The sequence below is a fragment of the Trichosurus vulpecula genome, chromosome 4, assembly GCF_011100635.1.
Source record: "Trichosurus vulpecula isolate mTriVul1 chromosome 4, mTriVul1.pri, whole genome shotgun sequence".
NCBI lineage: Eukaryota > Metazoa > Chordata > Mammalia > Diprotodontia > Phalangeridae > Trichosurus > Trichosurus vulpecula.
The window spans coordinates 260,363,361-260,503,325 of record NC_050576.1 but is presented as its reverse complement, the minus strand read 5'-3'; the positions used below and the strand labels follow the sequence as shown (position 1 = coordinate 260,503,325).

At 39.2% G+C, this 139,965-nt stretch overlaps 2 protein-coding genes across 3 annotated transcripts; one reads left to right on the top strand and one right to left on the bottom strand.

Moving 5' to 3' along the window:
* The first annotated feature begins 82,316 nt into the window (after positions 1 to 82,316).
* LOC118845706 (transmembrane 4 L6 family member 4-like) lies at positions 82,317 to 120,087 on the top strand. Of its 2 annotated transcripts, none has more exons than XM_036753710.1 (7): positions 82,317 to 82,426; positions 86,022 to 86,168; positions 86,437 to 86,611; positions 88,254 to 88,343; positions 111,093 to 111,229; positions 115,077 to 115,266; positions 119,743 to 120,087. In XM_036753710.1, exons 3-6 carry the CDS (start codon positions 86,441 to 86,443, stop codon positions 115,264 to 115,266), a joined length of 588 nt encoding a protein of 195 aa, XP_036609605.1. In that variant the 5' UTR covers positions 82,317 to 82,426; positions 86,022 to 86,168; positions 86,437 to 86,440; the 3' UTR covers positions 119,743 to 120,087. The 2 variants fall into 2 exon arrangements, with proteins under 2 accessions (XP_036609605.1, XP_036609606.1); XM_036753711.1 differs by having other exon boundaries at positions 86,104 to 86,168; positions 119,743 to 119,953.
* Positions 120,088 to 124,009: 3,922 nt separating this feature from the next.
* On the bottom strand, positions 124,010 to 137,004 carry LOC118847076 (transmembrane 4 L6 family member 4-like). The gene is made up of 5 exons (XM_036755694.1): positions 136,834 to 137,004; positions 135,001 to 135,090; positions 134,000 to 134,136; positions 131,365 to 131,555; positions 124,010 to 124,101 (listed from the first exon to the last, which is right to left on the bottom strand). The coding sequence occupies exons 1-5, from the start codon at positions 137,002 to 137,004 to the stop codon at positions 124,010 to 124,012; spliced, it is 681 nt and encodes a 226-aa protein (XP_036611589.1).
* Between the last annotated feature and the right edge of the window lie 2,961 nt (positions 137,005 to 139,965).

Sequence of the window (139,965 nt, the reverse complement as noted above, 5' to 3'; positions counted from 1 at the left end):
GGCTGTTGCTAGATTTTTTCTAGAAGCAAGGAACTCTGGGAGGTGGGCTGATAAATATTTGTTTGAAATTTTACCACAATAAATGTTGACTCTATGTAAGTGCTGGGTCACCAGCTGTTTTATGTTTATGCAGAGTAGTTATGTCTAGAAACCATCTTGAATTTCCTTGTACAAAAGGTTGGGAGGATGAAAGTAGAGTTTCTGAATTCCCTAATTGTAAGCTGAGGCACAAACATTCTTTGTTATATTTGATGGCTCTCTGAGAAGGGTGGGGAGTAGACAGTATAAAAGAAAATTACATAATATAAAAACAAAAGGTAGTAGTAAAATTAATTTTAAAAATAAGTTACCTATTTTTTTAAAAGGAATAGACATGGACAATTTTTTTTTAACAAAACAAAACAACCTGTATTTCTCTTGTCAAGTTCGTAAGATATACTGGTGTGCTTTGGACAGAGCTGTCTACAGAATAAAGGAAGGAAAGAAGGAAGGAAAGAAGGAAGGAAGGAAGGAAGGAAGGAAGGAAGGAAGGAAGGAAGGAAGGAAGGAAGGGAGGAAATGGGTATTTATCAAGTGTCTACTATGTTCCAGGCAGATAAACTTTTATGCATTTGGTTGTCACAACAATCCTAGAAGGTAAATGCTATTACTTCCCTAATTTTGTTTTTGAGGAAACTGAGCCAAACTCTATCTACTGTGCCTGACTGCCTCTAAAATATAGGATTTGGGGGCAATCCCCCAGGTCCTATACTTTTGGGGATTCTGGGTGGCTGTAGGGCCCAGCCCCCCTATTATTACACTGGCTTGAAATATTCTCTCTCCCCTCACCTACCCCTCTCAGAATTCCCTTGTTGGGTTGGAATGGAGAAAGAAAAAAGATGTGATAATGTCAGGTGGTACTAAAGAAGAAAATTAGATGTAATCAGCATATGGCCACCCCTTTACCTCCTTCTAATACCCTAGCTGCCCTCTGGTAAGAGCTAGGTGGTACCATAGTGCACAGAGTGCCAGTGCTGGAGGCAGGAAGACTCCTCTTCCTGAGTTCAAATCCAGCCTCAGACATTTCCTAGCTGTGTGACCCTGGGCAAGTCACTTAGCCCTGTTTGCCTCAGTTTCCTCATCTGTAAAATGAGCTAGAGAAAGAAATGGCAAACCACTCTAGTAGCTCTACCAAGAAAACCCAAAGTGGGGTCACAGAGAGTGAGATATGACTGAAAATGACTGAACAACAATATTTCGAATGCCAAACTGGAGCTGGCTCCCAGCAAATATTTGCCCCCTTCCCACTCTGGTACTTGCCCTTCACGTTGTATGCTGCTCTACTGGGACTTTTTCCCACTTTTCTTGCTTCATTTTCTGTTCAATATTTCAACTCATTTCAACTCAAAGACTCAATTCATTTAAACATTTATTAAGCATCTACTATGTGCAAGCCTCTGGAAAGCCTACTATGCAAGCATAGTATGTTCTAGCCTCTGGAAACACACAGGTAGATGCAATTCTGACCCTGCCCTCGAGAAGCTTACAATCTAGTAAACTTCTACTTTGACTGCTCCTGAATATTCCCTGCGTTCTCTCCAACCCAGGCTGATGTTCATTTAAATCAGACTTCAGACACACAAATATTAAAAGGCTGGGAGAGCCAGGCAGCGATGGGATTTGACCTGAGTCCTACACTCCACAAAGGATTCCTCTGATTTCTGGCTAGTGTTTTTTATTCAAAGATGTTGGGAAATTGGAGATAGAGCCAAGATGGCAGAGAAAAGGCAGTGACTTACCTGAGCTCTACCCCAAACTTCTCTAAAAGCCTTTAAATAATGCCATAAATCAATTCCTAGAGCAGCAGAACCCAGTAGCAGCTTCTTCTGCACCTCTCAGCCCATAGACAGTAAAGGGGTCAAACAACTGGTCAGAAGGAGATTACAAGGGTCTCTTCACTAGCACTAAGGCAGGATTCCATTGCTTTGCCCATACTCGGATTTGGGTTGCAGTCCTGAGTGGAAGTTCCAGGGGAATGAGGAGCACAGGACACAGGGGAACAGGGACCCTTGTCACTGTTCCAGGGTAGAAAAGAGTGCTTGTGTTGCTCAGAGACCAGAGCACAGGCCAAGAGAGTAGTAAACACACCTCTCCTCAGATCATACCATACTTGGAAGAACTGAAAACTTACAGGTCCCTAGAATTATCTCTGAAAACAGCTGGACAAAACTCCTGAAGCTTGGAACAGTGCACCTACCACCCTGGAAGCAGAGCTTCACTTTAACAAAGAGTTAAAAGTCAAGAAATAGGCTTGGAAAATGAACAACAAAAAAAATTTCTGACCAAAAGAAAGTTACTATGTTGACAAGGAAGATCAAAACACACACTCAGAAGAAGATAACAAAGTCAAAGCTCCAACATCCAAAGCATCCAAGAAAAATATGAATTGGTCTTGGGCCATGGAAGAGCTCAAAAAGGATTTCAAAAATCGTGTAAGAGAGGTAGCAGGAAAATTGGGAAGAGAAATAAGAATTATGCAAGAAAATTATGAAAAAAGAGTCAACAGCTTGGTAAAGGAGACACAAAAAAAATACTGAAGAAAGTAACACTTTAAAAAACAAACTAGGCCAAATGGTAAAAGAGATACAAGAAGCCAATGAGGAGAAGAATGCCTTGAAAAGTAGAATTGGCCAAATGGAAAAAGAGGCACAAAAATTCACTGAAGAAAAAAAAACTACTTAAAAAGTATAATTGGCCAAATGGAAAAGAAGGTACAAAAGATCACTGAAGAAAATAGTTTCTTAAAAATTAGAACTGAGCAAATGGAAGCTGATGACTTTACGAGAAATCAAGAAACAATAAAACAAAAACAAAAGGATGAAAAAATAGAAGACGATGTGAAATATCTCATTGGAAAAACAATTGACCTGGAAAATAGATCTGGGGGAGAAAGTTTAAAAATCATTGGATTACCTGAAAGCCATGATCAAAAGAAGAATCCAGACATCATCTTTCAAGAAATTATCAAGGAAAACTACCCTGATATTCCAGAACCAGAGGGTAAAATGGAAATTGAAAGAATCCACTGATCACCTTCTGAAAGAGATCCCAAAATGAAAACTCCCAGGAGTATTATAGCCAAATTCCAGAGAGGAAAGGAGAAAATATTGCAAGCAGCCAGAAAGAAACAATTCAAGTATTGTGGAGTCAGAGTCAGGATAACATGAGATTTAGGAGAGTCTACATTAAAGTATCAGAGGGCTTGAAATATGATATTCAGAGGATAAAGGAGCTAGGATTACAATCTAGAATCACAAAAACTGAGTATAATCCTTCAGGGAGAAAAATGGATAATCAATGAGAAAGAGGACTGTCAAGCATTTCTGATGAAAAGACCAGAGCTGAATAGAAAATTTGACTTTCAAATATAAGACTCAAGAGAAGCATAAGAAGGTAAACAGGAAAGGGAAATCATAAAGGACTTAATAAGTTAAACTGTTTATATTCTTATATGGGAAGATGACACTTGTAACTCATAAGAACTTTCCCATTATTAGGGCAGTTAGAAAGAGTGTATAGATATAGATATAGATATAGATATAGATATAGATATAGATATAGATATAGATATAGACAGAGGGCACAGGTATGAGCTGAATATGAAAGAATGATATCTAAAAAAATAAAATTAAGAAGTGAGAGAGGAATGTACTGGGGGAAAAAAGGAAAGGGAGAGGTAGAATGGAGTTAATTATCTCACATAAGGGAGGTAAGCAAAAGCTTTTACAGTGGAGGAGAAGATGGGGGAGATGAGGGGGAGATAGTAAACCTTACTCTCTTCAGAATTGGCTCAAAGAAGAAATAGCATACACACTCAATTGGGTATAGAAATTTATCTTACCCTACAGGAAAGTAGAAGGGGAAGGGGATAAGAGAAGGGGGGAGCTAGAAGGGAGGGCAGATTAGGGGAGGGGGTAGTCAGAAAAAAACATTTTGAGGAGGGACAAGGTAAAAGGAGAGAGAGAATGGAATAAATGTGGTGGGGGGAAATAGGATGGAGGAAATATAGTTAGTAATAGTAACTGTGAAAAACAATTTGAGGCAAGTTTCTCTGATACAGGCCTAATTTCTCATACACAGAGAGAACTGAGTCAAATTTATAAAAATAAGAGCCATTCCCCAATTGATAAATGATCAAAAGATATGAAGTTTTCTGATGAAGTAATCAAAGCTATCTGTAGCCATATGAAAAAATACTTAAATCACTATTGATTGGAGAACTACAAATTAAAGCAATTCTGAGGTACTACCTCATATCTATTAGACTGGCTAATAGGAGAGAAAAGGAAAATGACAAATGATGGAGGGAATGTGGGAAAAAATGAGACATTAATGCATCTTGGTGGAGTTGTGAAATGATTCAAACATTTGTAATTTGGAATTGTTCCCAGAGGGCTATAAAACCCTGTATACCCTTGGACCTAGCAATACCACTACTATGTCTATATCTAAAAAGATAAAAAACAAGAAGGAAAAGAACCTGTATGTGCAAAAATATTTATAGCAGTTCTTTTCTGGTGGCAAAGAATTGGAAATTGAAGGGATGTCCATCAGTTGGGGAATGGCTGAACAAATTGTGGTATGTGATTGTGATAGGATATTATTGTGCTATAAGAAATGGCAAGCAGGATGGTTTCAGAAAAACCTGGAAAGACTTACACAAGTTGATGCAAAGTGAAATGCGCTGTGTACAAAGTGACAGCAATATTGTATGATGATCAGCTGTGAACGACTTAGCTATTCTCAGCCATACAATGACACAGGAAAGCTCTAAAGGACTCATGATGAAAAATGCTAACTGTCCCTAGCCAAGGAATTGACAGTGTCTGAATACAGATTGACACTTTGGAATACAGAAGTGTCTGAATGCATATTAAACACTTTTTTAAACTTTATTTTTCTTGATTTTTTTGTCCATACTTTCTTTCACAACGTGACTAATAAGGAAATGTTTTGCATGACTACACATGAATAACCTATAATGACTTGCTTCTCTTCTCAATGGGGGGAGGAGGGAGGGAGAAAATTTGGAACTCAATGTTTTAAAAATGAATGTTAAAAATTGTTTTTAAATGTAATTGGGAAAAATAAAATACCAAATACAATTTTTAAAAAATGTTGGAAAATAATAGTCTGCGTTTATATAACATTTAACGAAACTTCTCTCACAACAATCCCATGGGGAAGCAGGGCAAGTATCATTGTTTCAACTATATAGTGAGAGAAACTGAGGCTCAGAGAAAGTGTAAGTGATTTTTTTTCGAGGTCCCAAAGCTACTAAGCAGTAAATCTGGAATTTGAATCTTGTTCTTTTGGGCTACCAACCCAAAGCTTTTTTCCATAGCTGCCTCACATGTTTAGAACCAGAAAAGTGAACCTATGAAAATGGTACTTTGAAACTATAATGGGTGTTTTGGGTCTTTATGGGAATGTGCATCTTGAAAGGCAACACTACATGGTAGGGAGTGCTGACTATAGAGCCAAGAAGACCTGGGTTTGAATCCTGTCTCTGACACTTATTATGTGGCCATGGACAAGTCACTTGACCTCTTTGAGACTCAGTTTTCTGCATTTCTAAAATGGAAATGATACTTGCAGTTCCTGGTTACAGGATTGTTGTAAGGTTTAAATGAATTTAAATAACGTGCATTGGGACGGCAAGGTGGTGCAGTGATTAGAGTATCAGGCCTGAAGTTAGGAAGACTCATCTTCTTGAGTTCAAATCTGGCCTCAGACACTTACCAGCAGTGTGACCTCAGGCAAATGACTTAACCTTGTTGGTATCAGTTTCCTCACATGTAAAATGAGCTGGAGAAGGAAACGGCAAACCACTCCAGAGAAAACCCCAAATGGGAGCATGAAGAGGCTAAAATAACTGAACAACGATAAATAATATATTTAATATTACTTAAACATATTTATATTGATATGCAAGTACAAGATAACATACTTAAAATGTTCTGTTGTTCTTCAGTCATGTCCAACTCTTTGTGACACCATTTTGGGGTTTTCTTCGCAAAGATACTAGAGTGGTTTGCCATTTCTTCCCCTGTCTCATTTTTTAAAGATGAGAAACTGAGGCAAACAGGGTAAAGTGACTTGCCCAGGGTCACAGAGCTAGTAAATATCTGGGGCAAGATTTGGACCCAGAAAGATGAGGCTTCCTGACTCCAGGCACAGCACTTTATCCACTGTGCCCCTTGGGCAATCTGGTGAAACTTAAGCACCCTTCACTTAATAATTGTTTTTAGTGCATAAATAAAATACGTGAGACTACAAAGGAAACTAATTATAATGGCGTGTGGTTGTCAAAATATTTTTACAGACCCTTGGTTAAAAAAATACCTGGGTTAGACCAACCGCATCATGTCATACAACAGAAAATTGAGAGAGAGGTTGAGTGATTCACCCAATGACTAAATGGCAAAGCCAGAAGTTGAGCCCAGATGCTCTGACCTAAAAATTTAGTACTCGACCTCACTACCAGACAGGCAGCTATCCAAATATTATTTATGCTTCCAAACAAATGGGAAATACTTAGCTACTTTTGGGGGAAAGTGTTTAAGAAAGGTACTAGCACTGATTTAAGTGAAAGGTACACGATTCACTTTAGTCCATCTTTATCCTTACCCCTTTATTACCTCTCCAGAAACCAGATTCTTTTTTTAAAAAAATTATTTTATTTCCAATTCAGGGAACAAAACAAGCATTTTGAATGTTATGTAGAGCCTTATTAGATTGACTGCTGTCTTGGGGTGGAAGGAGGGGAGGGAGGGGGAAAAATTTGGGACTCAAAATCTTATGGAAATGAATGTTGAAAACTAAAAATAAATAATTTATTTTTTTTTAAAAAACAAGCATTTCCACAACATAGTACAGTACAAATGATGATTGCACATGAAACTGCAAATCTGCCATGTATAGCTTGTTGTTCCCTCCAAATATATATGTGGATTTTTTTTTCTTTCACAGCAGCCAGATTCTGACCACGGCTATCACCCTTCCCATCGAATCCTTTACCTCAACCATTCAGCACCTCTAAGTTGTCCATAACTAGGAAGAAAGACCTTAGTGCCAATGAACTGCAGCAAGTTGTTCCCACAAACTCAAACGTCATCTATGACCCACGTCAATGAATGTCTCACACCCTTTGTGTCAGTATCACCCAGGCTCTCCCTATGGCTGATTCACTTGGCCAGGCAAGAACTTGTAAATCATAAAAAGGAATTGCTCCTGGGAGTGGCTCCGGGTAAAGGGTGAGTGCGGGGGATGGAAGAGAGAGGTGGGCAGTGTGTCTGCCGATCCCACCTGGAACAGGTGCAGTAGGGAATCTGCGGCGGAATCCCTAAGCCTATAATTATAATAACAATAATTAACACTTACACGGCTCGTTGGCTTGGTATTTGCCATCTGATTTGTTCCGCACAACAATCCTACGAGGTGAGGACTATTATTATCCTTATTTTACAAAGGAGGAAACAGAATCAGAGAAAGGTTAAACCACTGGCCTGCGGTCAAAGAGGCCCCAAGTGCTGGAGGAAGGCTTTCCACTTAGCCTTCCTGACTCTTTGGCTGGTGCTCTCCTCTACAATGCCGTTCCACCTAAAGAATGGAAAATAAATAACAACTGCCAATTACTTAGTATGTTAAAGGTAGCAAACTGCTTCCTATACGTTGTATTAATGGAGCCTCTCAACGACCCAGTCAGGAAGGTACTTTATCCCCATTGACAAATGAGAAAATGGAGTGAGATAGAAAGCGGCTTGCCTGGGGTCACAAAGCTGGTGAGCGCTAGGCAGAATTAGGGAAGCCAGATCTTGACTTTCTTGACTTCACGACCGTACTCTGACCACTGTACGCACTGCCTCTGTAAGCGGTTTTTGATCATGTGTAAGGCACAGGGGATTGGTGAGGAAATTGCTTTGCAAACCTTCAATCCTACTAGAAATGTAAGCAGTTATTAACAATATGCATCCAGGCGGGGATTTTTCCAGTTCTGTTTTTGTCTCCTTGATTCTTAGTAAAGTGCCTGGCACAAGAAAGAGGCTTAATACATGCTTATTGGTTAATTACCACTTGCATAATAATCATAACAATTAATATGTGACACTTTGCAAAGAGATTTATAGACATAATTTCATTTGACCTTCACAACCCTATGAAGTGGGTTTTACAAAGATTGTTATCTCCTTTTTATATACAGGGAAACAGAGTCTCAGAAGAGTTAAATGATTTGTCCATAGTCACACTCCTAATAAATACCAGAGACAAAATTTGGACTGAGGTGTTTGCCAATAGCTAATCCAGCATTCTTATCCTCATTTTTTAAAGTCTTTTGTTTTGACGTCATCTTTATTTCCAAATATATCCGACTCCCTTCCCCCACCCAGCAAGCCATCCCTTGAATCAAAGATTTATAAAAAAAAAGAGGGGAAAAAACCAGTTTATCCAAACTAACCAGAACATCAACCAAGTCCGAATATCTACCACCTTCCCTGCCCTTATAAAGAAGGAAGGGAGATGCATTTTCCAATTTCCGATTTGATCCAAGATCAGTCATTATGATTACACAGCCTTCAGTTTTGCTTTTTTGACCTTCGCATCTACATTCTTCCTTCTGTAGATGGTTTCCTGGTTCTGCTTGTTTTGTTCTATTCATATATCTTCCCATCCAGCATTGTTTCTGTTATATCACAATCCCTTATATATTTGCACAAGGAAACAGTTAATAACTATTTTAATGAAGGAGAGCCATCGATCTCCAAAAAGCTGATTACTTACATTTTGGGAGGTGTTTCAGAATATGGATGTCTTTGGTATTATGGGAATTGGCAATATTGTAATCAATCAATCAGAAAACATTTATTAAGCACTTACTATGTTTCAGGCACTGTGCTAAGCACTAGGGATACAAAAAGAGGCAAAAGACAGTCCCTGCCCTCAAGCAGCTTACAATCTGATAGCAGAGACAACATGCAAGCCAATATATACAAAGCAAGCTATAGACAGGATAAATAGGAAATGATTAAGACAGGGTAAACTAGAATCAAGGGGGGCTGAGGAAGGCTTCCTGTAGAAGATGAGATTTTAATTGAGACTTCAAAGGAACCATGGAGATTAGTAGTCAGGGCAGAAGAGGGAGAGAATTGCAGGTATAGGGAGTAGTAAGAGAAAATGCCCAGAGCTGAGACATGGAGTATCTTGTTTGTGGAACAGCTGGTATCACTGTGTTGAAGAGTATGTGTCCAGGAGGAAGGCATAAGACTGGAAAGGTAGGAGGGGATTAGGTTAAGAAGGGCTTTGATTGGCAAGTAGAGCATTTTGTACTTGCTTCTGTAAGCAATAGGAAGTCACTGGAATTTATTGAGTGGGGGTGGGCACATCGTTGAAAGTGTGTTTTATGAATATCGATTTAATGGCTGAATGGAGAATGGATTGGCGTGGAAAGAGACTTGAGGCAGGCAGACCCACCTGCACATTATAGCAGTAATCCGGGTTTGAGGTGATAACAGTTTGCACTAGAGTGGTGACGGTATCTGAGGAGAGAAGGGGGTATATCGGAGACATGTTGCAAATGTGAAATCACTAGGCCTTAGCAATAGATTGGATATAGGGGGTTCAAGATCATGAGGAATTCAGGATGGCTCCTAGATTGAGAGCTACAGGTACTGGTAAAATGTTATTGACCTCTATAGTAACAGGGAATGTAGGAGTGGGGGAGACTTTAGGGGGAAGATAATGATTTCTGTTTTGGATATGTTAAGTTTAAAATATCTAATGGGTGTCTAGTTTGAGGTGTCTGAAAGGTAGTTGGAGATGCCAGATTGGAGGTCAGAAGAGAGGTTAGAGCAGGATAAGTAAATTTGAGAATCATCAGCATAGAGATGGTAATTAAATCCACGGATGAGATCATCAAGTGAAGTAGCATAGAGGGAGAAGAGAAGAGGGTCCAAGACAGAGTTCTGAGGGATGCTTATGGTTAGAGGGCATGGAGAAGGATCCAGAAAAGGAGACAGAAAAGAAGTCAGAGAGCTAGGAGGAGAAACAGGAGAGAGCAGCATCTCAAAAACCTAGAGAGAAGAGGATATGAAGGAGAAGAGTGATCAACAGTGTCAAAGGCTGCAGAGAACTGCAAAGACAATAAGAACTGAGAAAAGGCCACTATATCTGGCAACTAATAGATCATTAGTAATTTCAGAGAGTTCAGTTTCAATGGAATGATAAGGTCAAAAGTCAGATTGTAAGGGGTTAAGAAGAGAATGAGAGGAGAGAAGGAGTAAGCACCTGTTATGGATGGCCCTTTTGAGGAGTTTAGCTACAGAGGGCAGAAGAGATATAGGATGATAGTTCATGCATATTGAAGGACTGAGTGAGGGATCTGGCAGGCCGTAGCTATGTTTGTAGGCAGTAGGACAAGAGACAGGGAGAGATTGAAAATACGTGAAAGAATTGGAATGATGGAGGGGGCAGGGATGGAATGGAATCTCTTGAACATGTTGAGGGGTTAGCTTTGGTAAAGAGTAAGGCCATTTCATCATGTGAGACATAGGCGAAGGAGGAGAGAGTGGCAGAAGGCAGCTGAGTGATAGGAGATGAGGAAGAGGGGAGCAGGCCAATGGGTTGGCCATCTAGTTTCCACTTCTGTTCTCTTGGGCAATATTCCTTATTCTCACTTCAGGCTGGGAGTGAACCGATAGGGACACACTGGAACAAACAAAAGCATAACTGTTTTCCTTTGCCAACTTCCAGGTTCCCATCTTCTGTGGACAAGGAGGACTCTATTTGGAGTTAAAAGCTCCTGTTCTCGTTCTCCCACTAGTCTGAAAAATATCCTGTTTATGTACACAAAGTACATAAGCACAATAGGTCATAGTGTACATAAGACTTGAAAATGACATTAACCCTGGACAATCCCTTGGATAATGAGAAGTTGCCTGTATTTGGGTAGGGTCAGTCAAGATGTTAAAGGTAATATTGCAGTAACAGACCTCCTGGTGACTTACTTATCTCCAACATTAATAACCATATTGGAAAGGGTTAGAATGTTGGACAAAGCCCATGTTTGTGGCTCGAAAGTAAACATTTTTTCCAACAAATTGACCACAGAATTCCTAGGGAGCTATTGCTGACACTAAGTAAATTTGCTCCTTCAAAGGACTGCCACAGATTTTTCCTCAAACTTTCAGCATTTTTTAAAAGATAATACAGCCATGGCAGCCCTGCGGGAGTCCCAAAGATAATGACATAGCAAAACATAATGAACACAACCTATAATCCATGGACAGATCACATGATCTTATCAGCTAATCATGTAATGATGAATATATTTGATGCTAATTTAAACACACATCATATGCCATTAGTCTTTGACAGCAATCTAAATACATACTCATATACTATGAACCATTTGAAATGACTCAATGAAATGTTTTAATGTTTATCATGTTTAGAACACTGAGTTCTGTTGCTATTTATGTCACTGACAAGGATAGGTGACCTGTTAGTATCAATCAACCACCCAATTGGCCCATCTAGGAACTGGGACCCAGAGAGGATACATGTTTTCCCTGAAGTTACCTAGCCAGTAAATGATAGAACAGGGATGATATCTAGACTGCTTGGCATCTAGTCTGTAGGGATCACACAACTTGGCACCATGGTGGTCAACCCTGCTTGGTTTCAAGCTGGCCTACTAGGGTTCATGTGCTGACCTCCACCTCCCAGGATTAGGTCATTGTGAATCTCAGAGCCCTCTATGGTGTATCATGACAGAATGGTAGAACCTCAAAGCTTTGGGGTAGTTCAGGCTAAGCACTACCACTTCAACTGGCCACTGTCACTTCTAGAGATTTGTACCTGTTGTCGGGGTCTGACTGCCCTGGAGAAGTCCTGCTTGGTTTCAAGCTGGCTTACTAGGGTTCAAGTGCTGACCTCCACCTCTCAGAATAAGGTCACTCTCACTGCCTAGCTAAACCTTTTGCCTTACTGTAATTAAACGTTACGTAGTAGAAAAGCACTAGGTTTAAAGTCAGAAGACCTTGATTTAATTTTCAGTTTTCTTCCTTGCTCTACAGGTAACCTTTGAGCTTTATCTTCCCCCTCTGTAAAATGGATGAACTGGACAAGATTGAGGTTCATAAACAATTTTTTGTCACATACCCCTTCAGAAGTCTTGTAAAGCCTCTGGAATAATATCGTTAAATGAACAAAATGAAATACGTAGGATTAAAAAAGAAACAAAGGTTACTGAAGATAAAATCAAGATCTAATTTTTTTCCTATCCAAGTTCACAGCCCCCCTGGAAACTATCCACAGCCTTTTTGAGGTTCAATGGTTCTTAGTTTGGCAAGACAGCTAAGTGGCTAGAGCGCTGGACCTGGAGGCAAGAAGACCTCTGACTAAATCCAGCCTCAGACTCTGAACTAACCACATGACACAGGGCAAGTCACATAACTTCTGTCTGCCTCAGTTTCCCCAATTATAAAATGGGAGCAAGAATAGCAGTATCTATCTCCCAGTGTGGTTGTCAAGGTTGAATGAGACGTTTCTAAACCGTTTGGGGCCTGGCACATCATAGGCTCTATATAAATTTAATTTACTATTATTGCAGAAACCTCAGATAAAATGATCCCTAAAGCCTCTTTCAGGTCAAAATTCTACGATCCTATGTCTAAATAAAATGTTAGTGCTGACCTTCCATATCGACATTAAAGAAGAAGAGTATATGCAGATTTGGTTCAATTATGCAAGCATTGATTAAGCACCTACTATGTGCAGAGCACCACCCTAGATTCTGGGGAGACACAAAGACAAATAAGATACTGATTTACCTGTATGGAGCTTACAAATTAGAGGGGGATAGGACACGTATTCAAAGAACTATAACCTGAAATAGAGTAAGTGCATGAAAGATTTTTTTAAGCTGTTAGCTTGGGGCAGATAGGTAGTGCAGTGAATGGAACCTTGGCCCTGGAGTCAAGAGGACCTGAGTTCAAATCTGACACTTGATACTTACTAGCTATGTGACCTTGGGCAAGTCACTTAATCCCAATTGCCCTGCCTTGTCCCCTAAAAAATAAAAAAAAAAAGAATTTCCCCTTTCAAGTCACAGCTTAGTGTGCTTAGTTGATACACTCTTACCCCAGGTTTGTTTCTTTAAGAGTTAAAGGAGCTAGAGCCAGAAGGGACTTTAGAGGGCATTGTAGTGAATGACTGAAAGGATAAATGACAAAGCATTTATGAAGCACCTACTATGTGCCAAGTATTGTACTACGGGTTGCGGATAGGAATACAAAAGTGAAAACAATCCCCATTCCTCAAGTAGTTTTTATTCTAATAAGGGAACAACATACATAGTGGACAGGGATGGATGTTTTGGTTTGGAAAGTTATAGGGATGATCTTTAGGGCTATAAGGGAGTAGGGACAAACCCCAGCAAGGAATAATGGCAGAGTTGATTTGGTCATGTGTTCTGGAAAAACTGGCAGGGGGCAGCCAACTGTAAACTAAGGCAAACCATGGCCAGAAAGGCCAAATCCAACTCACAGCCTGTTGTTTGTCTAGCCCAAACTACGAATGGTTTTTACATTTTAAAATGATATTTTATAGTATTTAAAAAACATGAAAAGGCATTAACTCAGCAGTACAAAAATAGATGGCAGGTAGGATTTGGCCCTCAAGGGAACTGCAGTTTGCTGACCCTTGAACTAGAGGTGTGTGGGCCTTGGTCCTTTTCTGATCTACAGTGTCACTATCCTAGCCATACTCCTTCCCCTAGTCTTTCTGCCCTGGCACTTTTCTGCACTCCACCCCCCATATTGAAGTTTTCTACATCTAGGAACTGTCATCCCAAAAACCTCAACCTTAGGGGAAGCTAGGTAACGTGGTGGATAGAGCACCAGCTGTGGAGTCCGGAGAACCTGAGTTTAAATCTGGCCTCAGATACTTACTAGCTGTGTGACCCTAGGCAAGTCACTTAACCCTGATTGCCTTAAAAAAAAACCTTTAAAATTTTTTTTAGTTAATTGGTAGGAAATCAGCCAGATACACTTGACCAGGACTCCATTATCCTCCTGACTATCTATAGCTTGACAGCTATCTTGATACCATAGTAGCAAAGTAGAAAGAGCACAGTATTTGGAGACTAAATATATGAGTTCAAATCGTGGCTCTACCCCTTACTACCAATGTTTCCTTGGATAAATCACTTATCCTCTTGAGGTCTTAGTTTCCTCATTTGTAAACTGAGTTGGATGGACTAAATGACCTTTAAAGTCTTTTCCAGCTTTAAATCCATTAAATTCTATTGTAGCACACTTGATAAAGTGACCTCCCCAACTCCCACTCACATTGCATGAGCAGGTCCCCAGAGGGTGGCTGGCTCCTTCTCCCTAATCCTAAAGGGATAGGGTTTCTAGTACTATCACTCTTGAGCCCCTACCAGCATACTCCCAATTATTAGCCAAAATTAATTAGCTTTTAGAAAGGTTATTTACCAAACACGTATGAAAAGGATACTTGTTATAGAAACACTTCCACAGACTAAAGGCATACTCTTCCCTTGTACACACAACATCCCTGAGCAGAGTAAGCTGAAACTCAAACACATGACCACAGGGTGTACTCACATTTCCTATTTACTGAAAATCCTTTTAGCCCTTTGTGGGGTCTTCACGAAATTTCCCCTTCTGGAAGAATTGCTCTGAGGCATGAAGTGAAAATAGACCCGAGAGTCCCACTTGTTAAAAAGGTGAGAGGTTGTTGTAATGATACATGATGTCTCACAAACAGCTTCTCTCTTGCTAGACCATTGAGGACCCTTTATGCCATGACCTCCAGATCCAAGTCTTTCTGCTGACATCCCTAATTGTGTCCTTTCTGTTATTGGTCCATTTTGGAGATATCCATCTTCGTCCCTGTGTGTATACGTGGGGCGTGAGGGGAGGGTGTCATGCTGAAAACATCTCCTACACATACCTGTGAGAGGTATAGGATTTGTTTCTCTTCTATTTTTTTTATAAAATGATCTTTAATATTAAGATTGTATATCTATTTAGAATGTATTGTGGAGTATGGTATAAAGTGTTGACCTAAGCCTAATTTCTGTCGGACTGCTTGCCAGTTTTTCTAGTAGGTTTTATCAAATATGGAGTTTTGTCCTTGGTAATTTATGTTTTCCATTTTATCAAAACTTGGGTTATTGAAGCCTGTTGTCTCCGCATCTCCCTTGGCTGGAATGTGGTCCTTCCTCACCTCTGCTTCTAGAATTCTCAGCACAGTCATCCATGCATACCTCCTATATAAAACCTGGCTTGATCCTCTTAGGTGTTTGTGCTCTTCAGATTATCTTTCATTTTCTATTCACTATTATAGATGCTGCATTCTGTTTCTCCCTCCTCTCCATTCTCCAAAAACCCAAAACATAATATTATCTCAATCAATAGATTGAAGGGAAGAACTTATTCATTTTTATGTTTGTGCACTTAGCACAAAGCTTGGCACATAGTAGGTGCTTACTCCATTTTGGTTGAATTGAAGAGAGAATCATAACGTAAGCTATGACCTTAAATTTTTTTTCCATCAGATTTTAAGGCAAAGTAAGAAACTGGGCTGTGGCAACTTTTCCACGTCTGTTCTAAATCAGTTCACTTGACTGATTGACAGGAATGTCCGTGCATTTGTATTTTTCCATTAATGAATTAATTGCAAGGGCTTTCATCATGCCTTTGTCATTTCCGGTCTCTTTTTCCAAAATTTCATCACCATGACATGTATACACATATATACACATCCATCTTTTTTTCTGGACAATATATAATTTTAAAACCAAATGCCACATCCCTATCAAAGAGGTCTTTTTGATGGGACGTGTGATTCCACTAGAGTAGAAAACTTCTGGTGAGGAAAATCCCATGGCCAATGCAGATCAGCAACTGTTCTTCAATTTATAGTTTTAGAGATTTGCCTTGAGCACAGAGAAGTTAATTGATTTGACCAAGGCCACACAGCCAATATGTGACTGAGGGAGAACTCTAACCTAGGTCTTCCAGAGCTCCAGGCTAAGTCTCTATCCACTATGGCATGATGTCTCTCTGAAGAGGATTACTGTTACAGAAGAGGTTACTACTACTTCATTTTTAAAAAGCTAAATTACAACAGAGAGGGGCTGATTTTTTTATTTTATTGTATTTTTGTCAATAGTATTACCTCCTTGTAAAGTGAATATGAATTAATATATTTTAAAATTACTGTTCTAAAGAAAATACCAATGCCCAGAAAAATATTTTTATCTACTGTTTTCATTTGAATCTTTAACATCTCCATAACACTGTTATTTTAATGACTTATAATCTGTAGTTCCAAGGTACTAGGAACTAATGCCATTTATAAATGGGCTGGGTGGCTTTGCAATGAGAGAACACAAGACATTATTTATATAAAAAATTGCTAGTCCAAATTGAGAGATACATGTGAGGAACCATTGAGAGGAAAGCACTTTGTAATCTTATATATTTAATTTATGAATTTCATACATCAGAGGTATGGGTACTAATATGCCCTCCCAAATAAGGATCATAGTACATTTTTTCCCTGAAGTTAAAATATCACAAGTAGAGGAAGCAAATTAGAATTATGTAAATCAAGTGACTAAAATGTCCATATTCTTTGAAGTAGAGAACATATTACAGGACTTATACCCCAAAGAAACCGTTGGTAACAAGTCAGTCCCCATATATGTCAAAATATTTATAGCAGCACTTCTTGTGTTAGCTAAGATTTGGAAACAAAGTGGATGCCCGTCAATTGGCAAATGGCTAAACAAATTGTGCTGCACGAATGTAATAGGATACTACTGTACTGCAAGAAATGATGTATGTGTTGATGAATACAGAGAAGCTTGGAAAGAGCTCTATGAACTGATGCAAAGTGAAGCAAGCAGTGTCAAGACAACAATATGTACAATAACTATAACAATGTAAATAGAAAGAATGACACACCAGAAAATCAGAAAGAAACATGACAAATTTATAAAGATCCAGCAGTACTCTAAGGAAGAGATAGGAGAGGAGATTCTCAACCCACCCCTTCGTGGAGGTGGGAAGTCCACAGGTGTTACACATTACACAGGTTTTCAGACTTTTTTAATGTATCAGTCAGTTGTGCTGGAGGGAGAGAGAAAAGAAGGAAAGAAGGAAGGAAGGGAGGGAGGAGGGAAGGAAGGAGAGAGGGAGGAAAGGAAGGAAGGGAGGAAGGGAGGTGGGGGGGAAGAAAGGAGGAAGGGAGGGAGCAAGAAAGGAAGGAAGGGAGGAAGGAGGGAGGAAGACTCTGAAACTCTGAAATACCAAAACCAGTATTTTGAATTTCAAGTAAAACATCCCTCCAAAAATGCTTTATTTTATTTTTAAAAGATACCATCGAAGTGAAATGAATTTTTAAAAGCCTGATTCATGAACAGTTATGATGTAGGAGTAAGCATAAAATATTTAAAGTCTGCCATTCCTTTATGACTGGGTAACGCTAAATCACTCGTTTCTATCATACAACGAAGCAAAAGGCTGAATCCAAACATTAAGCTGCCAACAATTTTTATCCAACACTGTTATCTAAAACAAACACAGATAAACTAACACACACTGGTACTTGCAGAAAAATATATTGTGAAACTGTTCTGTTTTGTGAGAGAATTCAAGGGCTTTTGTTGGTGGCGACTAGTCCCTATTCGTGCAGATACTAAGACTACACACAGCCACTAAAATAGGAAAGTTTTGTTTTTGTTTTTAAAATCTCTATTGCCAGTCTATTGCTATGTGTTCTCCTATAGCTATCTTCAACGGTGCAACCAATTTAATAGGACCAGAAATGTAAGCTACAGTCCAATGCTATGTTGTTGAAAAGTCACACTAGAGATGTCCACTATATCCTGGGTCCAGTTATGGAGGTATAGAAATGCCCTAATATGAGTATGTAGACCAAAGGTATTATGTTTATGGCCTATGGGCCACATGCAGACCGCAACACTCCTAAATGTGGCCACACTATATCAAAATGTAATTGGAAATTATTTAACAAAACAAATAAAGATATAATAAAACATATATAATATTAATGTGTAGATTTCCAAGTACATATATAGTATATACATACATATACACATATAGCAGGCATCCTTATGTACAGGGGCCCCATTTGTCTTTGAGTTTGACACTTCTGATGTTTACAATCCTGGTTCTTATCCATTTAATTTCTAGAGCCTTAACTAGTCGGTCGGTCAACAGTCAATAAGAATTGAGTAAGTGCTTACTATGTGCAAGATGTTGCTCTAAGCTCTGGAGATACAAAACAAGCAAAAAACAATACAGTTCCTTCTATCACGGAGCTTATTTTCTAGTGAGAGAAGACAACAAATAAAGAAGAGCTGAAAGGCAGGGGCAGGGGAGGGGAGGAAGAGAAGGTGCCCATGCTGGAGCCTAGAGGCAAAGCCTGGAGAGTGGGAAGCAGAGCCGGGAGAAGAATGAAAGATGGTAGGTCTAGGGTCCTTCCTCAAATGGAGGTTCTCAGAGAAGCTCACCAACTTGGAAGAGATTGCAGGGATAGAGGGATGATCTAGGCTGAGAAAACATGGCATGCTATGGGGCACCCGCATCTTGGCTGGTGCTGCTGCACATCATTGGCTATTACTACAGGCTGACAATGTTCTGTGGGGTCTGCAGGAAGAGGAAAAGGAGGGAGATGGGGGCAGGCTTCCCCTTCCTTCCACTCTTGTGGCAGCTCCTGCCTGGAATTGGTGAGCACGAGGAATGTTTGGGGCACTAAGCAAGGCCTCAGTTGTGGAGAGACTGGGACACAATCCTTGTGATAGGAAGCCAGAGACCTTGAGACCCGGGGCCAAGGCTAATGCTGGGGAGGCCACCATGTGGGGCGGGGGGAGGAGGAGCAACAAGGTCATAGAGTAGGGCAAGTGAGGGGCTGACCCAGACCTCTAGATGATAGCTTCTATTTTTGCTAATTTTTCTAATTTATTATTCCTATTTTAACCAATTAATATAGTCACTAAACTCTGTTGTTTCTATACAGCTAAAACACTGAAATCACTGTGAGAACTCTCTAAATTCAGCACCATAGGGCAAGGCCCAGGTTGTCCCACCCAAATTATTGTTCAATCACTTCCATGGACTCTTCAATTCTTATTGACTCCATTTGGGGTTTTCTTGGCAAAGGTACTGGAGTGGTTTGTCATTTCTTTCCATGAAGAAACTGAGGCCAACAGCGTTAATTGACTTGCCCAGGATGAGTAAGTATCTGAGACCAGATCTGAAATCGGGAAGATGAGTTTTCCTGACTCCAGCCCAGTGTTCTATGCACTGCACCACTTAGCTGTCCCTCCCACCCAAATGATGCCCCTGCTAATAAAAGCAATGGTAGCATTCAAACTGATGCCCCCCCAATACTTAAGTGGCAATAATAAACATCAGAATGGACACTTATTTTGACATAATCAAGGAAGAAGAGGGCTAGAACTGAGAGGAAATTTCATTTCAACTCCTACCTTGCTTTCAAGTATAGCTCCAACAAGGTGATAAATGCCGCTAGAATGTAAACTAACACAAAGCCTGCCAATGAAGGCTACCTTTGGTCCGCAGCCTAGCGCACCATTATGCAAGGCAGCATGCTGGCAACAAGGCATAGAAATGAAAGGTCATTAATAAAGGAAATAGATAATGGTGTTTGCAGAAATAAGTGAAAGCTGGATAGAAAAAATTGGTATTCCGTAAGCTTCCCTTAATCACAGGATCTTTTTGTGGAATAGCAGTCTGCAAATTAACCACACCATAACTCAGATATTAGACAAACCTCTAACCAGAGCCATAACTAGGACTGGGTGACAAGGAATTTGCCCGGGGCAAAAAAAAATTTGAAAGGTATTGGCAGAACTTACATTTATTCAGAAACATTGAAACAATTATGAGATCCCCTGTCATTATGGCTGTGTGTGCTTGAATTGCTAGTTGCAGATTTTTCTCTTACCTTAGCAAATGAATTAGTTACAAATGCTTTAAACTATAGAAAAGGAACCTTCTGTGGCAACTTAACTTTCATCAGCTGAGGAATCACTGGGATATATTCAACAAACTGGAGTTTTAAGTTTTCCTGAGGTGGTGGTGGGGGGGCAGGGAATCCCACTATTATATCTGAGGTCTAGAATTAACAAAAAAAAATGGGTAAACATAATTTTCAGTTGTGCTTATAAATTCCAGGTAAATGGAGAATTTGGAAAGAACGTTTCTCACTAGATATGTGGACTACTCCTCTCAAACCAATGCCAAAGTCTTAGAGTTCCTGCTTATCATAAAAGAGGCATTCATTTGACACCTCCCCCACCCCCACCATCATGGAGCTAGAAGGTAGGTCATCCCTTTTGACAATGGATTATGCCTAGTCTAATTTACCCAGGGATTTTTCAATAGAATGTAATCCAGATTAGCGGAAGATTATAGATTTAAAGCTGGGAGGAAAAAGATCAGTTGAATCATAGATTGAATGCTGAAAGGAAATCTAGTACAATCTAGCACCTAGAAATCTAGTATAATCTAGCACCTAGAAATCTAGTACAATCTCCTCAATTTATTGATGAAGAAACTGAGGGACAGAGAGGTTAGGTAAATTGCCCAAGGAACCTTAGGTAATAAGGAGCAGAGCCAGAATTCAAACCCAGGTCACCTCACTCTAAACCTAGCATTCTTTCCACTAAGCCACGAGGAAATTGAGGCCAAAAGCTACAAAAACTGACCTGCCCAAAGTCACACAGAAAGTAAGGAACAGAGCCAGAATTTAAATCTATGTTTTTAGACACTAAATCCAAACTCTTTCCAATGCACTGCGTCTGTAATTTAAATTTCCAAAATGTAAAGAAATTATCTTCACAGAGGAAATGCTAACTGAGCGTGTGAGGTCATTTGCGTCCTTGTCTCTAAGGATATGTTAAGCACTCTCAATAGAAAACATTGAATGGTCAGGTAAAGGCAGAAAAAAGGAAATGTTTATGACAGCAGCAAATGAGTAGATGAGCAAATTAATAGTGAAAACATGAGATATGATTAAAAACAGGGACTGAAAACAGATTTGCATACCACATCAGCCTGCTAAGTAAGTGTAATGAGAGTTGAACCCCATCTAGCATACATGGGGATTGGCCGGCAGGGGCCATCTCCCAGAGCCACTACTTGACTTCCCCAGGCAGTTTCAGGTGGTTTGAATTAAAGGACTTGGCACTTTAGTACAGTGAAGCAAACCCTCATTGGTCTCTTCATCCTTCCCCTGCCTTATGATAGCAAGGGGGCAGGATGCTGCATCAGTCGAGAGAGAGAGAGAGAGAGAGAGAGAGAGAGAGAGAGAGAGAGAGAGAGCTCCAGTACCCAGGTCTATCTCTTTTTTTGAGTCCTCAGGTGGCATTATGTAACCATGGGACTTTCCTGAGGGGTGGTAGATGGGTTGGCCTTCTCTACCCCAGTAGAACAATGACTGCTCCCACATGGCTGCTAGAGCAGAGATTTGGCTAGGTAAGCTAAGTCTGGGCCTCAGGATCCCTTGCCTACTTTTTATGCTTGGGGCTTCTTTCCATGAGCATAGGTGATCAGACAGAAAAACAGAGATGGCTGTGTCCAGTTTTGGAAGCAACCTTTGGAATTGAAAATGTGGACGTTCTTGGAATCCTCAGTTGGTGCTGGCTGTACCATAGGAGGAATTCCCTTTATCCACTTCAAATGTTCTTGAGAAGGAAAATGACTACCCACAGTGATGAACCCAAGTCTTGGCCTAGCCTAACAGAAGACCTGGCCTTTGAGGGAGGCAGTACAGAGTCAAGGTGAAATAGAAATTGTTTATTAAGCAGTTGTGCATCATGTCTTAATGTTTTAGGTATCAACCTCATAGGAGACTGTAACAGTAAGAACTGTTGCTGATTTTTAACCTTTTTTCTATCAGTGCTTACTTGTGGGTCTTAGGTTTGTTAATCGTTTATTTTGTGCAGAGGAAATAAATAGCTGCCCTATACCTGATTGACAAAATTCACTTTAAGATGACACTTATTGGTATGTAGTAGGTGCTTAATAAATGCTTCATACATATTGATTAAGAGGAGAACATCTGAGAGACAAGTTCATTACCATGTGGGCACTGATTTCTTACCAGTACAAATGAACTGTGATGATGAGAAATTTCTGTCTGTCCAAAGTTTTTCTTCAGGCAGATCAGCAACTTTTCTGTAACTTATAATATTTAAAAGCTTCCCTAGGGTTCAGAGAAAACTCGACTTCCCCTCCTCACACTGCCAACGTGTTATCAGAACAGGGACTGGAACCTAAACTCAGGTTTGCCTGTTTTTCCAGGGCAGCCCTCTCCCCACTTTCCTTTGCATCCAAAGTTATCATTCAAATTAGTCTCCTATCTCATAGCAAGAGATCGCTGGCTCAATCATATCACAGTTTCACAGGTATGTTGTGAAGGAAGCAGGACAGCTGTATCTAACAGGGAAGGCAGCTCGACATGGTAGAACAACATTGGCTTTGGCAGCAGAGATGTGAGTTCCAATCCCCGATGTGACCTTTGCTACTTACTTAACCCCAAGTGTGTCATATAATGACTCTAAGCCTTAGGTGCATCATCTTAAAGCAAAAATAATAATCCTTGTAAATTCACAAGGTTATAGTGATGAATGTATTTTAAATTCCATTCTTTAATTTATCTGTGTGGCGCCTTATTGAGCCCCTACTATGCCCCAGGCTTACACATATATTAGCGTGTTGTCTACCCCATTAGATGGTGAGCTCCTTGAGAGCAGGGACTGTCTTTTGTAAATGTAGTACTTTACATGATGCCTGGCACATAGTAGGTGCTTAACAAATGTTTACTGATTGATTGATGTGCCAGGCTCTGGGAACATAAAGCCAAAACTGAAACAGGCTTACCTTAAGAAGTTTACATATTTGGGGCATTGGGTAGGGTGAGTAACAACATGTACCCAGATATGTGTATGTGTGTGTACACACACACACACATACACACACACACACATACACACACATATTTTTCTTTTTTTTTTTTAGTCAGTGCAAGTTCAGATCATTAACCGTTGGGGAGATCAAGAAGAGTCTATTCTAGGAGGTAGTACCTGGTCTGTACTTTGAAGGAAGCTAGGGATTCTATGAGAAAGAGGTAAAGAGTGAGAGCATTCCTGGCATGGGTCACAGCCTGGGCAAAGGACCAGAGGCAAGAGATGGAATGTTGTTGGTGAGGAAAAGTAAATAGGCCAGTTTGAGTGGAACAGTGTGCATTAAGGGTTGTTGCATGAAAAACGATCTTAAAGTAGAGGCTGAAGCTGGATTGTAAAGGGCTTTAAATGTTAGCCAGAGCAATTCATGTTTTACCCTTAAGCAAAAGGGAATCACTTGAGGTTCTTGACACCAAAAGCAACATGTTCAGAGCTGTGTTTTAGAAATATTAATTTGGCAGCTGTGCGGACTCATAAACCTTAAAATATTCCATAGGTGTGAGTTGTGATTATCACCATACGTTGTTCCTACATTTATTTACATCTTCTCAGAGGCCAGCAGGTTCAATGGGAGATTTTCCTGAATTATCAACTGTGTCTGCTCTCTTTGCTTCTTGGTGAAGTTCCAGAAAGCAGACTCATAGAAGAGAAGAGAGAAAACCACCAGCTGACAGTTTGAGATGGATGGGCACCAAGTACCTGCTGACTTGCCAGCCTCAGGGCTTATGCAAGAGTAATAAGGGAAGTATTAACTACCAGCTTCTTGTCTTTTTTTTTTCTGTAGGTGGGGCTGTCTAATACCAAAACAACTGCTGAATTTAGCAGGAAAAAAAGTTAGTCAAAGTAGTTTCATGGCCCAAGGTGTAAAATGAGGAACTCACAGACATAATAGCAGTGTTCAAATATTTGTGGAGGGCTGTCATGGAGGGGAGGGAATTGATTTGTTTTATTTGACCCTGGAGAGAAAATTCCAAAGCACCGAGTGGAATTTGCAAAGAGGCCAATTGAAGATTGATTTCATGAAAATTTTTAATCATTTGAGCTGACTGTAAGTGCAGGGGGCTCCAGAGGTGTGGGGCTCCCCCTCCTTGGAGGTCTTCACACAAAGGCTAGGCCTCCGATTGTTGAGTATGTGAGAGATTCCTTTTTGTTTATGGCTTCGAGTAGATGGCTGCTGAAGGCACTCTCAGCTCTCAAATTCTGTGAATAATTGGGTCTTTCTTTTTGCTTCATGGTTGTCTTGGCATTAGATTACCACAATCTCAATAACTCCTTTTCCTTTCTATTCTCAAGACTAGAAACTCAGACTTTCTATTAATACTCCAAATAACTAATAATTAGAGAAATGCAAATTAAAGCATTCATTAGATTGACAAAGACGACCCCAAAAAGAAAAGGACAAACGTTGGCAGGGCTGTAGGAAAATAGTACATTGGTGTACTACTTGCAGACCTTGGAATGGATACAATCTTCCTGGAAAGAAATGTGGAATTATACACCAAAAGTTACTAGATAATACATGCCCTTTGACCTAATCCCAAAAGACAACGAAGAAAGAAGTTCTATAGCTACAAAAATATTCATAGCAGCTCTTTTGTTAGAACTAGCAACAAAACTAGGAATATCAACTGGGGAACGGCTTAACAAATTGTGGGATACAAGCATATTAGAATATTATTGTGCTATAAAAAAATTAGGAAATAACTTATTTCAAAGGGACAGAGAAAGACTTGTATGAACTAATGTAGAGTGAAGTAAACAGAACTTGGCAAGCAACTATTATATATATATATGACAACTATAATAATATATACTAATATTATAAAATATATTATAAAAATGATAAAATATCACATATAATATAAAACATTATAAAATATATAAAATATTATATAAAGAAAATATGAAAATATTATTTAAAAACTTTGGTAGCTATAAGAGCTCTGATCAGTACAATGATCACCCATGATTCCAGAGGGGATTTTAGGGACAACATGCCAAACTGACATCCCTAGTTGTATCCATCTTTGCCTTCCCCAGTCCCACTTTGGAGTTGTCAGTCCCAGAGGAGTGGGGTGTCTGTGTGTGTGTGTGTGTGTGAGAGAGAGAGAGAGAGAGAGAGAGAGAGAGAGAGAGAAAGAGAGGTTGAGGAGGCAGTGTTGGGGGTGTCTTGCTGCCCTAGTTTGGAGACACCATGGAGACACTCATAATTTGAGAGAGGTAGCTGAAGGCCCAATACCATTGCTGACCCTGCCTTCCACTCCATGTTTCCTTGGGTTCTCTCTAGTTAAACCACAAGTTTTCCCATAAACATTCCAAATAAAAGGACCTATTTCAGCATTTGCTTTCTCATCTAATTCTTCTCTCAAGCTTCTTTAAGTCCTGGCAATGGATCACAAAAGCAATCACCTAGTCCAAAACCCTTATTTTGCAAAGAAAGCTGAAGCCCAGAAAGAGAAAATGCCTTGCACAACATTATTAGTAAGTGCCAGAGTACACACTTGAAGCCTTGTCCACTGATTCCAGAAAGAGCACTCTCTGACCCCCACACCATGTTGCCTCTGAGGATGACTTTCCTACCGAAATTATATCATGAAACAAGGCCAGTTTGGATCTTCAAAAGCACAAGGAAAAACCTGCAGTTTCCTGCATCTGACATGATCAACAACAAACATTTCTTGAGCATCTCCTAGATGCAGGGAAGGAAGCAGATCAAGCAAAGAATATCAAAGAGCTGACAAAGGGGTGGGGGGGCAGAGAAGTGGCCTTTACCCCAAAACAAACAAGTCAAAGGTTATTCTTGAAGTTTCTTCTTTCCTCTAGGAATTAGATGTGATCCTAGAACATAGGAGGAGAAAGGATTGTAGAGGTCACCCTTCATTTTGGCGATGGGGAAACGGACTGAGAGGGAGTGAAGTGACTTTCCCAGGATCACATAGGTGGTAAATAGGAGGGCTGGAATTCATTCCCATCCCCTCCTAAGATCACATCCACTGGTCTTCCCACTGTACCACATTGTCTCTCACCACAGACCATTTTTCAATGCCCTACTTTGATAAACTCCCCAAGGCAAATGTATCATTGTCTTCCTGAAACCAGCTGGGCTAGAGCCACAACCTTCATCTCTAAGTTGACATTTATGAAGCACTTTAAAGTTAATAAAGCACTTTGTACATACTATTTCACTAGTACTCCATACCAACCCTATGAGTTAGGTGCTACAGGATTTTAAACTCTGTTTTACATCTGTCCCTAAGCCTTTATTGAGCATTTACTATGTACCCGAAACTGTGCTAAGCACTGGTGATGTAACAAGAGTGAAGACAGTCCCTGCCCATAAGAGCTTATATTCTAACAGTAGAGACAACAAATCTAGGGGAGGGGTGGCTAGGGAAGGGTGTTTTAGTTTGGAAAATTACAGGGATGGGGAGGGGAACAAGATGGGAGAAGAGTGATGTGCCCTTTCTAGTACCAATGATAATATTGGTTTAATTATGGTTCCAGAGCTATAAAGCTGAGGATGAGAAAGAAGAGGTCTCATGTGATGGCTAGGATGGTAGGAAAAAGATAGCCAGGGAGAGGAGTGAAACTTGGTTAGAGCTGACCTAGATATACCGGGCCATGGGAGGTAGGACTTTGGTTACAAGACCCGCATTAGACATGGTACTCATCATCTGAGAAACAGCTTAGTGAGATTCAGAAAATCTAATTGCCGGAAGGGTACCTGTGGGATGATGATCTTTTCTCTGTGACTCCCAGAGACCACTCACTAGGAGGTACAGTGGAGCAATGGACTTGGGTTCGAATCCATCCTCAGGCACTCACTAGCTGTGTGAACCTGGGAAAGTCACTTAACCTCTTCATGCTCCAGTTTGCCTCATCTGTAAAATGGGGATAATCATAGCACCTAACTCCTATGGCTGTTGTAAGGATTAGATGTAATAATGTTTTTGCAAACCTTAAAGCATTATATAAATGCTAGCTATTATTATCATCATTACTGTTTTTCGCTCATGTCTGACTCTCCTTGACGCCATTTAGGTTTTTCTTGGTGGAGATACAGGAATAGTTTGCCAGTTTCTTCTCCAGCTCATCTTATGGATGAAGAACTGAGGCAAACAGGGTTAAGTGACTTGCCCAGGGTCACATAGTTAGTAATTGTCCGAGGTCAGATTTGAACTCACAAAAATGAGTCTTCCTGACTCCAAGCCCAGCACTCTATCTACTAAGGCACCTAGCTGCCTAATTTTTGTTATTAGTAAGTTATTGGTGGAGGGAAAACTCACTCCAACAAGACAACAGATCCTTGAAGTATGAACTTGAAAGTAAGAGATCACATTTTTTTAGATACTATACCTTAAAAATTTACCAGTTCAAAGTGGACTCACTACTCTCCCTCTCCCTGCGAATCAATTAATTAATAAAACTCCTGCCTCATCTGACAGTGCCAAGGGTGAGCTGATCTTTTTGACTGTTGCAAAGGCAGATGCCTCCTTGGTGGGTTCCATAGAGGCTTCCCAGGTGATAATGAGTCATGAGGCTTTTGGAAGCAGCCCCATTACTACAAAGCCACACCTGATGAACACACAATTGACAAGTTATTTCTTCTCAGAAGCAAAAGAAATTTCTCCTTTAGCCAAATGCATATATTAGACATTTCTGCCATAAAGCAGCCTTTCGTTCAATGTGAGTGGATGAAAAAAAATGCAATATAACTACTTTTGAAAACAATTGACTAATGAAATGAAACTAAATGACAATGTGCACTTAAAAAACATTTTATCTTACAAAATGTTAAAATTACTGATGACTTTTGCTTTTACATCATATTCATTTTTTAATGCATCCCTCCCCACTCCCTTACCCACCAAGGCATTTCTCTTTGTTATCAAAGATCTAAAAAGAAAGATAAAAAAGAGTTCATCAAAACATCAACCATGACTGACAGTGTGTGCAAGACTCCATATCCATATTCCACCAAGGGAAGGGGATACATTTATTTTCTCAATTTTTCTCCAGTCATGCTTGATCACAATAATCACACAGCATCCAGTTTTACTATTTTTTCTTTTCATTTCTATTTTTGTAGTTATTGTATATGTTGTTAAGATAGGGCCTGGCACATAGTAGGAGCTTGTGTAATAAATGTTGGTTGATTGAGTCCTGCTTTTGCTTACTTTACCCTGCATCAGTTCATAAAAAGTCTTCTCACACTTCTCTGAATTCTTCATACTCAGAATTTCTTGCAACACAGTAATCTTTTACATTCCTATTCCACAATTTGTTGCTCATTCTCTAAGCCTTAATTCCTAATGAGAAGCTTATTTTGATTCTAGTTCTTGGCTACCACAAAAAAAAAAGGCCACCCAGATGAATTGATCGTCTTTCTTTTTTATTTACTACTAGCTAATTTTCCTTATTCATTCTTATCTTAGCTTCCAAGATAATCAAAGAGTATGTTCTGAAATATCCACATTAATTAAGTTATAACATCTGTCTTATTAATAAATTAGGTCTAAGCCCCACCAAGTTGATTAAATACAATAATAGCTAATTACTAACATTTATACAGCCCTTACTATGTGCCAGGCACTGTGCTAAGTACTTTACAATTATTATCTCATTTGATCCTCATAACAACCCTGGGAGGTAGATGCTATCATTATCACCCCTTTTACAGATGAGGAAACTGAGGCAAACAGAGAGTAAGTGACTTGCCCAGGATTACACGACTAATAATTGTCTGAGGTCAGATTTGAATTAAGGCCTTACTAACTCCAGACATAGCATTCTACCACCACTGTACCAGCTATCTGCTCCTGATAATAAATATACTTTATTATTATTTGTTTAACAAACTAGAGAAATCTTTTTCCCATAAGAATTTGTTCATTTATCTTTATAAGTCATCCTTTCTAATCTCCTAGACTTAAATACACACCAACATTTCTGGTTATACTCTATTAACAGTATAACAAATAATAAAACAAAGACTTAATTATTTACAATGGGTGAGCTTTAGAAAAATCAAAGATTAAGTCTTTTGACCACCATTACAAATATTGAATTCTTAATTCTGAAAACAAAGTCCCATCCTTCAGTTCTCTCAGAGTACCAATTAAATTCTCTTTACAAGAATTTTTCATGTTTCTTTAAAAGATAAGTGTTAAATTCAATTCTCTTATTAAATGACTCTCCTATTTCTATGTCCTCTTTTCAGTTCTCATAGTTAACATTTTCTTTACAATGATTGTTCAACTCCTGCCTACTCATCAAATTCTCACAAAAGACAATTAAAACTCTCAATGTTCAAGATTCTATTCCTTTTAAAAAAATAAGGTTTTTTGATGTATTCTTTTTAACATTACCATAATTTCCCATGGCTTCCCTTCCCTCCCCATCCCAGAAAGCCACCCCATATAACAAAAAGTATTTTCTGAAGATAAAACAGAAAGAAAAGGAAGAGGGGAAAAATCAGCATAACTGATAAATACATCAAAAAAAAAAACACCATAGGGCAGCTAGGTGGCGCAGTGAGTAGAGCACTGGCCCTGGAGTCAGGAGGATCTGAGTTCAAATCCTGGCCTCAGACACTTGACACATGTATTAGCTGTGTGACCTTGGGCAAGTCACTTAACCCCCATTGCCCTGCCCCCCCCGAAAAAAAACACCTGAAAATCTGTGCAACGTGCAACATTCGTGAACGTCTTACCTCTGCAAAGAGGCAGAATCAGGGTGTCTTCTCATATCTCTTCTTTCAAGCCATGCTCATCCTTCTAATTATGCAACATTCACATTTTTATGGTTGTTCTTTCCATTTATGTTGTTATAGTCGTGTGTATTGTTTTCTTAGCTGTACTTATTTCTCACTGCATCAGTTCATGTAGTTCTTTCTATGCTTCTCTGTATTCATCATATTTGTCATTTCTTACAGCCCAGTAATATTCCATCATGTTCATTCACAACAATTTGCTTAGCCATTCCTCAATCAATGGGTATCTACTTACTTTGCTTCCAATTCTTTGCTATCACAAGAAGTACTGTCATAAATATTTTGGTGCATAGTGAAACATCCTTCTTGTCAACAGACTCTTTATGGAGTTTTTAGCAAAATGAGTGTTGTACTTTGTCAAAGATTTTTTCTCTAGCTATTGTGTTTTAGAGTGTTTTCTTTTTTAATATGATTAATTATATTGCTTGTTTTCCTAATAATGAACCATCATTGCCTTCCTAGCATAAATCCAACTTCATCTTAATGAATGATTTCTTGGATAAATTGCTGTAGTCTAATAGGATTTTAGCTTAAATTTTATCATTAGTGCTCTTGGTTTATCATGATTCTGTGCTTTATGCTTTCCTAGTTAAGGCATTAAGACCATATTGTCTCATACAAGGAACCTGGTATTATGCTTTCTTTCTCAATTTTTGAGAATAATTTGTGTAGTATTGCTACTAGTTGCTCTTTTAAAACTTGATCAAACTTTTGAGAATCCACTAGGGCCAGGGATTTTTTATTTGCTTATTTTTTTTCTTTAATTTGGTTGCTTCTTTCTAGCTAGTTCTTTTTCTTTCTCTGAGATTGGGTTATTTAAGATCTCTGTTTGACCTTCTTTTAGTTTGGATATCCTGTATAGTAAGGTATTCAAATTCAGGTTTGTTAGTATATAATTGTGCAGAGTAGATTTTGATAATTCCCTTTATTTTCATTTGGTTGTGATTTCCCCTTGTTTACTTGCTATTTTGTTGGCTAATGTTGTTTATTAGTTGTTTCTAAGGGGTAGCCTTTCAGTTTATAATTCTAAATTTAATAACATTTAATTTGATTTAATTATATTTCTAACTCTTAAAGATACAACAATTTCTGTGGGAGAGGCTTCTATTACACATATAGGAGAAGCAGCATTTCATTGTGAACAGAGCATTGCCATCCAAGACAGGAATCTCTGATCTTAATCCAGCCATGTGACCCTGGCCGGATTACTTTATCTCTCAATATTCCTAGACAACTCTCTAAAACTAAGTTGTAAAGCTAGGCCAATCCATCTTTGTAAAGGGAGTTTCCTGTCTGGGTGTTCCCTATACTAAGATAACCTCCGATCTAGATAAAAGAATGGGGTGTGAGAAGTCTTTCCTAGATGTTGCTTGTGACCTATGACTTAGAAGATGTCATCAGAGTTGTCTCAGGTTCATGGAAGTTAAGTGGCTTAGTCAAAGTGATGTAGAGGAAACTACAATGGAAGTGGAGACAGAAAATCCAGCTTCAGATTCCATCTCTTGTACTTTCTAGGCAGCCTTAGGCATGTCACATAAATTCTCCAGATCAGTTTCCTCAACTAAAAAAATGAATGAATTCGACTATTAATGGCCTTTAAGGTTCCTTCCAGCTCAAAAATCTATGACATTCTGGCTCCATGATTTGTATAAGGTCACATACCCAGTAAGCATCAAAGCAGCATTTGAACCCAGATCTTTAGGACTCTGAGCCCAGTTTGCAAAACTTTCTCTGTATGATATGATCCTTATATAAATAGATCATGCTCCCTGATCTCTTATTGTCACATAGGAGTGGCCCTATGTTCTCTAAGGCAATACCAGTGGACCACAAGTTTAGGCAGGCTCTACTATTTCTGGGAAGACTTCAAAGTCAATCCCAGCAGTAGACTATCTGCTTTCTGAGGACCAGTCTAGCTGGCAGGAAGGGGCTTTTCATCAGCAGGCTGGTCACCTGGTTACAAATTCTTTAGCCATGGTGACCAATGAAGCAAAGAAAAATACAAAATGGCCTTCAGTCCTGTGAATTCTCCTAATTCTCCAGTGATGATGACAGAAAGGCCAGGAGGGTGAGAGTTATGTGTGGTAAGAGAGCTAGGAATCACACATTTTTTGGACTGGCTATAAAAAGATCGACTTAACTGGTGGTGTTCCAAGAATTAGATCTGGTCCAATGACTAGTGGGCTTACAGATTTCTGGAGAAACTGAATCATAGCAATCACAATATTCTTTCTCTAAATAAAACCAAAGGAAGATGTGAACCAGTCATGTAAGAGAGATAGGGATAGCTGGTAGACAGCTTGGATGTTCCTTTGGTATCCCTCCAATGTTGAGATCAAGAGAGAGACCTTTGGAATATTGGGTGGGCCTGGTATGCAGGTGTACAGGGACAAACATTGCACAGGGATCCAGAAGTTTGGGCAGGTTTCAATCTACCCCATTGGAGGAAGCACCCACAGATCATAAGTATCTGAGATCACAGATTCAACAAAGGATCGAGACAAAAGAACGTCCAAGCTGCTGTTGATCTATCATATCTTTTCATTTTGCAGTTGTTTTATTGTGACAATGAACTGGCCTAGAAATGGGAATCTTTGTGTAAGCAAGCTGCCAGAAAATAGAAAAAGTTCATGAAATCATGTGAATGAAGCTAGCAAGAGTTTGTTGAGTAATTTAAGACTGATTTTAGCAGTGATTGACTACAAGGTAGGCGAATTATACAATCAAATCAACAAGATTTTATTAAGTGCCTACTATGTGCCAGGCACTGTGCTAAGTGCTTTTACAAATATGATTTCATTTGATCCTCACAACAACCTTGCAACATAGGGGCTGGCATTAGCCCCATTTTACAGTAGAAAAAATGGGAACAAATGGAAGTGTCTTTATGATTCCAGTCCAAGTGCTCTATCTACTATACCACCTAGCAACCAACCAACCAACCAAACAACAATAACAAAAAAAACACAGCCCCTGCTCTCAAGCTCACAGTCTAACAAGGGAGACAACATGCAAATAAATATGTACAAACATAGCTACCCTAGTGATACGGTGGTTTAGAGAACTGGGCCTGGAGTCAGGACACTTACTAGCTATGTGACCCTGGGCAAGTCACTTCACCCTGTTTGCCTCAGTTTCCTCATCCTCGAAATGAGCTGGAGAAGGAAATGGCAAACCACTCCAATATCTTTGCCAAGAAAACTCCAAATAAGGTCACGAGTCAGACACGACTGAAAAAATGACTAAACAACAACAAAACAAAATTAGATAGATAATTGAGAAAGATGGATGAGAGATATGTATAGAGAGATAGATATTGATAGATGATAGAGATAGATACAGATATGATAGAGATAGAGATAAACAAATGGACATATAGATAGACAGATAGATAGACAGACAGACAGACAGATAGACAGAGAGAAGGCGCTAGCGTTAATTAAGCTGGATTGGGAAAGTTTCTTGCAGAAAATGTGATTTTAGCTGGGACTTGATAGAAGCCAGAAGATGGCTTCCAGGCATGGGGAACAACCAAGGCCATTTCAAGCACTGGCTCAAAAGGTTCAATTCCAGGCAGATCCCACCACACAAACCATGACTCTTCACTCTGATTCTTTTGGCCAAGAATTCTAAGTAGCAGACCTATGCTCACTTTGGCAAGCTTCTGAAGCCCTACAGCTCAGGAAGGGGCTGGAGATCAAAGGACCCTGTTCGCTTTTCCTAGTCACTTGACAAGCGAACCGACTGCCAATATTCCCTGGGTGACCTAAATACATCAGAAGTTTAGATCTAGAAATCCCCTTGGAATTCACCCTGCTTACCTCCTCTTTTTACAGATGAGGAAACCACGGCCCAGCAGGCAGAGATCACACATCCAATAAGTGGCACAGCTGGCCTCCAAACCCTGGTTCCCAAATCAAGGGATTTTTCTACTTTAACTAAACAACTACAAAGTGACCAATGAAGTAATGAGACTGGTTTTCATGAGGTTTGTGGTAACATTCTTAATTAATTCATTGTCTTACTATACACACAGGAAATTAGCAATAATTTCTTAGAACCAAAACAATAAAAAAAACTGTTATGGATTCTAGGATCCCAGGCTATGCTGGTAAGGGATTCTGGGTAGACTGGGTCTTGCCATCCTGAAAGACTAGGGGGGAAAATGCTTTCCCACGGGAAACCTGGCTGCCTTCAAGTAAAACAAAAGAGTAGCCTGTCGAATTTGACTAAAATCGATTACATGTTAATATTTTACCTCTTTTTCAGAATGTTCCTGGAACATTCTGAAGGCCACTGATCCTCAGAGACTGCACTTTGTATGTACCTTCATTAATCTCCCAACTTTGCTTAGACTCCTCCATTTTTCCTCAACTTTGTACCACCCTTAATTGATCTTTTTTTTAATCTTCTCAAAAGATTATGAAAACTTCAGGCTTGCTCTCACTTGGGAAGGAGCTTATCTGTGGCACCAAGGCTCTATGCCTTTGTCTCTTTATTTGTTGCTGTTTTTCAGTTGTGTCTGACTCTTTGTGAACCCATTTGATATCTTCTTGGAGAAGATACTGGAGTTGCTTACCATTTCCTTCTCCAGCTCATTTTACAGATGAGGAAACTGAGGCAAACAGGCTTAAATGAATTGCCCAGCGTCACAAAGATAGTAAGTATCTGAGACCAGATTTGAACTCAGATGATTTTTTTCTGACTCCAGGGCCAGCACTCCATGCACTTTGGCGCCGCCTAGCGGCCCCTCTTTCCTTATAGCTTTAAGAAATAAATGCCTTGCTTAAGTACATTTTGGGTCAATTTCTTTACACATCCTTTGGACCAAAATGTGATAGACACAATATTTGAACTGGACCTTGAGATATGGGAAAAGGAAATAAGTCTAGAGATTTAGAGCTGGAAGAGACCACAGAGGGCATCTAGTTCAACATCTTTATTTTGTGGATGAGGAAACTCAGTCCCTGAGATGGATAGTCACTTGCCCAAGGTGGGTACCCTACCACAGACAGACAGATACCATAGATGGTAAAGTAAATGGTAGAGTTTAGGTTTGCACCAGTCTGGTCTTCTGACTAAAAACGCAGGCTTTTCCCACTATACCACATGGGTGTAGGGTGGGAGAATGCGGAGGGTGACGAATGGGGTTTAGTGTTTATCATCTCCCCCTACCCGGGCCTTTTTACCCCCACCACCAGGCTTTATTTTGGGACACTTCTCTGAGGTTGACACAGGCATCCCTGTCCCTTAAATCTGCCTTCATTGGCATTGTCTCATTACCTATCAGACTTCAGGAAACATCCACTGCGAAAGGGGAGATAGATAGAATGCTCAATGTCTACCCATCTTCCAAACCCAAGGAAAATAGTACCCGGGTTTAAGATGGGTGTCCTAGACCTCATTCCTCCATCTGGAACCGAAGAAGGACTAAAAGATATTTTAGTAACTGGCAGAAATATTAACTCGGGATAAAATTCTCTCAACCTACCCACTCTAATCCCCCATGGAAACACATCTCTAAGTTTCTGATGAGAGACAATATGGAACAACAATTTATTTGACAAATATTCATTTAACAACCAACTCTTTTGGGAAATATCTAAGACACTAAGTAAGGTACACTCTATGCTGATCTTTTTGAAATATGCCTTATATTAAGCACTGTTTCCTCCTTGGTTAGTATTCTATGCAGGATGATAAATTGAGAGGAACTATTTCATACTTTGTAGTCTCTGTCTCATGAATTACAAACAATCAGAAGGAAATGAGAGTTCATTTTGCCCTTTTTATTTTATTTAAGAAAAACAAAATGTCAAGAGAATTTATGTAATAAAAATTCAGGATAACAGCATTATTTTGTTCCTAGATCAAAGCAAAGAAATGACTTAGAGCTATCTCTCCATTTGGCTAGAGCCAAAGCTTTGTCTCTTGGAATGAGACTAGGGCCAGGAACCTGAGCTTTGTAGCATCCATGACTGTCTAAAATGGGACATGTACCAATCGCTCCCACCTCTTAGAATCTTGGTTCCTTTGAAGCTCAGCAAAAGTGTCACTTTCTACAAGAAACCTTTCCTGACTCCCCCCCCCATTAGTAGTGGCCCCCCTCATCAATTATTTTCACATTTCTTTCATAACTAAAACTTAAGGACTAGGTCCATCGGGGATGGAGTACTATGCCCACTTTCTGCTCTGTTCCTAATCAGGTATGGGATAGGTAATTTTTTCCTGTTGTAAGTTGCTCTCCCTTTAAAGTTCTACCCTTTCATATGGAGCAGTTTGTTACTAAGCTGTCTGCTTTACTTAGAGGCTGAAAGTTAGTTACTCTTGAGTTCTGATACAGTTGTAGTTTTTCATTTTTTAAATGTGTAAAGCTATATTATACTGAGGAGATATGAACACTAGGACTATTCTATAATTACGGGACAAATACACTTTATCTGGTAATAGACAAAAGATGAGAATTCAGTCACCAATCATAAGGTGGCTCCCAGAAGTTGATTCCCAGAAATGACCTAGAGTCTAAACTCAGAAAAATGAGAGAGAGGGAAAGAGAGGAAGAGAGGGGGGGGAAGGAGGGGGCAGAGAGAGAGAGAGAGAGAGAGACAGAGAGACAGAGAGACAGAGAGAGACAGAGAGGAAGAAGAAGGAGGATGATGACAATGAGGAGGATGAGGAGTACAAGGAGAAGAAGAAGAAGAAGAAGAAGAAGAAGAAGAAGAAGAAGAAGAAGAAGAAGAAGAAGAAGAAGAAGAAGAAGAAGAAGAAGAAGAAGAAGAAGAAGAAGAAGAAGAAGAAGAAGAAGAAGGAGAAGAAGGAGAGAAAGAGAGAGAGATTTTCTGCCGACAGTTCTTGAGACCGAAAGAGAACAATGAAGTTTACATTTCAAGAGTTGTTACACCAAGCACATGGGTTTTCCTTTCTCCTGTTCTTCTGGGAAATTTCTGTAAATGTATGCCTACTCTCTCCCAAGATACTGTGTGCACTGGTGGGAGACTGTCACCCAGGTTTATGTACGGATTATGTTATATTTTATTATTCCTACACTTTCTTTACTATAAGAATATCTATGGCGTTATGTACTTGGCCTTCCTGCTAGGAAAACGGCTATTTTAAAGACTCAAATATGTCATCATTGTGAGTAGTTTTTTTTAAATAAATGGAAGCATTTTGGTAGCACAAGAGTTAAAGTGATGAGTAGCAGGAAATGTATTCCCCACAATAGTTACTCCTAGGACCCTGAAAGAGTTTGAATGTAAGCACATTCTCTTGGTCCATCTCTGGGAACCCAGACCTACTGTGTTAGGGGAGGCTGGAACAAGTGAGCCAGAACAGAGAGTGTCTACGTGTACTCTGTGAGAGACATGAGATACTACCTTTTAGGTGGCCACCCCATCCATGCATGTTACTACGCACAAAAGGAATGCTAAACATAAGATAATCACAAATTCACATTTGAATGCCCCTGTGCCCCCGAAAAACCCCAACAGGATTCAATAACCTAATTCTTAAGTACTCTTACAATCTGCTAAGAGATTAATACTTAAACCCCATCAGAGTATAAAACAGTTTGCCAGACTGCTTACATTTCATGTTAATTCTGAACTGTCCAAACAAGTCTCAGGACATCATCTGCTAATAAAATGGTCAACGCTTGAGCCAATATTCTTGTTGGTGCCATCCTCTCCAAGACCACTGAAACATTTTCTAGGGCCTCCTTTCCTGTCACTATTCAGGGCTAACCTGATGGCATCCAGAATCTCCGGATTTCTCACACCCCCAAGTTGCCTTTAAGACTAGGAACACATATTCTGAATAGAACCTCATTCAAGTAAGACAATGAAAGAACAAAGATGACAGTAGAAAAGGGATTAGGTACAAGCTCACCTATTTTGAGTCCTTCTGTACTAGTTGCTGTACGTGCAAGGTCACCATGATGCTAGGGTAGAGAGGTTCCTTCCACACCTGTCACTAGAAAGCTTGAAGTTATACGATGTAACTTGTAATGCTGGGGCAAGACACACCAATCTGGAAGCTTTCTTCTTTTAACTGACATAACATCCTGCCCCTCTGCCATCATTACGGGATGAGAGAGGACTAAGTAGCCATTCAGTGTTTGCCACATCATTTAAAAATGCAAAGTTCATTCTTTGTTGGCCAGGAAAAAAATGCTTTAAAAATACATACATGGTTGACAAGAACCAGACATGGCAACTCTGAGCATGGTCCATGCATGGGATGTTCCCTATAGGTCAAGTCAGCCTCAGTATATATATTTATTTTGTCTACATTTACATATATCTTTCCCAATAGAATATAAGCTATAAGCTCCTCAAAGGCAGAAACTACTTAATTTTTGTTTTCATGTCCCCAGCACTTAGTACACCTCCCGGCACATAGTAGGTGCTTAATAAATACTTGCTTATTGATTAATTTGCCTTTAACAAGTTGATTTGAGGGCACTTTTTGTGCTATGTGCTTTGGGTTGACTTACGGGTTGAATCTGAGCCCTTTACCGGTGTCCAGCATTGCAGTCAGGAGGCCCACCCATCCTGACTGGCACAACCCTAAAAGGAAAGGAAAATGAGAGGCAGTATTCCAACAGAAAAACAAGCCTCAAGAATCCTTGAATCCTTCCAGGTTGGGAAGGGCAGCAGGAAAATCCTGCTTTGAGAAAAAGAAGCAGGCAAAAAGAGAAAAAAGAAAACCCCCTGACAAGGTCTGAGGACATATTTGTTGGGTTATTTTAATATTTATATTTATATTTCATATTTATATTCATTCTTTGTAGCAGTTTGGAAAAGGTCCTGAAAATGTCAGAGCACCATGCCCAGCTGGCCCAAGGGGACCAACCTGCCTACAATTTCCTCATAGAGGCAGATGCCTTTACAGATTTTTTTTCCCCTCCATCCCTGAACCTTAGAACATCTTGTTTTCCAGAATGGAGCTTTGTGTTCTACCCCACCCTAAAATGACAGGGTTTTACTGCTTCTGGACACTTTCTCCTTCCCACTGATGGTCCCAACTCCACCAGACCTGAATCTGTAGGAGAGCTGGTTTCAGATCAGTGTTGGGAGTAAAAATAGAATTCAACCCAAGCTCAAATCATGTTGTTGAGTCCTAGACTATTTAATGGGGACCAAGGGTGTAGGGGAGGAAAGGGAGAACCAGTTAAGTATTTTCCAGAAGAGAAAATCTAACAAGATAGATGTTCCCAATCCTATAAGCAAAGGGACTAACATCCCTTCTCATGTGAATCTCACCCCCTGCCCCATTAAAAAAAACACCCCCTCCAAAAAAAAACTTCCAGTTGTTCCCAAATGTTTATAGGATAAAACTCATCCTGACCCTTGAGACCCTCAACAGTCACCCTACTTTTTTAGGTTTATCCCTCATTACTCCCCAGTGCCAACCGGACTTAATGCTAGTGTCTTCCCTCTTGGATCACCTCCAATTTATCCTGCATATATGTTGGCTGTATATTGTTGTCTGCATATTGCCTCATCCATTATAATGAGAGATTCATGAGAACAGGGAACACGCCTTTGCTTTCTTTGTACCTCCAGCACTTAGCACAGAACCTGGCATGTAGTAAGCATGTAATAAATGCTCATTGACTTGTTGACTAAACACCCCAGTCATATCGAATCTGTTTACTCATGATCCAAAACATACTAACCATCTTCCTTTCCTCAGGGTATCCACTGGGGCTAGAATAGCTTTTCCCCAGTGACACCACTCACCTCTGGCTTATCTAAGTTCCACCTATTCTTCAAGGACCAGTTTTCCCATCTCCTTCACAAAGTCTTCCCAGCCCAGAGAAATCCTTGCCTCACCTGATCTTATAGACCCTCTTCTCTGATCACTCATCTGGCAATTAAGCACATTTGATTGCCCTATGAAATCTCTTGCAAGCTTGGCCTCGATTATTTATAACTTTTCAAATGTCTATGACATATTTCTCTGCTACACAGTAAGTTCCCTGAGGGCAGGGGCTGGTTCTTAATTTTCTTTGCATTCTTCCCAGACCCTAGTCCAAATGTCTTCATTTAATAGGCACAATGAATACTTGTTGATGGATGGATTAACCAAGACTGGGAACCTTTTAGCAAAGAATAACTCCAGCAGAAAGACAACAGCCAAGATTTGGACCTGAAATCCATTCTACTTATTTAACCTAGTTCCAAACCATTGAAAATAGGGCAGCTAGGTGGTACAGTGGATGGAGCACCAGGCCTGGAGACAGGAAGACTCATCTTTTGGAGTTCAATCTGACCTTAGACACTTACTAGCTGTGTGATCCTGGGCCAGTCACTTCATTCTTTTTACCTCGGTTCCTCATCTGTAAAATCATCTGGAGAAGGAAACAATTCCAATATCTTTGCCAAGGAAACCCCAGATGGGGTCACAAAGAGTCAGACATAACTGTAAAATGACTGGTCAACAACAAACCAGTGAAAGGAAGGGCAATTAAGGGAACCCCTAATTGGCTGGATTAGGGCACACCCCTCCCCCATGGAGCTGCACATACGCTCTGATTCCTTCCTAAGCAATATTCCCAGCCCCATGGGAGTGCCCCAGCCTGTATAAATCAGATGTTCCCCTGATTTTCCTTTTTATACCAAGAAAAAGCTTCCACCATATTTTTGGGTTCTGTCCCATTTCCCCTGTCTTGTTGTTTATCCTTTGTTGTTGACATGCTGCCAGTTGTGGTTCTAATTTTCTGTGTGGTCTAGACAGAAACTATGGCATTAGTATTGGCATGATACCTCTTACAGAGATTTTAATTCAGCATAACCAAACAGAACACAATACTCTTACCTTGGAAGGGTGGGGTGCCTGAAGCAGATTGAACACAAGCATATTTTCCTACGGCTAAAGTATGTTTCAAATGAATCTCAGCCAAGTGGTTGCAGATATTTAGCTGGTAAATCAAGGTGGTTTGCTGCATTCTATGTGAATAAAGACAAAAGAAATGCCTGATGCTCACCAATCACAGTACAAGTATTCAAAAACAGAAGAGAGGTGCCAAGAGAAGGTGCATGTGAAACCTTGGTTGTGAGTTCTTATTTAAGCCCCTCATTCCACAGAAAGTTTTACAAGGAGGGATGGTTAGATAACTTAATGACAAGTTTTCACGATGAATACTTTCTTGCTGAGAAGTTTCTCAAACCACTCATTGATTCATCATAGGATCACAGATTGAGAGCTGGAAGGGACCTTAGAGGTTTCTATGCTAATTAAAATTTTAGCTTATGTTTTAAACTATCAGAAATCAGAGCTATAACTAGGAATTTTAGCACTTGAGTCAACTTTAAAATAGATTTGCTCTGAATTTATACTTGGATAGGTGCAATCAACCCAACATAGGGAAAGGCAGACTTCCCAGGGGAGAAGCTGTGATAATAATAGAGTATGGTGACTCAAGGAAGAGGTGGAACCTGGGCAGCACTGGACTGACAGAAAAACTTCAGGCCCACAGGACCTCTGTAGAGAAGTGAATTCCACCTGATGTTGGTACCCTAGGGCAAAGCCCTGCCTTCCCATGCTAGTTATGGATCTATTCAAGACGCAATGTATTTACAAGTCAGGACACTGACATGCTCAGACCTAGATTTGTGACAATTGCTTCTGTATTCTGACTTTTGTCATTCCCAGATTTTTCTTCTGAAAAGGAAAAAAAATAACTCAAAAGCCATCAAATGGGTGACAATATTAGCAGGAATCAATTTTTCTTTGGGAATATAGGGCTTCTCTTCTTTAATAATAAATTATCATTATTTTGTTGTTATAATTATTAACATGAATAATAATACCTCGCTAAAGACCCCTGATACTTTATTATGTCAGGGGGTGAGCATGAGTTCTCAAAATCTACATCAGAGTTGTTCAAGTTCTGACAGATTGTATGAAGCCAGAAAGGCTCCAAGTCCAAATCCATAGTCTCTTGTTCAAAGATCAGCCTCACTATCAGAAATAAATAATACCAGAAGGTCAGCCATATGGCAATAAATATTTTTAATCTAAACAATTCATAAAAAACAATATGCTAAGACATGAAGGACCTCTGATCTCTGTCAAAATTATTAATATTCTGAAATATTAAATTTCCATGTAACAGCAATAATATATCAAGAACTAATATTTGCTCCCTCAATGAGGTTTTCTATAGAATGTTAATCATTGTTAGCTCTCCCCAAATAAGTAGAACAGAGAATTAGTTTTATGTTTTCCGTATAGTGTTGTAATACTCTGGACTCACTGTCACAAAAATAGGCAGCTACATGTTACACTCTAGGAGCACCATGGAGGGGTTGTAGTGGTTTGTCTCTAATGTTATCAGCTCAGGTCTTTATTCCACTGGGTTCTTCCTGCCATTAGATGCCAGTGAGTAGGACCTCAGTTCCTTTTAACTAATTAGCATCAACTAGCTTTTACAAAGGGATATTTCCTTCAAAGTAAATATCACACTCTTCTCTATTGCAATAGCAAATTCTAGGTTACTGGGCATTGATGTACTAAGATCTCTCTATTAACCCACTCTTCCTCATATCTATAGTATCTTCATAACTGATGTTTGTGATAATGATCCTAAGCCATAAGGAGCCACTATAGTGCTTTCTTTATCATCAGAAGTTAAATTATGTTTCTTATAGGGTTAGTATTAGGCATTCTCTAATTCTTTGCAAATTGGTCATTGATATATGGCAGATAAGGGAGCTAATAGGTGTGATCCTCTTTCCATCATGTCTTATCAACTCACTTTACCCCTGGGGTCTTAGTTTCCTCATTAGTAAAATGAGACAGTTGGGCAAGAATAACTTAGACACAAGAAAGAGTGACTATTTAATCTTCAAGTGGGGTTATTTGCCACTTGGCTTAGTATACCCAAGACAGCATTAAGAGATCCCATGTTTCAACAAGTGACTCAATGTAACTGATGACCTCATGACATCATACAAACTCTTTGCCCACTCCTGTCCATGCTGAATTTCACAAGACCTTGTCCCACCCCTTAATAGTTATTGCTGGCCATCCTTGAATGTAGATTATCTCTCTCTTAAGGAGGACACTCAACTCAGAATTCACATGAATGTGAAATTCAGTGATAAAGAATTTAGAATGATTTTTCATCTCAGCTAACTTGAGCCCCCCCCCCCAACCTGATTCCCTGAGATCTTCTAAGGTTAACTAAATTCAGTTTGTACCTTCCTAACAGATCAGGGATCAATAGACATTAAAATAGAATAAATTTAATTGGGACAAATTTTCAAAGTAAAGTAACAAAAAGAAAACTTTTTTTTAGCCATGTCCAACTCTGTGTGACCCCATTTGGGGTTCTCTTGGCAACGGTAATGGAGTGGTTTGTCATTTCCTTCTACAGCTCATTTTACAGATGAGGAAACTGAGGCAAACAGGGTTAAGTGACTTGCCCAGGGTCACACAGTTAGTAAGTGTCTGAGGCCAGATTTGAACTCAAGAAGATGACTTCAGGACTGGTGCTCTATCTGCTATAGCACCAACTAGCTACCCTGTTCCACCTCTTCCCTGAGTCCTACAAAAGTAGTCTAGGAAGATAACTTCTCCAAGATTCACACCATCAAAATGGAAAAGAGCCTCACCCTCTCATTAGAACAAGGTGGAGGTTCAACACAGGCATCCATGGTATCATGGCTTACCAATTACTTAATGAGCATAATGAATCTCTGACATGTAGCTCTCCTCTCAGAAACCTTTGGTCTCAGTCATTAATAAAGGGATTCCCTCTCTCTTCTCTCATCTCAGAGGGTAGCCTTCCAAACTTCTATGGGATTAACTCTGATCTCTTTGTTTCATCCCCCTCAGCACGAACCTTCTCCAGCCAGAGACACTACCACCTCCTGACCAACTGTCACTGGTAGACAGGTAAGCTCAGTAACCTCGAGAAAATAGTACCCCCAAGACGACCAGCCCTACTACCAGCATGACCCTTGCGGTCATCATCCAGGGGAGTAGCTCTTATAAAGATACAGAATGGTAACTGCCAAACCCAGAAAAGAAAGTTCTGGATATTAAGGTCACTGTCAAATGGCTCAGTATCAGAACCAGATATGGTCTTATCAGTGAAAACAATACAAAAGAAGATTCATTATCATCCACTTTGCTAATGTATCTTAACCACCATAAAGCCTTTCCATCAGCCCTCCAGCTGAATATCCTTTTCATATGTTTCCTCTCTGTGTCCATCCCCATTAGAATATGGACTCAGAGGGGGCGGAGCTAAGATGGTGGCTGGAAAATAGGGACTCTCTTAAGCTCTCCCCCAAATCCCTCCAAACACCTGTAAAAAATGGCTCTGAAAAAAATTCTAGAGCTGTAGAACCCACGAAAAAACAGAAGGAAGCAAGTCTCTAGCCCATGATGGCCTGGATGGTTGCTAGGAAGTGTCTATCACACCATTCTGGGAGCAGAGCACAGCTCAGCATGGGCTGAGTCAGGACAGACCAGACTGGGAATCAGGTGGAGCAGGCCTTAGGGCCATGAATCACTGAGCTGTGGCAGTTACTAGACTTCTCAACCCACAAACACCAAAGACAACAGAACAGGTTAGTGGGAAAACTTCTGGATCTGGGTGAGAGAAGTGTGTGGTCTGGCCCCAGCCCCCAGGGGAGGCAGAGGTGGTGCAGCTGCAGGAAGCTCCTGCAGCTGCTTCCAGAGCTCCAGCAGTGGCTGCTTCTGGCCCCAGGCTCACACCTTGGGAGGAATCAAGCAGCAGCAGGAGTGCAGGGAGTGCTTTGCTGGTGTAGAGACAGGGTTCTCTTGCTTTGCCCTGCTTGGATCTGGGTCTCAGTCCTGGTTGGTAGTTCTTGGGGGAGGAAAAGTGCTGCTGTGACAGAGCTTGTGGTGACTGAAGTAGAAATAGCTCTGAAAACAGCAGTGCAAGTCCCCTGAAGCTTGGAACAAAGCACTCTCCACTCTGAAGGCATTCATACCCTCACAAAAAGCTCAAAGGTCAAGTAGTTGGCTGGGAGCATAAACAGGCAGCAAAAAAGGTCTCAGACTCAGACTATAGAATCTTTTTTGGTGACAAAGAAGATCAAAACACACAGCCAGAAGAAGTCAACAAAGTCAAAGAGCCTCCAAGAAAAATATGAATCGGTCAAATGCCATGGAAGAACTCAAAAAGGATTTGGAAAAGCAAGTAAGAGAAGTAGAGGAAAAATTGGGAAGAGAAATGAGAGTGATGCAAGAAAATCATGAAAAACAAGTCAACAACTTGCTAAAGGAGACCCCCAAAAATACTGAAGAAAATAGCACTTTAAAAAATAGACTAACACAAATGGCAAAAGAGCTCCAAAAAGACAATGAGCAGAAGAATGCTTTAAAAGGCAGAATTAGCCAAATGGAAAAGGAGGTCCAAAAGATCACTGAAGAAAATACCACCTTAAAAATTAGATTGGAGCAAGTGGAAGCTAGTGACTTTATGAGAAATCAAGAAATTATAAAACAGAACCAAAAGAAGGAAAAATAGAAGATAGTGTGAAATATCTCATTGGAAAAACCACTGACCTAGAGAATAGATCCAGGACAGAGAATTTAAAAATTATTGGACTACCTGAAAGCCATGATCAAAAAAAGAGCCTAGACATTATCTATCAAGAACTTATCAAGGAAAACTGCCCTGATATTTTAGAATCAGAGGATAAAATAGAAATTGAAAGAATCCACTGATCGCCTCCTGAAAAAGATCCCAAAAAGAAAACTCCTAGGAATATTGTAGCCAAATTCCAGAGTTCCCAGGTCAAGGAGAAAATATTACAAGCAGCCAGAAAGAAATAATTTGAGTATTGCGGAAACACAATCAGGACAACACAAGGTCTAGCAGCTTCTACATTAAGGGATCAAAGAACTTGGAATATAATATTCTGGAGGTCAAAGGAGCTAGGATTAAAACCAAGAATCAACTACCTAGCAAAACTGAGTATAATTCTCCAAGGCAAAATATGGATTTTAATAAAATAGAGGACTTTCAAGCTTTCTCGATGAAAAGACCAGAGCTGAATAGAAAATTTGACTTTCAAATACAAGAATCAAGAGAAGCATGAAAAGGCAAACAGGAAAGAGAAATCATAAGGGACTTACTAAAGTTGAACCATTTTGTTTACATTCCTACGTGGAAAGATGATATTTGTAACTCATGAGACCTTTCTCAGTATTAGGGTAGTTGAAGGGAATATCCATCCATCCATCCATCCATCCATACATACACACACACACACACACACACACAGAGATATATATATATATATATATATATATATATATATATATATATATATATATATATATATAGAGAGAGAGAGAGAGAGAGAGAGAGAGAGAGAGAGAGAGAAAGAGACAGAGAGACAGAGAGAGAGAGAGAGACAGAGAGAGAGACAGACAGACAGAGAGAGAGAGAGAGAGAGAAAGGGAGAGAGAGAGAGAGAGACAGAGGGCACAGTGTGAGTTGAATATGATGGGATGATATCTAAAAAAAATAAAATTAAATTAAGGGGTGAGAGAGGAATATATTGGGAGAAGGAGAAAGGGAGAGATAGAATGGGGTAAATTATCTCACATAAAAGTGGCGAGAAAAAGCAGTTCTATTGAAAGGGAAGAGGGGGCAGGTGAGGGGGAATGAGTAAATCTGGCTCTCATCAGATTTGACTTAAGGAGGGAATAACATACATACTCAACTGGGTACCTTACCTCACAGGGAAGTAGGGGGGAAGGGAATAAGAGATGGGGGATGATAGGAGGGAGGGCAGATTGGGAGAAGGTAATCAAAAGCAAACACTTTTGAAAAGGGACAGGGTCAAGGGAGAAAACTGAATAAAGGGGGACAGGATAGGGTGGAGGGAAATACAGTTAGTTTTTCACAACATGGCTATTATGGCAGTGTTTTGCATAATGATACATGTGTGGCCTATCCTGAATTGCTTGCCCTCTCAAGGAGGGTGGGTGGGAAGGGAAGAAAGGAGAGAATTTGGAACTCGAAGTTCGAAAAACAAATGCTCAAAAAAAAGTAGTTTTTACATGCAACTGGGAAATAAGATATACAGGCAATGGGGTATAGAAATCTATCTGGCCCTACAAGAAAGTTAGGGTAAAGGGATGGGGGTGGAGTGGAGTGACAGAAGGGAGGACAGAGTGGGGAAAGGGGTAATCAGAATATATGCCATCTTGGAGTGGGGGGAGGGTAGAAATGGGGAGAAAATTTGTAACTCAAAATCTTGTGGAAATCAATGTTGAAAACTAAAAATATTAAATTTAAAAAAAGAATATGGGCTCAGAGCACTGAACCTCCACCTTGTTCTAATGAGAGGATGAGGCTCTTTTCCATTTTGATGGTGTGAGTCTTGGAGAAGTTATCTTCCTAGACTACTTTTGTAGGACTCAGGGAAGAGGTGGAACAGGGTAGCTAGTTGGTGCTATAGCAGATAGAGCACCAGTCCTGAAGTCATCTTCTTGAGTTCAAATCTGGCCTCAGACACTTACTAGCTGTGTGACCCTGGGCAAGTCACTTAACCCTGTTTGCCTCAGTTTCCTCCCTGCTCTGGGTATTTGCATACCCAGTCTTTAGCATACTGCTTAATAAATGCTGTTTCATTCATTCATGTATCTGGAATGCCCAACAGATCTTTTGAGCCTTCATCTTCCCAGTCACAGGCTGTGATCTGGCTTCATCTAGCTGAAAAAATTCCACCCGGACTGTGTAGTCCTATCACGGCCATGATTGAAGACTGAAAAGCCTCTGTTACAGCATAAGTTCATAAATGTTATTGTCAGGAGAAATTCAATGTGCCATCAGGCAGTCCCTGGGACCTTTCACTCAGCCTCATGGCTTACCCAACCCCCTTCTTCCTCCAATCAATCAATCCTCAAGTATTTATTAAGTGCCTACCACATACCAGGCACTGTGCTGGATACTAGGGATATAATGACAAAAATCAAACTGTCCCTGAAGGAGCTTCCATCTCATCAGGGGAGACAATAGGTATGTGTATATACAAAATAAATATAGAGTAATGGTATAGGGATGTGCTGGAAGCTGGGGAGACCAGGAAATGCCTCAGGTTTGAATGGGGCTTTGAAGGAAACTAGAAGAGAGAAGAGAAAATGGGTATTCCGGGCATGAGAGACTGCCTATTCAGAGACACAGAGATGGGAAATGGAATGTCATGAATAAGGAACCTAAAGAAGGTTCTTTTCCCTGGACCACAGGGCATGTGGAGGGGAGTAATGGGTAAATATCCTAAAAAGAGAAGTAGGAGCCAAGTGGTGGAAAATTTTAAATGCCTAATGAAGAAGTCTGAATTCTAGAAGTTATAGGGAGGCATTGGAGTTTACTGAGTAGGGGAGGTACTATCAGACCTATGCTTTAAGAAGATCACTTTGGCTGCTGATGAGGGGAGAGACTTGAGGCAGAGAAATCCATCTTTCCTCTCCTGGACTTTGGGATCATGGAGCTTGGGCCCTTCATATTCATGCAGCTATCCTCTAGATTCCAGAGTCTGGAACAAATACTTTCTGGCCAGTTTCCTTTGACAGGCTCTTTCTTCATTCTAGAATTTTACCTGCATAAGTGTCTCACTCAGTTTAACCCACCAATCCCCAACACACTCTGTTTACCAGAACATCTGATTAGCAAGTACATTCCCAATTCCCTCAACTTGCTAGGTAGTAGAAAAGCTGTCCAAATTGCCACCGTTTGCTCAGTTATTTTTTTGGTGTATGTAAGTTGTAAGGAAATGTAATTTGAAAGGAAACCTTCAGGATCACTGTCCTTACACACCCTTCTAAAACACTTTCCAAATAATTTACGAAAAATCTTAAACTCTCCAGGTGAGTTCCATCTTAACCTAAATCAATGATGACATCTGTTCTGCAAATAAAAATGAAGTCACAGGAAAATCTGTGCTTCTCTTTCCAAGAAACAGAGTGGGCAGAGATGGGAAACAGAAACTTCCTATGAGTATTGGGATGTCATCAGGAGTCATGATGATCCAAGACATGGAAAACCAGTTTCAAGCCAGAATATCTCAACTGGCTAATCCAGTTGAGTTTTTATGACACCATAAATCAATCACCAAGTTCAAAATGAGGCTCTACTTCAACCGAGTCTTTAAGGACAGTGAGATCAAAGACAGATGAAAGGACATTAAGATCAGGGGCAGAAGAATCACTCACATAATGCAAAATGTGTGAGATAAAATAGATTGGGGACAACCAGATTTTGGGGGACACTGAATGCTAGAGTTAGGAGTTTATACTTGATTCAGTATTGAAGGCTCTTGAATATACAGATGATATTGGAGCAATGCATTAGGAAGATTTCTCAGGTATGGAGGACAAATTGCAGAAGCATTAAATCAGGCAGAGGATGATAGTTAAGAGTCTGCTACAATAAACTAGACAAGGAGAGATGAATATTTGAACCAGGATGGCCACAGTAGAGAAGGATGATGAGAAAGAAAGATGAGGACAAGCCAGATGCAAGAGATATTGTTTTTCTATGTTTTATCATAAATCTTCCAGAGATGATCTCCCCAAATTTTAAAAAAGAGAGAGTGACTATAAATGATTGGATCAAATAGCAAGAGTGGGAAATAACGAGTGGAGATCCCATGTGTCCAACTGCTATGCTTCTAACATCTAGAGATCTAAAGGGAGTTTCCCGACACCTAGCACAGACCACCTAGGGAGTGTTTGTGGCTACACATGGAGAACAGGTGCATGGGATGGAAAGGCCTGCATGGGTTTTTGGTTGCCACTGCTGCAAGGAGTGCCTCCATTGAAGTGATCACAGATCCATCTGAGTAGCCATGGATGGACTGATTGTTGTCTTGCTTATTGTTGCTTCATCATGGCTATAGAATAGCTTCCCTATGAAAGTAGATTATCAACAGTTCTATCAGTGACCATCTATTTGAGATTGTAGTCTATCACTTAATCTAGCTGAACTTCCCTGTCACAATATTCCAAGTCCCAATGGCCATTTCCCCATATTATTCACTGAATTATTTCGATCAGCAATATGCAGTGTTGGAAGCTCAGAACCTATTCTGAGCTCTCCTGAATTCCAACTGATATTGGGCATTTTCCCCCTCAGAAACCCTTAGCCACTAGCCCTTCCATTTCGGTTTTATGCATCCTGAAACTGAGTTATCCAGGAAGCAGAAAGGGTTGTCCTGGAAACTAAACAAATTTAATAGAGATTAATGCAAAGCCACATTCATTAGCTAATTAGATGGAACATTTCTCCTTGATTAAAATTTGTCTTCCTCATTACCTCAGGTCTGAAACCAAGAGAAAACAACTGTCTCTTAGTGCATGTTCCTTAGCTAATAAAATGAAGGAACTGAGGTTGTGTGACTTGGAATTCTCCCAAGTTCTCAATATTTTAAATGTCTATAGATGTATATCTGAAGGTCTTCTGATCTCAAGGACCTTGTTGCTCAGCAGACTGTTACAATTAGCTCAAGAAGCCAATACTGTTGCTGCCTTAGGATCCTAGATCTAAAGGGACCTTAAAGGCTATCTAGTCAAATCCCCTCATTTTCCACTTCTTTCACATTGTACCTTCACCAATGCCACTAAGAAGTTCTACATTATAAAATAGTCTCCTGGTAGTTGACACATAGAATCTGATTTTCCAGTAGGGGATAGATCATAAGATACATGAAATTCTAAAATGTATCTCCTCATTGGAACTTATAAATTAAATCACAATATTTGGAAGGGAAGGATGAGTGCATTGGTCGATAGAATTTTCCCGTCACATGTTGTAGACAGAACAGGGTAACCCTTGGCAAGACGCTTAACCTCTATGAGTCTCTGGAAATTCCCTAGGACTCAGTTATCAAATCATAGACAGGATGCATTTCCTTTGGTTGAAGGACTTCCTGCACCGTGAATTGCCTACCACACAAAATCATGCTTACTTTTCATATTTATGCATCATCCAAGTTAATATTTGCTATTCTACACCAAAACTTAAAAACAGAACTAACAAAGTCTGAAAGTCAGGTATCTTAGGCTAGTTCTCTGCTTTGGGAAATACCAAAGTTTTGGTGAGTTCATGTGAATTAAAATAATTTTCTTCTCTCTTCCCTTGACTCTAATCCCTAATCTAATTTGTATAACTAGATCGAGTGGTGGTATTTTTAAGTTTTTCACAATGACCAATAAAAAATTCACTTTGTGTGGACCACAGGGTCATGAGTGATGTGTACAGTGGATGACTACTGCAAGATGCTACACATGATCATTGCCCGAGAAGCAGATAGTCATTTGAAGTTACAGTGTTTAGTTTTCAATCCCAGGTCTGCTACTTAAAACCGTGGGCAATTTTCTAACCTCTCTGTGCCCCATTGCCTCATCTGTAAAATGAAGGGGTTGAACCTCATGACCTCTTTCCTGCCAGCTCTAAATCTTTGATCCTATGTCCAGCTAGTCTAATTCAGGTGCTAACTTGATGCTCTTGAGTAATGACTACAAAACTCCTAAGTGGAATTTTAGAGTTGGGAGGGATCTTTGAGGTTATATTTTTGAATCTCCTTTTCTTTTCAATAACAATCTCTACAATATACTATGGTGATCTAATCTCTGCCCTCTACAATATGCTATGGTGGTCTAATCTCTGCCTAACTACTTCCAGTGACAATTCACTATTTCTCCAGGCAATCCAACACTATAAAATTCTAATTATTAGAAAGTGTTTCCTTATATCATTTTAAAAACTGCCTTTGAATCTGTCCTTAGAATACACAATAAGTAATAACATTTATATAGAATCTTAAGGTTTGCAAATTGCTTTACATATATTATCTCATTTGATCTTCACAACTGTAAAATGGGCTGGAAAAGGAAATGGCAAAGCATTCCAGTATCTCTGCCAAGAAAACCCCAATCAGGGTCACAAAGAGTTGGACATGACTGAAAATGACTGAATGACAAATTTCAGATGTAGTATGGAGGATATAAACACAAGCAGAAAGACAGTCCCTAGAGGAACTTGCATTGTAACGGAGGAAGACAACATAAAAGGAACTAAAAAATTGGGTGGGGAAGGGTGACACACTGACATTGGGGCATGGCGGCCAAGTGTAGACTCTAGACAATAAAGGATGGCTAGACTTGATCATTCTGCAAGATGGAAGTTCTGGGAGTAACTCACCAATAGGGATAGGGAGCTGAGGGGCAGAGGGAGAAGGTAGCTGAGCCATTTCCAGTTGGATGTCCTGCCGTTGATCTACTCTCCAAGAAAAATAATAGATCCAACATGTGCTTTCCTTGTAACAACTCTGTAATATAGATTGTAAAGTATCGTGTCTCCCATTTTATATAAGAGGCATAGAGAAGTTAATTGGATTGCCCAGGGTCTCACAGCTGTTAAAAAGCAAGGCCAAGAATCCAACCCAGATTGGTAGATTCCAAGTCCAGGGCTTCCCTGACTATGCTATACTGTTTTTCTACAAATATTAAAGATGTAAAAAGATTATTAAAAATGACAGAGGTTGGAAAGTTTGTGAATAACGAATTATGTTGACTCAATACTCAACTTTGTGAAGGTCAATGGAAAGAATCATAAAGTCATAGATCATACTACTACAAGTGATTTCAAGAGATTACCTGGTAAGAACATCCCTCCTACTTTTGTGGAACTTAGGTGTTATACCTGTAAAATTTAAAACAATGTAGTGTATTAATAGTAAATAATAATAGCTAGTATATTGCCTGCTATGTGCTTTACAAATAGTATCTCATTTGGTACTCACAACAACCCTAGAAGTTAAGTACTATTATTATACTCATTTTACAATTGAGGAAACCGAGGCAAACGGAAGTTATGTGACTTGCCTAAAATCACACAGCTATTAAGTGTCTGAGACAGAATTAGAACTTATCTTCCTGACTCCAAATCTGAAATTCCTGCACCCTCACATAGTTCAGTATACTTTAAGCTCTGAGGTCATTTTAGAACAAAAGTTTGAGAACTTTTGATTCACTGAAAAATAGAACCAGCCTCAGCAGTGGTCTAGTGAAAAATCAGACAGGAGAGAGAACAATGAATCAGAGGCAATAAGTAGGGCTAGTAAGAATGTCGAGGCTCATTCTTATAGTAGTAAAATATTGGAAATTGAAGGGGTGCCCATCAATTGAGGAAAGGCTGAACAAGTTGTGGTATATGAATGTAGTGGAATACTATTGTGCTATAAGAAATAATGAATAGGCAGATTTCAGAAAAACCTGGAAAGGCTTGTATGAACTGGTGCAAAGTGAAATGAGCAGAACCAGGAAAATCAACAACATTGTATGGTGATCAGCTATGGATGACTCAGCTCTTCTCAGCAATGATCCAAGACAAGTACAAAGAATGCAGGAAGGAATCCACATCTGCATCCAGATAAAGAACTGATAGATTCTTAATGTGAAATGAAGCATATTTTTTTCCACTTTGTTCTTTTTTTTGGAGCTATTTTTCCCTTTTGATCTGTTTCTTCATTAACAATATGGAAATATGTTTTACATAATAGCACATATATCACATATATAAAATTGCTTACCATTTCAGCTGGTTTTGTATAATTCAGTTATGAAACATTTGGAACTCAAAATCCTATAAAATGAAGGCTAAACATTATCTGGACACGTAAGAGGGAAAAAATAAAATACAATTAAAAAAATAATGTTGAAACTGGAGCAAAATTCACACCAGAGACTAGATTAGGAAACTGATTCTGGTGGGGATTAAGGCTTCCTTTGGACCTGGAAATGGTGCCAACACAAGCGTGTTTCCATTGTAGGATGTCAGTATCCTTAGGCTATATGAAATGGGATGCATTTAGTTGGGGTAAATGTAGGATAGAAAGAAAAGAAGTAAAAGGAGTAGAAAGGATAGTAAAATATATAAAATGAAGAGGATGAGCGTCTAGAAAGTGTATAAACATATGGAAGATCTAAGGATCAGGCTAACAGTTAACCCAGTGAACCAAAAACTAGTGAACTGCGTAAAACTTGATACCAGCCAATTTTCTGTCAATCTGGCCTACTTGTTGGGATGGTGGAGTGAGTGTTGGTTCTGGAGTCATTGGACGTCAGTTTGAATCCTTTCTCTGCCACCGATTGGCATTTGCATGACCCTGGGCAAGTCACTTCCCTAGTGGGCGCCAGATTCCTTGTCTATAATACGAGAGGGTTCAACTTGATGACTCCATGGGTTCTTATGAGCTCTTGATCTATGATTCCTGAACTTACCATTTCACCACCCCCCCCCAGCCCCACTGCCTTCCCTCCTCAATTCTGCTTTGGAGAATGTCTAGCTTCCTTCAAAGATCAGGTTAGAACTTTCTATAAGAAGTCTTTTCTGAAGCCCCCTGTTATTAGTATTTTTCTCCTCCTCTAATTATATTCTATTTACTTTTTGCCATATTCTATTTCATGAGTCATCCCATCAAAGTTTTAAGTTGAAAAGAATTTTAGAGATTATACTAATAGATTTAATAAGCACTTACCACTATGTGCCAACTAACATTTATAAAGCTCTCAAAGATTTACAAACCACTTTACAGATATCTCATTTAATTTCTACAGCAATTGTGTGAAATATATATTACTATCACCCATATCTTACAGATAATGAAACTGAGATTGGCAGAGGATAAATGACTTCCCCAGGTTCGCAAAACTAGAAAGTATCTAGGTGAAGATTTGAATTTGTCTTTCTGATTCCAAGTCCAGGATTCTCTGCACTGTGCCACAGTGGGACAGTCCTTACCTCATGGAGATTGTGTTCTAATGGATTGAGACATAGTCTCAATATAGCCTTAGTAGAGAAGAGGCCCAGAGAGATTAAGAAATGTACCCACAGTAACATGGCTGACAGAGGTGTGATTAAAGCCAAAGTTTTCTTGCTCAAAAATCTAATACTCTGGGTACATGCTGTATTCATCCTGTTGAACATAAATTCCTTTTAAAAAATTTTATTCCTTCATTATAAACTTTTTTATGTTTTTGAGTCTCAAATTCTCTCCTTCCTTTCTACCCTTCCCCCAGCCATCGAGAAGACAAGAAATATGATACCCGTTACAAAGGAATATGATCCTCAAAGGAAGGGATTGTTTTGTTTTGATCTTTTTATCCCCAGACTCCAGCACCACAATGGACATAAAGGGTTTCAATTGACTTATTAAAGCAAGTAGAGTAGACAGCTTTGCTTGGTGTGACTTGGGAGAACAAACAGCAGCAGCAGTAGTGTAGTAGTAGTAGCAGTAGCAGCAGTGGCAGTAGCATAGGAGTAGTAGCAGCAGTAGCAGCAACAGCAGCAGCAATAGCAGTAGCATAGTAGTAGTAGCAGCAGTAGCAGCAACAGTAATAGTATACTAGTAGTAGTAGCAGCAGCAACAGTAGTAGCAGCCACAGCAGCAGTAGCAGCAGAAGTATAGTAGTAGTAGCAGTAGCAGTAGTAGCAGCAGTAGCATAGTAGTAGCAGCAGTATTTATATAGTGCTTTAAAGTTTGCAAAGCTTACAAATATCTCATTTGATTTTCACAACAACCCTGGGAGGTAGGTGCTATTACAGTCCCCATTTTTATGGATGAGAAAACTGAGATGTACAGAGGTTAAGTGACTTGCCCAGGGTCACACATCTAGTAAATATCTGAGACTAGATTTGACCTCAGGTCTTCCTGATTCCCCTTCCATATAAGAATTCCTCAAGTACTTAAGGACAATTCTCCTCTCTCCCATAAGTCTTCCCATATGATGCGTTCTGCAGTCATCTCATCTACTGGTTTTCTTCTCTGAACATTCTTTAATTTGTCCACATCCTTCTTAAAATATGTCCCTGCAGTTCTTAGTTTCTTTGTCTACGAAATGGAAGAGTAACATTTGCCTACCTAATATGATAAGTATCTTAAAATTACTATATTTAAATGCTTAGAGTTCCTTGGGTAAACATCCCAGAAGTTTTAATTCAATAATTATAATCCTCAGAACGATATTATCTACCATAGTCAAAGTTATAGCAACATAAAAAGGTCACCAAGCTGCTAAAACAGCGACAACATCAACGACCGCAATAACACCAAGCTCTGAAAAGATGTCTAGAATGTGGGAGCTGGGTGTATGTTATCTAGCCTAACCCCTTCATTTTAGAGATGAGGAAACTGAGTTTCAGGGAAAATAAACTGCTTGCTGAGAATCACACAGTCCATAATCAAATCTACCACCAGAATCCAATTGAATCCAAAGGGCATTTATTGAGTACTTTCTTTGTGGAAGCACTGGAGACACAAAGACAAAAAAAACAACAGCTGCTGGTCTTAAGGAGCTTTTATGTTACCCGGGAGATGCAGCATATAAATGATACAACTCCTCATATAGCAAATCTGATACCCTTTCTGTCTCCCTTGTTGCCTCTCACTCTTTGGTGAAGGTTTATGGGTTTATAGCTATAAACAGCTACATTTCCCTATCTTCATGGTCTCTTCCAGAATTTGACCATGAAGTGGTTGCCTTTGGTTGCCTTTGGTTCAGTGACTATCATGGAAAGTTAGGGCTAGAAGTTACAGCATGGTTAACAAAGGCTCACTTGCATCAAACTCCTCGGCTTGCTCTACATCTGTCACAGTCTGACTCCTTACCTAGCTTTACGGCCCTACCCTCCACACACACACTCCATTCCAGCCAAACTGGACCACTAGGTAGTTGTTCCTTGAATCTGATGTTCTGTCTCCTTCCTCCTGCCAGCCAGACCCCATCCTTGGAATGCACTCCTTCCTCATCTTTCTCATAATTCAAATCTTGTTTCCAGGTACAGCTCAATAGTGCATAAGCTGCCAGAGGGCAAGTACTACTTTATTTTTGTATTCCCCTTATGCAGTGTTGTTTGTTGTTATTGGGTCATTTCAGTCATGTCCAACTTTCCATGCCGTGCTTTGGGGTTTTCTTGGCAAAGATACTAGAATGATTTGCCATTTCCTTCTCCAGCTCATGTTACAGATAAGGAACTGAAGAAAACAGGGTGAAGTGACTTGCTCAGGGTCACAAAGCCAGTAAGTATCTGAGGATGCATTTGAACTCAGGTCCTCCTGATTCCAGGTCCAATGTTCTATCCACTGTGCCACCTAGCTGTTCTCTTTCTTACACATAGTTTATGTTTAATAAATACTTGATTAATTTAATAGTGCTTCAATACATTGTTTTATTAGCTCAATAACTTTGTTGTAAGTATCATATCTCCATGTTACAGACAATTATACACTGAGGCTCAGAGCTAAGTGATTTATCCAAAATCCTATATAGGATCATAGAGATAGATCTAGAAGGAACCTAAGAGGATATCTAGTACAACCCCAGTCTCCATTTTACAGATGAGGAAGCAGACCCAGGGAGGTTGGTGATTTGTCTAAAGCCACACTCATAGTAAGTGATTTAGACCCAAATCTTCTGACTCACAAGTCAGTACTTTTTCCACTTTATCATGTTCAATTTTTCATTTAAATTTATAGCATGCAAATTTTGTTTCAATTCATCTCATTTTAACTTATCCTTGAATCAGAACTGGATTTAAATTCAATTCTTCTTGTGCAAGATCTTTGATTCTTTCCATCATACCAAAATGCCTCTCAAAAGCCACCTAACCTAACTCCCACTCCCTCATTATATGGATGAGGAAATTACATGGAAAAAAGGGACCTGTCCAAAGTCAACTAATGAATGAGTGGGAGAAGCTAGGTTGAGTCCAGCTGTCTGTATAGTCAACATTCTCTATGTTTGCTTATGGGAGACAGGAAGAGATTAGCCCCTACATTCCAGGCTTAAGTGACTGCCTGTTAAACAAGGAAACCCTTCTCTCCCAGATCCGGAGCCAATCTCACACCTTGCACAGTATTAGCAAAGATGAGTAATCGAGAAAGGGTTACATTATTTTCCTTTTCGGGTATCAGTTATTGTGGCCAGAGTGGCCTTTGTTTTCTTTGAGTGACTCAGTTTATCTCATTGAGCCTTTCTGGGTGCTGGGTCTGCCCCTCTCTTCCGGGGCAGGAAGCCCAGAGACCCATGCCTGGGAGCAGAGAACTTCCTGTGTGATGATTCATGGGGCGGCTGAGGGGAGGGGCCAACTCAAGAACCAATCGGCCCTGGTCATTCAGGCGGCGCTTGATGATGTCAAAAACTCTATAAGAGGAGAGAAGACAGCTTGAAGAGCCCTTTTTTCCTTTCCGTTGGAGCCAGAGAGGCCTACAGCCGAAGCTAAAGCAGGAGCTGCCGGTAGCAGAGCTGACCCACGTGTGGACTGAGGAGTGCTGAGCAAGGACTTGAGGCCAGGGGGTAATCTTCTTACCGTAGAGCGGAAGCATATATACGATTTTGCTTTATACCATCATACTTCTCTGTGGCCTCCTGGTTACTCTTGTGAGGAGGACTTATTGGGCCTGGAAGCTTTTGATCAAAATATCAAAATGGGGACACTGGTTCGTGGGTCTGTTACTGTGGAGCTTAAATACATGCTTTAATTTTTCTGACTTCTACCTAGAGAATTCCTTATATCCTGTGGTTCCAAACCTTTCAGGCATATATATGACTCTCTTTGAAATCATAAATTCTGCCTTCATAATACAGTTATCTGTTGCAAAGGATCCACACAGGACCAGCTGATGCCAAATACTTAGGACTGTCTATGCTTAAGCTGGTTTTCAGAATACTTGAAGTCATAGATGGAAATGTCATTTCCAAGGAGAGAAGAATGCATTCTTTATCCCGGTTATTAACAACAGCGAAAATGACACACTTCTGTTCTCCTTCAGCCAGGATGAACGCTATGGTCAAGACCTCTAGCTAGTCTGTCAGAAGCTCCGAAAGCAGGCCTCCTGGATATGGTTCAGTGTCTAATTTCCTAGGAGCCTAAGAATTAGGAGTAGGAGTTGTAGTAATAGATATAATCCAACATAAGAGAAGGGAAGAGGTACAAGGTTCTCAAGCCATTATCAAACATGACTCATTCATGTTATTCCTCTGCTCAAAAATCATCAATAACTACCTATTGATTACTAAGCAAAGCTCATGCTCCAATGCTTTGTGTGGAAAGCCTTATAAAATCTGGTGCCAACCTAGATTTCTGGCTTCATCTCCTATTATTACTCTCTGTTGAATCCACACTCTCTCCATCTCTATCTCCTGAATGCTCCCTACATTTTCTTGCCCATTTGACTTTGCTCATTTCTATGCCTAGAATGTCTTCCTCGTTAGAAGTAGCTGTGTGGCACAGTGAATATAGCACTGATCCTGTGAGCCATCAGGAATTGAGTTCAAATCCAGCTTCAAATACTTCCAGCTGTGTGACCCTGGGCAAGTCCATTTAATCTTTTCAAAGCTAGAGAGATTTGCCCATCATTATAAGAAATGATGATTTCTAATAAATCTAATAAATTTCTAATAAATCTAATAAAATTTCCAATAATAAAAACAGGAAAATTACTTTTACTAATGATTCTAAAGCTTCCATCTTTGAAATGGATCTGATCTCATCATTTTAACTTTTTTTCTTGTTTTTTTTTTTTTGGAGGCAATGGACCTTAAGTGACTCATCCAGAGTTAAACAGCTAGTAAGTGTCTGAGGTCAGTTTTGAACTCAGGTACTCCTGACTCTAGGGCTGGTGCTCTAGCCACTGCACCACCTAGCTGCCCTGACTTTTTAAAAAAAATTTAGAAATAATAGGGCAGTGTAAATATTTAACAATTGGTTTGGGGTCAGGGAATTATGTTCCTGGCATAGTTTAAGTACAATTTTCACTATTAACATTTTCTCAATCACTTTCTTAAATCTAGAAAATCAACAAAATAATAAATCCATACTGATTTATAGTGTCTACTGATTTCCAAGGTATAAATGCTCACACTGAAAATCCACTGGCTGTATGTCTCAAACCTGTACAAGCTGGCTCTAATCCTTCCTGTCCCCACCGCTCTAGCAAGATATAGCTTAGAGACAGGGGTTCAAATACTAGTCTGGAACTAACTCTATGTGACCATGGGGAAGACAACTAACTTCTCTGGGCCTCAGTTTCCTTATCTGTGAGGCTGAAATAATTATACCCATCTCATCCTGTTATAGTGAGGAATCAGTAAGTTAACACATATATAATTCCTGGACAAACCTTAATACCCTGTGCAAATATCAACTATCACCCTTATTGTATAACTGCAGCTTCACCATCAGTAGGTACCTTCAAGCACAAATACTTTGAAAGAACAATTGATTTAGAAATGGTAACACCAGGGTTTGAACTTTGGCTTTCTTTTTTTCCTTCCCCATCTGTTTCTCAGTTTGCTTCTTTGTAAAATGTAAGGGTTGAAGTAGATGATGCTTGAGTCACCACAATCACACCCAGCTCTAAATCCTACAATCTCTGCTTAAACATTCTCTCTTATGAGACATTTTTGAATCACAGCTCTATAAACATACTCTTGGGCAATGATATCTTGGGCTTAAATAATCAAAGTACAATTTCTGAAAGCCCTTTTGACCCTCAGGAGGCAAGAATGATGCTCTCCACTCTCCACAATCAGGATTTAAAGGTCATAGTATAAAGATACTCCATCTCCCTGACTCTTCCCCATGCCTGGAATGCTCTTGCTCTTCGTCTCTGCCTCCAGGCTTCGCTGGCTTCTTTCAAGTCCCACCTAAAATCCCATCTGTTTTTCTCCCAGGCATACTTTTACTCCCTCAGGAGAGAAATCAAATATATTTCCTTGACTGTGTGACTTCCTTCCAGTAAGTAAGCACAGAGGACAATCATTTGCAAATATATAAAGAGAAGATTGCACAAAGATGAGGTCATACACTGTCTCTCAGAAGTTTTGAATCCAGCCCTAGAGGGAAGAAAGCTTGAGAAATGGGAGAACAAAACACCTCAGTTCCCCTCATGGTTTTACCACCAAACTTGGACATGGTCTTAGAGCAGTTGGTCTTACTGTCACAGCATGACTTAAATGTGGAGGGAAACAGCTTACCTCATCCAAACTTATTCTTTCAACAGATGGAGAAAAGAGAGCATCCCTCACAAAGCAAACAGAAATACAATTAGACCAGATGGGAAACTACTATGAAATGGCTAAGACTCATACATAGCCCTTTATTTCCAGAAAATCACTGTATCTATAGCACAGTGCTTTATAGCAAATCATTCATTCATTCATTCATTCATACATTCATTCATTCTCCATAGCACAAAAGCAATTGTATTGTTAAATGATGATGAAAATGTACAACTCAACATAAACCTGGGAGCCCTCTTGTTGTTTGTCCTTCATTCTCAGAGAGAACCATAACATCAGGGATTTAAGTGAGGCAGGGCTGTGCAAAGTTACCAGCCTCGCTTTCTCCTCCAGAACCATCTAAGTCCAGTGGCCAGATATAGATCAGGACGACTGGAGATGGCCGAGGATGCAGCGGGGGACCTTGAAGGTCTTTAACAGGTCTCAGTTTGACTGAGGCAATGCCCATTCAGTGATTAAGGCTTAATAAGAATTGAGGTAGAGAATGGCCTCTTTACCTCATCAAAAATTTTTTTTAAATAAATAATTTTAAAAACATGTGCTACAATGTATTGTGTGTTTACTCTGTTCTGCTGATCTACCTTTCTATCTCTTAGCCAGTATTAAATAGGCTTTTTATTATTATCATTAGTTTATTGTTTTAAAAGTTTTATTTATTTTATTTTTAATTCATGGAATAAAACAAGCATTTCCATAATATAGTACAGTAGTAAATAACTAGAGTAATCTACTGCTTGATAAATCCAAAGACTCCAGCTTTTGGGAGAACTCACTATTTGACAAAAAACTGCTGGGAAAACTAGAAAGTGGCACAGCAGAAACTAGGAATAGACCAACGTCCCACACTGTATACTAAGGTAAGGTCAAATAGGGACATGATAATACCATAAGTGAAAAAGTGAGGCCACCAGAGCATTGCCCTTAATCCAGAAGGCACATTTCCTGGGGAAATGGGTATGCATCTTCTCCATGTTGGCCTAAGGACCACTATCCCTCTACTTTGTGGAGGTTACCACTGAGGAGTTACCAGGTCCTTTACCAACCCAAAGCCTCATAGTTACAATGCTATAGAACCCTTCTCTCAAGACTTTCCTCCCCACTTCCAACTCTCAACAATATTGTAAATGCAGGCAGGTCTCACTTCACGTGCTAGTGAGCTCACGCGCACACACACACATCATCTGTCCTCTACACTGATGTCTATTCTACTCTGCTTCTCATACAACTGCGCTGTCCTTAGGTGAAGGAATGTGGCTTCCAGAATAAAAAGAAATCTTAAATGCTAATACCAACTAAAGAGTCATCAATTTGTCAGGACCCTGAGGTTGGGAAAGATTAAAAACAAAAGGAAAGACAGAGGATGAGATGGGTAGATAGTGTTATGGAAGCAACAAACATGAATTTGGACAGACTTTGGAAGACGGCGGAGGACAGAAAGGCCTGGTGCCCCTATGGTCCCTGAGGTCACAAAGAATTGGACACAACTGACAGACTAGACAAGTTGCCCACATAGTTCAGCCTCACTTTGGACTATCTCCACCCCATCCCCTATTGTAATATTAATTAGGGTGGGACTTTTTTACTGTTTTAGAATGCTATATTAATTGTCTTTGATCGAGCCTTACTAGGTGCAAAGCCCCAGGCCCAAACCCCTAATTACTAGGTGCTAAGCTGATGTGCGAAGCCCCCAGGGCCCTAAGGGGAGTTGCTAAGACCAGAGCCAAGAGTAGGTGCCTAAGTTCTGGTTGTTCAGATGATGTTTGATGATGTCCAAAGACTGTATAAAAAGAGAGAACAGAGTGGTTTGCTTAGGGCTCTCACTCACAGGAAGACTAGCTGTTGACTCTGGGCAAGCCGTTGTAACTGCCTGCCCTGCCCCCTCCCCTCCCCCCACCCCCGGCTTTGCTAACCCAGATGTTGGTTTGTATTTGGTCTGTTTATAATGTATGTTTGTAATGTGTTTGTATTTGCTCTGAAGTTCAGATTGCTGGCTTTTCCCCCTGAACTAAGTGAATGATATTTGTATGTTGGATTAAAGTGGGATTGTTAACCCCGTAACATTGCTTTCCTTAGTAAAGCAGATCAAAAGAACCTGTGCTGGCAGCTCTTGTTGCTGGACTTGTGTTGGTCTTTCACCCCCACAGCAGCTGCTAACTGAATTGTTGCAACACCTATATACTTTATCTGAAGTATTTGAATTACCTCTAACCTGTGCTCAGCTCAATGACACTAAACTGTTTGTAAGCACACAATCCACACTCCGTAAGCACACTCAGTTACAACTGTATAGACTTCTATTCCATATAATTTTTTCAATCTAAACAGTAATGAACCCCCAAAACCAACTTGTACGTACCAGAATACTTCAAACTGAGTTTAAAGATCATTGATCAGTGAAAACTAGATGCCTTAGGATAGCCTCAGTCCCCTAGGATTCAGGTAAACCAAGGCTAATAAACCCAGAGACTGGATAATAATCCTTTTCAACATCTTTAGGTTTAATTTCCCTATTTCTCTATTTCCTCCTTCCTACTTCCCTGCTCCTCATTTCTCATTAGGTAATTTAGAAAATACCTTCACTTTACCCTATAGATACCAGAGCAGAGTCCCAAGGGTATCTAATGTACATACAGACTCTTTGTCTCAAACAATACATAAATTTGAACCCTGAGGGAATCTTGACCTTCAATTGGCACAGATACCACTCCCCCACCCCACCCTAAGCTTCCCCCCATTATGTGCTGCCCACTGCAGGCATGGAGGCCAAACACTGAGACTGTCCTTGCTGTTCATTTCCTTTACTGCGAGTAGCAATAAAATTTGCTAGAGCTATTTGTGAGGGATGAAGGATGATTGGTTGTTGTTTTTTTCCCACTGTATCAGCAAGGCAATAATCACAATATAGTCTAAATTGCTTTTATACCCCACCAATCTGGACTCCCTTACATTACAAAGATAAAATTTCAATTTAACTCAATCCAACTCAACTTGACACTTATTAAACAAACAGTGTGCAGATCGCTATATATGGTACTAGGTGATGAGGGAGATTCAAAGTTCAGAGAACACATGGTCTCTGACCTTAGGGAGTATACATTCTTGTAAAGGTACCCTTTGCTAGGTCACAGCTTCTGGTCCTGGAAATTCTTTTCTTCCATTCATGGGGTGCCTAAGAATCTCCCCTGAGTCATGGTATAGTTTCGTTTCTGTACTCTTTTGTGGAGCCATGAATTTATATCCAGTCTGTCCTTGGCTCCCAATGCAGACACCGCCATTTGCTGATTTGGGGATACTGCTAAGACAACAATTGGGAGGTGAAAATTCCAACATTCTCAGGATACTTTGAAACTCACAGATTCCTCTTCTACCCAAAGGCAGGGGTGGAGGGCTGGGAAGGATACCCAGAGCTGAAGCCAAAGCTTCTCCTTCCCCTCAAGTAAGTGTGGTTCACCAAGGCCTCTCCTTTCCTCCAGGCAGTTCCTTCTTAGGTGTTTTTATTGGAATGCTAAGTTTGCTCCAGTTTCTGGAATTACTCCGGTTCTAACTACCTTGATATTTATAGATGATCTCTGGTGTGTGGACAGATTTCCTCAGCATATTAATACAATTCTCACATAACATCACTCTGGTTTGAATTATTTTTTTTCCTCTTAGTCTAAATCTTATGATTGAGATTAATGAAGTAAGCATCTGATCACTAAATTTAAATGGGTTATGGTGAACTGGGTGATTTACAGTTATTTCTTCTTTGCATCCATGTGAATAAAAAAAAATCATTGCCTTACTATGTTCATATTCTTAAGGCGGTGTGCGGTCACTCAGCTGGATTTCGAGTCAGAAAAACCTAAGGTCCAATGTCACCCCTGACTTTGTGACCTTGGGCAAATTATTCAACCTCTATGCCTCAGGCAGTGCCCTACTCCCCAATCTTCCCACCACCGTGCTCATTTTTTGTTTTATTTTTAAATAGTTTCATTTTTCCAATTACATGTAAAGAGAATTTTAACATTAATTTTTTTAAAAATTTGACTTCCAAATTTTCTCCCTCCCTTTCTTATCTCCTCACTGCTTAAGACAGTAAGCAATTTGATGTTATACAGGCCTAGCACTCATTTATTAAGTCACAGACAGAGCTGTCGTCTTGCTTGGTTAAATCACACATTTTCTCTCCTCCTCAAAAAAAAAGGGTTTTAGTGTATGCATTTTGTATGGGCATATCTAGGAAGAGGACATGGTGGACAGCGTCAAAAACTTATAAAGTAGGATGAAGACTGGTTAAAAGGTCATTGGGGTGGCAGATAGGTGGCACAGTGAGTAGAGCACTGGCCCTAGAGTCAGGAGGATCTGAGTTCAAATCCAGCCTCAGACACTAGCTGTGGGACCTTGGGCAAGTCACTTAACCCCAATTGCCCTGCCTTCCTCGCTGCAAATAAAAAAAAAAAGGTCGTTGCTGGCCATTGCTTATCATTGCTAATTTTAGAAAGAGTAATTTTGCTTTACAAATAGGGTCAGAAGCCAGACTGCAAAGGAATGAGGCTGGGATGGAAGGCGCAGAGTAGAGGCCAAGAGCATAGAGGACTCTTTTAGGAAGGCTGCCCAAGGTAACTCCTCTTCTTGTGCTTTTGATCCCCTCTCCCCAGCTCCTCCTAGAGCTTGCTCCTCTATTATCCCCCTGATGAGGGCACAGTCTCTGGAAACCCCCTTGAATCTGGAATACAGTCTCTCGGAGCCTCCTTGAACTCTCCTTCAATATTCCAACTAGATCTAGCATTCCCCTAAGGCCATAAGGCTTACATTATCATTAGGCCCAAATGTCCACCTAGCCTAGCCCACCCTTAATCCTGATCAAAATATCTATACCTAGCCCAGTTACCCTAGCTCTTTTATTGTCTGTCATCTCCAGGTAGCCTTCAGCTATTTCCTCACCCGGGAGTCTGACCTCATCCCAGTCCCTGGAGTCTGACCTCATCTTGGTCTGCCTTAGACTCCTCCTCAAGACCCTCCCTAAACCCCTCCTCTAGTCACCCCAGACCACCCCTCAATCCCTCCCACAATCTTTGTGTACATAAGTTTCATCTTGCCTCCATGAAGCTAACTCAGTAGATTGAATCTTGCCTGCTTGTGAAAACAGGTGTAAGAAATGGGAGGAGGAGTTTTGTTTCCACAGAACTAAAGGTATACTTCCCCCCTCTCCCCCACCCCAGCTTTAGCAGAAACCAGGCCTCAAGGGCGGTCAGGTGAGAGGTCAGAGGCTTGTATGTATGTGCATGCTTTTTGAGAAGGCAGTCAGGGGAATTAGAGAGGCCAACTTGAACCAGTTCAAGCTTATCTCAGGTCTGATCTTGGTCAAGAATCCAGGCCTACTGATTTGCATAATTTGCATATGTTAAAGAGGGAAAGTAGAGGAAGTAAAACAATGTAGTTTAATCCTAAACTAAGACAAGGAAAATCTAATTAACTTCACTTCTGCTTCTGTATCCTTATTATCCTACTTATATAAACTGTATAACCTAGGAAAACTATATAAAAATAAAGATTGTAAACTAACCAGAACTCTAGCAGGAGTGGAGGGAATGGTTACCCCTGCTCCTGCAGCTATATCAGTGTGAGTGTTCCAGTGAGCACTACACCCACTCTCTTCTGAAGGGTAATAAAATGTGTTTCTCTGCCCGCTCTGATCCTGAGTTCTTTAGGTGAGAAAAGACAAATCACATGGATCTTCCTAAGGTCAAGTGAAGAAAAGCACTTGGATTCTTTTGGGGAACCCTGTGGTCTGCATAGCTTTCTTAAGGGGCCATCACTTGGGTCCGCCTAGGGTCTGACCCTAGGAAGTCCTGTGATCCCCACAGATTGGGGGGCTACCACTTGGCCTTCCCCTGGAAGTCCTGTGGTCTGCACAGCCTTCCTCAGGGGTTATCACAGGGTTCTTCCTCAGGATTTTGGCTCTGCCTAGGAAGTCCAGTGATCCCCAAAACTGCATTTTCTCACAATTTGGGGAAGTCCAGTGATCCCTGAAACCACGTTTCTCACACAGGCATCACAAAGAGGGATTTCTTAAAACAACCCATTATGGCAAAGCCTTAATAAACTTTGTCTTTTCCCTTGGCTGAGAAGGATTTAGTCGAATTCTTTTGGCAGGACCTGGCGTGTAGGTATTTTGGGGTCTCAAGCACCCCTAGAAACCTATGGTTCCTTAGCATCATCATTTTCCTTTAACCTCTTCACCCCCACCTTCTTCTTTAGTCTCTCCTTCTCTGTTATTTCCATCCTACTTTCCTGCTTCCTACAAGCACACTGAAGTTTCTCTCATTCTTAAAAAAAAAAGTCCTTTAACACCTTTCACTTGATGTGGACATGCCTTCAAGCTGTCCTCCCACATTTCTCCTCCCTTTCACAAACTCCTTTAAAATAATCTATAATCATTGGCCCTTCTTCTCTACCTCACATTCACTTTAAGAATACACTGGCCTCACCACTATCACATTGCTGAAACTGCTCCCTCTGAGATTACCAATGTTCATTTCATCGCTAAATCTCACCATCTTTTCTCATTCACTTTGACAGCTCTATTGCTTTTGATTCTGTTGGACATCCCCCTTTCTTCTTTATTCTTTCCTCCCTCAGCTTTTTTGACATTACTCTCTCTTGATTGACCTTCTATTTTTCTGACTACTCCTCAAACTCCTTTGCTAGATTATCAGCCATTTCTTGACTGCTAAACATGGAGTCCTCACCTCTTCTCACTCCTGGGAATCTAAATAGATCTCATGGATTCAATTATCACCACAACACAGTTCTAAACCTACATATGGGTTCCTCATGTTATTCTTGATAACATCAGAAATGACAATATAACCACATCGCCAGCTGCCTGCTGGTCATTCCCGTAAGTATCTTAAATTCTATATGTCCAAAATAGTATGCATGGTATTCCCACCTAAACCTATCTCCTCTGAAGATACCAGCATTCTCCCATTCACCCAGATTTGTAGCCTTGGAGTTACTCAGGTCTCTTCATGCTCTCTTGTTCCCCATATTGAATCAATTGTCAAGTTTTCTGAACTCTAACTCCACAGTATCCTCTACTTACATTTCCTGTTCAAGACTATTGGGAAGGTAGAGAGTAGCAAGATTGTGATAAGCTTTACCTGCCAAACAGTGGAATTCAAATTTGATCCTAGAGGTAATAGGAGACCACTGGAGACCCTTGAATAGAGATGTGACATCATCAGAGCCACACTCTATGAAAAGTCACTTTGAACACACAGTAGACTCATAATAAACTCTTGTTGAATGCATGGATGAGTGAAGAAAAAACCATATGTGTAGAAGTATTCATATCAGTGTTATTTGTAATAAAAAGCTAGGAAGTATATATGTGCTCAATCATTTGGAAATGCCTAAGCAAACTGTGGCATGTGAATGAAATGGAATATCGTTGTACCACAAGGAATAACAGATATGAAGATTCAGAGAAACATTGGAAGACTTGTATGAAGTGATACCAAGTGAAGAGAGAAGCAAAAAACAATGAGGTATGAATTAATTGCAACAGGATGGCTTTTAATTTCCAGCTCTTAATCCATGAGGCTATGGTCCTAAATAAAAATAATATGAAGCACAGTAACAAAACTCTGGTCAAATATCAGAGTGAACACTGTTATCATGCTATCGATATTATAGCACACATCCTTCCTTTCAGTTAAAAATTGATAAATTACAAGAGAAGAAAGCAACATGTGCTATCTGCTGTAACCACACTAGTAGGTGGTGATGCCTAACTGTTTCAGTAAATATGTCTTGCTGGGGCAGAGAGAAGCATTTTGGTATTGGGTGGAAAATATCTTTTGTGTCAAAACAGTATAGAGTAATCAAAATTACATTTTAAAATTTCTATTAGCTTTTTAAATATTTGGAAAAAGATCAGTGAGCTACTCTTTTCAGAAGATTGAAAGAATATGGTGTAATTGAAATGACCAACCTTAGCATCTCCTTTCCTGAGATAGGGGACTGTGGGGTGTGGAATAATCAGGCACAATTGTTGTTGGAGAATGAACTGCTTTTCAAATGTGGTTTCTTTTGTCGTTGTTTGGTTGGGGAGGGTTTGTTGTTGTTGTTGCTAAGAATGACTTCAGAGTAGGAAAGAAAGAGGGACATATTTGGAAATGAAAGTGATATAAAACCAAAAGATATCAATAATCATTTTTAAAAAAAGATCAAATAGTTTCAAAATGTAAGCAACTTCACACACTGGAGAATGCAATAATCACAAACAACAGTAGATTTGGAAGGAAAGTAAATGGGAAACATTATGCAATCTGGAACAATTCACAATTGTGTTCTATTCCTAACTTGTTGGCTCTTCCATTTGTCATATGAAGGCTACTCAGTCCAACTTCGAGCTTCCCTAAAGTCCTCTCTGCCTCATGTGAGGGTGGTGACCCTGGGAAGACTGTGCTAGAGGAGTACAAACAATGGCAGATCTTGCCAATCCTGAAGGACTTCAAAACTCACCTAGCAGCAGCCTCTATGTGGTGGGAAGGCTAGCCCATCCAGTGCAGAGAGTGACCAGAGATGGTCATCAGAGAAGACCAGAGTCTTGGTCACCAGATATGGAATTTTTTCAACCATAGCAATTCATCAACATGCTCATTATCAGGGAATGATGTAGTTGAGTTTTCCATGATTGGATTGATAATATCCTGAATCCTTATAGTAAGGAAGCAAGCATATCCCTTTAATGGATGACAGAGTGGTGGCTGACATTGATGTAAGAGGCTCTCCAAACATATCTAATGATAATGATGGTACAACCTAAGCCAGAAGAAGTAAAACCCAGATTTTCTCATTCTAATTCAATTTAGCTCAGTTTAACAAACATTTATTAAATATCTACTATGTATAAGGCCTTGTGCAAGGTACACAGAAATACAAAGACAAAAATGAAACCATGTCTGCCTTCAGTGACTTCATGGTCTACATCAAAGATCACAGCTCTGGCTGGGAAACCATTGCTCCTTTGGGGTAAATTATTATTAATTATTAGACACATATTTTTGGACATAATCAATGCAATTTATTTGGCTTAGCTATGCATATTTGTTATGAAGATTTTTTCTTTTCTTTTCAAATCTATCTCAAAATCTACCTTCCCAATAAAAATAAATTTTTATGAATCAAATTCAAAAAAGAACAAAAATCACATGCTAATGCAGGATGTCCCATAAATTTTAGTGGAGTTTTAAGCTCTCATAACTTAAAAGGGGAATTTTAAACTGTGATGGCTTAATACTCCACTAAGACTTTTGGAACCCTGTAGAGAGTGCAGAGGTTTGTAAAGTACTTTCCCCAGCACAACCTTGGTCAAAAGGACTTGACAATTCAAATATTATTATTTTCATGTTACAGATGTGAAAACTGAGGCTCAACAGAGTTAAATGACTAGATTTGGCATTCGAGTCCTGTCACTTGCATTTACTACCTGTATGATTTTGGGCAAGTCACTTCATTTCCGTCAGTCTCAGTTTTCTCATCTATAGCTTGGGAATAACACATGCACTAACTACCTCATAGGATCATTCATTGAATCCAATGAGATAATGTTTATAAAGCACATTGCAACCATATAGGTAAACCATTATTCCTTCTTCCATTTATATATTCACTGGACGCTTTGTAGTCTCTCCTGACAAAATTTAATTTGAAGGAAAAATTATATTCTTTGGGAAGGAAAATCACCAAGTAAATACAAGGTGTGGCACAAAATGTGAAAAGTGTTGTGCTCACTAAGGGTCGTAGGGCCAACATGTGCTGGTAATCAAGACCAGTATTAACATTGCCCAAGGGAGAGAACCTTGGAGGGAAAAGTAGGGTGGTCCAAGTCATGTTCTAGGAAAGAAAGTAGAATCATATTTTGGGTCAAACCAGAGTTCATTGGTGTGTTGGTAAGCAAAATGGGCTCTTAGCACTTAGTTCAACCAAGTGCCCTTGAAGAGTTTGGCTTTTGTTTCCTTTGAGTAATTCAGTGTATTTCATTGAGTCTTACTAAGTGCTATGCCCCAGGCTCTAATCACTATTAGGGGTTAACCTAACCTATGTGGATGTGAACCTCCCAGGGTCCTAAGCGGAGGGGCTAACTCAAGAGCCAATCATAGGAGCCTAAGTTCTGGTCATTCGGATGATGTCGGATGACATCTGAAATCCTATAAGAAGAGAAGACAGAGCCATTTGCGCAGGGCTCTCACTCTTGGTGGTATGTGGAGACTCTGGGCAGCTGTAGCTAAGAAGCCCTGCAGCTCATAAACCCTGATGCTGAGACTCTGTTAAACTCTGGTAACTATGTATTGGGATTTGAATCAGACAAGGTCTGTCTGCCAATGTTTATACTTTCTTTGTATTTTGCTCTGAAGTTCAGGGTGCTGGTTTTTACCCCTGAACTAAGTGAATGATATTTGTATGCTGAATTAAAGTAAGCTTGCCAATCCCTTAAGGTTGCTTTCCTTACTAAAGCAGATCAAAAGAACCTGTGCTTTTGCAGCGTGCTGGTAGCGTTCTTGTTGCTGGGCTTATGTTGGTCTTTCACCCCCCCACAACAGCTGCTAGCCGGATTGTTGAAACAATTGGGTAATAAAATCCATAGGCTAGGCAGGAGTTTGACAACATTCTTTGCAATGTTCAAAGCTGGAAAAGTCAACTCAGAGATATAAGAGGAATAAGCATCTTCAAATGATAGATTATGTCATGGAACATCTTTACTCAAGAAAACACCCAAGAATGTTCTATTATGGAAGCAATGCTATCTTTGTCCTAGGTCTTCAGGATCACTGTGAGCCCAGATATTGTCTGTTCCCTTAGAAGTACACCTCAGACCTCAAGGCCATGTCTCAACAAGACAACATTGTAGGAAGACCTCTGTCAACACGCTCAGTATGTACTAACAACCGGCTCCTCTCCTTAGGGCCATAACTCTGCCACCCTATAAATTAGTGAAAGTGGCACTGAATTGAGTCTAGCATTTCCAACACTATTTATTCTTCTTATATGTCCATGATTTGCAGGAGTGAGCAAAGATTCAGGGGATGTCATTTAAAGGTAAGGTGAGACCATCATAAGACCAATGGAACATGAGGTAGGAAAGAGGGAATCCTCGATGGTAGGCCACAGAACTCAAACTTGAATGATGGAAAGGGGCCTATTGCCCCAGTTTCTGGGAATATTTATTAATCAATAGGATTCTGGAGGATAGGGTTCCTGGTATTTGTTCACCCATTTGGCTGTCCATGGAGTACGTTCCAATTCAGCCTAAGAAGTTTCTAACTCATCCCCTTGTCATCAACTGGAGGAACTGTTGTGTTAAGAGTTGCCCTATTCCCCCAGAAGGATACTTACACATTGTCAGAGAGCAGACCGATGAGGTAGGGATGACCTAGCAGCCAGTCCGTCCCACCAGACAGCAAATGATCAAGGTCATCTTAGCCCACATTGTCAGGAGTCCCTTAGGAATGGAGGTCCATAAACGGTTTACAGAAAGGAAAGTCAAAAAGAATGGAGTCAATAAGTATTTATTAAGCTGTTACTCTGTGGCAGGCACCTTGCTAAATGCTGGAGATATAAAGAAGAGCAAAAACAGTCCCTACCCTTAAGAAGTTCACATTCTAATCAAGGAGACAACATGCAAATAACTACATACATATAAGGCTTATACAACATAAATGGAAGGTAATCTCCTAGGCAAGGCATTAGCTCGAGAGGATGGAAGAGGAAGGCACTGGATGAGCCCTCCTGCAGATGGTGGGATTTGAGCTGAGTTTTTTAGGGAAATCAGAAGGCAGAGATGAATAAGAGAGCATTCAAAGCATGAAGGACAGCCATTCCAACGGAGAGAAAAAACACAAACGGATCAAGGAGAAAACAAATTGATAAATGGATTGCATAAACATGTACACGGAGGATGCAAGGAGTCTGGGAGGCAGGAGGTGAGAGGCCTCTCTTATCTTGGTCTAAGACTCTCTCTGCCCTTAGAGACCAACCTTTATATGCTTCCTCTTAGATCATAGTCTCTTGGAGATTAGATGTTAAAGGTGACCTAGTCCAATTTTTTATCTTGTTGTGCCCTACCCCCCAGTTTACTCTCCATCTTGCCCCAGCTCACCCCACTGTTTGTGCTCCCATCTCCACAGACCCCACTGCTTGTGTTCCCATTTCCATGGAAATAATCCTGCCCCAGCTTGTCCCACTGTTTGTGTTCCCATCTCCATGGAAATCAGTTTGTGTTTTTTCCCTTTAAATACCCTGACCCTACCCCTGCTCGGGGCTGTTCGATTTGAGTCTTTACTCCTAATAGCTGCGCTTGAATAAATCCATATCAAAATTTAAATCCGGGTCTCTCTCACTTTTTTTGGCACAACATTCTCAGTTATGAGAACTCTATGTTTCAAAAGACAAATTAACAATGGACATTTCCCCCAATTGAACTCAGGTACCATTTGGTCTAATGCCATCACTGGGGGCAGGGCAAGTTGTGGGCCACCCTGTATGTTCCAAGTTATGTTGGAAAGTTCCCAGAAGGTTCAGACTTTTCCAGAGGCTGGGCTTTCAGGTGGAAGCACCAATATAAAGAGTGGTTGGGATCCCAATCCTAACCCAGAAATGATCACTCTCTCCTGTGTGGCTTCCAGAGCCACCCCAAGCCCTGATGCCATGACTAAAGGGACATAAGGAAATTCAAGGTCTGTGTCAACCACAGGTATTTACGAGAAATACATTTAGATTAGTCAGAGGCAGTCTTTTTTTAGAGGCAATCTTTAATAGAGTAAAATGACATTCTTAGCAACAGATACCAATTGCACCCACTTTATGTAAGGCAGGGGATAAAAATAAGACTTACAATTTCTCCATGCTTGTTCTTTTTTCCCTAGACTAGCAGCCACCTAATTAAGTGACTGCTATAAATTTTAGAACAGCAATAATAATAGGCTAACATTTATATACTGTGTGCCAGGCACTGTCCTGAGCATTTTACAAATATTATCTCATTTGAACCTTAAAACAACCCTGGGAGGTAGGTGCTGGCCCTGTTTTAGAGATACGGAAACTGAGGCAAACAGGAGTTAAGTAATTTGACCAGTATCATACAGCTGGTAGGTATCTGAGGCTGAATATGCACTCAAGTCTTCCCAGTCTCATCTCCTGGTACTCTATCTAAAACACCACCTAGCTGCCTCTGTTATATAAGAAAGAAAGATTCCACATAAACCAAAATATTCATAGCAGTACTTTCTGTAGTACCAAAAAACTACAAAGTGGGTGCCATTAATTGGAGGATAACAAGACAAACTGTTGTATCTGGATATAATGGAATACTATTGAATTATGAATATAAGGTATTCAGAGAAACATGATAAGACATATGAGCTGGCATATAACAAGGGAACTTAGAACCAAGAGAACAATCTACATAATGAACTACAGATACGTAAACGAGATCAATATTAAAGGATTCCAGAAATCAGATTAGGTGCAATGACCAACATTGGCTCCAGAGAACCAATGTTGGAGAAAGGTGGTTGCTTTGGGAATAGAATCTTCCACACATTACTAGGCACAGTAATATGATGTTGCTTTGTTCTTGCTTTTCAGGGTAGTCTTAAATAATTGTCCTTTGTTATAATACAAGTTTCTACATGGAAAGGGGGAGAAAAGTAACTATAGCATAAAGACAAAAAGCATCAATAAAATATTTTAAAATGTTTTCATGAATGATAGAAAATCAGTTCAATAGCCTGGACATGATGAATCAGCATATTGGCTGCTTCCCTGCAGTTTGATTACAGGATTGAATTGATTGTGTAGACAACTGGTCCTCTTTTGAAGTAACCTAGAATAAATGTGGGGGCAGGTAGGTGGTGCGGCAGATAAGAGTCCCAACTGTGGAGTCAGGAGGAACTGAGTTCAAATGTGACTGCAGACACTTACACCTGGGCAAGTTACTTAACCCTGTTTGCTTCAATTTCCTTATCTGTAAAATGAACCAGAGAAGCAAACCACCCCAGTGTCTTAGCCAGGAAAACCCTAAATGGGGTCACAAAGATCTGCTAAGACTAACCAACAACAACCAAAAAGAATATATGAGACAAAAGAACTCTACTACTAGGGGCGGGGGGAGGGAAGAGAGAAGTGATCATCATATAGCAAGTCTTTTAGGACACCTGGCTTGATTTTGCCTAACAAAGGGGCATCTAGGCATCTCAGTCAGGACTGAGCCAAGCACATTAAATAAAGAGCAGGTCCTGGATGTGAATCTTGCAGGAAAAAAAATCCCAAACCTTTGAAGTTATCCCTGTATTCAAATGTTGCTGCTGTTTGTCTTTCATTTTGGAAGAGGACCAATGACATCACAAGGTGATGTTTCGACTTGCTCCTGATTCAAATGTACTCAACAGTAAAGTCCTGTTTGAGCATCTGACAGAGCCCACTGGCACACTTCTCTACCTGCCTTTTCTCTTAGGTCTTAACTGGAAGGAATCTTGGACAGTTCTGATCATCTCCTATCATAGGGCTCTTTGAGATTCGCACATACAATGATCATTATGGTTTTTTCAAGGCCAAGGAGGAAGGAATAAAAAAAAAGGGTGCCATTAACCTTTATTAGACAGCGATTACATCAGGTGGCTTCTAGCCATCTGGAGGAGTTTCTTACACTGTTGACTTCAGCTGTTCTCTCCTCCAACTCTGCCCACATAAGTAAATGTCTCCAGAAGACAGATCCACAGCAGTCTGAAGGGCTCTTGTGCTAGGCAGTGATAACAGTGGCTCAGATGTTCATGGCCTTTTAAAGGTTATAAAGCAGTTACTTCACAACAGCCCCAGGGGTTGAGTTAGTTGGTGACAGAGAAGTGGGATAATGACTCAAGCAGTGATTTACATTGCTACATGGTGGCATGGATACATGGATACATGAAGGCATCTTCTATTGTGGGTCTTGGAGTATTGTCTAGAGCACTGAGAGGTCGAGGGATTTGCCCAGAGTCACACAGCCAATATGGGTCCAAGGTGAGATTTGAGCCAAGGTCTTCATAGTTTTCTCTATTCATTATACCGTGCTGCCTCAAGGAAGCCCTGAAAGTTGCAAATGATGGTGCTACTCACAGGATACATGGAAAGGCAGATCACTTTTTCATCATTGTCCTCAGATGTATGTGAGATGTGAATTATGAGATTGGTTGCTGTCCAGTTGTTTCCGCTGTGTCTGACTCTTCATGACCCCATTTGGGGTTTTCTTGGCAAAGATACTAGAGTGGTTTGCCATTTCCTTCTCCAGTTCATTTTACAAATGAGGAAACTGAGGCCAACAGGGGTTAAGTGATTTGCCCAGGGTCACACAGCTAGTAAGTGTCTGAGGACAAATTTGAACCCAGAAAAATGAGTCTTCCTGATTCCAGGCCCAGTTCTTTCTTCACTGCATCACCTAGCTGTCCATTATGAGATTTGGGCATTCATAAAACAGACTTCCTTGGCAGGCAGTACCTAAAGAATGGTTCTAAATCTTGATCTCATCATCTTTGTGAATGAAGTGATCATTAGCTCAAATTTTTATGCCCATCTAGATCACTACTAATTATCTTACTGGAAGAGAGTTACCTAAGACCATAGACAAAGCTAGAAAGGACCTTAAAGGGCATTGAGCCCAATATCTTCATTTTATAGATGAGAAGTACTGAAACCCAGAGAGGTTAGGAATCACTGCCCCAGTGCATTCTTAGGGAAAATGCACAAGGAAAGATAACAGCCTCTAAAGGTGTGTTCATTTCTGCAGTCCAAACACTATATGTATTTTTCAAGACACCTGAAGGACAATGGAGAATATGGTGGTCGTGAATAAGATCCAACATATTACCAATTAAAAGCTGCATAGGAGAAGCAGCATAAAGATTATTATATCTTACATATATAATGTATGCATATACATTATATATTACTATATATTGCATTATATAAGTATATACATATCTCTTTGAGTAAAATTACATTATATAGAACTATAAAGGAAGGTAGAATGAAGACCAACCCATGAACAACCTTCCACTGATATTCGCCACCCTGCGTTGGTATACTCTCAATGTCAGGAGATTAGGAGGCCCGGCTCCACTATGTTGGCTAGCACTCCAGAAGAGTTTACTGGAAGATGTGACGAAAGCTACATAGGAGGAGAAATTGTGGGTGGGATATGATCTCTAGTAGTTGAGGACATAGTTTCATTGATTGACATTGATGGATGTCATAGATCCATCCAAGAATCAAAGTGTGTATGTGTGTGTGTGTGTGTGTGTGTGTGTGTGCATACAATGACATTCAGGAAGCCCACAAGCACTGAACAAACCCCAAAAATACTCATATCCTCAGAATCTGGTTAAGATAATAAACCAATCACCTACAAAAATTATATATGCAAGGCTGAAAAAGTACTGCTGTATACCCATGTCAATGTGCTCTACTGGGCCTGATGCTCTCATATGCCTGGGAAATGACAAGACTCTGTCTCTTGTCTATTATCATAAATAAATAACCAATAAATGTCCTCACCCTCCATCCCTCCCCCCAAAGAAAAAGAAAGTTGTAGATGACATTGCCCAATGTTATTTTGTGACTTTTCTTCCCTGTTCATTGTCCTGTGGTTAGATTTTTAACTGCCCCTAGAGAGACTGGGATTATTGATGCTTCTTACGTTCTGTAGCAGGAACTGATAGGCAAAGCTGTGATTTCTATAATTCCATGGCTCATTCTCAGTCATCAAAACGAGTTTCATTGTTCCCTGAACTCACTACCAAAATTGAGATTTAACCATTCTCAGCAATTATAATTAAGACATCAGGCAATTTAGTTCTTTATCTTGAAGTCAGTTTACCAAAATTATGTAGTTGAAATACTCCTTATAGCAGTATGGGTTCATTACTCCCATTTTATAGATGGGGAAGTTAAAACAAGGAGAGCCAGTTTTCTCCCAAGTAGGAAGCCAATTCGAGCCCCTCTCCTAGGTACATTGTACTGTACAAAATCTTATTTTGCTTTTCCCAATAGTGGAAGCTTTACAAGAACAAAACAGAAATTAAAGAGCAGGCATATCACCTGACTCTGTTTTTCCCTTCAGGCTATCTCTAAAGCTGATGGGGAGTCTAAACTCAGCGAAAACACTCAAAATCAAACTCATGATTGCTTAATTAACTACAGTGGGCAAGTCACCAGTGTGATTCCTAGATACACTTTAAAGTCCTTTCCAACTCAAATCTTTTCCACCTCTTAACTATGACTGAATAAACTGATGATCTAGTCTAGTCATCAGGGGTACTTAATTCTAGGGCCTATAATTCTAGTACTACTATAATATACTATTATAGTAATGCTACTACAATACTATGCTATCATAGTAATATTTTTCATATACTTGTAAGGGCAAGCAAAGTGGGACTTTTTACTGTTTTTTCTTTTGGAGTTCTTCTCAGCACTAAGGCAATCAAGTGCCTTTGATTGAGTCTTGTCTTTGTTTGTAGGAAGGCCCACACCCTTTTGCTAATTAGGTCACAAGAAGCTAAAGCCCTCCAGAGGTCTGAAGCCCTTGGGCCCTGAAAAAGAATATATATTTCCAGAGGATAGCCATTGAACTCAGAGTCGAGAATTGAGAATGAGAATCGAGAACTCTCAGAACTTGGGAGGAGAGATTTTGTTTTCGGGGCTCACTCATTGGAAAAGCATTTCTGTGATTTTGCCAGATGAGATTCTGAGTAGCAGCTAAGGAGCCTCCTTCCCTGCCCCGCCCCACCCCCCTGCCTCCCACCCCCAACTTGAAAACCCAGATGTTGGTGCTTCTCTCTCTGGTAACTGTGTATGTATTGCTATGGTCAGACAGATGGAAGCCTGTCTATTGATTTATGTTGTTTTGCTATGTTTATAATTTCTCCTTGTAATTTCTGTTTGTGTTTTTTCTGAAGTTCAGGGTGCTGACTTGTTCACCTGAACTAAGTGAATGATATATGTATATTTAATTAAAGTAATATTGTTAACCCCTTAAAGTTGCTTTCCTTAGAAAAGCAGATCAAAGAACCGGTGCTAGTAGCCCTCCTGTGTGCTGGTGTTATTGGCCTTACGCAGCCAGAGTAGCAGCAAGTAGCATTGTTGTTACAATACTATATATAGTATACATAATATATATACACAATATAATACTATACTGTCACAATAATACTATAGTAATGCTACTATAATACTATACTATCATAGTAATATGCTATATACTATAATAGTAATAATACTAATAGAGCCAGCCTCAGAGTCATGGAGACCTGGGTTCAAGTCTTGCCTCTTAACCTCTCAGTGCCCAAGACAAATCTTAGAGAATATAAATTGCAGGAAAGGTGCGAATCTGCATTGTAAGAGTGAGTTTCTTCACTGGGCATTCCTTATACCAATGAAATTATGATTCTGATTTTTCTTTTAAAAGGTTGGTTAGAGAAAAATGTAGTCATATAAAATTTTCACCTCACAGGGTAAAGTACTTTGCGAACCTTAAAGTGCTACACAAGCTAAATACCAATTAGTGTGAATAATTAATCCCCTGGAAGTTTTTATCTCCAAATGCTTACGTGAATAAAATAGAGAAAGAGGAGATCAGTGAAATTGGGCATGAAACTAAAAAAGGTAGAAAAAGAATAAATTAAAAATTCCCAATTAAATACCAAATTAGAAATACTGAAAACCAAGGATAGATTAATTAAATTGAAATTAAGAAAACTATTGAACTAATAAATAAAACTAAGAGCTGGTTTTATGAAAAAACCAATAAAATAGATAAACCTTTGGTTAATTTGATTTAAAAAAGAAAGAAGAAAACTAAATTACCAGTATCAAAAATGAAGAGGATGAATTCACCACCAATGAAGAGGAAACTAAAACAATAATTAGGAACTATTTTGGTCAACTGAATGCCAATGAATTTGAAAATCTAAGTGAAATGGATGGATATTTACAAAAATATAAATTGTCTAGATTAACATAAGAGGAAGTAAATACTTAAATAACCCATTTCAGAAAAAGAAATTGAACAAGCCATCAATGAGCTCCCTAGGAAAAAATCTCCAGGGCCAGATGGATATACATGCAAATTTTATCAGACATTTAAAGAACAGTTAACTCCAATACTATATAAACTACTTGCGAAAATAGGCAAAGAAGGAGTCCTGCCAAATTCTTTTTATGATACAAATATGGTATTGATACCTAAACCAGGAGGAGTCAAAACAGAGAAAGAAAATTATAGACTAACTAATCCCCTGAAAGTGGTCATATGTACTCACAATTTACTATTTGAAGTTATAATTATGTAAAATATGATAAATGGTTCCAGCCCAGTGAAAATACACTAATGGAGACCTAGCTGCATAAATGCTAGGTATTATTATTATTGTTTAATAAACCAAAATATTTGGGGTCTGCTGTAAATATTTCAGGATAAGTAAATTTCAAAATTAAGAGGAAATCAAATACCTCCAAAGCCCAGTATTGGAAAAGAGACAATCAATATGCAACCATCTCAGTTATAATTCAATTTCTAGAATTTCATTGGTAGAGGTGCTCCCTTTTCCTATGCCCAAGGCTATCTTTCGAAAACTTATAGGATGGTCTTTGAAAGACCACCTACAGACATGATTCCAAAATCCATCAGTGCAGCCAACTTGGCAACTGCAAGTTTCAGGTTCAGGTATACTGATCTGGTGTTGACAGAAAATCCTTCCAGCTTGGTAGGAATTGTTGACAAAAGCCTTTGGAGTCCTTACCATGCAACAATTTTAATGGGAGTGCTTAAGATTTAAACTAAATCAATTAGTAAGTTTTTATAAAGTTCCTGAACTGTGTGCCAGACATTGCTAGTAAGCTATGTGCAAAAGGGAGACATTCCCTGCTCTCAAGGCATATATAATAATAGTAATCATCCCAGAGCCCAGGCTGGCAAGCTAGGCATTATCTTCAACTGGCCTATCCAATCTGTTGTACCTTTTTAACATTTCTAGAAAAAGCCTCTGACACAGTCACTACCCTGGTACAGGGCTTCAATTCTTTATGCCTGAACTATTTATCATACTAGCTAGCTTATGGATCTACCAGGCACAAGTATCTCCCCACTCCAGTCCATCTTCAATTAAGCCTCTAAAGCGATTTTCCTAAAACAATTCTTTCACCAACACTCGATAAACTCCAATGGCTCCCTATCAAGATCAAATATAAAATCTTCTCAAATTCAAAGCCCTTCATAACTCTAACCATACCCCCTTCCAAAAAACAACCACACACTTTTCCATTCTTGCATCTTCTCCCCTTCCCTCTTTCAAGTACTCTTGGATCCAGTGACACTGGCCTCCATATCTCAACTGCAGGCATTTTCACTGCTTTTCTCTTTAATGCTCTCCCTCCAAATCTCCACCTCCTGGCTTTCTTCATGTCCTAGCTAAGGTCTTACATTCTACAAGAAGCCTTTCCCCATCCCTCTTGATTGTAGTGTGTTCCCTCAGTGGCTTATGTCCTATTTGTCTGGTACATGACTTGTTTGTATGTAGCTTTGCATGTTGTCTTCTTCATTCCACTGTGAGTTTCCTTGAGGTCAGGGACTGTCTTTTTTTTTTTTATTTCCAGTGCTTATCACAGTGCCTGGCATATAGTTGTTGTTTGGATCGTTTCAGTCCTGTCCAACTTTTCACAATCCCATTTGGGATTTTCTTGGCAAAGATACTGGAATGGTTTGCCATTTCCTTCTTACCAGCTCATTTTACAGATGAGGAAACCAAGGCAAACAAGGTTAAGTAACTTGCCTGGAGTCTCACAGGTAGTAAGTGTCCGAGGCCAAATTTGAACGCAGGAAGATGTGTCTTCCTGACTCCTGGCACTGTGACACCTAGTTGCCCCCTGGCCCTTAATGTTTAACGACCGACCAACTAAAGGAGCTTACATTCTACTTGCCTAGGAGGATACAAGATGTTCTCAGATAGGAATATCAAGAGAAACAGGTAAGAATATCAGCCAAGTACTTCTCTAATAGAATGTTCACTTAAAGATGAGGTCAGAATGCCCAAGTATTTAAACAAGTACACGGGGCAGGTTAACACGAAAGCTAGCTAAAAGGAGGTGACTCGCGCTGATCCTTTACAAAGAAATAGTCTTTTCCTTTCTCCTCGCCTAACCCTTGGCTTTGACCTCCTCGTCTCCCACTCTTAGTAGCCGCCTGCCCGCAGTCATTCTCCTTTCCGATGGCCAGCGCCCCTCCGACGCCCCTGCCCACTCTAGAGTTCCGCAGCCCTTTGTCTCCTCTTGCGTGCCCCGCGCCCCGAGAACCCCGCATAACAACTGCGCTGGTCCTCGGAACACCCACGACCAGCCACGCCGGGCCAAACATCTGAACCCTGAAGGGACTTTATGTTCCGTTGGGAGGAAACCCGCTACCTCAGGTAAATAGGTAAGAAATGTGTACAGAGGGGATACAAAGTGATTTGTGGAGGTTGAGGAGGCAGGACGGGGAGGCGCTAGTAGTAATTGGGATGGCTGAGGCAGGAGGCAGCGCTGAAGGCAGAGGCCTCGGACCCACACCTGAGTCAGCCTCCAAAGGTCCCCGGGGGATCGGGATGGGGGCTGGTGACTGTGCCGCGTCAAGCATCCAGGAAAAACTGGAATTCTTTAGGGAAAGATGTGCACAACACTGAGGTCTGGATTCATGAAAAATCCGGTTTTTTGCCCCATTCCTTTCTCTTCTTTCTCCAAGGCCTTCCAGCTTCCTCAGGAGCAGCCATAGTCTGACTCTAGTCTGGCATAGTCGGGCTTCACCCGGCCCGCGTAGCCTTTGGGGGACATTGAAGTCTTTCTGTGAGAGAGTCTCAGGAGCTGATGAGAGTTCACAGGGAAATTTTGGGAGTCAGAAGTTCCCTATTTTCCCCATCACAACAGATTAAGCATCTCCTCTGGGGATGGCCGAGGTTTAGGGAGAGAGAAAAAAGGGCTGGACCTGACAAAGAGAAATACATCCCCCAAGGAGAAGGCTGTATGTGCCGGCATCCTGCGAGAAGCAGCTATTTCCTTCTTTTTGAGTAGGGGGGTCTGGAAACTGCCTCCAGAAAAGTAGGCAGGCATCTTCTCTGGTGACCAGCTTTAAAGACTTGTCTGGGGCTGCTGAGCTATTAAGGGATTTATTTGTGGGATAGGTTCTTTATTCAGTAGGCCAGGTTGCCTTGCGTTTTCTTATGGCTTCACTTAGATTGTTTCTTGTTCTGAGAGAGAGACAGAGAGGCAGGTGGGTATGCCTGGTATCACTATGTTTTTGCTTTATTTTGTTTCATCAGGGAGCCAGTAATGAAATAAAATAATGCATTTTAAGAAGACAGTCTCAGTAATTTTAGGAGACTACTTTGTGATGGCCAGGGCATTTCCCAGTTTCCTTGCTGGTGTCTTCTCTGAGATTGCCTTTCATCTACTCTGTGGGTGTGTATATGTGTATATGTATGTGTGCATATATATGTATGTGTGTATGTATCTCTCTAGATGCTGTCCAAATCTGCATGTGCAGCCCATTATCTCTCTCCTAAACTCAGCTCCAATTAGTATTAGGCCCTGATAGGGTCCTGAGCAATGGAGTCATCCTCACAGAGGCAAGGCAGTACCTGTGGAAGTAGAGCACTGGAAAAGAGTAGTCAGACAGGTAGGAGAAGTCATGGGAAAGCTCAATGCCACAAAAACTTCGAAAGGAGAAGGTGATCCAAAGGCTGCAGAGAAGTCAGGAAGGATGCAGATTGAGAAAGACCATTCGATTTGACAGTTAAGAAATCAATGGCAGGTTTGGAGAGGCATATTTCCATTGAATGATGGTGTCAGATGCCAAGTCGCAGAGGGTTTAGAAAAGAGTAAAAGCAAAGACAGTGGAGCCATGTAGAGTACTGATGGTTTTCTCAAGGAGCGAGAAGATGGGAGAGATGAAGGAGTGTAGCTAGTAAGGATGATACGACCAAGTGAAGAGTTTTAAAGAAGGCTGGGAGCATGGGTGTGATTGTAGGCAACAAGGAAAGAACTGATAGGGAGAGACTGAAGATAAATAAAGTGGCGATGATAGTGAGAACATTCTGCTGGGGAAGACAAGAGGAGCTGAGGTTGATATAGGGATTGACCTTAGGAGAATGGTCACCTCTTCATGTGAGACAGAGCAAAGGAGGAAATAGAGGGTAAGATGTATGAATGGGGTGAGATGAAGAGGATGGGAGAAGAGGAATGCCAAATGGCCTCATTTGAGTGAGTGTGGTCCCCATCTAAGCATCGAGGGGAGGAGAATGGTGGATATCTTGACAAGAAATGGAAAGGTTTGGAGATGCTGCTGTGTGCAATGGTACAATGAGTTTCTCTGCATTTTACACTTTTGGTCACTTCTTTCCTCCTTGTGATGCTGTCTCCTGGTTCTCTTTCTACCATGCCTGACCTTGCCTCTTAAGTTTCCTTTGCTATAGCTTCATCCATATTATTCCCAAAGGCTCTGTCCTGGAACTTCTCTTTTCTCTCTATACACCCTTCATCCCTTCCCACGGATTCAATTATCTTCTCTTCGTAGATGATTCCCATGAGCTCCAGTCCCACACCTCAAATTCAACACATCCAAAAAAGAACTGATTATCTTTTCTCCAACACTGTAGTCTCTTCTCACCTCCCCCATTGCTGTTAAGGCACCACTGTTGAGGCATCACCATTATCCTTCACAAAATCGAAGCCTGCAACCTTGGTGTTGTCTTTGCCTCCAACACTCTCAGCCACCCTACTAGATCTATTACCAAGTGCTTTCTCTCTAGTCACTCAGCTTCTTATCCAGGCCTTCATCACGTCTCCCCTGGACTATTGCAACTTATTTCTCTGGTTGGTCTCCCCACCTCACCTCTCTTCCCTCTTCAAATCTATCCTCAGAGCCTCAGTTTCCTTAGCTATAAAATTGGAATGATAGTATTTGTGGTACCAATTTCATGAAGCTCTTGTGAGGAAAATGCTTTGTGACAAGGGCCCACTTGCCTTCTTTCCTTGATGCCATTTGCCCCCATGAAAAGGAGTAGCTAGAACAGAATGCCACTGAGGAACAAGCCTGGGAAGATGATGGTACATTGCTCCTCTTCACACATACATTTACATGCGTGCGCGCACACACACACACACACACACACACACACACACACACACATACTTCATTCCACTGATACTGACCTGCCAGCTGTCCCCCATCCCTGAATATTCATCTCCTGCCTTTACCCAGGAGGTCTCCTCTGCCTCTCATTAATCTCCTTAATTTCCTATTTCCCTGCAGAGTAAAATTCAGGAGGCTCCTAGCCCCTGAGGCCTTTCCTGGTCCCCAAGCACCCTTTCTCTTTTGAAATGTTTTCAGATCCCTTTGTATTGACTTCTCAAGTCCACCTGGAACACCTACAGAAGAAGAGGTACCCCTTGTGTATGTGGATGATTCATTTTTGTCTTTGTCTTCTCAATCCCTTGTTCAAAGATGGTGCTTTGTAAAGGTCTACTGTATTGTCAAATTGAGGTCTGGATAGCTATTCTTGTGTGTTTGTTAGAAATCCCTGTAGGTGAGAGGTTGACTACAAGGATAGCCAGACAGTCAAGATGCTTTCATGTCTCTGCTGGGAAATACACCTGGCTCTAATTTAACATTTGTTTTTAGAAGCTTGAGTTCAAAATTCTCTCTCCTCTTCCCTCTCTACCCAGCCTCTCATTTAAAAGAGCTGCTCATGCTGGCCTACAAGCCACCCCTGTAGAAGTGCAGGATATCCTTGAAACTACCATGTGACCCTGTATAAATGCTGCTGAGTCAGAGGACCTGGCTTCAAAGCTCTGCTCCACTCTTATCTTGTACCCGAGAAACACCTTCCTTGGGCCTTGATTTCCTCATCTGTAAAATAAAGGGGTTGCTTTGAGTCCTGGGATCACACAATGTGACTGAATCTGTGGCATATTAACCAGATTGTGAGATATTTATAAGGTGGCTTTAGGGTCTTTTTTTTAACCTCCTAGTGGCCAAGTGTACAAGGCCCTGAGAGTGAATGCAAAGAAGACCTAAAAACATGCTCTCTCCAACTCCATCTTCCAATACCAGGAACCAAGGGTCTTGTTTACACTGAAGAAGTTATTGGCATCCATGGAAAAGTGATTGCTCCCCAGGTAATCAAATTTATAAGGGCCCCCCCCAAAAAAACCTTACCAGGGCACCGAGAAATGCCTTGGAGAATTGTACCTGCATTTGAGAGACTGCAACATCGCTTAGGGAGGTTGTTGGTGGATAACTGGGTTCTAATCCTATTCCTATGGGGGAGGAGAATAATCTGAAGTTCTAGAGAGGATCTCAGAGGATCCTGGGTAGGTGGAACTTTGATCAGTGGGAGAAGCACTTTCTCCTCTGTTACTTTGTGAAGCTCTCTACCTCTATCAGCAGGATGTGCTGTGCAGAATGTGCAAAGTGCCTGGGAGGCTTGCTCATCCCTCTGATGTTGTTTGGTGTCCTGACCAATATCCTGCTCTGCTTCCCTTCAATGACAGTAGTGAGATTCGAGCACCTTAGCAACGAAGTCACATCCTTTGGAGGAATAATTGGTTGTGGGATACTAGTGAGTAAAACAGACCCTACGAAACCTCCCATCAGTTATCTTCCCCTCTGGGAGTGGGGTGGAAGGGTGGATTGGACAGGCTTTGGCCCCTTTTGCCTCATCAGTATTTTGGCATTTGGAGTGTGCATTATGGAGTGTGATCAGTAGCTGATGGAAATCGTCCCCTGTCCTGCTAAGAAGCCAGAAACTCAGTCCTTTTAATAACTAATGTGATTAATGCTCCATCTTGCTTCTTCACTCCTTAAAATAAAATCCTGACCTTGTCTGTAGAGTGTTTTAGCCAAATGAATCACCAAACCATCTCTCTCTTCCATGATCCTGATCAAAGACTGCCTTATTCTTTTATTAAGGGAGTGGCTTTGAAAAGAGCAATATTCAAAAATAAAAAAATCTTAATTAAAAAAATAAAAAACCAATATTCTTTTTAGAAGCTGATTTATTTAAAAGCAGTTCAAAAAAACCCAATTCCACTGCCATGAATTGTCTCTGAGTACCCACAGATTGTTAGCCACAATTTCCATGTATACAGCTGTAACTAGGGAGGGAGACTGGGGCTTTGTCTCAGGGCACTGAATTTAGAGGTTCTTGAAGGATTTTCAAGTTCCAAATGAAACATAATACCAATAATGAAGTTTATTTTACACTTAGCCAGGAGAACTAATTGGAATAGGAAGGAACCTGTTGCCTGCCCTCAATTTCTTTCACCTCTGAAAAGGTCTCCTCAATAACTCCTTGGCCAAAATTGGATATGAGAGCACATTTTGCATAATGCCAGGGATAGCATGTGCTATCCCAGGTAAAAGTATTCCTACTGCCACTCATGCCCATATCCTTTGGTTTCTAAGAATTAAAGAAAACAGCATCTTCAGACCAGCTTTCCTCTGTGTTTCTGAATGATGATGGGTTTGTTTTTTAAATTTTAAATTAAATTTTAAAATTATTTTAAATTTAATTTCTATTTATTTAATTTATTTTTAAATTAAATATTTTTATTTAATTTAAATAATTTAAAATTAATTTAATTAATTAAATAGTTGATTAAATTACATTTATTTAATATTGATTTATAATTAATTAAAATTAAATTTTTAAATTTAACTCTCCTTGTGCACATTGATTCCAGGTTCAGATTTTGTCCTATATTTGATCAGCTCTGATCACAGTGAGATTAAAGGAGATCTATCCTCTATACATGATATTTCATCTTTTCCCTCTTTGCTCAGTGTAAGTCCTTGCCCTGTCTGTAATGCAGACCCTTCTTCAAATGAGATATTTGTAAAGTACTTAGCACCTAGTAGGTGCTATATAAAAATGCTGATTAGCTTCCCTTTCTCTTTCCACCCCGCTCCCTGCCAGGTCCAAATGTTGGCTCCCATTAACCTGATCAAAGTTTGCATTCTCTTCACGTCAACTTGTCAAATAAAAGTATTTTTCCTCACTGCAGATGAATTTAAATGCATCAGAGAAATCATTTGCTCCTTTAGTATGTATCCATTAAGAGTATTCAGTGATTCGAAGAAATTCCCACCTTTTTTTGGTTTCCTGTCTATTAGTCTGTTATGTTCTCCCATTACTGCGGAGACCCTGAGCTCCTTTGCTTCCACCCAAGCTCACTTCATGCTGTGTTTCCCATTGTTGACAGATGTTCTTTCCTGCTTACTCATTTCTGCATTTGCAGAAAGATTTGACAAGGCAAATATGTGGCTGTGATATCTGTGGGCCGAGGTGTCGGGTAAGTGAATCCATGATGTAATAGCGAACTCGATGGAAAATTGGATGGATCGATGTGGACCCATACTTTGGGGGGCTATGATCTCATGGGTGCTGGACAGGAACTAAAAGAGGATGGGCCAAAGATGGAGGTGTTTCCTGAGCACTCTTCATTAAAACACCTAGACCTTTTACACATAATAACCTACATTTAAATACTGTTTTAAAATGTTTCAAATCACTTTATAAATATTATCTTACCTCCCTTGAGTCTCACAAGAACCCCAGGAGGTGGGCACTAGGGAATATTAGCCCCATTTTATAGATGAGGAAACTGAAGCTTGGGGACATTAAGTGATTTGCTTATGATCCCACTCCTAGTACACCTCAGAGGTGGAATTTCAATTCAGACCTTTTTGATAGCGGCATCTAGGTGGTGTAGTTGATAGAACACCAACCCTGGAATCAGGATAGACCTGAGTTCAAATTCAGCCTCAGACACTTGACAATTACTAGCTGTGTGACCCCAGGCAAGTCACTTAACCCCAATTACCTCACAAAACAAAACAACAACCAAGTCCAATAATAACAATAATGTTAATGATGTAATACCTTGAACTTTACAAAGAGCTTTACAGATGTTGTCTCATTTGATCCTGGAATGTATTTGTTTTTACCTCAGCTCATTTTATAGAGGAAACAGAGGCACATAAAATTTAAGTGACTTGCTCAGAGTCATCCAGCTAGTGAGTGCCTAAGGTTAGATTTGAAGTCAAGTCTTCCTGACTCCACGCTTGGCCCACCTATTTGCCTCTGTAGAACTCTATCCATTATTCCACAATGCTTCTTAATTACCATATCTAACATAAAAAGAGCACTTGGCTAGACTCACTGGGGTTAGAGCCCTGCACCACTCCCCGTTGTATACCCAGCCATGTCAGTTTGTAGACTAGGTTTAGTCCTAGGGAAGCCTGACCTCTAACTAAGGAGATTAGGCAACCTCATCTCACACTTCCCAATTACAGACTTACCGAATACATGTGTGCTTGAAATGTTTCTTGTTAGACACCATTCCTTCTGTGAACACCAGCCTGCCATGAAATCAATTAATCAACAAGTATTCATTAAATACCTACTATGTGCAAGGAATATAAAGACAGGAGCAAAAGAGTCCCCATCCTTGAGCTTATAGTTTAACCAGGGGAGACAATAGATATGTGTGTATTTAGGTGCATAGAAAACAGATGCCAAATGGACATGTGGCTATTTCTGGGAGCAGGAAAGCCTAGAGAGGGTAATGTGAGAACCAGAGTCCAAATTAGTTTGAAGAAATGCCTGATCTGGTTGATTGGGAAGAATTGTGGAGGGTTGAGGGAGACAAGGTCTAGGAACCCCAAGACTGGAGTTCCCAGACAGGGTCATTGAGAGGGAGTGCCCCTCGAAGACCCAAGTACTGGAAAGGGTCAGGGCCATCTGGAATGAATTCATAATCTCAAACGTTCTTCAAGTCAAGGTGGCAAAGATTTATTATGCTTTACAGTGGGCAAGAGTTCTTAGGGAACCTGCAACCTTACATGGGTGCAGAAAAGTTTTTATGAGAGATTCAGGGGTAAAATATGTCAATTAGGTGTTTTGGGGTGAGATTAGGGAGTGGTTAAGGAGTGGTCAGTTCTTAAAGGAACATGCACTTTTCGTATCTACTGCGCAGATATCTTGCCCAGAGTTCACTGGGAAATAGCCCAAGGGGGGCTACCTGGGGTGTGGTTTTGACTGTGAAATGTCACTAAGTCAACCAAAGGTCAGGGCTGGCTGGAGATATCCAGGTTGCTTCCATCAAATGTCTTGTTAGACAAGATGAATGCAAGGGAGTATAAATTTGACTATGTCTAGGATACATATCAGGAAGGTCAGTAGGTAATAAATATTGTTATGTGGCAGTGCACAGTCAATTAGCATGTACACAGGGAGTTGGACCAATAAATTCTATATGTGCAGCTGGCTGCAGTATCAGGAGAAGAGATAAGTGTTTGGCTAAGGCATGCTGCCCTTGAACTAGAGAGAATCTGCTAGGGCCAATGCTTTGAAGCTAGAGAGAGATGTGATTTTAGAACTGGGGTCCAGGCACAGGCACTTAAGCAGAGACTAAGGAGAAATGTGATGTTAGAATTAGGGTCCAAGCACAAGCACCCCAGCATCCCATCACAATCACTAAGAATCTGAAGGTCTGAGTGTTAGAGCAAGTGTGACAATCAGTGAGTCCATTAGTTCATCTTTAACTCCCTAAGAAACTCTCAGTAATGAATTTAATATGAGGAAGAGAGGAATTCCTTAGTTGTGGGATTTGGGCTAAAAGCAAGACAAAATCCTTGCTGAGAAAGTAAACTTTCCATTCCATGACAGAAAGTAGGAGAAAGAAAAATTGAATACTAATATGATGAGGGGCTATCTCATGACCTAGAAAACCACTTCATTTGGAAGATAGATGTCACTCTGAAGAACTATTAAGCAGAGTCTCCTCAACATTGATTCAGGTCTGGGCAAAGCAGAAAGACACACTATATTCTTTCAAGTGTAGCTGAGTCTTGTGGAACAGATATTTGAGATATAGCCTGCCATGTGTCTTCATAATGCCATTGGGCTCTTGCCATGTGTGGCTGACTCCTGTGTATAAGAAAGACAAACTATGAAGTCGAGTGATTTCCTCCATGTTGTGTAGACCAGGAATAGCCTTAGTCCAAGGAGTGCAGATGTCAAGTGGAAATATCAATTAGCATAATTTTATCCAGATTTTAGAGGATTTGTAAAGGTATTTTATTTCTCTTCCCTCTGGCACTGATTCTCTCCAAGTAATTAAGACCTGCCACTGTACTTAGGTACAAGTTACACATAGGAAAATTGATGCTTCTGGACATATTCTTCTATCTTGCTTCCTAGACCAAATTCCTCCCAACACCTTCCTTTACAGAGAACAGAAACTGGTATTTCAGCTCACTCCATTTTGCATTTGCTGCTCTGCTTGGTTTCAGTTCCACAGAACAAGATGCCTCTATACTGGGTACCTTCTACTGCCTTCCCCCCAGATCCTTCTCCTTTCCTGGCACCTTTTGTATATTGTCTCCACCCATTAGATTGTAAGCTCCTTGAGGGCAAAGACTGACTTTCTTTTCATTAATTGCATTCTCAGTGTTTAGCACAGAGCCCGACTCCTACTTAATGTCTACTGGATTTATTGGATAGAACAAAGAATGACTTTCTCCCATTTGGACAATTTAGCTGTCTCTGCCACTAGCCATATGGTTTCTGCACTTATTTTCTGAGACCTTTTAAAAACACTCCCCAGAGTTATATAACACAGCAACTATTGCTCCCACACTTCCCATGATTTCTCTCCTTTCTTCTTTTGCTTCCTGGCCCCACTACAATCCCTCCCAAGGACGATATAAAAATTGGTCCTCCCAACCCAGTTTACTTTCCACCATGTCACACTAATTTAAGATGCTGTGTCCATTCTTGCATTTGCAACCCTACCTCCAATCCCAATGCTGCCATGTGGGAACCCCTAATACACCCAGTTTCCATCTTGAATAGCCCTTCCATTGTGAACAGGTTCCATTATGCCCAACAGAGCTCCTATATTAACGGAAAAAATGGGGTCTCCAGAGGAAGTGATGACAGTAGTGCAAGAAGCACAAAGAATTTTATTGATAAATCACACCTCTAACACTACAAATATGGCTTCTTCCTCATCAGCACATAAAATAAGATCCACGGGAGGTACAGAAAAAGAAAGACACAGATACATAGATTACTAACCAAGTATCTCCTCATTAGGAATTAGGCTGACTAACCCTAATTCATTTTACCTTGATAACTCTACTGAAGCTCTGTGCATATTTTCCCTTCATTCAGTCAACAAGCATTTATTAAAATACCTACCATGCATTAAGTGCTTTATTAAAACCCGGGGAGACAGAGACAAAAACTGAAATAGTCTCTGCTCTCCAGGAGCTCATCTTCTATAACATCTAAGCATGTGAACATACTTAAATACACATATGTACATGTATATATACAGAATAAATGTAAGGTAGTTTTGGGAGGGAGGGCACTTGGGAGAACTAGGAAAGGCATCATATAAAAGCTGGTGTTTAAGTGAAAGGGAAGGGAACAAGCATTATTAACCAAGTACTATGTCAGGCACTATGCTAAGCACTTTACAAATATTATCTCATTTGACCTGGGAGGTAGGTATTATTTTCTCTATTTTATAGTTAAGCAAATTGAGGCATACAAAATTAAGCAACTTACCCAGGATTGCACAGGTAGTTTTAAAGGAAGTATGGATTCTGTGAAGTGGAATTAAGGAGAGATTGCATTTTAGATATTTGTAATAAATGCATAATAAAATTCGTGCCAGTGTATATACATGGAGCTAGGAGATGGAGTGTCATCTATAAGGAACAGCAAGGCCAGTTTTGACTTGACCATAGAGTATGATGAAGAGAGTAATATGTATCAAAGTTGAAAAGATTGCTTGGGATTAGATTGTGAAGGGCTTTAAAAGTCAGAGCTGAGAATTGATCCTAGAGCCATTAGCATTTATTGAGTAGGGAGTGACATGGTCAGATATGCACTTGAGAAAAATCACTTTGGTGACTGTTTGGAAGATGGATTGGAGTGGACAGAGGCTCAGGGAAGAAGACCAGTTAGGAGACCATTGCAGTACTCCAGGATAGAGGTGATAAGAACTGAACCAAGTGGTGGTTGTGTGAAGAAGTCAGAAGGGGGTGGATGTTATAGAAAAGATATGTTATGGTCAGACCTGATAAGATTTGGCAAGTAATTGGAGAGTGAGGAGCCATAGATAATGACAAGATTGTGAACCTGGAGGACTAGAAGGATAAATGGTGCCCTCAACCAAAATCAGGATGTTTGAAGGAAGAGTGAGTTTGTGGGGAAAAGATAAGAAGTTTTGTTTTTGATAGGTTGCCTTTGAGGGGTCCCTATGGTACAACCAATTTGAAATGTCTACTGGACAGTTGGTAATGAAGTCTGAAACTCAGGAGAGAGGCTGGGGCAGGATAGATAGCTCTAGACCATCTGCATAGGGATGACAGCTAAACTCATGGGAGCTAGTGAGGTCACCAAGTATAGAATACAGAAAGGAAAGAGAAGAGACCCCTCAAGAAACATGGGGTACAATCACACCCACACGTACTGGGTGTGAGATGGATGATGGCCCAACAAAACTTTGAAAAGCAATCAGAAAGGTTAGAAGAAAAAGCAGGAAAGATTAGGGTCACAAAAATCCAGACAGTATCTAGGAGAACAAGATTGTCAACAGTGTCACATACTGCCAAGGGGCCTAGAAGAATAAAGGTTGAGAAAAGGTAGTCACATTTGACAACTAAGAGATCATTAATAACTTTGGAAAGAGCAGTTTCATTTACATGATGAGGTTAGAAGTCAGATTGCCAGGTCTGTGTCACTAATGAAAGGAGAAGTGGAGGCAACTGATGGAAACAACTTTTTCCAGGAGTTTGGCTGAGAAAGAGATAAGAGCTTGAAAGGATATTTGGGTTTAGTGAGGGTTTTTTCAGGAAAGACAAGACTTGGGCAGGCTTATAGGCAGCAGAGAAGAAACCAGTAAATGAGATGGAGACAGAGTGGTTATTTTAGGCAGTCTGCTGAAGAAAATGGAAAGGAATGTGTTGAAGAAAAGATGTAGAGGAACTAGTCTTGGTGACCGGAGTAAGGGACTGGAGTAAGAGAAGAATAGAATGGGAGATGAGACAAGGGGGATGAGATGAAGGATTAAGATCATTTTGAGATGATGATTGGATCATTGAGGTGCATGAGAGTGAAGAACAGATGACACCGAGGTTGCAAACTTGGATGATGGGAAAGAGAGTGGTGGCCTCTGACAATGGTCACCATGGTCATATAGTAAGTGCCAAAGATGGAGATTTACTCCATGTCTTCCTGACTCTAGGCCTAGCAGTCTATCTGCCACATTGCTACTTAGAGTTGTAAGATCTGAAAGGGTGAATAGCTGGTATGACACAAAACATAAAAAAAATCTCAAAACTTCAGCATGACTTATGGCAACTTCTGAATGGTTACATTTAAGAATATACATATTTCTTAATGACACAAAGTACTATTAGAAAAATTGGCCATGTACTAAGACATAAAGGAATTAGAAATAAATTTATAGAAGCAGAAATACTAAATATATCACTTATGGACCACGAGCATAGGAATTGAACCTGTGACTTCATTGATATAAGATATTCCTGGATTGGGAAACTCTCAGTGCAGATTAGTATCCTTTCTGCAATTTATGGTCTTGACTTGCCCAGTGTCATACAGCCAGTATGTGTCTGAGGCTCTGAGACCAACTTTTTATCTATTATACTACCTTGTCTCTTACAGACCATAGCATGATAAAAATAGTAATTAATGTAGGGAATATAAGAAAAAGACTGGAAACTTAACAATGGCATCCTGAATAACAAGTGGATCAAAGAACGAATCAGAAACAAATATTATCTGAAAGAAAATGATAATTATTAGAAATAAACTAAAATTTCTAAATTGCAGGTAAAGCAGTTCTCAAGGAAAAATTGTAACTCTAAGAATACATATTAATACCCTAGTCAAAAAAAAATCCAAACCTACTAATGACCTGAATATGCAATTTGAATGATTAGAAAATAACTAAACACTAAATAAACAAACTTCCTTTTTATTTAAACCCCTTCAAATTTTCTTATTCCTTCCATCTTGTGGCTCCCACTGAGACATGGTTCCTTCTTGATGACCCTGCTTTCTTTGCTAGCCTATTTACAGTATGACTGCACTTTTTGACATAACACTAGACTCACTCTCTGTAGAGGAGTCAGAAAGTTCCTTGCTCTCCATTGCCACCTTCTGCTACCTCCATTTAGCAAACTTTCCTCCTTTAAGACTCATCCAATCCAAATTTATCACCTAATCCAAATCTTGGTAGCCATTATCTTTCAATCTCTAGGACATTCTCCTTTCTTCCTCAATGAACTCAATACAGGACTGGCAGCCTTCTTTCCTCCCCATCTCCTGTCCTTATATAATAGAAAATTTTAACATATATATTGATGTTCCCTCAAATAATTCAAATTCAAATTCCTGAACCTACTCAATGCCATGATCCATTTCTCCATGACATCTCAGCTACACACAGAGATAGTTATATCCTTTATACTGCCATCACCCACAGGTGTTCCACTTCTACATTAATAATAAAATAACAATAATAACAACAAGAATAATAATGACAATAATAACTGACTTTTATATAGGCCTTACTATGTGCCAGGTACTATGCTAAGCTTTTTACAATTAGTGTCTCATTTGATCTTCACAACAACTCTGGGAAATAGGTACTATTATTATCCCATTTTTACAGAAAAGGAAACTGAGGTGAACAGAGGTTAAGTGACTTGCATAGGATCACCCAATTATTAAGTACTGAGGTTGAATTTGAATTCAAGTCTTCCTGCATCCTTGCTGGGCATTCTATCCACTGCCACTTAGCTTCAAATTCCTGTATCTAATCAGAACTTTTAAAAAAATCAATTTTTCTTTTCCCAAGTCCACTCACTTATTTTTATAAGAATTTATTTTCTCCCTTCCTCTGTCCTCCTTATTGGACAATAAAAAAGAAAACTCATAGCAAATATGTATGATCAAGCAAAAAAAATCATATATTGTTCATGTCTAAAAATATGTCTCATTTTTCACCTTGGGTCCATCACTTATGTTATTGGGAGGTGGGTAGTATCATTAGTCCTCTAAAATCATGGTTTGTCTTTGTACTGATCAAAATTGTAATGTCTTTAAATTTATTTTTCTTTGTTATTTTCTTATATAAATTTTCTCATTTCATTGTGCATCGCTGCATAGAGGTCTTCCTAATTTCCTTTGAAACTGCCAATATCATGATTTCTTAAGACTTAATAAAATTCCCTTACATTTATATACCATAATTTGTTTAGACAGTCCCCAATAAGTGGGCACTCCCTTCCTTTCCAGGGTTTGGGGTTTTGGTTTGGGAACTTTTTTTCTTTGTTTGTTGGTTTATTTGTTTGTTTTTGCTATTATCAAAAGAACTACTATAAAAATTTTTGTGAATAAGTCTTTTTCCCTTTACTCTATTTAGGATATATCCTGAATAATAGTTATATTGGGTTAAAAGGCATGCATAGTTAAGTGAATTTTGTAGGCATATTGCTTTCTGGAATTGCTGGACCCATTCACAGTTCCACCAACAGTGCACTGGTGGGGCTTGTTTTTCCTTAATTTCTATAACATTTGTCATTTTCTTCTTTGTCAGTCTGAGATTCAGGTAGAATCTCAGAATTGTTTTAACTTGCATTTTTCTAATAGTCATTTGGAGCCTTTTTCTCAAATGTCTTCCTTTGAAAACTACTTGTTTATATCCTTTGACCTTTTATCTATTGGGGAATGGCTCTTAGTCTTGCAAATTTGAATCAGTTCCTTTTAGGTCTTGGATCTAAAATCTTTATAAGAGAAACTTGCAGAAAAAATTTCACACTTCAATTACCTATTTACCTTCTCATTTAAATTGCCTTAGTTTTTTTTAATTGAAAAAAACCCACAAAATCCCCAACCTTTTAATTTTACATAATGAAAATATCCATTTTATCTTCTGTGATCTTCTCTAGCTCTGTTCTGTCATGAAGTCTTCCCTTCCCCAAATATCAGAAAGGTAATTCTCTAATTTCCTTATGATGTCACCTTTAATATCTAGGTCAGCCATTTGGAAATTATCTTGGTGTTGTTCTAAACTTAATTTCTGACAGCTTCTGTTCCATCTTGTCATATAGTAAATCCTTCTCTCCCACTCCTCACCCCAGTGGGTCTCCAGGTTTATCAAACACTATGCCATTTTATTTAATTACTTCTTTGTGTTGTGTGTCTAATCTGTTCCATTGATTAGCCTCTCTTTTATACCACATTGATTAGCCTCTCTTTTATACCACTATCAACTAATTTTAATAAAAGCTGTTTTGCAGTACAGTTTGAGATCAAATAATGCTAGGCCCCCTTCTTTCCCACCTTTTTTTCCTATGAGTTCTCTTGAAATTCTTATTCCTCCATGTGAATTTCATTGCTGGGTTTTTTTTTTTTGGCTACACAAAATAATCCTTTGGAAGTTTAATATAGCACTGAATCAGTTACTTTAGGTAAGGTTGTGATTTGTATTATATTAGTTTGACCTACCTATAGGGAATTAATATTTCTACCATTTTAGGTCAGTTTATGCAAAGAATATTTTATAGTTCAATTCATATAGTTCTTAGTATGTCTTGGTAGGTAGACTTCAAATATTTTATACAATTTATAGTTACTTTAAATTAAAATTCTATTTCTTCCAGATAGGTTTTGTTGTTATTTCATAGCAATACTGATGATTTATGTGAATTTGTTACATCCTGCAAAATTGGCCAAATTGATTGATTCAATTTTTAGTCATTCTTTATGCCATTCTTCATAAGTCATATCATTTGCAAAAGTCAATAATTTTGTTTTTTATTTACCTATGCTTAATACCTTGATTTATCTTTCTTGTCTTCTTTCTATAGCTTTAGTGCTCTTCTTAATGCAAAAGTTTCTAATTTTTTTCTCCTTTGCAAATAATGTTTGCACTTGGTTTTAGGCAGACATCATTTACGGTATGTCCGTATTTATGTCCATTTATTGCAGTGCTTTCTAGTGGTTTTTTTTTTCCTTTCAGTGGGGATGGGTATTGAATATTGTTAAAGCCTCTTTAATATCTTTTGATGTAATCATGGAGTTTTTTTATTTTATTTTTATTTATTTTAAAATTTATTTTGTTAACCTAGTTTATCATGTTTATAGTCCTTCTTATGTTGAAACAAACAATTTTTAATTCCACATAGACATCAAACCTGGCCATAGCATATAATCTTTCTAATATGTTGTTGTGATCTATGTTTTAGTATTTTATGTAATTTTCTACATTAATAGTCATTAAAATATTGATGTATAGCTTTCATTTTATATTTTGTCTCTCTTTGGTTTATGTATCAAGACCATATTTATATCATATGAAGAATTTGAAAGGGCTTCTTCTGGTTTTTGCAAACAGTTATGCAATATTGGAATTAATTGGGGTTTTTTTTGCATGTTCTATAAAATTCACATATAAATCCATCTGGTACTAGATTTTGTGAGGGGGAGAGAGAGTTTGTTGCTGTTCAGTTTGTTTTTCTTGTATTGAGTTATTTAAATCTATTTCTTTCTATAGTAAGCTGGGTATTTTTATTTTTTAAAGTATTCATCCATTTTCTCTAGATTATCAGTTATGTCAGCACATAATTAGGCAAAATAAGTTCCTGAAGATATTTTATTTCCTTTTCAATCACTTTAAATTCTCCTTTTTCTTATTTCATAGAAACAACTTGGTCTTCCTCTTGCTTTAAAAAAGATTAGTTAATTATTTACCTTATTTAGTGTTTTTAATAAGTTCCTAATTTTATTCATCAATTTAATTTTGAGGGCTTTGCTTTGAATTTTATCACTCATTTTACTTTCAGAAATTCTACTTTGCTGATTAGTTGTGGGATTTTGATTTCTCATTGTAATTTTTTTCTAGTCGCATACCCAGTTCATCCATTCATTCTTCTCTTTTTTGTTGATGAAAGTATTTAGAGATATAAATTTCCCCCTAAAGATGGCTTTAATTGCATCCCAGAAATTGGTAAGTTCTCTCATTATTGTCTTTTTTAAATGAAATTTTCTTTTTCTATATTTTGTTCTTTGACTTCTGGTTCTTTGTAATTAAGTTATTTAGTCTTCAATTAATTTTTAATTCTTCCTTTAAAGGCTTTTTATTTAATGTGTTTTATTGCATTATGATCAGTAAGTTATGTGCTTATAATTCCTGCTTTTCTGTATTTTTGGTGAGGCTTTATGCCTTAATACTTGGTGATTTTTATTTTATATATATATATGCCATGAAGACCTGATAGTACATGAATTCCTTTCTTTTGCTATTCAGTAATTGACAGAGATTTATCATCTCTAATTTTTCTAAAGTTCTATTGAGGTCCATCCTTATCGTCTTCTTTTGTTTATTTTTTGGTTAGATATGTCTAAGTCTGAAAGGAGGTACATTGAGGTCCCACACTATTAAAGTTTTCTCCTTTCAATCCATTTTTCCTTTAAGTATTTACATGCTATGCTGTTTGATTTCTTAATCATGGAGTCTTTTAAAGCATAATGTAATTTTCCTACTTATCTCTTTTTATGTCCATTTTTTGTAGATTTATCTGAAATCCTGATAGCTATTCCTTCTTTTTTGAATTCAGCTGAAGTGTAATAGACTTTGTTTTTGCCCCTCATTTGAAATCTATATTGATCTTCTATTAGGTTCTATTGAGGTCCATCCTTATCATCTTCTTTCGTTTATTTTTGGTTAGATATGTCTAAGTCTGAAATGAGGTACATTGAGGTCCCCCACTATTAAAGTTTTCTCCTTTCAATCCATTTTTCCTTTAAGTATTTAGATGTTATACTGTTTGATTTCTTAATCATGGAGTCTTTTAAAGCATAATGTAATTTTTCTACTTATCTCTTTTTATGTCCATTTTTTGTAGATTTATCTGAAATCCTGATGGCTATTCCTTCTTTTTTGAATTCAGCTAAAGTGTAATAGACTTTGTTTTTGCCCCTCATTTGAAATGTATATTGATCTTAGCCTTTCAAGTGTGTTTCTTATAAACAGCTTACTTTTGGATTCTGTTTTATAGTCCATTTTATGAGTGAGCTTGTCCCATTAATGTTTGAAATTTATGCTGTTTAATTATGTATTTACCTCCATTCTATCATCTTGCACTTTTTTCCTCTCTTTGCTCACAACCTTCTTTTCATAAATAAAAAGTTGTTAAAAATAGGAGTTTGGCAGATATCAATTCAAAAATTTAAAATGAACATTTAGCAAAAAACCTAAAAATCATTCAATTGTATAAGTTAGATTTATACCAGGAATATTTCTACATTTGGAAAAACAATGAACATCATATTAAAACAAAAATATGTCAAACTTCATGATTATATTGATACGCGCAGCAAAAAGCCTTCTAAAAAACAGAATTCATTTATGGGGAAAAAATCTACAAAACATTGTTATAGAATGGCCAATTGTAGTATGATAAAAATATACCTAACACCAAAAGCTAACAACACTTACAGTTAAAAAGACACTAGAAGCTTTCCCAATAGAATAGGAATAAAGCAAAGATATCTTTTTCCTCACTTTATTTGATAGAGTTCTAGAAATGCTAGTAAAGGTTATGTCAAGTGAAATTAAAGGCATAAACATAATTAAAGAAAATCTGAAACTATCCTTATTTACTAATGATGTCATGGTATACTTATAAAACCTAAGAAAATTAGCAAAGAAACTAATTGAGATTATTAATAGCTTTATCATAGAAACAAGATTCAAAGTAAACCCACAGAAATAAATAGCATTTCTATATCAATACAGAATCCAGGAGAAATTACAAAAATGGGAGTCACATTCAAAATAACTGAAAAAAGCATATTATATCTGGAAATTAATCTACAAGCACACAATCTAGATTTGTCCAGGTACAATTAAACAGCTCTTCTCAAAGAAATAAAGAATGACTTGAATAACTGGATGGATATTCAGTTCTCGCAACTGGTATGTATGTAATGCATACTATATAAATATGGTGTTATGCCAAATTATTGAAGATATTGAGTTAGACAAAAATCATAAGATAATTTATTTGGAGGAACAAATAATTCAAAATCTTAAGTAAAATAGTAGGAATAAAAAATAAAAGGAAAAAAGCGGAAAATGTAGAAATAAAAGGGAAATATCACTTCCTAATCTGAAATTCTACCATAAATCAATAGTCACCAAAATTATTTGACACCTTCTATAAAAAAAGAGATAGGATAGTATGTCAGTGGAACAAACAAGATAAGGAATCAGAAACACTTGACTTCAATAACCTGATTTTTGGCAAACTTTAAAACATCAGTTGCTTAGGGAAGACCCTTACCTAGTTGACAAAGACTACTGGATAAATTGAAATTCAGTTTGGGAGAAATTAAGTTTAAATCAAGAAATTATGCCATGTACCACATTAAACTCAAACTGGACACATAATCTGAATATAAAAACAATTATCAGTCAACCGGATCAGATACTTTTCATAGTGATAGCTAGGGGTAGAGTCCTTAATTGAACAAGGGATAGCAATGATCACAAAAAAAATAATTTCAGTTATATAATTTAAAGAAAACAACACTTTTATTAAAATCAATGCAATTAAGGATGACAGAGAACAGACTGGGACACAGCAGAACTCTTTCAACATTCCCCTCCAAATATTTTTAAACTAATGCCTCGAAACAAATTTTGCAGCTGCAGAGCCAAAAAGATCAGAGGGAGACATTATTCCAGCCTAAGACAACTTAAGAGGTCTGCAGGAGAGGTCTGTAACACTGGGGTGGAGCTAGGAACTTAACAGGAGCACAGTGGTAGGCCCTGGAGGCAGCAGCAGCAGAAGCAAATTTGGGAGCTCTTAGACAAGATGACAAGGGGGTTGATCTACTGGTCAGAAGCAATTACAAGGGAACCTTTGCTGGCACTGAGTATAGCTGGTGCTGATTGGCAACTCTATTGCCCATAGGCAGTTCTGGGTCACAGTTCCAGAGTGAAGAAGAACCCTTGTGATCAATCCCAAGAAACCTGATGAGTTTTCAAATAAGGAAATTTTACAAGATCATCTTTTTTTTTATTCCTTTCCCCACAGAGTAAGTGATTATTATTCTTCCCTTTTAAAATATATCCAATTAGAAAATTGGAACACTAATGCATTGTTGGTGGAGTTGTGAATTGATCTAACCATTCTGGAGAGCCATTTGGAACTATGCCCAAAGGGCTATAAAACTGTGCATACCCTTTGACTTACCAGTACCACTTCTAGGTCTATATTCCAAAGAGATCACAAAAACGGGAAAACAACCCACATGTACAAAAATATTTACAGCAGCTTTTTTTGTGGTAGCCAAGAATTGAAAATTGAGGAGATGTCCATCAACTGGGGAATGGCTGAACAAATTGCGGCATATGAATGTAATGCAATACTATTTTTCCACAAGAAATGATGAGCAGGCAGACCGCAGAAAAACCTGGAAAGACTCACATGAACTGATGCTGAGTGAAATGAGAAGAACCAGGAAAACGTTGTACATAGTAACAGCAACACTGTGTGATGACCAACTGTAATTGACTTAGCTCTTCTCAGCAATGCAATGATCTAAGACAATTCTAAAAGCCTCATTATTGAAAATACTATCCACATCCAGAAAAAGAACTATGGAGTCTGAATGCAGATCAAAGCATAATATTTTCTTTTGGGGGGGAGGGGTTTCCTTGCATTTTTTCCTGGTTCTAATTCTTCTTTACAACATGACTAATGTGTAAATATGTTTAATATGGTGGTAAATGTATAGCCTGTATCAGATGCCATCTTGGGGAGGGGGAAAAGGAAGAAAGGGGAGAAAATTTAAAACTCAAAATCTTATGAAAGTGAATGTTGACAACAACAACAAAAAATAAATATTTTAAAATATATATATACCCAACTAAACACTTGATAGGTTTTAACGTTATGATAATAGCCTCTTAATAACTTAATTAATAATTTCACAGCATCTATATAAAAAATAATTAAATTTTCCAATGATACAATTTCATTATCCTCTTAACAACATTTCTTATACAGTGGTCTCCCAAAAATTCACAATACAAGAAAATTTAAAAACACAATAATAACATGCACTATGCCATATATTTAAAATGAAACAAAACTTATCACCAGTTAAATAACATCAATTCAGTTTAATGCATTTCCAAGTTATCTTCCATAGAAAAATCAGTTTATAGGGGCAGAGCCAAAATGGTGGATGGAAAACAGGGACTCACATAAGCTCTCCCCCAAATCACTTAAAAAACTGTAAAAAATGGCTCTGAACAAATTCTAGAGCTACAGAACCCATGAAATAGCAGAGGGAAGCAGGTCTCCAGCCCAGGACTGCCTGGATGGTCACTGGGAAGGGTCTATTTCACCATACTGGGAGCAGAGCATAGCCCAGCATGGACTGTGCCAGGAACTACCAGGTATATACTACCAGGAATAGATTGTGCAGAGCAGGCCTTAGGCCCATGAATCACTGACCTGTAGCAGTTACCAGACTTCTCAACCCACAAACGCCAAAGACAACTTGGCATGTAAGTGGGGAAACTGCTGCATCTGGGTGAGAAAAGTGCCACTCGGCCCCAGCCCCAGGGTGGCAGAGGTGGTGTTGCAGCAGCAGGAAGCTCTGGCGGCCACTTCCAGAGCTCCAGCTGCTGCTGCTTCCATCCCCAGGCCCACTTGGTGGTAGGAATCAAGCAGCAGATGATAGCGGGAATGCAGGGAGTGCTGTGCTGGCACAGAGGCAGGGTTCTCTTGCTTTGCCCTGCTTGGATCTGGGTCATGGTCAGTTGGCAGTTCTTGGGGGAGGAGGAGCACTGTTGCGACAGAGCTTGCTGTGTAGAATTCGCTCTGAAATCAACAGTGCAAGACCCCTGAAGCTTGGGACAAAGTACTCTCTGCTCTACAAGCAGTCACACCCTGACAAAAACCTCAAGGGTCAAGTAGTTGGCTGGGAACATGACTATAGAATAAAAGACTATAGAATAATTTTTTGATGACAAAGAAGATCAAAACATACAGCCAGAAGAAGTCAACAAAGTCAAAGAGTCCACATCAAAAGCCTCCAAGAAAAATATGAATTTGTCTCAGGCCATGGAACAGCTCAAAAAGGATTTGGAAAAGCAAGTAAGAGAAATAGAAGAAAAATTGGGAAGAGAAATGAGAATGATGCAAGAAAATCATGAAAAACAAGCCAATGACTTGCTAAAGGAGATCCAATAAAATATTGAAGAAAACAACACCTTAAAAAATAGACTAACCCAAAAGGCAAAAGAACTCCAAAAAGACAATGAGCAGAAGAATGCCTTAAAAGGCAGAATTAGCCAAATGGAAAAGGAGGTCCAAAAGACCACTGAAGAAAATACCACCTTAAAAATTAGATTGGAGCAAGTAGAAGCTAGTGACTTTATGAGAAATCAAGAAATTATAAAACAGAGCCAAAAGAATGAAAAATAGAAGACAGTGTGAAACATCTCATTGGAAAAACCACTGACCTGGAAAATAGATCCAGGAAAGATAATTTAAAAATTATTGGACTACCTGAAAGCCATGATCAAAAAAAGAGACTAGACATCATCTTTCAAGATGCCCTGATATTCTAGAACCAGAAGGTAAAATAGAAATTGAAAGAATCTACCAATCACCTCTTGAAAAAGATCCCAAAAAGAAAACTCCTAGGAATATTGTAGCCAAATTCCAGAGTTCCCAGTACAAGGAGAAAATACTACCAGCAGCCAGAAAGAAACAATTTGAGTATTGTGGAAACACAATCAGGATAACACAAGGTCTAGCAGCTTCTACATTAAGGGATTGAAGGGCTTGGAATACGATATTCCAGAGGTCAAAAGAGCTAGGATTAAAACCAAGGATCACCTACCCAGCAAAACTGAGTATAATACTCCATGGCAAAATATGGATTTTCATAAAATAGAGGACTTTCAAACTTTGTCCATGAAAAGACTGGAGCTGAATAGAAAATTTGACTTTCAAATAAAAGAATCAAGAGAAGCATGAAAAGGTAAACAAGAAAGAGAAATCATAAAGGACTTACTAAAGTTAAACTGTTTTGTTTACATTCCTACATGGAAAGATGATATTTGTAACTCATGAAAGCTTTCTCAGTATTAGGGTAGTTGAAGGAAATATACATATACATATATATATATATATATAGATAGATAGATAGATAGATAGATAGATAAATAGATAGATAGATATAGGCAAAGGGCACAGGGTGAGTTGAATATGAAGGGATGATATCTAAAAATAAATAAATACAATTAAGAGGTGAGAGAAGAATATATTGGGAGAAGGAGAAAGGGAGAAATAGAATGGGGTAAAATTATGTCACATAAAAGTGGCAAGAAAAAGCAGTTCTATTGAAAAGGAAGAGGGGGCAGGTGAGGGGGAATGAGTGAATCTTGCTTTCATCAGATTTGACTTAAGGAAGGAATAGCATTCACACTCAATTGGGTATCTTACCCTACAGGAAAGTACAGTGGAAGGGGATAAGAGAGGGGGAATGATAGAAGGGAGGGCAGATAGGTGGAAGAGGTAATCAAAGCAAACACTTTTGAAAAGGGACAGAGTCAAGGGAGAAAATTTAATAAAGGAGGACGGTATAGGTTGGAGGGAAATACAGTTAGTCTTTTACAACATGACTGTTATGTTAGTGTTTTGCATAATGATACAAGTGTGGCCCATGTTGAATTGCTTGCCTTCTCAAGTAGGGTTGGTGGGGAGGGAAGAAGGGAGAGAATTTGGAATTCGAAGTTCTAAAAAGAAATGCTCAAAAAAAGTTCTTTCTACATGCCATTGGGAAATAAGATATATAAGCAATGGGGTATAGAAATCTATCTTGCCTTACAAGAAAGTAAGGGGAAAGGGGATGGGGGGGAGCGGGATGACAGAAGGGAGGGCAGACTGGGGAAAGGGGCAATCAGAATATATGCCATCTTGGGGTGGGGGGAGGGTAGAAATGGGGAGAAAATTGGTAACTCAAAATCTTGTGGAAATCAATGTTTAAAATGAAAAAAATATTAAATAATAAAGCAATTATTAAAAAAGAAAATTACTTTATTCACTTGACCCCTTTTGGCAGTCTTTCATCATTGCATTCAATACCCCTAGAGAACAATTCTGGTTCAATTGTACTTTTAACAAAACTTATTTTTGCAGTTTTTAAACATATTGTCTTTTCCATTAATATCTGATTTACTTATAAAGGGTCAAATATCACAATTATCTTGACAGAAAAACACAACTCATTTAAAATGAGACTAGAATAAATTCAATTACATCTGGATCTATAGGTACAAATGGTATGCAGAATTTCATTCATTCCCTTATTGCTAGCACTTCACATTATAGAGCCCACTACTTTCAGTTAGTCTTTTGTCAAAGATTTAAAGTGGCACTCTTGTATTTTCCTCTCCTTCTTTTAGGGTCCATGAGGACTTAATATTCCTTATATAACAACTAAAATACACCCTTCTAATGGTCCTTCAAGAACAGAATTTTAGTATTCTATCTTCAAATAATTCCATGTTGTAAATGTATTTCTATAGCTTCCATATAAAGTTTCTTACCCTGAAGAGGCATCTACAATGCAAGCCTTATGACTTTAGGGGAATTTCTCTGATTTGTTGCCTAAAATCACCAAACAGTTACACTAGACACAAACAATACACCGAGATAGACAAGTAAAGTTGCAACTTCTCCAACAGTGTTGGGGCTTTACTTTGGTTCAAAACAGTTGAGACCAAGGGAACAGTACAGCCTCCAGTGCAGTTCGCTATGGAAAGTCCAAGTGCTCTAGAAATCCCCCTGAGAGACTGCTCTAAGGAATGGCCTCCTTTCCTCAATCCCTTCATAATTGCCAACTGGTTGTGATAGAAATTAAGGTAAACTGAAGCAACAAAGTTCTGAGCATATTCAATTTATTGGTAAAGCTAGCAATGACTAATAAAGGGGGTCTTTAGCTCCACAACAAGCCAAAAGACCCATAGGTGGGGTTTATAAAACTTCTTATGATTTAGGGAAAACGGACAAAAATATAACAGCATGTAGGCAGGTCACAGGATTAAATCATTTGCTTTCTGTTGATGTATGAGATTTTCTTCCTTGTTGCTAGGGAAAACTGATTCTTGACTTAAAGATGGGATTTATAGGAAGATTGAATTTCTGAACTTTACTCAAAGTCAAAGAAATGTGACTTAAGCAGTTATACAAAATGGTGATGGTTGGTATAGAATAGAATCAGTTTCAAAATGGAATCACTTTGATTTTCTCATTTCTCAAGTATTTAGGGAACTGAATCAAATTTATTAAAATAAGAGCAATTCTCCATTTGATCAGTGGTCAAAGGATATGAAAAGGCAGTTAGCTTTGATTTCTTTTTCTGAAAACTATCTATAGTCATATGAGGGTAGATAGATGGTGGAATGGATAGAGCGTCCAGCCTGGAAGTAGGAAGACCTGAATTCAAATCAAGTCTCAGATATTTACTAGCTGTGTGACTCTGGGCAAATCACTTAACTGTGTTTACCCCAATTTCCTCAGCCGTAAAATGATGTGGAGAAGGAAATGGCAAAACCACTTTAGTATCTTTGTGAAGAAAACCACAAATAGGGTCATGAAGAATTACTGAAGCTACTGATCAATAAAATAGTCATATGAAAAAAATTCTCTAAATCACTATAAGGACAAATCAAAATAACTCTGAGGTACCACCTCATGCCTATCAGAAATGACAAATGCTAGAGGAGATGAGGGAAAATAGATACGATAATGAATTGTTGGTGGGGTAGTAAACTGGTTCAACTATTCTGGAGGGAAAAGGATCTGTCTGTACCAAAAAAAATTTTGTTTTAAATAATATTTTATTTTTCTCCAATTACATGTAAAAACAATTTTAACATTGGTTTTTTTAAGTCCAAATTTCCCTCCCTCCTTCCCCTTTCCTCTCCCTGAGATGGTAGGTAATCTAATATAGGTTATACATTTGCAATCATATAAAACATTTCCATATTACTCATCTTGTGCGAGAAAACAAAAAAGAAACAGAGAGAGAGAGAGAGAGAGAGAGAGAGAGAGAGAGAGAGAGAGAGAGAAATAGTATGCTTCAGTCTGTATTCGGATGACATCAGTTCTTTCTTGGGAGGCAGACAGCATTTTTCATCATGAGTCCTTAGAGATTGTCTTGGATCATTGTATTACTGAGAATACCTAAACCACTCAAAGTTCTTCATCGTACAGTATTGCTGTTACTGTGTGCAATGTTTTCCTGGTTCTGCTCACTTCACTTTGTATCTGTTCATGTAAGTCTTTCCAGTTTTTTTTTCTGAAGTAAAAAAATATTTATAGCAGCTCTTTTTGTGGTGGCAAAGAATCTGAAATTGAGTGGATGCTCATCAATTGGGGAATGACTGAAGAAGTTGTGGCATATGATTGTGATAGAATACTATTGCATTATAAAACATGGTGAAGGAAATGGTTTCAGAAAAGCATGGAAAGACCTATATGAACTGATGCAAAGTGAAATAAGAAGAACCAGGAGATAATTGTACATAGTAACAGCAATGTTGTAATGATGATGAGCCATGAAATACTTGGCTATTCTGATCAGTACAATAACCTAAGACAATTCCAAATGATTGATGATGAAAAAATTCTATCCACCTCCAGAGAAAGAGAAGAACGAACTCTAAGAGCAAATTGATGTATAATTTTCTTGCTTTTTTGCTTTGTTTTGTGATATGGCTAATATGGAAATGTTTTGCATGATTCACATGTATAATTGATATCATATTGTTTGCCTTCTCAGTGGGTGGGGGAAAGGGTAGGAGGGAGGGAGAGAATCTGGAACTCAAAATTTAAAAAAGAAAAGAACATTAAAAATAAATAAATTATAAGTGAATTCAAGGGGGAAAACCATTCAATTAAGATGAAAAAGAAATCTGTCTACTGAAACGGAAATCTTTACATCAAATATCTCTGTTAAAAGTTTGGTATCTAAGATAGAGGAATCTAACAGAAAAGACCAAAGTAATTCTTCAGTAGCTAGGTGATCAAAATATATGGACAAATAGTTCTCAAAATTAAAAACAATAGTCAATCAGTCAACAACCAAATATTAAGTATCTACTGTGTGATAGGTACTGTGCTAGACACTAGAGATAAAAAGCCAAAAGTGAAATGGTCCTCATCTTTTGGGAAAGACATCATGAACATAAATAAGTATATCCTAGACATAGGGACCAATCTATGCATAGGCAAAGAGAGAAAGAGACTGAGTATTGTAAGGAATAGCAAGAAGGCCAGTTAGGCTGGATTGTAGAGTGCATGAAAGAGAATGTTGGAAAGGAATGTTGGAGGCAGTTTGTGAAGTTCGACATGGGAGCTTTTATTTGATCCTAGAGGCATTAAAGAGCCATTGGGATTTATTGAGTAAGTATCATGCACTTTAGGAAAATCACTTTGGCAACCATATAAAAAGCTAATTCATTCAATAATTATTTCAAAATAACTCTGAGCTTTCCATCTCATACCCAGCAAATTGACAAAGATAACTAAAGCTTGGAATAGTTGTTGAAGGATCTATGGAAAGACAGGCACACTAATCACAATAATAAAGTATCAATGAAGTCATGAGTTGGCCTAAAATTTCTGTGAAGTAAATTAGAATTATGCTAAGATGGTTACCAATATGTCCTTACCCTTTGAATTCAAAGATCCCACTGCCAGGGATATACTGTGAAAAAGATAGGAAAATAATGATTCCATAAACATTAAAATATTTATAGCTACACTTTTTGGAGCAGCAAAGAACTGGAAATAAAGTAGCTAGCTATCCTGTGGGAAATACTAATGAGCTATTACTGTGCCATAAGAAATTATGAAATTGTATAACCTATTTCTGACTGCTTACTGTCTCAGAGAGAGGGAGGAGAGGGACAAAATTTAGAACTCAAAGTTTTAAAAAAACAAATGTTAAAATTTTAACATGTAATTGAGGAAAAATAAAAAATATTTTTAAAAATGATGAAATTTGAAGTCGATAAGGAAACCTAGGAAGACTTATTTGAACTGATGCAAAATGAAGTAAGCAAAACTAGGAAACAATACGTACAATGACTGCAATAATGCAAATCAAAGAATAATAGTGACAAATAACCTCAAAACTGAGCACAAATTATAATGACCAGGCTTGGTTCCAAAGAAGAGAAGAGAAAATGTACTTCCTTTCCTTTTTTTCATTTCGAAAGAAGAAAATATGTAACAACACAAAAGCACAAGCAAGAGGGATGAAATTGCCATATGGCATTTCATGGGTCAACATGTAGGTGAGGCAAGACTTTTTTGTAGGGGGAAAGGTAGCAAATGGTGCCTTCGAAAAGTTGGTGTATGCACATCAAGTGAGCAACAACCACCTCTTCTCACTTCAGGCTATTCTTGTACTAATAGCTGAGCAATAAATTAAATAGTTTCAATATAACTTATTTGTGTCTCAGTTCCCTCATCTATAAAATATGGAAAATAAAACTTATACTTCCTCATATGCTCACTATAGAAGGCATTTAATAGACATTTAAACTTGAAAGTAGGCAATCACCTTGAATGGTAAGCCACTGCTTCTCTCAGTGTGATCAGAATGATTGCTCTGCCTGTGAATGTTTTTTGTGAAGTTAGGTCATCTTTTGGCCATACTATCTGGGGGATTGTGGGTAGGTCACTTAACTTATTAATGCTCAGGCAACACTCTCAGATATTGTTTTATAGATAACATTGAGAACCATTGTCTTTAGTCACAGAGACAATGCCAACTTGTTCTAGTAGAGGGAATTTCCTCATCTGAGAATTACACTAAATGAAATCCCAGATCAAGTCCCTATCAATATCATGAAGGGGTGAAAATTACTTAATTTTCTTTCTCTGTTTTTCAGATGTTTAACTCTGCAATATATTCTTTACTGGGAATTGTAGGATCTTCATATGGAATAGCATTAGCATGGAGCGCTATTAAAAATGGTCCCAAATGTGATATGGGAGATGATCGCTGGGACTATCCCTTCCATCAATGGTAAGAACAAGCATTGCAGATGCATGTACTCTACCCACAAGGATCATTGGAGGTTACTTTCTCCAGAGCAAAATCAACTTTCCTGTTATTGCATGTTTTACACAGCTCTTTTCAGTATTAGGTGATAGAGAGGCCAAATGGCAAATGGGAAAAAATTATGGTCTTTCTCTGGGAATCTCATGTGGTGATCTGATATGGTGGGGAGGCCAAGGTAACCTTGCATAGTTCTGAGTCAAGGAACCTTAGAAATCTAGATTTGTTACATTAATTTTTAATAATATTTCATTTTTCCAGTTACATGTAAAGACAATTTCAACATTCATTTTTTATAAAAATTTGAGTTCCAAATTTTCTCCTCCCCCCTTCCTTCCTCCTCCCTAAAACAGCAAGCAATTTGATACAAATTATATATGTGCAATAATGTAAAACCCATTTCCGTATTAGTCATGTTGGGAAAAAAAGAAATAGAGCAAAAGGAAAAAAGTGGAAAAAATAAAGTGAAAATAGTATGGTTCAATCTGCATTCAGAGTCCACCAGTTCTTTCTCTGGACGTAGATAGAATTTTCCATCATGAGTCTTTTGGAATTGTCTTGGATCATTGTGTTGCTGAGGATAGCTAAGTCAATCATAGTTGATCATTGCAAAATTTTGCTGTTAGTGTGTACAATGTATTCCTGGTTCTCCTCACTTCACTTTGCATCAGTTCATTTAAGTCTTTCCAAGTTTTTCTGAAATCCATCTGCTCATCATTTCTTATAGCACAATAGTATTCCATTACATTCATATATCACAATTTGTCCAGCCATTCCCTAATTGATGGGCATTCCCTCAATTTCCAATTTTTGTGACCACAGAAAGAGCTGTTATAAATATTTTTGTACATATAGATCATTTCTCATTTATAATGATCTCTTTGGGACACAGAACTAGTAATGATATTGCTGGATCAAAAAGCATGTACAGTTTGATTGCCCTTTGGGCATAGTTCCAAATTGCTCTCCGGAATGGTTGGATCACTTCACAACTCCACCAACAGACAGCACATTCATTTTAAGGTGAAGAAGAGCTACTAATTTTTCCTAAGTTATTTACATAGCTAGCAAGTGGCGAATGTGGAATTTGAAACTGGATGTCTTGAGTCCAGATCCTGAACATTTATCATTGCATCTTATTCCTTCTAAAAGGGGGAGGTGTGTGTGTGTGTGTGTGTGTGTGTGTGTGAGAGAGAGAGAGAGAGAGAGAGAGAGAGAGAGAGAGAGAGAGAGAGAGAGAAGACCTTTAGGATCTTTTGGGGAAGCACAAGGGAAGGACAAAGGAAAATGTGTGTATATATGTGTGTATGTGTGTATTACCTTTGTAATAGCTAAAAGCCCAATACTTCATAAGTGTCTAAACTTAACATTAATTAGAGAAGTAAACTAATGTCAAACCTTTCAAAAAAAAGCACATTTTCTTCTTAAGCAAGCTTAGACTGGTGTCACTAATAAACACAAAATGCCAATAATGGGAATCTTTTAATGGAGCAAAATTAGTGAAAATGATGTCAGTCATTTGCCAGATTAAATGCTAGCCACGTGAATCTAGCTAATCTAAAATGAAATCATTCTGTGTAACCTGGTACAAAAGGATTGATCCATAATAGCCACATCCACTGGAGGCTAACCTGCAAACCTGCATGACCTTTTTTTATTTTAGAATTAGAGACAAATCAATGAAAAATAATCCTCCCATTTCCCCCAAGGGCACCATGCCTCTGTCCAAGATTCTCTGTCCAACTCAAACTCAAAAGGATTCTTCGTGAACATGAGTTTGAAACATTATGGGCTTGGATAATACTTAAGGAGCTCTCCATTCAAATGCTATTCACACTCAATAGATGACCTGTTTGATGATGCTATAGACAGAATGAACACTGGTTGTACAGTAAGAGGATTGGGTTAAAACCCTAGCTCTGCCCCTTACAATCTGCATGTCCTTGGGCAAACACTTCCTTTCCTCATCTGTAATATCAGCAAATTAACCAAGACAGCCTTTAAGGAAGTACCAAACCTTAAGTTCTAAATCTATGATCTGATCCGCTTATTTCACTTTAGCAGGGGTGAAGGTGGGATCAGAAATACCTGTCCATAAACGCAGATTCTAGGACACCCTTCTCAGTCATTAGAATCCAGAGTCCTGAGTTTGATTCTTGGCTATGCTATTTGCTAGTTTTGTGAACATGTCAAATTGTTTGACCTATGTGTTCCTCTATGCATGTTCCCTCATCTGTGAGATAGGGATAATAATACTTGTTTTTACTGCCTCTCAGAGTCTTTTAAGCAAACATTTTTTAAACCTTAGAGCGTTATAAATGGAGTCAGAAGATGTGTTCAAATCCTGACTTTGTCACATAGTGATTCTATGATCTTGATAAAGTTCCTTCATCTTTGCCTTCATTTGCTCAACCATTAAATAAGAAGGTTGAATTAAATAACTCTTAAAGCCCCTTCCAGCTTTATATCCTATTGATGATTCTGATTGCCTGATTATAATAAAAGCTGGTATTTATAAAATATTCTAATATTTCAAGAGTGTTCTGTTTGATCTACATGAAAACCCTATGAGGTAAATGTTACATCATATGTAATACTACCCATGTATACTTTTTGAGGTTGGGTCTCCCTATCTCTCCAAGGCTGGAAGTGTAGGGGTTACTTATAGGCCTGATCTCATTGGTTTGGGGTGTGTTGATTTTTATGGCACCTTTGAGCTATCCAGTTAAAAATACCTGATAGACATGTGAATAGAGTTCAGGAAAGAGAACTTTGATGCACATTTTTTTAGGGGCTAATCATATCAGTGCTGGATTTGGTACAGACATCTTACTGGCTTTAGCTCACTATGGCTTGGAATTCTTGTACTCAAATGGTCTACTAGGGTCACCCTTCTTGATAGCAGGGATTATAGGCATAATTACAGGCCACACTCAACTATCCCCTATTTTACACATGAGGAAAATGAAGCTCAAGAGGCCAAGAGACCTGCACAATTGTTGGTCCTATCACTAGTGCGTGTCAAAGGCAAGAATTGAGACTAGCTCTTTCCTGACTCTGGGTTCTTCGCCCTTTGAAATGACATTTCAGTGCTTGCACACTTCATACAGAAATGTAGCTACTACTCAAGTGGAAGAGGGCTGTCATTTGCTCTGCTTTGGAAATCAGACAGCATACTCCAAGAATATTTAGGAGCTATAACTTATAGCCCAGAACCATCCATCCATCTATCCATCCATCCATCCATCCATGCATTCATCCATCCATCCTTCCATCCCAGGACAACTTCAGCAAGAGTCATTAGTGCTAGACCTCTTGCTAACAAGGTATTTAATGCTAGTAGCTAGCTATGTGACTACTGGCAAGCACTTAATCTCTCAGTGGCCTAGCCAAAAACAAGACAAAGAAAGTTGCTCTAGGCAAAAGAACTAAGACAACCACAGAGAATTTGCCCAGATGAATGACTCAGCGAAAGGAGTTTCAGCAAGAAATACTAATAATGAAATCTTTGGCCAGACTACTTTGAGATCTGCATGAGATTGTATTAAAGGATCCTTTGGTATAGAATTCATGTCATTTATGGAAATGGTAGCCATAGTTGTTAGCAGAATTGCCATGGCAAGCTATTTTTCAAATCATAAGATTTTGCTTGCACCTTTCAAATGCCAGCTGACTATAATAAATTTCTTAACAGCAGGGAAGGTGTCACTTTTCAATTTTGTGTCCATAAACCCTAGCTTAGTGTCATGTACACCATAGGCATTTAATAAAGTGTTTGTTGAATGAATTCTTCACCATCTACTCCCTCACGTAGGGACTATCTGACTGATAGATACTCGTGGAATAAGTGCAAAAGACCTTCTGGCATTGTGTCCTGGAACTTGACTCTCTTCTCCATCCAGCTGGGAATAGGTTCCATTCAGCTGACAGTCTGTTTGGTTCAACTGCTAAATGGCCTCCTTGGAACAGTATGTGGGCAGTGGAAATGTATGGAATATTGTTAGGTAAGTTTATTGTTTCCCATTTCTCATCTCACACCATTATCATAGAAATCAACTCAAGAGAGGAGGACTGTTTAGACAATAGAGTTCCACAGACTTATACATCCAGCAGAGAACTAGATGAGAAGCAAAGGGTCCAGGCAGCCTGACTGGCCACAACTCATCGCAGCCATACTCTTTGAATCCTAGAAGGAACAGATTGACTCTTGGAGCAGCATTAAGACTATCTGTCCTCACCTCCCCAGTTCTCTGAGTTTATGTTGACAAAGCATGGATAAATGTTTGTCTTCACAGAGCAAGTAGTTTCCAAGGACACAGAAGATCATTGTTCAGCCCCAAACATATTTTTATCTATTTCCCAAACAGACCTAGGGCTTGTAAGGTAATATGAAGAGTCTTACCTCATTGCCTTACCTTAAATAGGGGGATTTTCTATGACTTTTTTTCTCACTAGCATAAGAGTATGACACTTTGGATGTCTTTCTTAGTGTAAGAGAACCGGACTCCAAAGTGAAGGTCATAACACTCACAATATCGAGTCTTTGTCACATAAACAATGCTGATTTAAAAAACAAACAACTACTAAATGTAGAAATGGTCTCATTACATAAGCCATTTTTCAGCTAAAACATATTATTTAAGAAATCTGTTAAGAAGTCCACACCCCACTTTCCAATAAACCAAATATGAAATAGTCAAAAAGGCTAAAATATACAGCAGGCTTATTGTGACATATGATGAAAGGTGAAAACCTTTGTGCCCAATAGGGTTGGGCCATCAAGATTTTTTTTATAATTATCAATAGGATTATTGAAATAACCCCTTTAAAAATTCAAGCAAATGAGACTGCCTGTACCTTTAGGTATTTCCTTAATCTTTCATTGCTTTCACCAGATAATGGCTTATGGTAGGCAACCAATGTATCAAACATTGAAAGCATTCTTAAAATTCTGACCCAAGCTCCATAGCAATGATGCCAGGCAGAGAATAAGGATTAGTGATTTTATTTTCTTCTTTGGGTGGAAACGAGGCTAGCATTGTCTCAAGTAAGTTTTTTCTCATCCGCAAGGCAGACTACAAATGCCATTGAGATCTAAATGAAAGCATTTCAGAAATTAATGTTTCAGAAAGTGTTCAGAAATATGAAAGTCCTGAGTTGAGGTATCATTTATATGCTGTCACAAAAATCCTTTTTCCTATTAGTTTCATTTTTACGAGGGCTACCATAATAGCCAGGAAATCTTATTGTGAAAAGCATTTTAGTATAATGAGTTAAGACTCTAATAGTAGAGTCAAAAAGACTAGTGTGTAAGACCATACTTATTGTGTGACCTTGGGAGAAATCATTTAAGCTGTCAGTACTTAGGGCAAGTTTTAAAAATTACAAACTTATAAAGGAATCACTAATCTACATTGGCAGAAAGGATTTCCGTGCAGGAAATTCTTCACACCAAAAAAGGTCCAAGAACAAAAATAACAAAGACTAAATCAGAGCAATCAGTCCCTAAATTTCTTGATGTCCAAATATTTGAAGGTGAAGAAAAACAAATGGAATAGACTCACAGTAAGTAATTCATGGAGGCCCAATGAATGATCAAGCGAAAAAAATCTTCCCTTTAACAGAATCAAAGTGGGAGTGCAGAAGTCGCAACTCAAGTCTAAGAGAAAAAAATGGTCCCATCTCCTAGGCCATCTCCCTTGCACTTGCCAACCTCTCTTTTTTTCTCCATCCTGACTCCTTGTGGAACCAATTCAATTCTATGCTGTCCTCTTCTCTTGGATTCTTATCCCCTTATCTTGCCAATTTTGCCCTACTAAACCTTAACGTTGGATCACTCCCACTTCTACCTACTGCCTTTTTTCCTACACATGTACTGCTGAATGAAAGTGGAGAAAATCACACAACCATCACATACTTGAGCCCTCACTGCTGCAAGGCAATCCTACTGTACTTCTTTTATCAACTCAATATCCCACTCTCTGCAGCAGCAATTCCAAATCTTTTCATCCCTCCTCAAACTTCCCATAACTCCCCCTCCCCACACCTATCATCAGCTGAGACTCTTAGCTCATATTTTACAGAAAAAATTGAGGGTATTTGCCATGAACTCCCTCTTCCCCCCTCTTCCTCATTTATCACTCAAGTGCCTTCAGACAGTTTCTCCTCTTTCACTCCTGTCTCATATAACGGGGTGGTCTTACTCTTTCTCAAGGCTAACCCCTCTAGCTGTACAGGAAATCCCATTCCATCCCATCTACTCCAACAGATTGTCTCCTCTACCATCCCCATTCTATCACTTATTTTCAATCTCTCCCCAGGTAGTGGCCCCTTCCTTGCTGACTACAAATATGCTCATTTCTCCCTCATCCTGAAAAAACCCTCACTTGATCCTTCTATCCCTACTATCATCCTATATCTCTTCTGCACTTTGTAGCTAAACTCCTCCAAAAGCCTTTTTACAATAGGCACCTCCATTGTGTTTCTTCTCATTCTCTTATAATCCTTTATAAATTGGTGTCCAATCTTATCATTCCACTGAAACCTGGCCTGTCTTTTGCCTACAAGTGATCTCTTAGTTGCCAAATCCAGTGGCCTTTTCTCATTCCTCATTTGCCTTGACCTTTCTGCAGACTTTGACACTATTGATCACTCTCTTCTCCTTAATACTCTTTGCTCTCTAGGTTTTTGAGACCCACTCTCTCCTGGTTCTCATCTTATCTCTCTAACCAATCCTTCTCAGTCTCTAGATCATGCCCTCTAACCATAGGTATCCCTCAGGGCTCTGTCCTGGCCCCCCTTCTTCCTCTACACTATTTCACTTAGTGTAGTAGCAATTTAGATTGAAGATCTTTCCCACCCATTAATAGGCCATGTGACCTGCTTATGTCACAGGAAGCCTAAGTCATGTGTGGTGGGAGGAGCTTCCTGACAGGAAAAGGAAATTATGTCATAGGAAATGCAGAGAGAGAGAGAGAGAGAGAGAGAGAGAGAGCGAGAGAGAGCAGTTATGGTGCTAATGGCTGCCCTCGGGATAGTTAGGACTAAACAGGTTGTGACTTAGCTGTGTTGTGAGGGGAGTCATAGAGGTTTTGGGATGGCGAGGCTCCCTGTTGCGATATTGTGTATGCAGTGTCTTACTGCTCAGGTAGATTGGATAAATGGCTTGGGGGATATGGCTCTCTGGTGTCTGAATAAATAGTTTCCTTCTTCTACCTTCTATGTGGAGAGTCTCATACACTTTGCGATACAGAACTACATAGGCATTTGGACAATTATCATCTACATTGTTATTATTGCCTTACTGATACATGTAGTGATCTCATCAGCTCCCATGGATTTGTCATTTCTATGCTAATGATTCTGAAACCTACTTATCTTGCCCCAAACCCTCTCCTGACCTCCAACCTCACATCGCCAACAGCCTTTCAGACATCACAAACTGGATGTCCAGTAGGCATCTTAAACTCAACATGGCTGAAATGTAACTCATGATCTTTTCCCCTAAATGCCCCCACTCCCACCTTCTCTATTACTGAGAGGGCAGCACCATCCTCCCAGTCCCCCAGATTCACAACCTAAGTGTCATCCTGAATTCCCCACTATCTCTCACCCCCTACCCATATCCAATCTGTTGCCAATGCCTGTGGATTTCACCTTTGCAACATCTCTACAATAGGCCTCCTTCTCTCCTCTGATAGGGCTATGAGTTAATTCTGCTACAGGTTCTCATTACCTCACACCTGGATAGTTGAAATAGATGGCTAGTGAGTCTGCCTGCCTCCATCTCTTCTCCACTCCAATCTATTCTCCATTCAATAACTAAAGTGGTTTTCTTATAGCACAAGTCTGATCACATCACCCTCCCCATTCCCTTTCTAAATTAATTCCAGTCACTCCCTATCACCTTTAGTATCAAATAGTAAAATCCTCTTTTTGGCATTCAAATTCCTTCATAACCTAGGCCCCTCTTACCTTTCTAGTCTTCTTACATCTTATTCCTTGCCACATACTCTTCTATCCAGTGACACAGGCCTCCTGGCTGTTCCACAAACATGGTATGTCAAGATTTGCTCCAGGCGCTTCTCTGATACTCCTCCATTCTTAGCATGTACTCCCTCCTCATCTCTTCCTACTGGCTTCCCTGGCTTCCTCTGAGTCCCAACTAAAATCTCATCCTGTACAGTAAACATTTCCCAATCCCTGCTAATTCTAGTTCCTTCCCTCTCTTAATTATTTCCTATTTATCCTATATATAACTTGCTTGTACAGCTTTTGTTTGTTATCTGTTCCAGTAGATTGTGTGTCCTTTTGGGGCAGAAGCTGTCTTTTTCCTCTTTTTGCACATGGTGGGTGCTTGATAAATGTCCATTGGTCATGTATTGGGAGTGGAAGGAAGAAATCCAAAAATTGGAAATTCTTTCCTGATTTAATTAAGAATGGTACAGCATACTAATATGTGATATTTTTCTCATATCTAGGGTAAGTAATCTGCTTAAAGCACTGTGAAGAGCCTTTTTTCACCCTTGGCTACCCTGACAGAAGAGCCATCATCTTTGGAAGGTTCCAAAGGATCCCCTGCCCATTTCCTGAGAAAGAGTTAGTACAAGGCAACTTTGCTGATCTCTTATCCAAGAAATAGCTCATGAAATTCTATGTTAGAAAATTTGTTCAAATAAATACAAAACCAGGAAAATCAGTTAATTCTTGAACAGTGATCAAAGGACATGAATGACTTCCAAAAGAATTATGATCAAATACCATATGAAAATATGCTCCATATAATTAATAATGAGTTATGCAAATTAAAATAACTTGGTGGTTTCATCGCATACTTGGAAAATTTGCAAACATGACAAAAATAGTAGTGGTCAATGTTTAGGGTGCCTGGGTACAAGAAGGACACATAAATTAATACAGCTGGTGGAACTGAAAAGTGGTCCAAATCTTTTGGGGTCTGGACCACCAATTTGGAGTTATGTGAGAAAAGTGACTGGACTATCTATCCTAAGGGAATCAAAGAGAAAAAAGCAAGGTCCAGTATTTACTAAAGTATTCACAGCATCACTTTTGGTGATAGAACTGGAAACAAGGTAGACATATGGAAACAAAGTTCATTGTTCAGTGAAAGGCTGAATATAGTATATGAATATATTGGAATATGCTGATGCAATCAATCCATCAACAAGTATTTATGATATGTCAAATACTTTGCTAGACACTAGAGATAAAAATACAACGAATCAAACAATCTCTACCCTTAAGTAATGTATATTTTAAAAGAGAAGACAAGTGCATATGAAGATATAAGTGAAATAAATATAAAGAGAATAAATACAAATTAATACAAAATGGTCAATGCAATGTAGTTTTGAAGGGAGGGCACTAACAATTGAGGGGATTAGGAGAAGCTCCAGATAGTAATGCAGCATGAGAAGCATGAAGTATTCAGAGAAACATGGGAGATTTCTAGGTACTGGTGAGAAAGAAACAGGAGCAAAGCAACCATCCATACACCAAGCCTATAAAGATGTAAATGAAAACACTAAAAAGAATCCTGAGCTGTTAATTTGCTAATAAGTCCTAGAAAACCTGAATGTGTTGGCAGGAGAGTGAACATTTTCCTTGCAATATTGTCAATGTTACTTTACGGTGAGGAGCATCCAACTCAAAGCTAACTTAATATGAGCTGTGCCTACCTACTACAGCCTTCCCTGGAAGAGCTGAGAAATCAGTAATCACCAACAAGTTTAGGGATTTTGCTGGGCACTCCGGCTCCAGGATCATAGGATCAGGGGATCTCAGATTTAGAGCTGGGAGGGAGACAATCTCTTCTAACCTCCCTACCCCCATGTTACAGATGAGGAAATGATGGCCCAAAGAAGTTAAGCAACTTGTCTGGAGGTAATACCAAAAGGTAGTAAATCTAGTGTGCTCTCTGCAATGTTTATCAAATGATAAGATCAAAACCAGTAATGATTCCTGGAGGACCTCACTATTATATCAACCAAAGAAGTATTTATCCTTACTCATTTTTTCCATTATGTTAGCTCCCTATCGATGATAAAACATCCCTCCCTCCAAAATTCACAGCAACTCCCTTTTTCATAGTATTTATTAAAGACTGATGGTAGTAGAAAGCACACTCAAATGGAAATTGACCTGTGTTCTGATTACAGCTTTTTCAGCTGCTATGCATCCTCAAACAAGTAACTTCTCAGCAGAAATATTTTCACTTTATGAAAGGATTGGAATAGAAGATCTGTAACTTCCCTTTCCATTCTCACCTTCTGTGACTATGACATAGTCAAACCTCCTAAAAGTTTAAATAAGTTATTAGTATCCCCAATCTCATCCACATGATTTACATCAAGGAATTTTAGTCAATTATTAAGCTGTGATTTCTCTAAACTCCTTCTGAACTTAGAGTGTATAGACTTCATTTATCCCTCAGCAAGCCCTACCCTTTCTTGTTGTCCTTTCTCATGCAGAGGTGCCCAAACAGCAGGAAGCAACAGGTAGAACTCCTGAGAGTATCCTGAACCAGCTTAAAATTATATATATATATATATATATATATATACATACACACACACATATATATGTACATATATATGTGTGTGTGTATGTATATATATATATGTATGTATGTATGTATATACACATATGTAAAGCAATGTTAATTTGGGGTTTTCTACATCAATATACAGCCCGCGGAGATCTAGTTTTTTTTTTGAGTTTAACATCATTGCCTATGTATACACTCAGTCACCCCAACTAGAATCTAAGCCTTTTGAGGGTAGGGACTATATCTTATACCAGATCACCTAACCCAATGCTCTTCACATTTCAGTAAAAATCTGCTGTTAATGGTGATAAACCATGTCTTTCCCTCAATAGAGTATGCTTGTTCCAGTATTCCATGATCCCCAGCTATGTAAAATTCCATCTGTGTGTCCAGTATGGAAGGAAGATGCAGTAATTTAAAGTTCTCAGGTCTTCACCAGAACAGGAGAAATGTCAATAATCCACCTTGCTTTAACCAGGGACCTCTAAAAAACAGACCACACACTTTCCCCCTGACTTCCTTCAGCACTCTTGTATGGACAGCTCCTAATTCTGTTATTTACACTTTAATTTACCTGGTAACTTCACACTTGTTGCTTTACCTCACTTAACCTCTATTTCCTCGCCTAAATATCCTTCTCTATGATTTCTAACCATGGCTTCAAGTTTAAGCCTCTTGCATCAAGTGAATAAGAATAAAATTACATCTATATAGGGTTTTAAGTTTTGCAAGGTGTTACACAGATGTTGAGTCTGATTTGGCTTTAGTATGACAAATACCTAAATCCTGCTCAAATCCTCAAATGCCTGAACACTGCTATCATGGGGAAAATTGGTATGTGTAAAGTGGGAAGGACATATGGCTTGGAATTAAGGATTTTCTTGGTACAGATACTGAAGTGGTTTCCATTTCCTTCTCCAGTTCATTTTACAGATGAGAAAACTGAGGCAAACAAGATTAAGTGACTTTCCCAGAGTCACATATGTAGTATCTGAGGCCAGATTTGAACTCAGGGAAATGAGTCTTCCTGACTCCAGGCCTGGCACTCTATGCACTGCAGTGCCACCTAGCTGCCCTTGGAGTTAAGGAAACTAGAACTGAATACTGATACTGCAACTGGTTATGGATATAACCGTAGGAAAGTAACCTCTCAGGAGTTACAGTTTCCTCTTTAAAATGCATAGATTGGACTGAATGATTTCTAAGGTCTCTTTTAATTCTAAATTCTATGGTCCAATGAATCAGAGTCAATAAACATTATGTGCCTACTATGTCTCAGGTACTGTGCTAAGGGTTAGGAATACTTCCTGCCCTCAAGGAGGTTACAATCTAATAGAAGGCAACACATAAAAGGCTGGAAAGGGTGTGAGGGAGGTTCTTGACATAGCAGGGGAGGACATGATGAAGACCAGAAACTAGAGTCAAATGATGTTATGGAGTTGATTTCATCTTGCAGGATGAGTTTTTGGAGATCATGAAGTCCAGGAATGCAGCCAGGTGGGAAATGAGACAAAAGCCATGGGTGTCCTTCTCAAATGGAAGATCTAGGAGTGGCTCCCAGATGTCCATTTTCACATTCTCCAATCAAAGGGGCCCTTGAGTCTTCTTTAGTCTAAATAACTAACTCCAACAACATATCTGCTGTGTTACTTAGTTCACTGAAACTGTTTCCTCATTTAAAAAGGGATAAAAATGCCTATTTTAACAATGTATGCAAAATGCTTTGTAAATTTTAAAGCTCAATAATGAGAGTTCTTGATAACTAAGGAGATCAAACTTGTCCATGTCCTTCCTAAAACATGGCCCCAGACCTGAGAATTGGAGTGGTGGTCTGACCAGAGTGGAATGTGACCTTAGACTCAGTGACCTCCATGGCCCTTTCCATCCTTAAAATCCCATTTTGCCTCCATATGCTTTCTGAACCAAGTTAAGCATATTTCCTTTTCTTTTCAGCTTCCAGTTTCAGACATCATTATTTTGATTTATGAGATGTTTTTTGATTCACAGACTCTCTGGGAGTCTAGAAGTTCATTTGTCCATTCCCTTGCCCCCAACTTCATTTTATACATCAGGAAAATAAAACACAGGCTCATCAAGGAGGCAGCCTCTTCAGTAGAGAGAATGGTGAAATGGAGAAGCCAGAACTTACACTAGAAATTCTGACGCAAGGGGCAAATCCCTCAAAATTCACCTGGGGGAAGGAGCTTTTGAAAGTTTCCATTGATGACGATGGAGAACTCAAGATACAAGGACCCTCGCAGGACGAAAGAACCTTTTGAAAAGACAGAATCATGGGAGTCAGGAACATTGGAAGGGATCTTGGCAGCCATTTGGTCTCATTCCTACCCTGAATAAATCTCCATTATAACATACCCTAAAAGTGGTTATCCAGCCTTTACTTGAAGACTCCAGTGAAGGGGAAACCTACCATCTCTCAAGGCAGTCCATTACACTTTTGGATAGCAATAATGGTCAGGATGATTTTGTCCTCATTTTTTCTCTTTGTGGTTTTCACGCATTTCTCCTGGCCATGTCCTTTGGTGACAAACACACTATGAAGCTGCTGCTAAGAGATTGCTGCCAGCAGCCAGGCCAGGAACTCACTTGGGGTTTGACTGCTATTGGATAAAAGTAGCTTCCTATTTTCAACTTCCCAGTGGCTAAATTCTAAGCTCAGTTTTTCCTACCTGGTGAAACACAGTATAAGTTGTTAGCACCCTGTAAATGTTGACACCCTAGGGCAAATCTTCATTTGCCTAATACTAGTTACAGGTCTGTTAGACACCCTGAGTTTGAATCCCTGCTCAGCTACTTACTAGCTTCTTGACCATATTAGCCAAATATACTAATTACTCTGGCCTTACTTTCCTTGTCCGTAAAATGACACAAAGGAAGGGTCACTTAGATGCTAAGATCTCTTTAGCTCTAACATTTCATGGTTCATGAAGTGGAGACTGTCACTCACTCACTACTTAGGAGCACATCAAAGTTTAGAACTCAGGTCTTTCCCCTCCCAACCCAAGGCTTCCTCCAACAAAACAAGATGTTCTCCCATGAATTCTATATCAATTCTTTTGTTTCTTTTTTATCTTCCCACATATAAGGCCTAGTCTCCTCCTAAGACAATCTAATTATAAGGCCAAGATGGCAAGATGACTTCCCCAAAATGGCTTCTCTTTGTACACATTGACATTTTTTCTGATGAGAGCTCAGGAAGCGTCCCTGGGAAAAAGTGACAGGGATGTTATCAATTTGTTTTTCCTCTTTTCCTTGCTGGAATGCAGAATTCTAGAGAAGGGCAAGGAGAGAGAAGGTTTTCTTAAATGAGCAATGAAAAAGAGAGAGAAGGAAACAATAGAATGGGAAAGAAAAGAGATCCCTGCAAAAAAAAATTAGAGATACCAAGGGCACATTTCATGCAAAAAAAAATGACAAAAGACAAAAATGTTAAGAACTTAGCAGAAGTAGATTAAGAGGAGGTAGCAAGAATACACAAAAGAAATACACAAGAAAGATTTTAATATCACCAATAATGATGATGGGGTGACTATTGATCTGGAGCCAGGCACCCTGGAGAATGAAGTCAAGTGAGCCTTAGGAAGCAATACTAACTACAAGGATAGTGGAGGTGATGGAATTCCAGCAGGCCAAGAAGCAACAGCTGATTGGCTGAACATGGAACAGCTGATTGGTTTAAGATTGGGAAAGGAGTATGGTAAGACTGTATGTCACTTTATTTATTTAACTTATACGCAGAGTACATCATCTGAAATGCCAGGCTGGATGAATTAAAAGCCTGAATTAAGGTTGCTGGTAAAAAGAACAATCTCAGATATGCAGATGATACCACTCTGAGAGCAAAAGGTGAAGAATTAAGAAGCCTCTTGATGAGGGTGAAAGAGGAAAATACAAAAGCTGGCTTGAAGCTTAGCATGAAAAAGCTAAGATCCTGGCAACTGGCTGCATTACTTCCAAGCAAATAGAGGTTATGTATAGACAGATATATGCGTGTGTATGTATGTGTATGCATATGTGTGTATGTATGTATATACATATACATATATATGTATGTATTGCTATCTATCACTGCAGACAGGTATTACAGCCATGAAATAATTAAGATATTTGCTCCTTAGAAGGAAAGCTGCAGCAAATCTGGATAGCATACATAAAAAGAAGAGATATCACCTTGCCAATAGAGGTTCAAATGGTCAAAACTATGGTTTTTCCAGTAACAAAGTATGGCTGTGAGAATTGGACACAAAAAGGGGGGAGGAGAAGAAAGCTGAGTGCTGCAGAATCAATGCTTTAGTATTGTGGTGCTGGAGAAGACTTTTGAGAGTCCCTTGGACAGCAAGAAGGTCAAAGCAGTCAATACTTAAAGAATTTAGTTCAGAATATTTGTTGTGTTTGTACTTTGTTCTGAAAGAGGACCATGGCACCAGGGAAATGATGACATCACCTGCAGTTGACTTTGACTTGAGCAAGGGAGGGCTGTGTAAGGTCACCAGCTTCACTTTCTCCTCCAGAACCATTTGGATCCAGTGACCAGATATTCATCAGGATGACTGGAGATGACCCAGGGTGCAATGGGAGACCCTGTCTCTTTTAGGCTAGGGCCTTTTCATGTACTCATTTAGAGCAAGATGAATTCAGAATATTTACTGGAAGGACAAATACTGAAGCTGAAGCTTAAATACTTTGGCCACCTAATGAAAAGAAAGGACTCATTGAAAAAGACCCCAATGTTGGGAAAGATTGAAGGCAAAAGGAAAAGGAGATGGTAGAGGATAAAATGGATAGTGTCATAGAAACAATGAACATGAACTTGGACAGTCTCTGAAAGACAGTGGAAGATAGAAGGGACATATAGTCCATGGGGTCATGAAAGAGTCAGACACGACTGAACGAGAAACCTTGCCTCAGAAACATTATACTGAAATTAAAGAGAAAAGATCAGTAGAACTGAAAGGCACATCGCAGTGCAGAGTAAATGACAACAGAAAAAATAAAAACCACTTATGACATATTTTCACATCACTAATTTTTCAAAAATACCCTCATTTGCTCACTCTCAAATGGGTTCCTTCTGAATCAGGCAAGAATTATAAGAGATTTAAATAGCTGCCTAAAATGGATATTTTCCAGAGATATCACACACATAGCCCATATATGGCCCACAACACTCTGGAATGTAACCTGAGCAAGATTAAAATGTAATTGGGAAATATTTAACAAAATATACAATAAGCCATAGATAACATTACATTTTAAAACTAAGGCAATATGTGGTCCACAGGCATCCTATTGTGTTGATTAATGGATCCATTCTTAGATGAGTTTGACACTATTGCTTTTAAGGGGGTCAAACTGGATGACATGAGGTGTTTGTTTTATAAACACAAAAACAGACTTGAGGAAATGACTTTGCATCATGCATGGCCCAGATTTCAAAAATGGTTAATATAAATTGTCATCACTATTGCCAAACATTTTTTAAACTTAAAAATATGTTTCTATTTGTAAGGAAGGGACTACCACTGATATAATCAGAGAGGCTCTGAATTTAATCACAAACTTTTAAGTGTAAGGATGGATACAGACTTTTAGTGAGTACACAAGATGCATCTAGCACTGTGACATCTTTGAGATGTGAACTTCTTAACTGACTCAAGAAGGGAGCTTAATGACTTTGAACATAGGTTGGCTATATCTCTGAAGGCTTTAATTAGCTGAAGGCATTTTAGTGGCAATTAAAAGTTGGAGCCAGAAGTGGAGGAAGAACCAGTGTTCTGAGAGGGAATCATTTTGGGGCATGAGAGGACTTTTTATGCCCCCAGTCCCATTGGCCATGTAATTGGAGCTACTTGATTACTAAGAGACAAAGAGCTCAGTCAGGAAAAGAAAAACACCCTGAGAGAAGGCACTAATGAAGAGAGACAGTCACCCAAAGAAGGGAGTAGCTTTTTAGAAGGTGAACACTTGTGGTGAAAAGAAGTGATGCTTATAAATCCAAGAAAAGGAAAAGCTCTGGGAAATCAGCTGAGCAAGCTGACCAGAAAAGAGCTGCATCCAAAGTGAGTTGTGGGAAGACTCCACAAAAACAGAACTTCTAGTACTAAGAACTGTAAATTACCCTGTACCCTTCATGTAGCGTACGTGTGCCTCACTACTATTATGTTCTATGTTTGAACCCAATCATCCCATGAAAACTGGGTATATTTGTTTTAGGGTTTTTTTGGCAGGGCAATTGGGGTTAAGTGACTTGCTAAACTGGGTATATTTGTGAGAGTATGGATCCCATGGTTTTTGATGGGCTGTTTTTCTACCAAATGTCCTTACCACCTTAATAAATGCCTTTGCTAAAAGTTAATTAAGTCTACTGACTGGTTGTTAATAGGAAGCACACTGGTGGGGGCTTAGGAGCTATAGCATTAGGAACAGCCACCCAAAGGTTAATCACTAGACCCAGAGAAAGTAGCTGTTCTCTAGGAAAACCAAAGAATGAGTAGAAGCATAAATGTGCAGAATAGCCAGAGAGATTGTTTCATGTATTGTTCTTGGACAGTAGCTTGTTGATCTTTTTAACATATGATTTTTAGCTTGAGTTGACATCCAGAAAGGTTGTTGCATGGATGAGAAAGCAGCAAGGCTGTCTTTTCTCTAGTCCTTCTCATGGAGCATACAGATGAAGATTTTTCCAAAGATGATGAAAAGGAGTATTCTCAGATCTTTTGCAAGCATGGTAGAATGTTATAGAGTCCAGCAGCTCTATTCCTCTAGAGGGGAGAAAAAGGTCACACATTATATTACTGTTCATTCTTTTTTTATGTTTTTCATGCCACCACCATACATAACCGCCTTCAAAATCACCAGATTTTGTTTACAAATTTATTATGTACTGACTTTGGCTGAGGCTTTGTCTGCTTAAGCATGTCCCAATGAATTGCTCATTTTTATTTTATTCCTTATATTCTGGGTGGTGCAATGGATAGAGCAACAGGTCTGGAGTCAGGAAGACCTGAGTTCAAATATAGTTTCAGCCACTTATTAGTTGCTTGACCCTATGCAAGTCACTTAACCTCTGTTTACTTCAGTTTCCTCATCTATAAAATGGGTATAATAATAGCACCTCCCTCTCAGGATTGTTGTGAGATAATAATTGCAAAATGCATAGCACAGTGTCTGACACAATATTTGTTCTCTCCTTCTCTTCTTCTTATCCCTAATATATTTAACCATCAATAAAATTTGATGATTATCTCTTATGATCTTTCATTGTTTTCCATGAACATCAGTGTGAAGAACTCCCTATTTGTAACTTCCCTCCATAAATGCACATCAGTGATTCCTCTGCATCTCTATAGCCTGCAAAAGTTTCCTGGAGGCGGGGAGGGGTACTGAGAACTTAAGCAACTTTCCCCTTGGTCACACAGCTAGCATATGTCAGAGAAAAGTCTCGAATTCATGTCTTCATGACTGTATAGCTCACTCTGTATCCATTATATCACAGTACTTCATATCAGAAATTAACTCGATTTCTTGAGCATTATGGTAGCACCCCTCTCCCATTGGAACTAGCTGGAAAAAATACATGGAGGATACCAAATAAACAAGACTAAACACCAAAGCAGAACTTTCAGATTTAAAAAACATTCTCATTTTGATCTCAGTGGTGTTTTCAACTAGATTTGATTAAGAAAAACTTAACTACAAAGGAAAATGTAGTCCAGTTCCTACTGAAGGATGGAACGTGAAGGCAGCAATCCTTATTATCTACCTGATATCAGGGCTCATACATACAGAATGTGTGAGCATTTCAAGGCTATTTGAAATATTTGATAATCTGATTTCCTATCATAACATTATTTCCTGGTGAAATCAGTAAATGTTAAGAGAACACAGAAACTGACACACAGTCCAACGTTCTCATCTTTTAAAGGGTCATTTCTAACAAAAATTATCTTGTTGGGTATGAACATTTTCATCCATCATGAAAACTAAACTGTTCATATTCTTTGCTCCAGAAATACCACTTAGAACTTTCCACCCTAAAAAGATCAAAGAAAGACTGAAAGAACCAATATGTGCCAAAACATTTCTATCAGTTCTCTTTGTATTAGCCCTAACCTGTAATGTCTGCCCATTATTAGGGAAGGCCAAACAAATTATGGTATGTAATGTTGTTGTTGTTCAGCTGTTTCACTCTTCAAGACCCCATTTTGGGGTTTTCTTGGCAAAGATACTAGAGTGATTGGTAATTTCTTTTCTCCTGTTCATCTGACAGATGAGGAGACAGAAGCAAACAGAGTTAAATGACTTGCCCATGGTTACACTGCTAATAGTGTCTGAGGCCAGATTTGAACTCATGAAGATGAGTCTTCCTGATTCCAAACCCAATGCTCTACCCTCTGTCCCACCTAGCTGCCCATATATAAATATAATGTGATACTGTTGTTCAATAAGAATGAAGAAAGGGGTAGTTTCAGAAAAAACTGTGAAGATTTGCATGAACTAACACAGAAGGAAATGAGTAGAACCAGGAGAAAAATGTATACAATCACAAAAACACTACAAAGGCAAACAATTTTGAAAATCTTGAGAACTCTGATGAATGCAAAGAACAACCACAATTCCAGAGAGCTAATAATACTACAGACAAGAGAAGTGATGGACTCAAGGTACAGAGTAAGACATAGACTTTTCAACAAGGCCAGTGTAGGAATTTTGCTTCACTATGCATGCTATTATTTCTCCTTTTTTCTTTCTTTTCTTTAAATGGGGTGAGGTATGAGAGAAAAAAAAATTTTAATGGAAGAAACGATCATATGATACAAAAAATTTTGTAAAGAAATGGAATATTCTGGAATTAAAATGACCAAGTTTGAGATGTAAGAACACACCTTCCCCCATTTTTTTTGTAGAGGTGGGAACTTTAGGTGTGGATGAAATGCGTATAATATTAATTATATTATTATATATTACTAATGATATTAATCATTATTAACATTAGATAATAACTGTAACATAATAAAATATAATATTAACTATGTTCATAGTTTTTCTGGACTTTTTTCTCCTTTGCTATAAAGAATGACTCTCTGAGGGGGGAAGAAGAGAGAGGAATATCGGGAAATCTAGGTGATTTAGAAACAAAATACATCAACAAAAACAAAAATCAAATAAAAATAATGTCTGCTAACCTTAGAACCATTTACCCTATATACATATTCTCCTGTGCTTTGTCCATATAACCACAGGAAGCTGGATAGAGGGCTGAAATATTTGGTCAATTTGTTTCATCAGAGGTGGTTTTAGTATTGACCAAAGATTACAATTGGTGCTTCTAGGACCCAGTCACACAACCTCACTCTGTAGATGAGTTGGTGACCAGTGAGACTGACGAGCTTTTTGGTCATGGTCTGGTGCTCTGCTAAGAGGATCCAAAAAGCATTTGATTCTATACAGCCCTACTCTCTTGAGTTAAGTCATATGATGGGAGTAAAATGTGAAAATGGCCAAACGACTCACTTACCTCTGCGTGCCCATGGGCACTTTTCTGATACAAAGACTATTCCTAAGAGACTGGAGATCAGCTCAAAGGCGCATATTACACACTGAGTGGCACTTGATAGCCCCTGAATGATGAAAATACTCAAGTGCCAGGGCACAATATAGCGGGGACTTTTGCAGTCTTTCCAAAATTTCAAATCGACTAGATAGTTCCTAGGTGAGAAAGGAGAAGGTAATTGAGAACATTAAATTGATTCTGCATCATTTTTCTTGATCCTATGTACAATTAATTTTTTTTTCCTGTAACTACTTGTAAAGGTTCTCTGTCTCTGGGTTCAGTTCAGAAATTCAGCTACCCTGTAATGAGTTTAGTTTAGAAACCCAGTTCTGCTAATCGCTATTCTATTGTTGACTCAAGGAAATCCATTAACCTTGAGGGATGTAAGTGGACACCAGGGAGGGTAGTCTAGTATCTTTATACCACCAAGCTATACTTTAAGGATGTCTGACTTATTAACCAAAAAAGTTGGGCCCGCTATCTCTGACCTTGCAGGTGGATTCAAACAATGAACTTTTCTTAGTCAAAGGAGCTAAGGAGGAGGCTGTTGCTAGCCCCTCATTCCCAGTTTCCAACCAATCATATTGTCCTCCACATCTCAACTCCGTAATCATATCCTCACCAGCTTGATGTTGCCAACCTGTAACCAATTGTATTCTTTCCCCACCTATGAAGTCCTGTTCTTTGTTCTATAATACTCCCCAAGAACTATAAAAGGGGAATTGCTCTTCTGCTCAGGATCTTTGGCTAAAATGGAAGCATCCATTGATCCATTCTCTTGACAGGTAGCAGCCCTGTTAATAAAATGTTATCTTGCTCAGAGGGAATGTTTTTCCGTCTACCTTTGTTGAATTTCATTCATGATACAAGGATGTTCATTAATTCATTCTTTCATTTATTCAACCAACATTTATTGTCTACCATGTGTAATAAATTGTTCTGGGGCTAGGAATATAGGGGTAAAAGTGACACAATTCTTGCCTTCAAAAAGTTTATAGAATACATTATTTGAAAAAAAAAATGAGCCTGAGACATAGAATGAGATGAATTCAGCCATAAAATGGAAGCAAACAGCAGAATGGATTGGAAACCAGAATGCAACAATATATTGTTTACAAAAAGCATACTTCAAACTGAAGGACACACACAGAATAAAAGTAAGAAGCCAGAGTGGAATCCGTTATGCTTCAGTTGAAGTTAAAAAGGCAGGCGTAGCAATCATAATCTCAGACAAAACAAAAGCAAAAATAGACCTAATTAAAAGAGATAAGCAGGGAAACTATATTTTGCTAAAAGTTACTATAGACAACAAAGTAATATCAATACCAGAACATATATTCACCAAATGGTATACAATCCAGATTCTTAAAGGAAAGGTTAAATGAGTTGCAAAAGGAGATAGTAAAACTATACTAGTGGGTCAAAGAACAAATTATAGAAACAATAATTTCATTAAAGAGAATGACAATAATGAGCCAACATTCCAAAATTTCTGAGATGTACCCAAAGTAGTACTTAGGGGAAATTTTGTATCTGTAAACACATATATCACTAATAGAAAGAGTAAATTAATGAATTGGGTATGCAAATAAAAAAACTAGAAAAAGAACAAATTAAAAATCCCCAATTAAACACCAAATTGGAAATCCTTATAATCAAAGGAGAGATAAATAAAAATGAAAGAAAACTGTTGAATAAAAATAAAACTAGGAGCTGGTTTTACACTAAAAAAATAGATAAACCATTGGTTAATATAATTAAAAGAAAAAAAACAAATTATTCTTATCAAAAATGAACAGGGTGAATGCACCACCTATGATTAGATTAAGGCAATTATTAGGAGTTATTTTGCCCAATCATATGCCAGTAAAACTGACAATCTAAGTGAAATGGATGAATGCTTACAAAAGATATAAATTATTTAGATTAACAGAAGAGGAAATGGAATACTAAAATAACCCTATCTTTTAAAAAGAAGTTGGACAAGCCATGAATGAGCTCCCTAGGAAAAAATCTCCAGGACTAGATGGATTCACAAGTGAATTCATTTGTTTAATTGATTAGTGATGTCTGACTGTTTGAGGTTTTCCTGGCAAAGATACTGGAGTGGTTTGCCATCTCCTCCAGCTCATGTTGTTGTTGCTGTGGTTGCTGTTGTTGTTGGCGCCTTCATTCGTTCATTCTTTCTACTCAAAGAGGACCGATGACATCAGGTGAGTGATGTTGCAACTTGCAAATGAATTGGATTTAAGTAAGGTAGAACCATGCAAAGTCATTAGCTTCACTCTCTCCTCCAGAGCCATTAGAGTCCAGTGGCAAGACATAAGTCAAGATGACTGGCAATGCCCCGCCACCAGCTCATTTTACAGATGAGAAAACTGAAGCAAACAGGGTTAAGTGACTTGCCCAGGATCACACAGCTAGTAAGTGTCTGGGGCTGGATTTGAACACTAGCTCTGTGACCCTGGGCAAGTCACTTAACCTTGTTTGCCTCAATTTCCTCATCTATGTGGGGAGAGAAAGTAGAAATTGCCCAGAAGAATGTAACCAACAGTAATCCTTGTAACAGAGTGCATATCTAGATGTTGCCTGTCCTTACCCTTTATTGAAGGGATATTCCCATTTATCTCCTCCTGCAAAACATTTGGGACCCCTATAAAGAGCTATCAATGCTACAAGTAATCCATATGATGATCCTACGATTCCAATAGAAGAAAATACCAGAGCATTGATATTCTGAAAAAGGAAGAAAAAGAAGTTATTCTTTATCCCTTTGAGAATAGTCTCATAAAAAGCATTGGAAGGCAAAGACACTATTCTGATAAAATAGATGATTCCAGTGATTTTTCATGTGAGTGATGGCTTTACTTTAAGATTTGCAATATACCTTCCTCTCTGTAACCACATCAGATCAATGGTGTAAATATTTGTTGGGTCATTTTAGTTGTGTCTGACTCTTCGGGACCCATTTTGGGATTTTCTTGGCAAAGATACTAGAATGGTTTGCCATTTCCTCCTCCCACTCATTTTACAGATGAGGAAACTGAGGCAAACAGGGTGAAATGACTTACTTAGGGTCACACAGCCAGTAAGTGTGTAAGGCTAGATTTGAACTTGGGAGATCACTCCTAACTCTCCACTGTGCCACCCTCAGACAAATGTTATTCTCCTCATTTTACAAGTGAAAAAATTGAGGCTCAGAAGTTATATACCTAGCAAATCCCTTTATCTCTACAAGCTTCAATTTTCTCATCTATAAAAAGGGGGTAATATAGTCATCCTATGTACCTCCCAGAGTTGTTGTCAGGCATAAATGATCTAACATTCAAAGAATGCTCTGAAAACTTTAAAGTTATATACCAATGTTGACCAATTATTATTACAGGAAAACACTTCAAGTGTTGATTGATTTTTGCTCACTGACTTCCAAGAGGTGTCTCCCTTTCCCCCTTTCTTTCCCCATCTCCCCTGCTGCCTTCTTCATTCACTTGGTCCAATACCAACAGAGTGTAAGCCTCCAACTTGAGACTGTGGGGTTATCTCTCTGATCTGCCCTAGGCCAGTGATGCCTCTGGGTGTTAACGTTCCTTATTCACTTACTGAAAGTGACTTCCCACATGCAGGATGGTGAAAGCATCCCCAGCAGGTAAACTTCCTTAGCCTTAAGTATACAACAGCAGGGAAAAGCATCTGTCAAGAGAAGGAAGAAGAGACAAATAGTGAGTCTGGGCAATGGGGAAAGAACTCTAGAGGCCTGTAGGCTGACAGCAGTCCCTGTGAGCTGACCCCTGGAAGGTCAGGAGTATAGACTGGACAGCTGTGAAGTACATCGGCAGGAGATGAAATGTCGTGGGCGGTATTCTTTATTTTGATCTTGAAATAAGTGATCATTGAACCTGATTAAACATAGTACTGAAATGAGACAGGAGCTCACAGTATCTAAACCTGTGCCCTCTTTTATCAAGGATATGAGGATGGTGAAAATTAGAAAATTTGTCTTCCTTTGACAAAGAAAAAACCTGATCGGGAAATCCTGTGTTTTTTTTTCTAGCAAGCTTAGGTGATGTAATGGACCTGGAGCCAAGAAGACCCAGGTTTGATTTCTGCCTCAAACGCTTTCTAGGTGTGTGACTTTTAATCTCTCTGAGTCTCAGTTTTCTCATCAGTAAAATCGAGATGACAACAGCATTTACTTTGCAGAGTTGTTGTGAGATTGACTAAGGTAGTATTCATAAAGCTCTTCAAACTTAAAGTGATCTACCATCAGTAGCTGTTAATTATTAGGATTGTTTGCACGTGAACAGCACAATCTATGCCTGAGGCAAATGACAAAATACATGCTTGTGTCAACTTTTTAATCCGAGGCCAACCCGAAAGGCTTCCACCCAGTTGATGGTAGAAAGGACACAGGCCATTTGGTGGCTTCCTCTTTCTCCTGATTCTCTTAGCTAACTATGTGCTAAGATCACTTATACCTGTGTTGCTCAAAGACAAGGGCTCTTAGGATCATTTAAAATCAGTGCCCTGGGAAAAGCTCCCATCACTCTTCCTGTTTATAGCTTTGGATATAACTCTAATAGTTTCCTGTTATTCAGAAGGGATACATACTATGTGAGTATATGATTTCTTTGGTGTTTTTATGGGGGGGGGGGGATAGCATTGTCTTTAATTGGGATATTGGGAGACAGCAAACAGCCCATTTGACCAAAACAGTAAATAGGCAAGAGATTTTACTTTAGTGACAAAAGAAGCCAGAGGGCACTTTGCTTATATTAAGTCCTTATAAAGAACACACAAGGACAATGAAGTCACTGGCTTTTTAGTGCCAGTCAGGAAGTTAGTCAACAAGCATTTATTAAGCACTTACTGTATCCTGAGCACTGGGCTGTAAAGAGACACAAAAAAAGGTAAAAACATAGTGCCTGACACCTCAAGGAGGAGACGACATGCAAAAATTGTACATACAAGGTATTCCTGCATTTTTCAGTTGTGTCTTTCATGACCGCATTTGGGGTTTCCTTAGCAAAGATGCTGGAGTGGTTTGCCATTTCCTTCTCCAATTCATTTGACAGATGAGGAAACTGAGGCAAACAGGTTGAAGTGACTTGCCCAGGGTCACGCAGCTAGTTAGTGTCTGAAGCAGGATTTAAACTCAGGAACATGAGTCTTCCTGACTCCAGGCCCAGCACTCTGTCCACTGCACCCCCCCTTGCTCCCATAAAAGGTATAAGCAGGGTAAATGGAAGGTAATCTCCAAGTAAAGGCACCAGCAGAGAGCTAGAGAGCCAGACTCAGGAAGCAGTAGCTGAACATATCCCCAAATCAATGCATAGGCCCCAAATGCCTAAGTATTGATGAAAATGAAGAGGCAGGAGCCAGTCCAATGCCTCTGAAAGGGGAAAATGAGTTGGGATTTTTGATTTATTTACTCACCACGATCCCACTTCCCACAAGTCCTCCAAGCAACCAGATCTCATCAGAAATTTTGTCAGGTGATACTCGTTGCAGTGAGGGGAAGAAGAGCAGAGTATTAAGGAATATACTCAACATCGCTGTATGCAGGAGCACCACTCCCAGACAATGAGTACAGTTTGTAGAGCACATGGTACTGACTGATAGACAGATGCCTCTCGGCTAGTAAGAAAGCAGCCCCCATAGACCAGGGAGTTACTGGTGGCCCTTCGAACGTTGACTTGACAGGACTATGCCAGAGCTAGTGAATGGTTTCGTCCTCTAATGTAGTCCTGAGAGGCTGGTGAGGGGTGGGGGGATAAGGGTCTGCTAACCCTGTCCTGGAGGGATGTTGCCACTTTTTCGATATAGGTGGGGCTCCCCACAGCATTCATAGGCTCTTCTTCACCCTGGAAGCTTTTCAGTTTTGAATGTCCATATAGTTGATTACCTACTGAGTGGTCCCTTGGCCATGGAGTCTAGTATCTTGTATTATTTTTCTGGCAATCCAGACAAGAAAATTATGTAGCTGGAACTGAAGGAAGGAGCCGGAAAGAACATGACCTTGGATCTGCCTTGCTATCAACTCTTACAGGTTCATACCCTTGTCCATTATGGAAAAAAAACACAAAAAACAAAAGGAAAGACATGATCAGGTGGCTAGAATTCTACTCCAGAACTCCCAGTCCTTTTACGAATAGATAACAATTCCCTATACTACAAAAGTCCTCAAATATCTTTCAGAATTAAGTAGTTAAACATAACAAGACTGGAACATTAGTATAGAGACAGAAGAAACTGTCATCCTCAACCAGTGGGGCATGTGCTCCCTAAAAACTTGCAAACAATATTTTAGTAGCTATCATCTTACTGAATATTTGTAATATACAAACTATATGGAATGAAAAACTTTCAAAATAGAGACTGTGAAAGCAGAAACAGGGGCCTTGTGTCTTTTCTTTTTTGCCTTGTGATTTTAATCACTTATTAAATTATGAAATGGGCAAAGGTACCCCCAGTTATTCAGATACTCACCAGAAAAGCCCATGATTGGCAGTGAGAAATGAGGTAGCAATCACACTTGAATTAAATATACAGGGTATAAGAGCAAGAAGCCCATAAAGGCAGAGACAAGTGGCAAAAATTGGTACAGAGGCAAAGAGGGAATGGGATAGTGAAGGAAGGCAGGCAGGATGGGGGAAGAGAATGGGCAGAGGCAGAGAATATCACTCCTATAAACACAGATTAGAGTTGGGAGCACTCAGCAGGATGGACCTGATGGAGAGGGAGGAGGGGACAGGAATTTGAGATTTCCTTTTCATAGGGTTTTTTGGAGAAGCAGACCCTGTGCTACCTCGGGGTTAGTTCATTAGCATGTGTGTTGGCAAACAAAATGGGCTCTTAGCACTCATTCAATCAAGTGCCCTTGAAGATTTTGGCCTTTGTTTCCTTGATTAGATCGGGAGTCCCTGGTGACCTCCTTGCCTCATGGGAGGGCCTAGTTTACATGGGTTTGAGTGGCACATTTGGGACATAAGAGGCTTTTAGACCACGTGGGCTTAAGTCACCTCTTTGGGACGATTTCAGGTCACGTGAGCGAGTCACGTGTGTGACTCACCCTTGACTCTGAAAAAGATATAAAACCAGGGGTTGGCTTTCTATTTTTTGGAGCTCTTACCCACAGCTGTGGTGGCATGCATGACTCTGGGCCAGCCCTTGTTACGAGCTCCCGGGCTGAACCTAGATGTTGGTAACTGAATTGTATTTGGTCTGTCTGTTGATGTTTGTAATTTGTTTGTATTTGCTCTGAAGTTCAGGGTGCTGGCTTTTTCCCCTGAACTAAGTGAATTGTATTTGTATGCTGAATTAAAGTAAGCTTGTTAACCCCTTAATGTTGCTTTCCTTAGTAAAGCAGATCAAAAGAACCTGGGCTTTTGCAGCATGCTGGTAGCATGCTTGTTGTTGGGCTTCTGTTGGTCTTTCACCCCCACAACAGCTGCTAGCCAGATTGTCGACATAGCACATCCAAATCATCTCCAAGTTATCAGTAAAACTTCAAAGTCATAGCCTCTAAGTCATCAGCACCTTTTGATGTTCTGCTGGTCTGGAGCTGGGGAGGTCTACATTTTCTCCAGAATTGACCCATCATAGGACTAGAAACCTTGGCAGAAGCACCTAGGTGGTTTCCTCTGAATCAGCACATATTACCAAGATATGAATTTTGGTTAATACATGATACAGTTTGTAAGTGATGCTCCCTTGATCTTTGGAATGGTGTGTATGTAACTTCTAGATTCCCCTTTGCAATCTTGCTTCCTACTATTGCCAGTTTGTATTGGCTACTTATAAATGTACTAAGCTGACTAGAGGTGGGAGGAGGTGAGAAGGGAGACCAGAACAAGACACAATTTTAATGTAACTTCATTAAACAACACAATCTTAGCTATTGTCCTCTGTTTCAGTTACAGCAAGGAGTCACATTTTCCTTTGTCTCTGTTTATTTAAGCCCTCCTCACTTCTGCCAGTGTATCAAATGAAAACTCTTGGTTTGCATTTAAAGACTTCACAGCCTATCTCCTACTCTTTCTTCCCAAGATTCTCAGTAACAGGAATTTGAATTCTGAAAAGGATGGGGAAGACCTAGAAAAGAGATATGAAAGGAAGAAGAAAAAAAATAAAAAATAATAATAAATTATAATAATAATTAAATTAATTAGAAATTTTAAAAAGAAATCCAATATGGTGGCAACGATATGCCCCACATCCTACCGGGGCTCTTAGAGACTTCCATTTGTACCTTCTCAACACTGTTGGTCTGTAACAAGACTGTCTCCTACATTTATCAAAGCTATCTTGATAGGAGGAAGCCACAAAAGATGCATCTCTAGCATCATCTTCTCTCTTGAAGCTGGAAGCACCTGAAGAAGCTCAAGAGTGCAAAACAACTCAAGAGACCAAATCTTTCCTCTCTTGTCCTTGCAAATTCCACCCTCACCTCACACAGGCACAGGCATTGATCTCCACCAATGAGGAGATCACACATTACAGGTTGCCAAGGCTAACTTCTCTACTTGTTCAAGTGGTCCCATTCCATCCCAAACCCTCTAGTAGACT

Bases quoted from the DNA above. Each gene is read 5' to 3' on its own strand.
- LOC118847076 (XM_036755694.1), bottom strand. From the start codon at position 137,004: ATGTGCTCTACAAACTGTACTCATTGTCTGGGAGTGGTGCTCCTGCAT. The intron at 135,091-136,833 runs GTGAGTAAATAA...TTCTCTTGACAG, and splicing joins TTGTGGGAAGTGGGATCGTG to ATGCTTTTCCCTGCTGTTGT. The intron at 131,556-133,999 runs GTAAGGACAGGC...TTTCTCACCTAG, and splicing joins GAATATCCCTTCAATAAAGG to GAACTATCTAGTCGATTTGA.
- LOC118845706 (XM_036753710.1), top strand. From the start codon at position 86,441: ATGTGCTGTGCAGAATGTGCAAAGTGCCTGGGAGGCTTGCTCATCCCT. The intron at 86,612-88,253 runs GTGAGTAAAACA...CATTGTTGACAG, and splicing joins TAATTGGTTGTGGGATACTA to ATGTTCTTTCCTGCTTACTC. The intron at 88,344-111,092 runs GTAAGTGAATCC...TCTGTTTTTCAG, and splicing joins TCTGTGGGCCGAGGTGTCGG to ATGTTTAACTCTGCAATATA.